The 126962-nt window shown below is 39.8% G+C and overlaps 1 protein-coding gene across 3 annotated transcripts; it reads left to right on the forward strand.

The window, feature by feature from the left end:
* Positions 1–19376: 19376 nt before the first annotated feature.
* On the forward strand, positions 19377–75957 carry AGL (amylo-alpha-1, 6-glucosidase, 4-alpha-glucanotransferase). 3 transcript variants are annotated; one of them, XM_060773930.2, is made up of 34 exons: positions 19377–19571; positions 20025–20165; positions 29534–29744; positions 31342–31508; positions 31951–32154; positions 34798–34979; positions 36001–36112; positions 36887–37007; positions 37871–37973; positions 38087–38184; positions 39128–39267; positions 40588–40775; positions 41539–41662; positions 43687–43850; positions 46280–46381; positions 48107–48262; positions 49474–49624; positions 49910–50034; positions 50129–50241; positions 50502–50636; positions 51377–51507; positions 54012–54148; positions 54272–54405; positions 55584–55759; positions 57826–57928; positions 58484–58709; positions 61599–61710; positions 62062–62197; positions 64142–64254; positions 66101–66312; positions 67579–67676; positions 70200–70287; positions 70387–70520; positions 72371–75957. In XM_060773930.2, the coding sequence occupies exons 2-34, from the start codon at positions 20084–20086 to the stop codon at positions 72486–72488; spliced, it is 4596 nt and encodes a 1531-aa protein (XP_060629913.2). In that variant the 5' UTR covers positions 19377–19571; positions 20025–20083; the 3' UTR covers positions 72489–75957. The 3 variants fall into 3 exon arrangements, with proteins under 3 accessions (XP_060629913.2, XP_060629912.2, XP_060629914.2); XM_060773929.2 differs by lacking the exon at positions 41539–41662 and adding an exon at positions 42065–42188 and having other exon boundaries at positions 19378–19571; XM_060773931.2 differs by lacking the exons at positions 19377–19571; positions 41539–41662 and adding exons at positions 19732–19889; positions 42065–42188.
* Positions 75958–126962: the final 51005 nt, after the last annotated feature.

Consider the following 126962-nt stretch of genomic DNA (forward strand, 5'->3'; position numbering starts at 1 on the left):
AAGAAAGCTTTACCGGCAAGTTACCTGAATTGTAGCAACTATATGGGAGCTGTAGTTCAAAACATCCGGAGGGCATTAATTTAAGAAAGGCTGAATGGTCAGAACATGTTTTTGTCACCTCACTCCCTTGAACACTGCTACAATGTTCATATAACACACTCTACTTCGAGATAATCCCAACAGAAGAAGTCATTAATCAAATGGCAGTGATGCCTTTTTATCACCAAAAAACAGGAAAGGAACATAAGGATGCCTAGGAGACCTCAAGAATTCAGGACTCACCTGTATAGCTGAATGGGTGTTCCTTCATGTCTATCAAAAGAGAGCCAATTCAATGTTACATTAATCACATGGTTTGCCTTTTGAGTTTGAGAATTTATGTTCACAGAATAGGGCCATAGTCCATCCAAGAATTAATGTATTTCATTACACAATACTCAAGGCAATCCTACAGCTTGATTGATGTGAAGCCCATATCTGATAACTGATTATCCTACTCGGTCAACGAGGGATCGCCTAACATCTGATAATTTTCTGCCATGGAAATCAACAGTCCCACTTAACAGTGCATGCTATGGTAGGATATCCTACCCCTTCCTGAAAGGATGCTGAGCAAAACCTTATTTGCAGCCCAGCTCATAGAAACTCATTCACTGAAGGTACTGTGAGGCCCTTGTGGAGCACAGAACTGCCTTGTATTAAGCCACTCCATTTGTGAGTAACAAGGGGATTGTGGCCCCTAGCAGTGTTTTAGTGGCTTTAGCTGGGATGATGCAGTATTGATTGTTCTTAACTGTTATCACTGTTTTTAATTGCTGTCTATATCTTATTTGTATTACTGTGTAGGCATCAAATTGTGCCTTTTTGTAAGCCGCCCTGAGTCCCCCCTCGGGGGTTGAGAAGGGCAGGGTAGAAGTACACGAAATAAATAAATAATAAATAAATTGTTTGTGCTTTTCTACACTAAGTATTTTCCCTACTTGTCCTCAGCTTTCATGCAGTTGTATTGCCACAGCTGCAGCACATCTTTCCTGCAAATAATAATTCACATATAGCCTGCTTAACATTCTGTGGATTATGCCCTTTCGGCTACAGTGCTATTTTAAGATTAGTTGAAACCTCCTCTGCTCCAGCCATATCAATCAGTCTTTTGATATTCCTTTCATGGATCAAAAAAGGAGTACATGTGTATTTGGGATTTTTTGTTGAGAAAATTGGGTATCCCCCCCCCCCCCCAATACATATTGAAAATACTCCCAGCTATGTAAATCTTGTAATAGTTGCATATTTATTTACTTAATAAATACCATGCTTTTCTAATGACATTCTGCATGTTTGGGTATATGTCATGCTTTCAAGATGCCTGTTTTTTTGGGTGTGGACACACAGATGTCTTTTCTCTGACGTAAATCCCACAGCACCAAGTCTTCCTTGACAGTCCTCCATTCAAATATTAACTGGGCTTGATCCTGCTTAACTTCCAATATCAGGCAGGATCTGGTGTCTTCAAGGTATATTTATTATGATATACAACTTACTCCTTAAGAGCTAATCTATTACTGTCCAGAAGTTTCCGTCCCACGGAAAGGCCACAAGATGGCACTATATGCTAAAAGCATCTCTCTTCACCTATATAAGAGTAATGGCAAAAAAAACCCTATATATTTCTATAAAATATGCAGACTACTTCAGCCAGAGAAGTCAGCCATAGCAGAGCACCTGATGAACCAACCTGGACACAGCATATTATTTGAGAACATAGAAATGCTGGACCACTCTAACAATCACCATGTCAGACTATACAGATAAGCCATTGAAATCCATGAGCATGTGGACAATTTCAACAGAAAATGTTGACCATTTCAGCTACCTTGGCAGCCACCTCTCTACCAAAGTCAACATCGACACCGAAATACAACACCACCTGAGCTCTGCGAGCGCAGCATTTTTCCAAATGAAGCAGAGAGTGTTTGAGGACCAGGACACTGGTAGGGAGACCAAGGTGCTTGTTTATAAAGCTATTGTCCTCCCAACCCTGCTATATGCCTGCGAAACGTGGTCTACAGACGTCACATGCAACTCCTGGAACGATTCCATCAGCGATGCCTCCAGAAAATCCTGCAAATCTCTTGAGAAGACAGGTGGACAAACGTCAGCGTGCTGGAAGAAGCAAAGACCACCAGCACTGAAGTGATGGTCCTCCGCCATCAACTCCGCTGGACCGGCCATGTTGTCCGGATGCCCGATCACTGTCTCCCAAAGCAGTTGCTCTACTCCAAACTCAAGAACAGAAAATGGAATGTTGGCGGGCAGGAAAAGAGATTGAAAGATGGGCTCAAAGCCAACCTTAAAAACTCTGGCATAGACACTGAGAACTGGGAAGCTCTGGCCCTTGATCACTCCAGATGGAGGTCAGCTGTGACCAGCAGTGCTGCAGAATTTGAAGAGGCATGAATGGAGGGTGAAAGAGAGAAATGTGCCAAGAGGAAGGCGCGTCTAGCCAACCCCAACTGAGACCGCCTTCCATCTGGAAACCAATGCCCTCACTGTGGAAGAAGATACAGATCAAGAATAGGGCTCCACAGCCACCTACAGACTCACAAGACCTCTGATCCTGGAAGACTATCCTACTCAGCCAATAAGGGATCACCTAAGTAAAGTAAGTAAATTTCAACAGAAAGGAGGAAACCATGAAAATGAACAAAATCTGACTACCAGTATTTAAAAAACACTCAGAAAACCGGGGAATTCCAGAAATGAAACAATCAACATCAGCTAACACCTCCCAACAAAAGATTCCCCCAGGCAGGAAGCAGCCAGGTTTTGAAGCTGCAAGGCCATTCAATGCTAAGCAAGGTGGCCAATTACAACACACCTGCCTCAAACAGACAAGAGTTCATTCTCCCACCCTGGACAGTCCACAGATATATAAACCCCACTTGCCTAGTTTCCAACAGATCCCTCAACCTCTGAAGATGCCTGTCATAGTTGTGGGTGAAAAGTCAGGAGAGAATGCTTCTGAAGCATGACCATACAGCCTGGAAAACTCACAGCAACCCAACTATATATTTCTTTTGTTTCTATCCTACTCTTCTGCCAAGAATCTCGGGATAATACTTGTTTTCACAATGACTAGACCAAAATACTTTTTTGCCTAAGGGAAAAGAAGAAATATCACCACCACCCCTTGCCTGACATGTTACCTTGGCACTGAAAGAAGAAAGTGTACCTCAAAATGAGTGTCTCCTTTTCTTCATGCCCTTCCCACAGCAGTAATTCTTAAATGATTTAGAATTGTCTGTTTGTTGATGAAATACAGCATCAGATCTTTGAGGCTGTTACCTCATTTTGCCTAATTGTACCATCTTTACTAGCAACATAACACAAGCCTTTTGTTGAAGGGCACCTCTTCTACCATTCCAGGTAGAAAAGTTGAATAAATTGGGACTTCCGGTGGTGGCAAGATGGCGGCTGCAGCAAGAGTCTAATGCTCTTCGACTCTTGTCCTTAGTTGATGGTCTCAGTGGGGGTTTGCCCCCACCTGCCCGGTGGAAAACGGGGCAGCCAGACCCTCAGGTCGAGAGTCTCCTGAGGAGACCCCCCCCAGTACGACCGAGGGGTGAGACACAACGTAGGCGCCCGGATTGAACCGAGCCAAGACGCCAGCCACCATTTCCCAAGGAGAAGAATAAAAAGAAAAGATTGAAAAAAGAAAAGGTGAGCAAAACAGTGGAAAACTCAATGGTTAACCTTAAAGGGGGGCGAAGAACAATCGTGTTTGCAAATTCAAAAGAAATCCGACAGGAAAGATGCAATGCTGAAATAATGCTGAAATAAGATTAAATAAGATTAAAAGATTAAAAAGAGATAGGAAGCAGAGAAGCGGAGATCGAAAAGACAGAAAAAGACGGAAAGCTGGAGTGAGGAGAATCCAGAAGTTCCCAGAGAAACGCTCGCCGAGGAAAGCAGGGAAACCCCCCCCCCCCCCGCCCCGCAAAAGGAAAAAAAAAAAAAAAAGCGGAGAACGCAAGCTAACTGCTACGGGGGTAGCCGGCGTGCACCCCTCGGGAAGGCGACGATCCGGCGGCTGGAGCTGACTCGTGGAGCTGACTCGTGAGGCGCCAAGGAAGAGGAGAGGAAAGAGAGGTGCGGATGCGGTGCACCCTCGCGAGCAAAAGGAAACTCGCGAGGAAGCCCTCCCAGGACGGGAGAAAATCCCGCGAGAGTCAAGACAAGCAAAGGAACTCTCGCGAGAAGCCCGGAGAAGAGAAAGAACGCGCGAGATCAGCGACGCCGCACAGGAGAAGGGAACCTCGCGCGAAGGCCCCGCGGGAGGACGGGGAAGACGACGGGGAAGAGGAGAGAGGGTGAAGAAGCGAAGATTCGACACAGAGAAGAGGTAAGAGCCCTGCGGGAGGAGGCAACAGGCGACCAGAAGGAGTCAGTCTGAAAGGTGATTAGGAAAGTGAATAAGAATAATAAGAAGAATAAAGGGAAGATAACAACAACAAGTAAATAAATAAATAAACAACAAACATGTCGGTACAAAAAAAGACAGAAAAAATGGAAAAGGACAAGGAAAAAGACAAGAAAGGGAGCGGAAAAAAGGAACCCCCCGTTGAAGAACCCAACCTGAGAGACATCATGAAGGAAATAACAAGAATACATAAAGTTGTACAAGAAATGCAAGACAAAAACGACAAGCAAAACACAGCCCTGAAAGAGGCACTAAAAGGAGAGTTAAAAGAAATGAAGAAAGAAATAAAGGAGGAATTACACCTCACCCTGAACAGAGAGATGACAATAGTAAGAGAAGACATAGCCAGACTAAAACAAGAAAATATGATTATGAAACAAGAAAATGCGACCATGAAAAAGGAGAATGATAACTTCAGAGAGCAGAAACTAGACCTGGAAAAAAAAATGAAGATTATGGAAGGAACAATCACCATACTAAGGAATCAACAAGAAGCACAGGAACTGAGAGAGAAAGAGTTCCAATTAAGATTCCGCAATATAAAGGAAGACGAGAACGAAGATATAAAAGGAACAATTATTGACCTAGTAGCAAGGGTACTAAAAACAAATCCAGACTCAGCAGGGAAGACCATCGACAGAGTGATAAGAATTAACTCCACCTATGCCAAGAAACATAACGTACCACGAGACATCCTTGTGTACTTCACCAGAAAGTGTGAAAGAGATGAAATACTGAGAGAGAATGCAAAATCCCCGATACTCCACAAAGGAAACAAAATAGCAGTTTTAAAGGAAATTCCTATAACAATCTTAGAAAAAAGAAGAAAATATCATTTCCTAACTGAAGAATTAAAAAAAAGGAACATCCGTTTCAGGTGGGAGAAAAAGGAGGGAGTTATGATTACTTGGAAGGAAACTAAATACTGGGTAACCTCTGAATCAGAGGCAAAAAAATTTTGTGAAAAGATACAAAAAGAAGAGATTAGAGAACCACAAACACCAGTAATAGAGAAAGAGAAGAGAACCCCCGAGTCGGAAGGGAAAGGCGAAGAGGAAGGCAGTGAGGAAGAATCCCCGACAGAGATAGGTTGGATTAAGAAGAAAAGAAAAAGAGCCAGGAAGAAATCACCTCGAACACAACAACACCAAGACGGAGCAGGAGGAACACCACAAGAGGAAGAAAAAAAGGTAATAATTAATAATAAAAAATGGATCAAAGAATAAAAATAATAACCCAGAATGTTAATGGACTGAACGCTCCGGGAAAAAGAAAGAAAATATGGCACTCCCTAATTAAGGAGAGATGCGAGATATCATGTATACAAGAGACTCATATCTCAAAGAAACATGTAACATACCTAGAACAAAATAGACTGGGGAAATTATACTACTCATGCTGTGAAGAAAAGAAGAGGGGTGTAGCAACTTATGTTAAAGAAAGTCTAGAGTCTAAACTGGCTTTTAAAGATGGGGAGGGGAGGATATTGGGAGTCTTGATAGAGATAAACGGGAGTAAAACACTCGTTTGTAACATATATGCGCCGAATGGGGGAAAAGTGGAATTCATGCAGAAATTAAGAAACTATGTACTAGACCAAGAATATGATGATTTACTGATCATGGGGGATTTCAATGGGGTCCCCGACGCACAAATAGACAAGTCAAACCCAAAAGGTAAAGGCCCTAAATGCACAACAGGCACCCTACCTAAATCATGTATAGAAACCCTAACAGAATTCGACCTGATAGACATATGGAGGCAACAACACAAGAGTGAGATCGACTTCACTTTTTTCTCCAACCGTCACCAAACATGGTCACGTATTGACCTAGTATGGTGCACTAAATCAATGGCAAACAAGATAGAAAAATCAAAAATACTTCCCATAATAACATCTGACCACGCCCCAATCTTAATTAAAATACAAGAAAACAAAAATGAGGAAATGACCTTCAACTGGAAACTAAGGGAACATCTAATAAGAGGGGAGCGGAACCAATGTAGATATAACGATCTTTTAAAAGAATTCTTCCTGCTGAACAAAGAAGAAGACACACCTATAGAAACTATATGGGACGCTTCGAAGGCCTTTATGAGAGGCCACCTCATAGAACATGCAGCTAGAGAAAGGAAAAATAAAAAATTAATGTACGAGAAAATAAAGAACGAATTAGAACATCAAGAGAAACAGGCAAAATTACGCCCATCAAACAAAAAACTATTATACCAGATAGAAATACTAAGGAAACAATTAATAACTTTAGACCTAGAGGAGATGGAAAAGAAACTTAAGTACACAAGGCAGAATTATTTCGAGAATGCCAACAAAGTAAGCAGGTGGTTGGCAAGGAGATTGGCCATTAAAAGACAGTCACGCAGAATAATGCAAATAGAGGAAGAAGGAAAGTTCTCCAGTAAAACAAAAGAAATACTAGATCAATTTGTGAATTACTATAAGAAGCTATACGCAGAAGATGCAATCCCAAAAGAAGATGTGATGAGCTATCTAGGCAAACAAAATATAATAAAAATAACGGACGCCCAAAGAGAAAGGTTAAACCAAAAAATCTCTAAGGAAGAAATACAAAAAACCATTAAAAAGCTACCCCTCCACAAAGCACCCGGTCCAGACGGGTTTACATCACAATATTACAAAACCTTTGCAGAACACCTAACAGGCCCCCTCTTGAAAATCATGAATAAAACATTAGAAAAAGGGATAATTCCTGAGTCCTGGAAATCTGCCAACATAACCCTAATTCACAAAGGAGGCACTGATAATACCAAAACTAAAAACTACAGACCAATCTCTCTCCTAAATAATGATTATAAAATATTCACCAGCATTCTAGGAGACAGACTGAAGGAGATTCTAATGGAAAGGATAGAGGAGGACCAGAAGGGCTTCTTGCCAAGAAGACAGATAAGGGACAACATGCGTACCATACTGGATGCAATAGAGTACTATGACAAAAAGATAAACAAAGAAGTTGCATTCCTGTTTGTCGACGCCGAGAAGGCGTTCGACAACGTCAATTGGTTCCTTATTAAAGAGACCCTAAAAGAGATAGATGTAGGCTATAATTTTAACAAGGCAATTGAGGCTATCTACTCACAACAATCGGCCAACATAATAATTAACGGTCAAATGTCATCCAACTTCCCAATTGGAAAAGGAACTCGGCAGGGCTGCCCTCTGTCACCCCTTATCTTTATTTTAACATTGGAGTTACTATTAAACCAAATAAGGAGAAACAACGAACTAAGAGGCTTAACGTTGGGGAAGTACAAAATAAAGGTCCGTGCCTTTGCGGACGACATAGTATGTTTGATAGAGGATCCCCTCAACACAATCGAAAAATGGTGGAAGGAATTAGAGGAGTATGGCGCGGTGGCAGGTTTCAAAATAAATAAGGAGAAAACACAAATACTAACAAAAAACATCAGTAAAAAGAGAGAAGAAGAACTGCAAATTAAAACAGGAATTAGAGCGGCCAAGAAAGTGAAATACCTAGGAGTCACACTAACAGCCAAAAATTCCCAGTTATATAAAAACAATTATGAAAATAAGTGGCCACAAATTAGAGAAAAACTGAAAAGATGGCAATCATTGCAACTGTCTCTCCTAGGCAGAATCGCTGCAATCCAAATGAACATCCTTCCCGACCTACTTTATCTCTTTCAAACCCTTCCCATTATAAAAGCTAGAAATATATTTGAAACCTGGCATAGAGACATCAAAAAATTCATCTGGAAGGGAGGAAAACACAGAATTAGTTTTGTCAACCTATGTGACAGCAAAAAAAGAGGGGGCCTTGCGCTCCCAAACTTGCGTCTCTATCATGATGCCGCAGCCTTATGTTGGGTGAAGGAATGGATAAGTCTTAGAGAGGAAAAACTGCTAGCCCTGGAGGGGCATGATTTGATGCAAGGCTGGCATAATTATTTATGGAGGGGAAAAACAAGGACAGAAAGAAACTTTAAAAACCATTTTGTAAGGGCTCCCCTCATCCAAACCTGGGAATACTACAAAAATAAATTCCACACAAAAGCCCCACTTTGGTTTTCGCCGAACGAGGCTAGTCAGATCAGAGGAGCCAATAGAGAAGTATGGCTGACTTATAAAGAAATTGTTAAAGGAAATACGCAGGAACCAGCATTAAAATCACAGGAAGAACTAAAAAAATATGATCCCACACTCTCATGGTTTCAGTACCATCAGATAAAGGAAAGCTATAGTCTAGACAAAAAAATTGGCTTCGAAGCAGGAGAGTCCTTTTGGGACAAAATCATAAAATCCGAAGGTAAACATATAAGAAAAATATACCAACAACTGCTCAAATGGGAGACAGAGAAAGAACAAATTAAAGATAACATGGTGAAATGGGCCAAAGACCTGGGCCGCCCAATCACCCTTAAGGAATGGGAAGAAATCTGGCAAAAAAAAATAAAATATACACGTTCCAATGACTACAAGGAGAACTGGTACAAAGTCTTTTATAGATGGTACCTGACTCCGATACAACTAGCCAAATATAGTAGGGGAAAAACGGGGTCCAAGTGTTGGAAATGTAAAAGATCTAATGGAACCTTTATACACATGTGGTGGGACTGCCAGAAGGTAAAAACCTTCTGGCGAGCAATCCATAAGGAAGTTAAAAAAATATTAAAAAAGGAATTTCCCATGAAACCCGAACACTACTTGTTGGGTATCACTGCTTTTGATGTTGATAGCAATGATAGCAAGATTTTTTCCCACCTTTCAACAGCGGCCAGAATCCTCCTGGCCCGTGTCTGGAAATCTAGAGAGACACCTACAACAGAACAGTGGACACTAAAAACATATGATGTAATGAATATGGATCTTCTGACCCAGAGACTGTCGGATAACGGAAATGAAAGAAAACATACAGACTGGAGTAACTTCTTGGAATATCTTGAAAAAGAGTAACACGATTGACGAAATACCAGCGGGAACTTGACAATAGATAGGAAAGTTCTGATATGTATTATTAGTCAAGAAATGTAAAAGGAAAACTACTAAACTGTTTGTTCACCTGGAAGTATTTGTACTCGTTACCCAACCCTTCCCCCCTCCCTTGTATGTTTGTACGACCCCACCCCGAACCCTCCCTCCACACCTATTGTAAACATCCCTCCCCTGTTGGTATTTCCCCCTTTTTCCATTCTGTATCCCCCCCCCACACCCACCCCCCCCCCCCACAACCCTCCCCTCTTTCCCAATCACCCCCAAATGTTTTTATACGGATGCAAAATTTATAATAAAGTTTATTAAAAAAAAAAAGAAAAGTTGAATAAATTGGCAGCTGAGTCTTATTCAGCAGCTGCTAACAGAGCTGCAACCACTACATCTGAAGAAACAGGTTAGCCTAAAAAAAATATAGGAACTGTACAAAGTGCTGTACAGTTATCTGGCACTGTCACCCATCTATCAGCATCTCTATCACCTATTTATTTATTTATTTATTTATTTTTATTTACTGTATTTATATCCTACACTTCTTACCCTGAAGAGGACTCAAGAGTGGTTTACAGAATACACACATATGACAAACATTCAATGCCAATTATACAATTTATACAATTATATACTTAACAAGGGTAGACACAGTCAGAGGTAAAGGCAGTTGTTCCCAACTTATTTCTGGCATCTTGGAGGCTGTGTTCAACTCTGACCATGGGGGGGGGGGTGGAAGGGGGAGAATTGTTGCGCCATCTTCCATGCTGAGGAGCTTTCCTCCGATCGATAAATATCCTTAAGGGTGCCTTTATTACATCTTTATTACATCTATTCACATTTCTGCTTTCGACCTGCTAGGTGGGCAGGTGAGCTGGGGTTAAGGGTGGGTGCTCATCCCAACCCAGGATTGAACTGGGTCGACCCAGGATTGAACCTTTCCATTGGCAGGATTTCTCTGCAGCACAGCGGTTTAGCCTGCTGTACTAAGCCTACCTAAAGCATCTTACTTATTAGAACTAATAGAATAAAATGTCCCGTTCTAGTTTACTTTTGCAAACTTACCCCAATTATTGCGATATTTATACCCTCCATTTCCTGTCTTTCAATGTATAGCTTCCACTGATTCATATTTGTTACATTCCATGTTTCTATAATATGACATGCGCAACTTCAGGCTTTTCTTTCACTACTGAGCCCTTCAGCAGCTGAATATCTTTCGGATTGAGTTTAGTTGCATCAAGAGCCACTGTGCTAATGTAGATTCATACAGACTCATGCAGACTGATTTAATTAAGAGCTGTTTAACGGTGGAACTCACTGCCTCAGAGTGTAGTGGAGACTTGTTCTCTGGCTAGTTGTCAATCTGTAAGAGGTGCTTTGATTGTGCTTTTCCTGCATGGCAGGGGGTTGGACTGGAGGGCCCATGTGGTCTCTTCCAACTCTATGAATCAATGATTTCTGCTACGTGCTGCAGTTCACAGCTAACACTCCAGATTTCAGGATAAAAGTTATATAGGAAACATGAATTTCAGGATTTTCCCCAGATCTGTCTTCTCAAGTTCCTCTAGACATGGAACAGAAGTAGCAACTATTCCACAGTAAAAACAAAGACACCTGTTTTCACAATAAACACTTTTATGTTAATGTGTTTTGTTTTGTTTTGACAGTAAATTCCTTACTCACACGGCAGTCTATAGTTGTGGTTGGCTATTTTGGAGTAAGCAACATTTTCCTCAGTATGTAAGGGCCCTTCCACGGATACTTAAATTCCAGAATATCAAAGCACAAAATCCCACAATATCTTAGTGTGGACTCAGATAACCCAGTTCAATGCAGATATTGTGGGATTTTCTGCCTTGGTATTCTGGGATATAGGGCTGTGTGGAAGGGCCCTAAGTCTAGGAAGACAGGGAGTCCTCAATGGAGTACTTTTACAAGTACACAAAAGTAATCTTGTCTTTTCAAGATCTCACTGAGCTTTAAAGAAATGGCATATTCTGCTTGCTCTGTTTTCTGTCCCAAAATGAGTACATTAGCAGCAAGCTGCTTGCTCACTCACCTGGCCTTTTTCTTTGGGCATTAGTGGGTAATGCACTAAGAAGTGGGGGGGGGGGGACTAGGAACATGCAGGAGTATGAGGAGAGCTCACTCAAAATACGTTGCACAAGAGTTCAATCTACTGTATTGTTGTGTGTCTTCAGATTATTTCCAATTTATGACCACCCTAAAGCAAATGGATGCCCTCCCCCCCCCCCCCAACAAGGGTCTTCCTCCAGGGACAAATCAAGAATGGGCAACACGGAAGTCCCTGAACAGTCTCAGAAGTGGAACAGGCAGATCAAAAAACAACCTGGCAAAATGGCACTACCTAGAAGAATTCTCCACCTTGTGCAACTGTGGAGCAGAAAACAACAACTCTGCATCTGTTTGCTTGCCCAGAATGCCCTGTCTCATGCACAGAGGAAGAACTGTTTAAAGCTACAGACAATGTGGTTGCTGTTGCCTGTTTTTTGGTCTAAAATTATTTAGCCCCTTGTCGTCCCTCTATTTTATCAGTTTTATACCTATTTATGCAATGCTTTTGACACAAATGGGTTTTTATGGCTGGGTGGGGAAATCAAATCCTGGTCTCTAGAATCGTAGCCCAGTACTCAAAACCATTACACAACACTAATACATTAATTAACCTTAGACAAAGATTGGTAATCTTTACAAACTTTTCTATCCTGTGTGTGGAAGTGGAATGAGTTATATTATCGGCTATATAGTCTACAGCTTCATGACAAGGTTCCCTTGCAAGCTGTTACCATTATTTTATTTCCTGACTGAAAAGATTCAAAAGACATGCCAATTTGTTCACATTACACCAAAACGTGAAAATGGGTTGTCAAATGCCCAGATCTCACCAGCCAACATGGCTACTGGCCATGCCAGCTGGTCTTTTTAAAGCTCTGATTTACACACAGGGTATGAATGATCCCACAAAGTGCAACCACTTCTCTCCATCAATAACCCTGGATCCTGTTAATAAATGTGAAATATGTTGTAAAATACACCCAGGCTAGAATCTGTTATCCTGATCCTCAGAATACAATATGATCCCCATATCCATGGAGGATATGTTCCTGGACTTCGTGTGGCTACTCGAAACCACAGAAAATCGTGAACTCTATTGACATGAATGACGTTTGGTCCACAAATGCCATTAAGATGCTAGAGGACTAGAAAACGCATAGAAACAAATTTTGTCAGGGATGTATAAATGAAACCAGAGGCACCAGTCCCGTGGATACAAAAGTTGTATTTCAGTTAGTAATACTTGCACTAGCACAGTCTTGGAAAGAACTCTGAATATCTTTCTATAAAAAGTAAAGCTTGCTTTTTTCTGAAAATAATGCATGCTTTATATTTGATACTCCTGAAGACCCCCCCCCCCCCCCACACACACACACACCAAATGCTTGTTCTCTGCAGAACTGCATGTGAGAGTCCATAAGGAGAGAGAATTTGGTCCTCTTTCCAGTTCCACTAAAAGAAGCAATTCTGACTGCAAAAAATTGGATGTTTTCTCCAGTTCATTATTCTGATTTTTTTCATTTCACAATATGATACATCACCACAACAACTGTAATTTGAGAAGGGGGTTTATTTATTTATTTATTTACTTACTTACTTACTTGCAATCGCAGCCACTCAAAATAGACTGACCTTTGACTACTCAAGGACTAACCTTTTCTGTAGAGCATAGTTAAAAATACCCCATGGGTGAGATACTTGCAGGCAATTGATCTCTGTGTGTTAAAATTGGCTGCAGTCCTGTGGTGTCTAATCATTTGGGGGTGCAAAGCTTGGAGAGAAGAAGCAATATTCAACTAGTCACCTTAGCCATAAAAAAGTATGTAATTCACAGCAAGGACATGACATGTATTACACAAAATATCTTGTGCAAGCAATGCAAACTCTTAGACATTACACATTCATTGAAAAAATGCTTTAGGATGAATTGTCCTAGGTAGAGTTAGATGCCAAATTTCAGAGAGCCAATGCACTATTTAATGATGTAAACTTATTGACTGTTTAGAATGGAAATATCCTTTTTTTTCTATCATCCACTAGTTAGGATCCAGGGTTTGGATACATTGCCATGTGGAATGTACCAATTCAGTGTTCTCTCTTCATTCCCATATAATTTCACATATACACATCCCAAATCAGCCTCCAATGGCCAGTGTCTATTTTCCATCCTTATTAGACTATTTTGAGCCTTTATATGTGTGTGGCAAGCTATTTAACCTCAGCAGACTGAAAGCCAAAACCAAGATTACAACATCTGTTATAGAACTCCAATATGCTGATGACAATGTCATCTGTGCACATTTAGAAGGCAACCTACAAGCCACTCAATACACCTTCACAGAAGCATATGAGAAGCTCAGCCTGTCATTGAACATTGAGAAAACCATAGTGTTTTTCCACCAGTCACCAACCAACTCATCTGCAACGCCAAAAATATATAACATTAGAAAATGTTGACCATTTCCGCTATCTTGGCAGCCACCTTTCCACAAAAGTCAACATTGACACTGAAATATAACACCGCCTGAGCTCTGCAAGTGCAGCATTTTTCTGAATGAAGCACAAAGTGTTTGAGGACCGGGACATCGGTAGGGAGACCAAGCTTGTTTATAAAGCTGTTGTCCTCCCAACCCTGTTATATGTTTGCAAATTGTGGACTATCTACAGATGTCACGTGCAACTCCTGGAACGATTCCATCAGTGTTGCCTCCAAAAAATCCTGCAAATCTCTTGGGAAGACAGGCAGACAAATGCCAGCATGCTGGAAGAACACCAACATTGAAGCGATGGCCCTCCACTATCAACTCCGCTGGACCGGACCGGCCACATTGTCCAAATGCTTGATCACCATCTCCCAAAGAAGTTGCTCTGCTCTGAAAAGAGATTTAAAGATGGGCTCAAAACCAACCTTAAAAACTGTGGCATAGACACTGAGAATTTGGAAGCCCTGGCCCTTGAGCGCTCTAGGTGGAGGTCAGCTGTGATCAGCAGTGCTGTAGAATTTGAAGAGGCACGAATTGAGGGCGAAAGAGAGAAACATGCCAAGAGGAAGGCATGTCAAGCCAACCCTGACCAGGACTGCCTCCCACCTGGAAACTAATGCCCTCACTGCAGGATAACATGCAGGTCAAAAATCAGACTCCACAGTCACCTATGTACCCACCGCCAGGACACCGAACTTGGAGGACAATCTTACTCGGACAACGAGGGATCGCCTAAGTAAGTAAGTAAAAGTAAGTGTGTGTGTACATACACACATATTGAAGTTTCTCCGAGACTCCTCTGACCACAATTTCGACACAGACAGCTATTTTGGCCTACATAAGCACCAGCAGTTCACTCTTGAAGACTGAGAAATAAGTAGATATTTTGTTATTTAACATTTCTGTGAACTTCTATAAACATTACTGTGCACTGGTGGGATATGAAATGACTACTCAGCAGGTTGTGTATGAGGAACACTATTACGGATATTCAAATAAATAGAAAGAATTAACGACAGCTCTATAGCCTGAAGCAACCTGGTGTGCAAACTGTAGTTCTATAGAAATTTGAAGTAGGGGTAACAAATCTGCTGTTTTACGGAAGAGTCTGCTTGAAAATGCTTCTGCTCTGTTTAAGTGCTCAGTATATTCTCATCCAAAGTGGATAAACTTGGAGTGGTAACATTATCTCAGGAGTTACTCACTAGCTGGGCAAGAGTTAGCCCATCATAATACAGTCAGACCCAGGCTGAGAGTCTGTAAATTATTACAATGTTGTTAGTGGTACAATCATGTCTCCTACTTATGTGAATACAAGCAGTGTGATTCCCAGTGATTCCCAATATGAGGCGGGGATAATATTCTGTACATTCATGAACAAATTCACAGTAGCCACATAGGGATAAGAGGCAGGTGTTGTTATATGCCTTCACTTAATCCTGAGCCATCACTATCGTATGGTTTTCTTAGCAAGATTCAGAGAAGGTTGCCTTTTTCTAGGGCTGGGAGAGTGCGTATCTTGCCCAAGCTTCCCCACTGAGTGTGGATATGAGACATAGTTTCCAGAATCCTAGTCCAATACCCAAACTACCACCCCATGGCCTAGATAGAATATATACATATACACAATACACATATACACAATATATACAGCTATGTGCACTCTCATCCATTCTGTGGGTGGAGTGCATATTGAAAGCAGCTATATTCTACTGTGGTATACCTCTACAGGTTATATTGCTACCAGCAGGTTGCATTTGGCATGACTTCTCTCCACCTGTGCTTGTCACTAGCAAGACTTCCCCAGGACTCTTGGAAACCAGCTTGAAAACCATATACATTTGGTGAAATCTTATTTATAAGGACATGCTTTATGAGGCTATTGTAAAGATTACTGAGATACATGCATGAAATTCCTGAAAAAGATTACACACTATTGTGTAATCTTCCACATATTGTTTAACTGCAACTCCCAGCCAGCACCAAAAATGATGAGGAAATCTAAGAGGTGCCAACTATTTCTACCCATGCACTACTTAGAAAATAACTATTAATTTATTATTACCCTGAGTGATGGAGTAATGGAGCCCCCAGTGGCGCAGTGGGTTAAACCGTTGAACTGCTGATCTTGTTGACCGAAAGGTCGCAGGGTCAAATCCGGGGAGCAGCGTGAGCTTCCGCTGTCCCAGCTTCTGCCAACCTAGCAGTTTGAAAACATGCAAATGTGAGTAGATCAATAGGTACTGCTCCGGTGGGAAGGTAACGGCGCTCCATACAGTCATGCCGGCCCATGACCTTGGAGGTGTCTATGGACAATGCTGCCTCTTCGGCTTAGAAATAGAGATGAGCACCACACCCCAGAGTTGGACACAACTAGACTTAATGTCAGGGGGGAACCTTTACCTTTACCCCGAGTACTAAAATATTATTAGAAGAGTTTGATGCTATGTGCCTTCAAGTAACTTCCAACCTATGGCAACTCTAAGATTAACCTATTGTGGTGTTTTTATTTTCAGGGAGGTTTGTCTTCCTCTGAGTGTGACTTGCTCAAGGTTACCCAGTAGATTTCCATGGCTGAACAGTGATTCAAACCCTGCTCTCCAGAGTTACAGTACAACACACATACCAAATGCTGGCTATTACTAGGATGGTTGCCTATTTTGGTTTTAAACAACAAAGCTTCATGACTGGGCAAGATTTAACCTTCTTTTTTGTTTGTTTGAAGTCAAAATAAATAACCCTGCAAATTAACCATTAAAAGATTGCAAATAGTGTGCCGTGAGTTTAATTCAGTCCTCTGATCTGGGTATGCATTGTGAATTGAAACATAGGAAAGGGATGGAGATCGTTCTGAAGGCAACAAGACACATCATATCTTTTACAGTTTTCAGAGCAAAGATTAAATTGTCAAGTTACCAAAATTTAATCCAGAAACAATGACTCTTTGGCATGTTACTCTTATATACTGAGGCCAAACTTTTCATATGCTCATGTGAAGGTGTTCTGGGTTCCTGTATTACCTGATTCAATGAATTTTATCCATGTCCATTTACACAGTTGGCCCAGAAAGAATTCTGATAAGCCTCTTATCTATCTTATCCCTGTGTTATCACAAGACCCACCTCCTGGCCTCAAGTTTACCCTCTGAAATCTCTGCCACCAAGGGATTGCAAATACAAATTCTAGGTGTGAACTACAGGCTGTCCTCAAGATACAAACAAGATAGGTTCTGTAGGTTTGTTCTTAAATTGAATTTGTTTGTAAGTTGGAAAGGGGACATTTTTAAGTGTAGCTCTACATATATGTTTTAGCTTTGGATAGCATAGTGAAGGGTCAACACCCGTGTGGTGTTTGTTTTGCTACCTTTGCCCTGTTCAGAAGATTTCACCTCACTTTCTGTCCCTGTGATGATTGGACTTTGAAAAAGATGATTTCTCGTGGAAAGAAGGATTGGTGCTAAAGCTTCAGTGAAGACACCTTTTTCACATAACTTTTCCAGGAGTGAATTTCCCATCCTATAGGTACATTTCTCTCACTTCCTGTTGTCTCACTACTGTTATTAACTGTGAACCATGTGTAAGTTTGATGTTTGTAACTCAGCGACTGCCTATACTTCCAATATCCCTGCAATGCTAGAAATGTGGAAATTGAAGAAAACTTGCACTTGGGAGGGTAGAGTTCCCCTTTTGCCCCCCCCCCCCAAATTGTGCATAGCTAGACTTTCCATTTTGGCTTCCCACTTCTTCATGATGCCCTCCACAGGCGCCATCTGCACCAGGGGTCCTCAAACTAAGACTCACAGGCCAGATTCAGCCCTCCAAGGTCATTTACCCAACCTATGCCTTAAATGTTAGACTGAGGGTCGCCCTCAATCTGACATGACTTGAAGGCACACAGCAACAGCAATCCTAAAGAACTTGACCATCTAATCAGCCAAAAGTAGGCTGTAAGTTAGATGTTTGTAACTCGGGGACAGCCTGTAGTGTCAAACCATGTTCCTCCTACACCCAAATATATTTCTCCATGCCTTCAAAAACAGCCTCAGCTAAGGATAACGTGTCTCCTTTGAAGGAATTCCTGGATGAGGTAATGGGCTGGATGAAGAAAAACAAATTCTGAATCCAGACAAAACAGAGGTGTTTGCCATCAAGGGTCATCCTCTGGGGGTGGAGATGTGTCAACTAGTTCTGGATGGGGTTACACTCCCCCTGAAAGACTGTGTTCGATTGCTTGCCTGCCTACCCGCCGCCCTTCCCTGCCCAGCCCTGCCTGCCTTGACTGACTACACTGACTAAATGCCTGAACTGACTGACTGCCTGCACTGCTTGCCTGCACTGACTGACTACCTACCCTGCCTGCCTACACTGTCTGCATGAACTGCTTGCTTCCACTGCCTTCCTGCACTGCCTGCCTGCCAGCACTGCCTGCATGCACTGTCTTCACTGCCTTTACTGCCTGACTACACTGCCTGCTTACACTGCCTGCCTTCACTACCTGCTTCCACTGCCTGGTTACACTGCCTGGTTGCACTGCCTGCCTGCACTGACTCCGTTTGCACTGCCTGCTTCCACTGCCTGCCTGATGCACTGCCTTCACTGCACTGCCTGTCTTCACTATTTGCTTACACTGCCTGCTTGCACTGCCTTCACTGCCTGCCTGTACTGCCTGCCTTCACTGATTGCACTGCATGTCTATATTGCCTGCTTCCACTGATTCCCTGCCTGCACTGCCTGCTTCCAGTGTCTGCTTTATGCACTGCTACCACTGCCTACCTGAAAACACTGCCTGCACTGCTTGACTGCACTGCTTGCCTTCACCACCTGCTCCCACTGCCTGCCTTCACTGACTACTTGCTTGCACTGCCTTCACTGCACTGCTTACCTGCATTGCCTGCCTCCACGGACTCCCTGCCTGCACTGCCTGCTTTCACTGCCTGCCTAATGCACTACCTTCAATGCTTGTCTGCACTGCCTGCCTGCACTGACTACTTGCTTTCTTGCACTGCCCGCCTGCACTGCCTGCTTCCACTGTCTTCTCTGCACTGATTACACTGCATGTCTGCATTGCCTGCCTCCACGGACTTCCTGCCTGCACTGCCTGCTTCCACTGCCTGCCTGATGTTCTGCCTACACTGCCTGCCTGAGAACACTGCCTTCACTGCTTGACTGCACTGCCTACATTCTCTACCTGCTAACACTACATGCCTACCCTGCTTGTCTACATTGACTGCACTAACTCCCTGCCTGCCTTCTTTCAGTCACAGCGCCGTCCTTCCTCCCTCCTTCCCTCTCCTTTCTCAGGCCTTCTCCCTCCCTTGGGCGAACGAGGCGGGGTCGAGGCCTGCGTCTCCTCGGCCAGTTTCGCCCTTCTCGGCGGGTGCCTTCCTTTCGGAGCGGCAGGCGGGGCCTGGCCTCCCCGGCTCCTCCCCTGACGCTCTTCCTCCCTCCAGCGGGGAGCTCTTCTGCCTCCTCCTCCTCCTCCTCTTCGGCCTGCCTGCCTGCCCGTGCCTGCTTCTCCTCCTTCTCTGAGCAGAGCCGCCTTGGCTGGCGGGGTGAGTGAAGGGCGGCCTGGGCGCCACTGGTATTTATAGAGCACAACAGCCGAGCCGGGGGGGGGGGCACCATGGGGGCGAGCCGTGGTGTATATGTGTGTGTGTGTAGACAGGTCGCTTTGTCCCGGAAGAGAGAGTGACAGGTGCCAGCCGCCCTTGGGCCAAGAGCCCGTCCCCTTCCCTCCTTGCAAAGGTCTCTCTGGGGCTTTGCAGCCTCCCCCTTGAATCCCTTCCTGGCTGCAGTGGGGCCACATTCCTTGTCCCAATATCCCTGCCTCCCTTCCCAAGTTGTTTTCTGCAGGAGAGGGACAGCAAAATGTGAGTTTCTCTGCCAGGGGCCCTTCTCGGAAGGACTTCCAAGGTGACCCTTAAAGGCAAAAGCCCACCCCGCTGGCCTCTTTGCTTGAAGAAAACTTCTCTTTTAGTGTGTGTGCTTTCTTCTGCCTTTTTTAGGAGCCGCTCCTGCTGTGTTTTGGAAGTTCCTCTCCAGCAGATCATTCCCGGCAGCCAAGATGCCTCTGGGTAAGCAAACCCGAGTCCTGCTCCTCAACGACATGGAAAAGCTGGACAAGACCCTCTTCCGCCTGGAGCAAGGTCAGTACAAACAGGGATCATTGTCTCTTCGGTGTTATTACTTGATCTTCTCCTTTTGACCAAGGCAAGGAGCGACTGTCCTTATGCAAGAGGAAAGGCATTGGTTTCCAAACTCTTCTGTGCCAAGATCAGCAGGAGCTTGTGACCTACATTTTGGGAAAGGGACAAACACTGACCTCTGAGGCCCCTTTTACACTAACATATACAAATCCAGATTATCCACCTTGAACTGGATTATGTGCAGTGTAGACTCATATAATCCAGTTCAAAGCAGATCATCTGCTTTTATAATATGAATTATATGGCTGTGTAAAAGGCCCCTTGCACACAGCTGAGTAAAATCCCAACTTTTATGCTTTGAACTGGAATATATGTCTGTGTAGACTCAGATAACCCAGTTCAAAGCAGATATTATGGGATTTTCTGCCTTGATATTCTGAGTTATATGGCTGTGTGGCACTCCATGCAGTCATGCCAGCCACATGACCTTGGAGGTGTCTACAGACAACGCCAGCTCTTCAGCTTAGAAATGGAGATGAGCACCACACCCCAGACACAACTAGACTTAATGTCAGGGGAAAACCTTTACCTTTACTCAAATATTAGTACTCAAATATTATTAGAAGATGCGCATCAACCCCCAGAGTCGGGCATAACTGTACTTAATGTCAGGGGAAAACCTTTGCCTTTACATATGGCTGTGTGAAAGGGTCCAAAGAGTCCTGAACAGATGGATGTAAGAAGTTTTAAGTCTGAAAAGGTTTTGGGGGATATAAACAAAAGCAGAGAATGTGGTGCGCCATTTACTTTTTCAGTCACAAGGAAGAATAAGCGGAGTTGTCAGGTGGCACATAAAAAAGCAACTAGCACAAAAAGTAGCATTTCAGAGTGGTGTGCATGTACACACACAAAAACAGTTACAAAAATATGACTTACAAATGACTCACAGTTAAGAACAGGGGTAAGACAACAGGATGTGAGAGAAATCTACCCCTTGGAAGGGAAATTCACTCCTGATAGAGTTATCATGGGTAAAAGGGGTCTCCACTGAAGCTTTATTGCCAATCCTTGTTCCCACAACAAGCCAAAGTTTTCAAAATCCAGTTATCACAGGTTTTGTGTGTGTCAGGAGCGATTTGAGAAACTGCAAGTTGCTTCTGGTGTGAGAGAATTGGCCATCTTGGACGTTTTGATGTTTTACCATTCTTGTGGGAGGCTTCTCTCGTGTCCCTGCACAGGGAGCTGGAACTGACAGAGGGAACTCAACCTGTTCTCCCCATATTTGAACTGCTGCAAGTTGGTCAGCAGTCTTGCCAGCACAAGGGTTTAACCCAGGAGTCCTCAAACTTTTTGAGCAGGGGGCCAGTTCACTGTCCCTCAGACCATTGGAGGGCCGAACTATAGTTTACACGGGAACAAACACAATATTTAAAATGAAGAACAAGTAATGTTAAAATTATTTATTTATTTGCCATACTTGTACCCTGCCCTTCTCTACTCCGACAGGAGAACTCAAGGCAGCTTTACAATGACACAATGTTATGCCTCAAAACAATCAAAACTGGAGGAGAACAACTAATTTCAAAGTAAGGGCCGCACAATTAAACAGGAAATAACACTTTCAAACCAGGAACAGATTTTTGTTTTATAAATGTATTATTATGTTTTTTTATACACCACTTTTTGTCTCCACGAAGAGACTGTGGGCCCTTCCAGATACGCCCTATATCCCAGGATCTGACCCAGGTTTTCTGCTTTAAACTGGATTATATGTGTCTGCACTGGCAGGTAATCTGGGATAAACAGAAATGCAAGCTGCTTTGGCCCCTTCCACACAGCTGTATAAAATCCACACTTAACTGGCTTATATGACAGTGTGGACTCTGATAATGCAGTTCAAAGCAGATATTGTGAACTCAATCAATGACAGATCGGGACCAAACTTGGCACTGATACTCAATATGTCCAAATGTGAACACTGGTGGCATTTGGGGGTTGTATTTGCTGGGATTTATAGTTCACCTGCAATCAAAGAGCATTCTGAACTCCACCAATGATGGACTTGAACCAGTCTTGGTACACAGAACTCCCATGAACAACAGAAAACACTGGGTTTGGTGAGCATTGACCTTGAGTTTTGGAGTTGTAGTTCACCTGCCTCCATAAATCACTGTGGACTCAATGATAGATCTGGACCAAACTTGGCACTGATATTCCATATGCCCAAATGTGAACACTGGTGGAGTATGGGGGAAATAGAATCTTGACATTTGGGAGTTTTAGTTGCTGGGATTTATAGTTCACCTACAATCAAAGAGCATTCTGAACCCCATCAACAATGGAATTGAACCAAACTTGGCACACAGTTCTCCCATGACCAACAGAAAATATTGGAAGGGTTTGCTGGGCAGTGCCCTTTGGTTTTGGAGTTGTAGTTCACCTGCCTCCATAAATCACTGTGGACTCAATGATAGATCTGGACCAAACTTGGCACTATCTCTTATTTTAGGTTGTCTCATCATAGGTTTTCATGGTAAAGCATCTTTAAAAGGAGGTTTTCCATGCCTTCTTCTATGCAGTACTAACAAGTGTTAGCTGTGGGGCTCCTGCCATTAACTGAGGGCCCTTCCACACAGCCATATAACCCAGAATATCAAGGCAGAAAATTCCATAATATTTGCTTTGGACTGGGTTATCTGAGTCCACACTGCCATATATTCTAGTTCAAAGCAGATACTGTGGGATTTTATTCAGCTGTGTGGAAGGGCCCTGAGAGATCCTGAGACTTCAAGGGCCCTTCCAGACAGGCCCTATATCCTAGGATCTGATCCCGGATTTTCTGTTTTAAATTGGATTATATGAGTCTGCACTGGCAGATAATCTGGAATAAACAAAAAACCTGGGATCAGATCCTGGGATATAGGACCCCTCTGGAAAGGCCCTGAAAGACCACAGGGGGAAACCATTATAGTAATGGACAACACAAATTGTGCTTACCCCCACCTTCACTTTTCTTCTATACAATAAGTACTTAGTTAAGTCAAGCATAAGTGGGTTGACTAGGAAATACATCTTGATGAATTGAACAAGAACTTTCTTTGAGGCTGGAGTGGTTATCCAAATACAGCTCCCATCCTCCACAATTCACAGTTCTGGCTAAATTGATAAGTTTTTCAGACTAGCAACATCTGGAAAGTTAGGCCACATGTTCTCCATCCTGGTTATAAAGGATGTGGTTTTAATAGATTGGAGATGCTTTTTGTCACTGAAACCAATGAGTGCAGGGATTGCTATTTTTCATTTACTAGTACAGACTCTGTTCTTTAAAGTTTGTTATTAATGTGCTTTTTTCCCTTTGGTCTTTTCCCCGAGTACTTAAGCTTCATTAATAAATCTATTCTTGCCATCATAAAGCAACCACTACAGATGCTTCAGCTATAATCCTAAGAAGCTAATGGGACATGCTTCTAAGTAACTGTCAATCTTTTACAGTGGGAAGAACATTCTGACACTAAACATAGCATGTTGAAAGGGAGCAATCTTAAAAACAGGATTGTTTGGTTGCATCTTCCAAGCAATAGTTGTGAGTTGATTTCACTGAGTCCCATTGGCAATAAAAGAAAAAACTTTTTCTGATTTAGGCTGCTAGCCTCTCTGTTGGGGAATGTCAGTTGGGGTGATTCCACCATAAAATATAGAGTACCAGAAGTAAACTTCTAGGATAGCCTTCTATTTCTTAGGATAGCTCGGGATTGCAGAGTCAGAACTTTAGGTTCAAAAGTATTTATTGAAGTAAAAGAAATCCATTCTTGATAGAAAAGGTCTTAGAGCCAATAAGCTTCTTAAATCTCATCTTCTAAAGGAGGTAAAAGGTTTTAAAAATCCACGCAGCTACATTTTGCCTAAAGATAGGCAAAATGCATCCTTATTGAAAGGAAGAAAAGGCAGAAGAGACTGGAAAATGGTGGAGAGACTGCATGGTCAACCCAGGGCAATAGATCTTTAAAAAGAAGTTCCCTCACAGAATTCCATTACTACACCAACAAAGGGGGAGGAGACAGTGGTTGGCAGGAAGAGTAAAGACAAAGCCTTGTGGACAACAAGTTAAACATGAGCCAACAATGTGATGCTTCAGGTAAAAAAGCTAATGGGATTTTGGCCTGCATAAATAGGAGCATAGTGTCTAGATCCAGGGAACTCATGCTATCCTTCTATTCTGCCTTGGTTAGACCACACCTGGAATACTATGTCCAATTCCGGGCACCACAATGGAAGAGAGATATTGACAAGCTGGAATGTGTCCAGAGGAGGGTGACTAAAATGATCAAGGGTCTGGAAAACAAACTCTATGGGGAGCGGTTTAAAGAGCGGGGCATGTTTAGCCTGCAGAACAGAAGACTGAGAGGAGACATAATAGCCATGTATAAATATGTGAGGGGAAGTCATAGGAAGGAGGGAGCAAGCTTGTTTTCTGCTGCCCTGGAGACTAGGATGCGGAGCAATGGCTTCAAACTACAGGAAAGGAAATTCCATTTGAACATTAGGGAGAACTTTCTGACTGTGAGAGCTGTTCAGCAGTGGAACTCTCTGCCCCGGAGTGTGGTGGAGGCTCCTTCTTTGGAGGCTTTTAAACAGAGGCTGGATGGCCATCTGTTAGGGGTGCTTTGAACACGATTTTCCTGCTTCTTGGCAAGGGGTTGGACTGGATGGCCCACGAGGTCTCTTCCAACTCTAAGATTCTATGAAAGCCCTTTTTGGGAAAACATGCATAGGAATGTGTGTGTTTGGGGGGGGGGGGATCCCTCAGCCTGGCCCTGACTGTAGCCTAGCTACTCATTGAAGTCTAGAAACTTATGGCACAAGAAACTTGTGCAGCCCAGGGATGAAACACACCCCTCTCTGTTGAAAATTTGAAGTAACTTATATTAAAATCAGTTGGACTTCAATTAAAATGTGTTCAACTAAAAGGTTGAGGTTTGAGGAAAGGCATTTTTAAGTGGGATGGGAAATGCCATAGCACATTCTTACCCCTGCAACAAGACAATAATTTAAATGTTATCCTTCCCCTTCCTAAACTACTTTTTTGTTGGTGAAAGCTGAGTGAAAGAGTTTAGAACAAAAAAGTTAATGCCAAGATATAGGTACCAGTTTTATGAGGAAGATATTATTTGACTGCTTCGATTTTATCCTGACATGCATGAGCCACATACCAAAAAGTGCCCTTCTTTCAGCTAAAGCATTTGTGGGAAGCAGGAAACTCTCCAAGTGGTTTTAAACTATTAATTCCCATCACCCATAACCAAGATAACCCATTGTTGAGGATGGTAGAAGTTGGAGTCCAATGTCACAGAGGGGATCACACATTTCCGGCCCTGAGCTAGAATATTTTTATAAGCTCTACAGTGGAGCGGACACCTGCAGAAAGCTAGATGGCCACAGAGCTTAGGGAGGGCCACACAAAAGAAATGCTCCCAAACATGAAGGAAATTCCAAAAAAAGTTTTTAAAATTGTTTATTTAAACAAAACTAGTCCTATGGGCATCCTCATGCCACACTTTGTCCACCCCACTCTACAATCACACCCAGAACAAAATTATCCCATATCATCTAGCTTGGAGAGGTTCCTACATTCCTGGGGAAAGAAAGCAGTAAATGTTTCATTGATTATACTGGTTAGGAAACATGCAACTGAAAACATTTTTGCTTCCACTCTAACACTTTATGTACTTCTTTGTGTGAACTTACTTTATTAGACTTGTAGAGCATGGACTCCTAAATACACTTTTAAGAGAAGTAAGCACCATAGAGCTAAGCATATAAGACTACAATGCTTACATTTGAACTATCGGAATCTTGCTTATTGAATCCAAGAGAGTTGTGAAACTTTAATAAGGGCTGCTTTTGAGTTAAATTGTATTGCTTGGATTAATCTATTTAGATGGGCAAACTTTGGCCCGCCAGGTGTTTTGGACTTCAGTTCCCACAATTCCTAACAGCTGGTTTAGAGAATGGGGCCTTACAATTTGGCTTAGTTAAAGCAATGGTATCTGCTACAGTAACCTTTGGATACAAAAGCTGGACCATGAGAGAGGCTGAGCGAAGGAAGATAGGCGCTTTTGAACTGTGGTGCTGGATGAAAATTCTGAGAGTGCCTTGGACCACAAGAACAAACCAATCCATATTCCAGGAAATAAAGCCTGACTGCTCACTGGAGGGAAGGATATTAGAGGCAAAGATGAAGTACTTTGGCCACATCATGAGAAGAAAGGAAAACTTAGAGAAGACAATTATGCTGGGAAAATGGAAGGAAAAGGGAAGAGGGGGCCCGACCAAGGGCAAGATGGATGGATAGTATCCTTGAAGTGACTGGATTGACCTTGAAGGAGCTTGGGATGGCAACGATGGACAGGGAGCTCTGGTGTGGGCTGGTCCATGAGGTCACGAAGAGTTGGAAGTGACTGAACAAATAAACAACAACATAATTTGGCAAGTTATTGATTGGAAGTGTCAACCAAAAATCACTGATCAGTAAAGAAACTGAAACAGATTATTTAGGGTTCCTCGAAATGGAACAGAGGAGCTGGGGGCATTCTATTGCTTGTTACTATAGTTCTCATGGTTTCTTTGGCTTTTTCTTTTCTTTCTTTTTTTGAGGAGGTTTTCTTGTAGCAAACTATATTTTGGTAGTTCCCAGTGCCAGCTATTACATTGAAGTACCTTCTTTTTAATTTTGAGGCATACTGGATTAAAAAATCTCCATATTGTCTACTCCTTGCTTTTCAAATTTTTCCATAAGAGTTTATGATATTGTGCAGGTGAAATGGCATTTTTGCAAAATAGCACTACAACTACAACCAAGGAAGGAACAATATGGGATCATTTTAAATTGCAAGGGCCTTGCACTTCTATTTCCATCTCCACCTTTTGGCAGAAGAACAAACAGATAGAAAGGGTTGAGCTAATTTAAGTACGGCATTCCTAAACCTACGTAGACCTTACAGAATAAGATAATAGGAGCAAACATTGCTCATGCCTGGACTTTGTTTCGCTGATTCAATAAACAGATTTGTCAAGGCAGTAGTAAAACATGAAGGATTTAACATTAATCCTTGATTGTGGTCTTATAAAGAATACAAATTGATTACTTAAGTAATACTAACAGAAAATTTACTATCTCCCAGTTTATTTGTGGTAGTAAGTGGAGATAATTAATACCGATCAAACAACAGGTGCAGGTTATTAAGATTTACTTAATGCAGTTTCATTATTTCATTTGTGTTGGCTCAGTTTCATTTGTTGAGAAATACACATCCGTTATTCTAAAACAGTTACAGAAATCACTTCCTGTATATCAAGCCTGCCTTACCCTTTTTAATTACATGTAAAAACTTTTTTAAAATGTGGCTTTCAGGATAGCTACTGTCACAAGAGTTCATAACAGCTTTCTTTATGTAGAAATCTGTGAGTTCAACCTGTTTTAAATCAAGAGGTAGTTGTGGTTCTTTAAAGGAAACTATGAATATTTATGCTGTTATATGTGTTTATCAAATATAGTCCTTAGTCATCATGTTGAGTGAAAGACAAACACGGTTCTGTTCACATTAGTAGCTCTGTCGATTTAAAGCTTGTCCACACAGGCCCATTTTGACAAGAACTCACTTCTAGATGTAGATGTACCTTTAGAGTAGATTTATTGGTTGACACCCAGTTGCTAGTCCCAACTAGTCTAGAAACAAGCAAGGAAATTTATATGTGCTGATTTACCAAGCCCTAAATCAAGAATGGCAATTATATGGCCCACAAGATGTTACTGGACTACAACTCCCTACACTGCTCACCATTGACTATGTTGCTAGACCTCCTAAGTGGTCCAACAACATCTGGTGGGCTGCAGGAGTCCCACTGTTGGCCTAAATGCAGTTGCTTGTCTTCACTGGAGCGGAGCTATTGAATTAATTTTTGAATTGTAAATTTCATTGATTTCATTAGCATACTCTAGTAGGGTATGTAAATTGGATTGAGACACAGTTAATTGAAATCCCAGTTTAATTCTCACCAAAGTCAAGTAGACCCATTGACTCATTTGTTGAATAATTCATCAACACTTAAAACAACAACTCTGGGTGGATTCACTCTAGTTGTGAAAGTGACAATAAGAGTATGGCCAAGCCATTGGTCACAGTGAGTCAAATATAGCTTTGACTAAAATAGATAATAGACCATGATTTTAAAAAGAAATAGTAGCTGGTTAGATAACAGTACATTTCAAGCATGTGTCTCCATCTGTAATATTTAATTTACAGTCAGTACATGAAATCCTGGCAGGGACAATCTGTTTCACTGTATTTCAGGCCCAGTAATATGAACTATCCTTTATGCAGCACCCTTGGGAGAAATCTATTGGTACATTGTTATCATTACCACTTTTTGAGGATCATGGTCTAAAATTATCAGTAAGTCTCTACCCAACCTTTGGGCCTTCAAGGTGTTTTGGACTTCAGCTCACACAGTTCCTAACAGCTGGTAAGCTGACTGGGATTTCTGGGAGTTGAAGTCCAAAACACTTGGAGGCTCAAAGATTGGGAACCACTACAGTGGTCTGAAGACACCACATCTTATGTGATCTTGGAAGCTAAGCGGGGTCAGACCTTGTTAGAAGCTGGATGATGACAGGCAGAGCTGGAGACTATACCTCCGCTTTCAGCATCCCTAATTCCTCCTTTATATCTTTTTTTAAGTCTGACATCTGTTCCTGTGAGATCTTTTGATATCTGTCTTGTTTTTCTTTTATTGTTTGTATCTCTTTGTTTATTGCTTGAATTTCACTCATCATCTCTTTCAAGTTCATTTCTTCTGATGCTGACATTTTTCTTGGTGTCCCTTTGGTTTCTTTTCCATCCTTCTCACCTTTCATGACTCCTCATTTCTCCATTACATAATAACAATATTCAAAAATGACCTAGTAAAAATGAAAGGGCATTAGTATGTCAGTTGTAAAAATGTAGTTAATTCTATACAGATCTATTTAGGTTTGGGAAATAGATAGGAATATTGAACTTGCTTGCTTACTTGTGTATTATTTATTGTTGCCTGTGAGGTCCCTCAATCTGATGTACAGTTTAAAAGCCGCAACACAACAAACCATATCTAACAATCAATACATGTGAAAAGAATCTCTTGTTTTCAAGTGTGTAAAAATCCAAGTGAAATAATAGATTTGTTAACTGACCACTTAAAAAAGGCAAATAATGCAAGACTTATGTGAGTAAACCAGATAGCTGGATGGCATTCTTCAACAATATGTCTTAGAATTAATTGGTTTTGAAAGATGTTTGTGTTCTAACAGATCCATGTTTTTCACTGTTTAGGTTTTGAACTACAATTCCGACTTGGTCCTACCTTGCAAGGCAAGCATGTTAATGTGTATTGTAACTACCCAGCTTCTGGAGAAGTGTTCGATCGACACAAGTTCAGGTGCCTGTCTTGGCACAATCCAACAGGAAAAGAAGATGATTCTGACAAGCACTGTAAACTAGATCTCCAGATCTCTGGATCTTACCAGTATTATTTTAACCATGAGTAAGTAAATATTGGTTCTGGAAGAAGAGCTTCTAGCAGGAGCATCTTCTGTTTGCTGTCTTGGGGCTGAGTTTTGCTCCTTATCCAGCTGGCAGTCCTTGTTGGGAAAGTAGGGAAATTGGGAACACATCAGGCAGCACATGGTATTACCAAAAACTTTATTTCCACTCCTCATGTTGGTTTATATCGGAGTTTCTAAAACTTTGCTCCTCCAGATGTTTTGGACTTCAGCTCCCACAGTTCCTAACAGCTGGTAAGATGGCTGGGATTTCTGGGAGCTAAAGTCTGAAAAAGCTGGAGGAGCACAGTTTGAGGAACTGCTCAGGAGTGTGTTTGCTTTGTTTGGGTGACCCACATTTCACATCCTACTGCCTTTCTACTGCTCCTAGTTGGTCATAGAACTCCATGCAAGCTCCTGGACACTGCAGGACACCTCTGCTGATACCAGAAAGGGGTGTCCACACAACCAGCAAAAAGGAGCAGAGGCAGCAATGACATGGGCATGATTATTTTTTTTTTGCATGTCAGGAGCGGCTTGAGAAACTGCAAGTCACTTCTGGTGTGAGAGAATTGGCTGTCTGCAAGGATGTTGCCCAGGGGACACCCGGATGTTTTGAGGTTTTAGTATCCTTGTGGGATGCTTCTCTCATGTCCCTGCATGGGGAGCCAGAGCTGACAGAGGGGGCATGATGCCCTCAGGGAAAGGGTGAAGGTGTCAATGATCAGTTTGGACAGCACATCAGTCCAAATGAGATCTGATCCCACTGTCCAGACTGCTCAAGGCCCTGGGATATTTTGGAATTTCTAGTAAACGCTGGAATAGCTCTTAAACTTTGCCCAAAACAAGGAAAAATTAATTTAAAGCAAAAGTGGTTGAGTTCAGTTGGAGTTACTTCCAGGGTATAGGGTTGTCTTCATATTAAGACAAACATAGCACTTTGGAGATTAACGTAACAATATTAGAAAAATCAGAAAAATGTTGGGAAAATTGAATTAATGTGCGGTGAGGGCATGGGGCTCCAAAATTCTTTGCAGTATGTGTTTTCTTGCACGTAACTTGCACCACTATTTCATCCATATTCCACATCTGCCTGGGTTCTAATTTGACAGAGTAGTCAAGAGAAGTCTTAATGAGTTCAAAGGGACATCTTCCTTTATATGTCGATATAGGGTTGTGTTTTGTTTTGAAGTTGTATCTTCTGACACTACACTTGAAAATATTTATATTTCATGATACCCTTGATCCAGCATAGTGTAGTGGTCTGACCACTGAGTTACAGTTCTGGAGACCAGATTCAAATCCCCCCATTCAACCATGGAAAACCATTGTGTGTCCTTGAGAATGTCACTTTCTCCACTTTAGAAGAGGCAAGTGTAAAAACCCCTCTGAATAAATCTTTTCAAGAAAATCATATGCTAAGGTTACCATTAATCAGAAATGACTTGAAGGCCCAAAACAACAAGATACTTTTAAAAAAATTGAATAAATTAAAAATAGCAAGGCAGACACAATCCTGCAAAGGCCTTACTGATAGGTTAGTAAATCTCATGTGCAATTTCATTTCATTGTGATTGAATCTATGGGTTTTTTTTTCAGAAATCAGAAAAGTGGAGGAGGTTACATAGTTGTGGATCCTATTTTGCGTGTTGGTGCTGACAATCATGAACTGCCCTTGGATTGTGTTACACTCCAGACATTCTTAGCTAAGTGTCTGGGACCTTTTGATGGCTGGGAAGATCGTCTTAAAGTCGCTAAAGAATCTGGTAAGGACTACATTGATTCTGACTAAAATACTGCTTTCTAGTTACACTGGGCTACATTAAGTGCTCCAGTAGTAGAATATCTGCAATAGGGAATGGAAAATTGGTCACCCAGCCCCAGTTTTACTACACCCTGACAGAAGAAGTCCATGAGTGGTTTCTGCCCAATTCTTTTAATACTAGTTAGTAGATTTATATATTTGTACACATCATTGATTGAGTGATTTTATTTCTGTGAAGTATTCAAGATAATAAATGTAAACTTCCCAAACATCTTACCATATGGACACTAATCAGAGCAAGAGCTATTTTATTTGCCTGCAAACCATAGGTTTGCTTTGAGTTTATTATTTTCAGTGCTTACAATGCAGAGTTGATTTCGCAGATGCTTTTATCATTTGATGGGGCTGGAACATGTTAATCCTTTCCATGATTGCTTTTATAGGTTACAACATGGTTCACTTGACACCAGTTCAAAAACTTGGTCTATCTAGATCATGTTACTCCTTGGCTGACCAGCTGGAAGTCAATCCTGATTTTTCAACTCCTAATAAAAAGTGTTCTTGGAATGAAATTGGAAAAATTGTAGAAAAAATGAAAAATGAATGGAATATGCTTTGTATTACCGATGTAGTTTACAATCATACAGGTATGTTTCTTTTTTATTATTCTTGTTATTCCTGTTGTTGATTGTCAAAGAGGCTGTCACCATGAGGTTAATGTTTCTAAGCTCTGCTACTGTCCTGTACTTTTTCTTTTTGAATTTCAGTTGGACACCAAGATGGTCAAACTGTTTTTACATATGGGCATTCTAAACAAAGACACTGCTTTGTACACATCTATCTCTTTTTCAGCAATATAATACTATCAGATTGTCATATATAATTTTGTGCAATTATGTTTTATTAGTGTAATTACACCTTAAAACTATTATTATTATTATTATTATTATTATTACTATATATATATATAGGAGGACCCTGGTGGCGCACCAGGTTAAACCACTGAGTTGCTGAACTTGCTGACTGAAAGGTTGGCAGTTCAAATCCAGGGAGCTGGGTGAGCTCCCACTGTTAGCCCCAGTTTCTGCCAACCTAGCAATTTGAAAACATGCAAATGTGAGTAGACCCATAGGTACTGCTTCTTTGGGAAGGTAACAGTGCTCCATACAGTCATGCTGGCCACATAACCTTGAAGGTGTCTACGAACAACGCTGGGTCTTCAGCTTAGAAATTGAGATGAGTACCACCCCACAGTCAGACATGACTAAACTTTATATATATCTAGACTGCTGTCTCTCCCCGAGGGGACTGAGGGTGGTTTCCATGCATACAAAAAGGCAAATATTCAATGCCATAATTAAAATCACACAATATCAAAAATGTAAAATAGACATTAATTAACTTCTTACCAAAAGAGAATTAAAGTTAAAGTAATAAAAATACATATGAGATATATAATTAGCAGTGGAACTGATTTGATTGTTCCATTTGTACATTACTTTGTGGTGTATCTAGTCAGGGTTTGGTGCTTTTGCATCCATTATTTTAAAAATAAGTGCTTGGGGAAATTGCTCTTTGAACTGGAAGTTGTAGTCCAAAAAGGTAATTCTTCCAAGCTTTGCTTTTAGGTGAGAACTCCTTTGAAGCTGATTCTGAGTGAGAATAAAAACAAAACAACCTACCTCATTTGAACAGTAACTCAACTAGTACTTATTTGTATATGTCAAGACATTTGGATTTTGTTCATATCATGAGAAGACATGACTCATTAGAAAAGACAATAATGCTTGGCAAGATAGAAGGCATTAGGAGAGAAATACACATAATAGATGGATAAACCTAATCATGGCCCAGAATCTACAGGACCTGAGTTAGCTTTTTTCTCTCTCTGCAGACCCTAGATCAGTAGTAGTGAACCTATGGCATGCATGCCAGAACCTATGGCGTGCAGGTTCTCCATTCTGGCATGCATGCCAGCACCCCACCCCTGCCACCCCCGCTCACTCACACACATACGCACCCAGCTCGCCATCCCTCCACCCGCTTGCAAGCTTGCTCGCCTGCCCTCTCCCTACTCGCTTGCCCACCCCTGTTTTGGCATTGCCCTAGATGTATCTGTGGGTCATATCAAAATCCATAATTTTGGCCTCAAAGCCTGTTTTTGACTTCTACATGCGATCAGCTTATATATACACAAGAATGTAGAGTAAATACATCGAGGCTCAAAAATGTTCTAAGCAGAGCATAGCCTTATTATTCCACTTCTGTTGGCTGGCTGCATTATTGCTGGTGGAAGAGTTCCATGTTTACAAAGGTCAACCTTCAGTGAAAAGTAAGGTCTCCATTGCTTAGAATGTCATGTTCTAAAAGTTCTTGAGTTTCAATGTTGTCAAGCATTTTAAGTTAGAACAAGTTCGTCTGCTAAGTAGGTGTTCCCCTGAAAGGTTTTCATGTCCCCTGAGATCTATGAAAGTGTCAATCATTTTCCCATATTATGTGACATTTCCAAAAAGAACAGGCTGAGTTACACACACATATCCCTCATATGCAGGTGGGTTGTGAATTGATTTCCTTGGTGGATGAGAATTAGTTTGAGACTCATGAAAATCTTTTGATATACATCTGAATGCGACCTGTTCCTCTGGAAACTGTTCTCAACAGCTTCATTCAAAATAATAAAAGAAATTGAGAATTTCTAGAAGTCCTTAGTTCTTAGCTTTTTGTTGTGAACAATTGCTCAGCATGGTTACAGAAACAAGCAAAGTAGTGTATAAATTTTACATCAAAATGTGTTGTGTTCCAATCACATTGGTTCCCATGCAGAATATAGGAAAAGGTAAAGGTTTTCCTTCATATTAGGTCTAGTTGTGTCTGACTCTGGAGGGTAGTGCTCATCTCCATTTCTAAGCCGAACAGCCAGCATTGTCCATAGACACCTCCAAGGTCATGTGGCCAACATGACTACATGGAGCGCTGTTACCTTCCTGCAGCAGCAGTACCTATTGATCTACTCACATTTGCATGCTTTCGAACTGCTAGGTGGCAGAAGCTGGGGCTAACAGCAGGAGCTCACCTTGCTCCCTGGATTCGAAGTGGCTAACTTTTGGTCAACAAGTTCAGCAGCTCAGCAGTTTAACCCACTGCACCACTAGGTGCACATGACATGCGAAATCTCTTAGACAACTTCCATGCCAAGTTTATTGGCAAGCAATCCTGAGATGTTGTGCTGTACAATACTTGAATTTCCTAACTAGTTGTATTGGTAATTATGTGTTTGTTTTTTTTCAAAGCTGCAAACAGTGAATGGATAACTCAGCATCCTGAGTGTGCTTACAATCTTGTCAATTCTCCTCACTTGAAGCCATCCTGGCTTTTGGACCGAGCTCTTTGGCATTTAACTTGCAGAGTGGCCAGTGGGAAATACAGTGATAGAGGGCTGCCTGCATTGATTGAAAAAGACAATCACTTGAATGTAAGAAAATGAAATGTTTGTTTGTGTTGCTGCTGAATGCATAAAAGTGTCTTGCTAGTTGAAGATGTTTTACTGCCTGGGGCATCCAAATCAAAACAAATGTCATGCAAAGCGAGATTATTAGGGGACATGAGACAGGACATTTCACAACCATCTCTCCCCATCCATGGCACTGAAAGCACAATAATAACAATTTGCTGCCTTTTCATGACATTCAAAATCTGTTGCCTGAGACTATTATCCTGCCTAATGATAGGTCTAAAGGTAAAGGTAAAGGTAGTCCCCTGACATTAAGTCCAGTCATGTCTGACTCTGGGGTGTGGTGCTCATCTCCATTTCTAAGCCGAAGAGCCGGCGTTGTCCGTAGACACCTCCAAGGTCATGTGGCCAGCATGACTGCATGGAGCGCCTTTCTAGATAGACCTTTCTAGATAGGTCTAGAAAGTATTATTCCCATATTATGTAAATTTGATCCTCAAGATGTATATTTGCTTCTTGCCTTGCTTTGCCCCAGAAATATGTTGCAATCTTATGTGTTTAGTTTTGGAAAGCATTTTCTTAGAATAGAAATGATGTCTTTTAAATATAGTGCTTGTTGTATTCTAATTTGTGCTATTGTACATTTTAAGGTCCATTCTTGTTCTAATTACATTTGTAATACAAGAGTATACTTATTATATCATTTTGTATCTTTGTATCGCAAGTTGCTTTAGCATGAATTCTTTTTTTCTAGAAAAGCAGTTTTACAGAGTTCATATGTAACTAAATAGCAACTGTGGTGTGTATATTTCACATAGTAACACAATACTGCAAAACTGTTTTCCTTTTTTTAAAGAAAGCCAAGAAAGAATGTATTCACAAGTTCATTCTGTGCTTGCATTCTTTTGCAATTCTAAACAGCTCACAAAATGTTATACAGTATAGGAATGTTCTCTCAATTTGGAAGAAAGACATTTAAAATGAGCAATGTACATAAAGCTACGTTTTGTTTTCTTGGCTGATCGGCTTTTTATTTTTACAGTCTCTTCGTAAAATCATTTGGGAGGAAATTTTTCCCAGCCTAAGATTGTGGGAGTTCTTCCAAGTAGACGTTAACAAGGCAGTGCAGCAATTTAGAACTCTCTTAACTCAAGGTAAAAGCTGTGTTCCTTGTAGCTTCTCCAATCAGAAATTGTAGCTTTCGCAGACATTCTTGTAATCTTTTTTGAAAAACTACTTTCCTTCATGCATAGGGAAATAAGTTACAACTATTTATTTATTTATTTATTTATTATTTGTTATTTATTTGTTTCATTTATATACCGCTTTTCTCAACCCCTGGAGGGACTCAAAGTGGTTCAGAACAAATAACTGGCAAAATTCAATGCCTCGCAAATTATAAAATACAACACATTGCTAAAATAGCATATAACAATGAATTAAAACCTGTGAACAATAAAACTTTGGACATGAACAACATAAAACAATTCCTGTCTTCCTCACCATTAGACATCATGACTAGAGCTAATGGAAGTTGAGATATAGTAACATCGGAAGGCTGCAGCTTATTCTGTTGCATCAGAAGAGTAGGATTTGAATTTACATACAAGGCTTGTGGACATGATGTCTGACTTTAAAATATTTTTTAACTTTTCCCCAACCTCAGAGCCACAAGTGCTATTGGGTTACAATTCCCAATATCCTCAATCTACATGTCAAATAATCAAAAGTGGTGGGAGCTGCTGTTTAATAATCTCTGGGAACCCACATTGGGTAAAAACTAAAGAGCAACAACCACTGTGTGCAACAGTTACAGTTGGCTCTCTTTATCCGTGGAGTCTCCATCCATAGATTCAACAGCCTTTAGAAGGCAACCCAAGGCTGATGTTGCCCATTATAATGCTTTCCATCTCTAAAATGTATAATAGGTGGCTCAAAAGTCAAAACAGACCCCAAACAACATCTTGCAGTCATCCAGGATCCTGAATTTAAGAGACTTGGCTGTACCGTGGATATGAATGTTGCACTGAACACCTTTATACCACACAGGTATGTTGTTGTTTGATCAATGCTAAGAAGTATGAGAGGGTAGGTTTTTCCAAGGAAGAATATCTGAACTGTCATTCAGAGATCAATGTTAAAAATCTGATACACATACCAATAAGGCTGCACTTTAGTCATCTATGATTTAACACACACAGCTTCATACTAACAGATTTGTTGTGAAATAGATGTCTTCATATCTCAGTTTTTAGCTGTTACCTCAAAGACTTCAAAAGTCTCTCAGGATTCCTGAAAAATGTAATTATTCTGGCCTAGTGTTCTTATATGTTTAATGCCAAAACAACATACGGTACAGACGAAAGTTTTTCAAATTCCAACAGATTTATGGCTGAGAAACTTTCTTTCTGCTTGTACTTGTAAATGCTTAAATCCGTACAGGCACCAGAACACATCTGTTTTTGGAAGCTAAGCAGGGACAGCCCTGACTAGTTTTTGGATGGGATGACCACCAACAACTGTAGAGAAGGGAACTTCAAAACCACCTCTGAATATTTCTTCCTTAAGAAAATAATATGAAATTCTTGGGTTGCCATGAATACTCTTAGGAGTTTTTAAAATACATTTTGATATTTTTGAAAATATTTTTATTTTTATATTTTTTGGATTTTTATTTGTTCATCACCTTGAGAGCCCTTGTAGGCTAAGAGATAATACAGAAATGTTATAAACAAATATGTATCCAGACATGTGTTGAGTAACCAAGATTTGCGTTACTTCATTATTCACATCAGAATCAGTTGAGATCAATTCCAATATGGTTTTCTATACAGTAAACTTGTGACATTTGATTTAGGTGCCATTTTTAATTCTCTTGTAATAATTTCATATTTCATGGATTGTGATTTTAGCAATGGGCCCACAGCAATAGAAGAGTGCTGTAACTGGTTCCGAAAGAGAGTGGAAGAGCTAAATGGCGAAATGTATCGGCAAACCAATTACCATCAAGAGCAGGTTGTTACAGTGATGAGGCATTTCAAGTTCTTGCTTTTCATGATCATTATTATATTATTTCTAATATTAATTGAACTGTTAAAAACTTAAACAGCTGTTTTATTGGCTTCTAGGCTGTCAACTGCATCATGGGAACAGTGAGCTATGAACGGTTGGCTGGCCATGGACCTAAGCTTGGTGCAGTAACTAGAAAGTATCCTCTAGTTACAAGGTATTCTGTCTCCATAATAAATATAACTTTTTTTGAACAACTATCTGGCTACCGGATTATCAATAACACTATGTAACACATTTTTGTTCCTGGTTTATAAATGTCATTTTCTAATTGGTTCTATCATAAAAACATGGAAAATATTTATTAAACTGTGAAAACTGTGTTTTTGTGGGACACGCTGCAGGACATTGTGCTATAGTTTTTCAATATCCCATAGAGTCTCAACCAATTCAACATAGTTTGTGGCTGCCACAAAAATGAAGTTTCTGGAGTATAACAACTAAGTTCAAAATAAGTACCACACAATTAAACAGGAAATAACACTTTCAAACCAGGAACAGAAAACTTTTCAAACTTTGTTACATAGTGTAATTGGTGGACTCCCTTTACAGAATTTAGCAATTCCTAGATGTGCTTTCTAGGAACTATTAGGTCTTCTAGCATGACTCTGTGATCAACTTCCGACTCATATTTAGCTTGGAATCCCACTGGAGGGCTTAGAGGTTCCCAACAAAAAGGTTTTATCAACATCCTTGAATTATCAATATTTGCAGATTTGGAGACTCAACTGTATTTTAAAAATCTAAAAAGTCAACCTTGGTTTTGACCTTTTTGCAGTGGTTTTCAGCCTGTGGGCCCCCAGGTATTTTGGCCTACAACTCCCAGAAATCCCAGCAATTTTACCAGCTGTTGGGATTTCTGGGAGTTTAAGGCCAAAGCATCTGGGGACCCACAGGTTGAGAACTACTGAGAATACCATTTTGCTATGCCTCTGTATGACTTCAGCATCCACAGATTTTCATATCCTGGAACCAAACACTAGCCCACTGTATTTGCACAATTTAAAAAAAGCTTTTCTTTGTGGAGGCATATATTTCAATTGTTACTTGAAAAGCAAGCTTATTCTGGTGCTCAAAAGAGTTCTTTCTCCATATTGTAGCTATTTTACATACCCCTTTAAAGAGCAAACCCTGGAAGAGGAGGAAGTTATGATGCATCAGCCTGACAAAGCAAGTTACTTTATGGCTCATAATGGCTGGGTGATGGGGGATGATCCTCTGAGAAATTTTGCTGAACCAGGTTTGTGATTCTGAATTCTTTCTCTTCTACATACCTTTCACTAATATAGATGAATAAAATTTCTATGGCCATTTTCAGTAATTATTTCATATTAGTTCTTTATTGCAATACCTGCAGAGTTTCCTAGAGACCTTTTTTTTAGAAAATGCAAATTTCCTGTGAGCTGCCTGCACTTAGGTTCTGAATCAAAGACTTCCTCTATCAGACATTGGTTAACCCCTGATAATAGATTTATGCCCATTTCTTAAGGGCAATGTCCATACACAATAATAATAATAATAATAATAATAATCAAAACAACAACAACAAAGACTGGTACAAGCCAGTAAAGGTGGTCCCAGTGGTGATCAGTACACTGGGTGCAGTGCCTAAGGACCTTGGTCAGCACTTAAAAATGATTGGCACTGATAAAATTGCCATCTGTCAGCTGCAGCTACTCGGATCTGCACGCATTATTCACCGATACATCACACAGTCCTAGACACTTGGAAAGTGTCCAACATGTGATGCAATACAACAGCCAGCATTGTGATCTTGTTTGCTGTGTACTAATCTTGTTGTATATGAAATAATAACAACTTTATTCTTGCATCCCACCACCATCTCCCTGAAGGGACTTGGGTCAGCTTACACATGACACAAGGTGCCTAAAAACAGAACATAAAATAAAACACCATTTAAAATCCAATTGAATAAAACATATAGGCACATAAAAGAACAACTTAAAACTCAAGTAAAACATCGCTCATCAACCAATAGCAGTAAGCTACTGTAAACATGACCAGGCTGTAAACAATTGGACAGAGAATGGGATAAGTTCAAAGCTGTAAAAGAGGAATTGTGTGATCTGTTATTTCATAAGCATCAATTCTGAATAAAAGTTATATGTATTAGATATATTAGGTTTCACAGATAAATGTGTAAGATAACATGCACTCTTGCTTCCACTCTCAAACATGACTGAAAGAGAAATGCCATCTATGTTTTTCTATGCAACTAATAGTCACTTGCCTCCATACTTCTGGTGGAGTTGTTTAGATCAAACTGTTAGGCAAAAATGAATCAAAAGGTATAAAATCATTAAATTGTTTACCTAACCTCTTTATTATGTTAATAAGCTTTATGGTACAATTTGTTTTGTACTATCTCAGATAAACTGAATCTTTTCTGTTCTTTGATACTGCAATATTTACTGTAGACGTGTATCTCTTGTCAGCTGCCTCTGAATTGAAGTTGCTTTTGCTTATAACATGGGAGCAAGTGTTTCAAATCACAGCCTTGACATAACACCTAAATGTAGTGTTATTTCCTTTTGAACAGGGTCAAATGTTTATCTGAGGAGAGAGCTCATCTGCTGGGGTGACAGCGTCAAACTACGTTATGGGAACAAACCAGAAGACTGTCCGTATCTTTGGGCACACATGAAAAAATACACTGAAATTACTGCCAAGTATTTTCATGGAGTACGTCTGGATAATTGCCATTCAACGCCTCTTCATGTAGCTGAGGTAAAAAGAAATTGTCTCCATGGAACATATATAAAACTTTACAAGCAGCATGTAATTCTATAAGTACCTTCAGATGTTTAGCACATAATTGGTTGTGTTGGCTTTTCTGCTGCCAGGTGAGGGCCCTCTAAACATACTTCTCAAAGTGCTGGTTTGCCTGGTGAATAGTGAAAAAACAGATTTTCAGTCTGTGCATAGGCCTGGTACAGTTATGCATGTATTAATTAGATAAGGAAATCTGTCTGCACTGTCAAAGTAATGCAGTTTGACACCACTCAATGTTACGAAATCATGGGAGTTGTCATTTTCAAGGTCTTTGGCTTTCTTTGCCAAAGAGTGTAAGTGCCTCACCAAATTACAACTCCCAGGATGATTTTTTTAAGCTTGTTTTTTGAAGGAAATTTGAGATTAGGAGAAGCAAACAGCTATGATCTGGGCAGATTTTGGACATCTTGGGGTAAAAAACCATATACAAATCAGTCCAGTGTTATAAAGAAAATTAGTTTGGGGGATTTTGGAGATTTCTGAAACTGTACTTGGTGCAGGCAGCCTGTAGGTGGCACTACACCCACCCCTGAAGTACAAATTCATTGTTTATTTAAATTACCTAAAATTAATTTGCTTTAATTACCTAAGTGAGGATTTTCACCCATGCATTTCTGCAGTGTTAGGGAGAGCATCTTTGCCATGTACCTGGAGATATGCATGTTGTAAGGAAATTGATTTTTTTAAAAAATGAAATGAAATGTGTTATGGTCTATAGGAGATGCTGGCAGCTGCCAGGGCAGTCAGGCCTAACCTTTATGTGATAGCTGAACTCTTCACGGGCAGTGAGTTAATTGACAATGTCTTTGTGAACCGCCTTGGAATTACCAGTCTGATTAGAGGTACCAGAAAATCCCCCGACCCCCATGCTTGAAGGTTTGTTGCAGGTTTGCTGTGTTACATGATTCAAAGCATCCTTTTGTGGAACTAACTTTGTGGTTTTATTTGTATTCACTCTTGTGTCCTTTGCCAATTCTCCCCACTTCTTTCCCTGCTATTCTGTTGGTGCTTCTCTTTTTTTAATTACTTTTTGCATCTTAATACTCAATTCCTTGGCTTTCTTCTAAATTTCATGCATATTCATAACTGAATGTTCTTCATTCTTAAATATTTGGCTTCCTGGTTTTTTGTTTTGCTGCGTGGCCTTTTCCCTGTTGTCCAAACCCATGCCTAGCCTTGCATCCTTTCTTTTCTCCTCTTCTGCCTTTCCCCCCTCTGTTGCTTCCTTGGCTGTGCTTTCGCAGTTCATGATGGATGCGGCTAGAAAACTGCGGCCCAACTTGTATGTAGTGGCTGAGCTGTTCACTGGGAATGAGGAGCTGGACAATATCTTTGTGAATAAACTGGGCATTAGCTCTTTAATAAGAGGTAGGCTTGCTTTACATTTATTTACTTCTCCTTTTATGCATGATATGCTAGGTGCAGTGAACATTAATATGCATAGTTTGTTTTTCATCTTGTTTTTATAAATATAGTATTGGGACTACTTTCACAACAGTCATAAGCATTGGGATGAGTATTATGAGAAGGTATATTGAATAGGGCAGAGGTAGTAATGGCCACCATCTAATGCAGTGGTTCCCAGCCAGTGGTCCATGGACCACCAGTGGTCTACAAGAACTTAAATATGGTCCACGACCTCACCATTGCTATGAGAGCAACTGGTCTCACAAAACCCTCTTATAGTGCCAAGGCTTATTAAATATGGTTTTCCGTGAGTGTATAAATGGCGACTACTGGATGGCATATGTTCTGTATCAGAGACTAGAGCTGGTGTGGTCTATCCAATGCAATTTTCTGAATCAGCACCCCAAATAACCTAACCGAATCTAAAGTTGACCAAAAACAAATTCTTAATGCTTTTTGTACTAATGTTGGAGAGTGGTCCTTGGTCAAAGTAGTCCCTGGTCAAAAAAAGGTTGGGAACCATTGATCTAATGCCTTTTCAGTATGGATAGTATGTGTAGCCTTCATCATGGTTAATGGTTCCATTGGTACTGAGTTAACTATGGTTACGGTTAACCACATTCTGCCTTGAGTAGCCTTTGCTAATGGGGGCTTGCAAAGGGAACATAAATGTGTGGTCCATGTTGATAAAGAGTGGTGTCATACTAACATCCTGTCATTGTTATGAATGTTAGAATTTCATGCTCCATAAAATAAGTAATGGAAGGGAGGAGAGCAGGTGCTTCTGTAATACATCACCAATCTTTTAACCATGATTGAGGGATAGACTGTGTGAGTTTGAAGATATTAAGAACTTGGCATAAATATGAAATATGATAATATAGACCTCTTCAGATGCTGTTTTTCTCAACATGGTATGCAGATAAGCAAACCCCCGGGCACATGCTTATCTCAGTTATCTTCCACCGCTCTTTCCAAGCGAGAAAAGTAATGACCAAACTCACAGAAAGACAGATGGCATTTCCAAACTCGCATAATCCATTTATTTTTCCCTAGTAAAACAAGCTTATGGGATAAAGGAATAGATAAATGAAATATTGGCTTCTATTTTGGATTTTCCATCAAGCGAGGAAAAGATTTCCCCTTAATGTCAAATTGAGTAAAACAGAGCCTTTCTGAAATATTTTTTCTTGGGTCCCTAGGGTTGTAGCTCTCAGTCAAGATCAATGTCTTGAGTGAATATTGATTATGGAAAGATGCCCTAGATTTTATTGGACACCAAAAATCAACTGTTCTTCATATAAAACAGGAGTGGGAATCATGCAGCCCTCCAGACGTTGCTGGACTGCCACCACCTGCCAGGGTTGCTGAGAGTTGTAGTGCAATAATATCTAACAGACTGCATGATTCCAATCTCTGATCTAAAAGCTCATCTGATTTCCCCTCTCTGTTTCTGTAGAGGCAATGAGTGCATACAACAGTCATGAAGAGGGAAGATTAGTTTATCGCTTTGGAGGAGACCCAGTTGGGTCTTTTGTTCAACCACGTTTGAGACCCTTAACACCTGCTATTGCTCATGCCCTATTCATGGACATAACGCATGATAATGAATGTCCAATTCAGGTAAGCGGTATAACTCATTAATTGTCCAAGTATATGCAAAATTAAATAGGCACTTTCTGTGTAGTAAACAGTGCTGATTTTATTACACATGTTAGCTACATAATAGTGCTTGAAAGTGTAATGATCTATCTCCAAACAAGGTTTTCTGTTACATGCAATTAAAATTAAAATCATTTTCAAAATATTATCACTTGTGACAAAATGTTAAATATAAAATTAATTTACACTCGCTAACAGTGAACTTTGTGGTGCTGTCATTTGCGTGTTGACTTAGAAAATAGTTTTGATGTGTTAAAGCTGATTCCTAGTTTTTATGTGTGGGGAGGTTTTTTTTAAAGAGAAAAATAATTACCACCTGCAGACTGAATCAGTATACACTACATAAATACCTTCCTTGCAAAGTATTTCCAAAGACAAGCTGAATACCCTATTGTTGCTGTTGCTGTTGTTACTATGGATGCTGTTCAGGCTTTGTACTTAGTGCATTCAGCAAGGTGTTGGATTAGCCTACAAAAACTCTCTTGAGTTCTATGATCCTAATTTTATCATATTCGGGGGGGGGGGGGGGGTTCCTGAGGACTAGGTTTAATTCATGCCTTTCTATTCCAGATCATGACTTTTGACACCTATCCTTTTTTTTCAGTGGGCATACTATGTACAGGTGTGCAATTCGGCTAAAATGCATGCCGTTTTGGGATCCATTGTCGACTGACCCCTCACTCTTTTTACCAGGAGGTTACTCGAATGGGGAGGGGTTTTGCCATTTTCATTTGGCAAAGATTCAGCCCATTGGCTGCAATTGGAAACTTTAAAGCAGTGGTTCTCAACCTGGGGTCCCCAGATGTTTTTGGCCTTCAACTCCCAGGAATCCTAACAGCTGGTAAACTGGCTGGGATTTCTGGGAGTTGTAGGCCAAAACACCTGGGGACCCACAGGTTGAGAACCACTGCTTTAAAGGTTCAATCCTCAGCCATTTTAAGGCCTATCTGCATGAAACCTGTTTCTTCTCAAAGGCATTGAATTGTTGCCAACACTGTGAACTGCTCAGAGTCCCCTTCAGGGTTGAGAAGGGTGGTATACAAATACTGCAAATAAATAAACCTACCTCAGTTTTAGACCCCATTTACAATTGCAGACCTGGAAAGTTTCAAAACAATTCATCAGTCTGCTATTTTTAAAAGAATTATTTTAAGTTTTAACCATAACATTTTTTTTTAAATAAGACAAACCGCATGAGAGGGTTCTGAGAAGTGTAGTTACCAGTTATATCCATTCTCAGCCAATCAGTGCATGGACACAACCAGGTTTTTTATTGGCTGAGAAACAGAGAGACAGAAAAACTTCAACTCCCATCATGCCCTGAGAGGAACTTTTCAATTTCCGCCCTATCCAAGTGCTGCTGGGAAAGAAGGTTCCTAGGGACCTCTCTGGAGGAGGAGGGAGCTTTCAAGGAAAAATTGGATAGAGACTGCTTCTGCTGGGGAGAGAGAAAAGAAGGGCAGATCCCTGCCTCAGGTCTATTACAGACTTAACTCCTTCCTCTCCAGAACCGATAAAATCTGACTCCCTTAATCCGTTTTGCCAGGCTTTTTGTCTCCCTCCTCCCTGCTCTGTTTTTGGAGATTATATTTTAAAGCCCACCAAAAACTACAAATCATTTTCGTTCAAACTGATTTGGGCCTAAGCCTAATTATATGTAGAAATGTGCATGTAGGTATCATATTGCATATTCTGTGGGTCATTAGGGAATCTAGCCGCAGTCACAAGTTGAACATTGTTTATCTGAAATTCTAGGGACCAGAAGTGTTTTGGATTTTGGATTCTTTTGGATTTTGGAATACCTAAATTTCCATATATGTGTATAATGAAGTAATTTGGAGATCGGACCCAAGTTTAAACACAACATTCATTTATAGGTCATATGCACTTTATGCACATAGTCTAAAGATAATTTTTTACTATGTTTTTAATAGTGTTGTGCACAAAACAACACCTGTGTACATTAAACAGTCAGAAATCAAAGGATTTGGGACTATTTCAGATTTTGGAATTCCAGATGAGGGATGCTTAACTTGTATCAAACTCCAGTGTCTACATAACATGTATGCAGGATTTATGCTTCAGCTATTTCACAGAGTCAATGAAATTCTGCACTGTGGTAGATGGGACAACATAGATTCACTGTTTCTGGGTTTTTCCCCCTGCATATGATATAGAGGGAAGCCTTTAATGTTACCTAATCCCCCTTCCACTCAGTACATCCCCTGCAGTGCAAAAATGCCTCCCCTAAAAGTTGAGAGATGTTCAGGAAAAAATCAGAAAGGAGATTATTTAGGTCATCTCTGGATACAATCCCATATGGGTGCATATAGGTGTGTGCAAGAGGCTAGTGGATTTGACTGAATTTGTCTTGAACTTCTTATTGCCAGCATCGATCAGCTTATGATGCCCTTCCCTCCTCAACCATTGTGTCAATGGCCTGCTGTGCTACAGGAAGCACTCGAGGCTATGATGAGCTGGTACCACATCAGGTATGTGTTTTCACAATATGTTTTCTCCTTGTACACAATATTGGAGATAGTCTAACAACGAGGATCCATTCTCTATTCATATCTTATCTGTGTTAGATGAAGGACTATTTCTGAAAAAGCCCCAGAAGCTTCTCTTAGTGCAGAATGTAATGGTCAGACTTTTAACTGGAAACACCAATTCTATTTGTATCTGCCTGCTGCTTTAGTTCTGCACCCAATTCAAAATTGTGGTACTTATCATTAAAGCCCTAAATCAGTTATGTGTATGTATTTTATATGCTACATTTCTCCCATATGAGACCCAAAATGGATAAGCACTTGAAAAACAACTTACTTCACTATCACCTTATCAGCACAATAAGACTGTTAGATCAATGCCCATTCTCCACATCCTCCTTCAGAAGTATAGATCATTACATCTCTATAAAAAGAGAGAAAATTGTAGGGTTTTTTTTTTCAACTGCAACATTGGAGATATAGAGTTCTCTCTTTAGGATGTTATGCCTAACATCAAGTATATTGATGTCTTGGGCAACAATGTTTTTATTTCTCTTAGACACTTCTAGAAGATTTGAATGTGTTATTGACGACCTTGACTAGAATGACAGCGAGGTCGATTTGCACTGAGCTTACCAAAATATACTATTTAATTGATGAGTCTCCACAATAATTGTAATGGGTTTTAAATGTTTTTAATGCTTAATATTTATTTGTATCTTATTTCTGGATGTTATGCTTTGTGTGATTTTTGTCTTGTATTTTATGTTAAATGTGTTTTGATCTGTATTGTACAGTATTATATTGTGAGTCCCTTTGGGTCCCGTTAGGGAGAAAAGAGGGATATAACTAAAGATTTATTATTGTTGTTGTTATTATTATTACTATTATTATTATTAAATATTTTAAACCTTCTACATCTCCACATTTTTAACCAGGAATGGGAAAAGTGCAGCCCCTAATTTTGCAGCTCCTAATTCCCCTCAAAAGCTTCTCAACCTCTCCCCAGGTTTATTTGAAATTTCTGTGGTAATTTTCAGGAAATTTCTGCCATAATGCTATGAATAAAACCCTCCGCCCCACTCCCACAACTGCCCCCAAACCCTCCCAATAAATCCATTTTTGTCTGGAGATATCTCAAAATGGTGGCAGGAAAATATGAAGAATGATTTCCTATCATCATTTTGAGATGGACTGCAGAGGAAAACAGAGATATGTGGGCATGGTGGAGAGGTATGGCTCTATAGGGAAGTAGTCTGGGAGGGAAATCAGCCTCTACCCCCAACAACCCACCCTGTTCTATGCTTTGAACATCTATTACACTTTTATTTGATGGTTGTTTTAACTGCATTCATATCTTTCATATCTTGTGTAAATTAGTAAAGTAAATACAAGTTTAAGGAGGTATTACTATTGCAACAGAAGAGCCAGGTTGGTGTAGTGGTTTAAGTGTGGGGCTCTGGAAGAGCGTGATTTTAGTTACTGCTCAGCCATGAAAATCCTCTGAGTGACCTTCACCATGTTATACTTATTCACCCTTAGAGAAGGACAATGACCAACCTTCTCTGAATAAATCTCACTTAGAAAATTCTATGAATAGGGTCTCAATCATTCAGAGGAGAATTGAAGGCACTTGACAATAACTGTTGCAAAATTGGCACAGATATATGATACAATCTTTAGAAATAAAAGCAATAATAGAGTTGCTACTTTTCAATTTATGTACAGATTTCTGTGGTTGATGAAGAACGTTTTTATCCAAAATGGAATCCAGCGGCAACACCTTTGACAGCTGGTGAAGTTAATTTCAAAACTGGAATTATAGCAGGAAGGCTGGCTATCAACAGACTGCATCAAGAATTAGGAGCAAGAGCTTTTAACCAGGCAAGGAATGAAGCAGTCGACTCCGGAAAGTGACTAGTTGGCTCAGTTGTTATTTCACTGTGGGGGAAATGGGTGGGAAGCAGGAGACTGGAGAAACCAATTGAGGCGTAGAGTTTGCTGGTGTTTGTCTTCTTGATCAGGATGACACCATCTCTTTTGGCACTTGATGAGAAGAAATTTATTCGACTTATATGTAAATATAGTCCAGTTTTATCATTTGCTGAAATGCACAGATAGTTCAGGACCACTAAAAATCCTGAACCTGCCTTAGTGTTTCCTGGGCAAGAGTTTGATACCATGATTTTATTTATTTATTGTGTCAGAAGTGAATTGAGGGCACAGTTATAATGTATTTAAAAACACAAACGAAGTTTAAAACTTAGCATTACACTAAATGTCCTTTGACCAGAAGCTGGTCACTTGGAGTGCCTCTGGTGTCACTGTAAGAAGGTCCTCCATTGTGCATGTGTCAGGGCTCAGTCTGCATTGTAGTAAGTGATCTGTGGTTTGCTCTTCCCTGCACTTGCATGTCGTGGACTCCACTTTGTAGCCCCATTTCTTAAGACTGTCTCTGCATCTCGTGGTACCAGAGCACAGTCTGTTCAGCACCTTCAAAATCGCCCAGTCCTCTGTGTGCCCAGGTATCAGTGGTTCCAGGTTTTAGCCTGCCACTTTTGGACTCTTGCTTGCTGAGGTGTTCCTGTGAGTATCTCTGTAGATCTTAGAAAGCTGTTGCTTGATTTATGGCATTGGCGTGCTAGCTGATACCCGAACAGAGGATGGGCTGGAGATGCCACTGCCTGGTCCTTTCATTATTGGCTGCTACTTCTTGATTGGTGTCAGATGGTGCAATACTAGCTAAACAGTATAATTTCTCCAGTAGTGTAGACATTCTGTGATAATACGGCATGTCTCCTTCAGAGCCGCATCCACTTCTTTAATGTGATGAAATGTGTTCCACACTGGGCATGCATGCTCAACAGCAGGTAGCAAAGCGCAAGGGCAAATGTCTTCACTGTGTCTGGTTGTGATCCCCTAGTTGTGCCAATCAGCTTTTGCATGATATTATTTCTAGCATCCAATTTTTGCTTGATAGCCAAGCAGTGTTTCTGTATTCAGCAGCAGAGTATCAAAGCACAAGGGCAGATGTCTTCACAGTGTCTGATTGACCATTATTATAAAGTATTTGCTTAGCAAAAAAAATCTTTTAGGTATTTGTAGATCAAGTTGATGAAGATATTGTGGCTGTGACGAGGCATTGCCCCAACACACATCAGTCTGTTGTAGCTGTTTCCCGGACAGCTTTCAGAAATCCCAAGACATCCTTCTATAGTCAAGAGGTTCCCCAGATGTGTATTCCAGGTAATAATCTTCCTCAAAATCTTTCACCCTTTTATCTTTGTGTTTGGCTTGGAGTTCTAAAAATAAACACATCTCTTACATTGGGTACACAATCTCTTCATACTTACTTTAAAAATTCTTAAATTATTTGTGGTGGCTAATGGATGGTCAAATTAATCAACCCTAGCCTATTGTGTGGCTGGCTTATTCATTCCCATTTGTAAACTTGCCTTTACTGATCATAATAATGAATATTTTGCTTATTGCCATCTACATGTTGTCTTTTCCCTTACATCCCTTGCACAGGGAAGATTGAAGAAGTGGTGCTTGAGGCTAGGACTATTGAGAGAAATGCTGGTCCTTATAAAAAAGATGAGCATGCAATCAATGGATTGCCCGACTACACAGTTGAGATCCGAGAACATATTCAGGTAGCTATATCTTCCTATTTTTCCATTTTCTTCTAAATGAGACCACCAGATTAAAATGGTGTACTATATTTACCTTTTTTTATTTTTGTGACAGCTCACCGAAAGTAAAATCATACGGCAAACTTCAGTTGCTACAAAAGGCCCTAATGAATTTGTCCAAGAGATAGAATTTGAACAGTTGACTCCAGGAAGTGTAATTATATTCCGGTAAGAAGTGATTGCCTTTGCTACACAAAATATTTGGTGGCGACTATACCTAGCACAATAATTTAGAATAGATGACTCTAAAGGAGTGGAGAACTCCAGCTTTTTAGATGTTGCTTAACTGCAGTTCCCATCAGACCTAACTGTCAGATCTGTTGGGAATTGTCATCCAGCAGCATTGAAGGGCTCTAAAGATGCCCTTGTTCCTAAAGATTTTGTCAGAGTATCCATATTAACTTGTTAATTGGTGCAAATATTTGTAGAGTTAGCCTTGACCCGAAGGCCCAAGATGCTGTAGGCGTACTCCGGAATCACCTGATCCAGTTCAGTCCTCACTTTAAATCCGGAAGTCTTCCTGATGATGGTTCAGAGGCTATACTCAAGACACCTTTTTTAAAGTAAGTACACCTCTTAACAACAATGTTAAGGGAGAGTGGTAGGGTATTTCTGTCATTGGAACTGGGACTGAGGAACTCTCTCCTCCCCCAATATACCTGCAAAAGCTACTACAGGAAGCTGTGGGATTCTCCAGAGCAGATTTTCATAGAGTTCAAGGAGATGCAGCAGGGAGGAGAGAGGGCAAAAGTCTGCTACAGAAATATGCTAATGCAGTGCTTGCTGGTAGTAGCAATATTTTCTTTGGCCATATATAAGATGGCAAATTAGAGTAGTAAGCATAGATCCAGATTATTTAATAACCAGGCAAGAATGGCAGGCTAGATTGATATGAAGTAAATAAAAAGGACTGTGCAGCATCTCTGCATCTTGAATTTGTATTGTTGCAGCATTATGTCTTTATTTATTTATTTATTTACTTACTTACTTACGGCATTTATATGCCGCCCTTCTCACCCTGAAGGGGACTCAGAGCAGCTTACAATATATATTTCCATACAATATATTATATTATTAGCATAGTACAATATCAGTATTATATATTACTATATTGCAGTATACCATTATATTGTAATATTATTAGTAATATTACATGTAATTAAATATATAATTATTTACATGTAGTTAATGTAAAGCCTGGCATGGATTTTTCATAAAACATCATAGAATTTATGCAGTGCCTAACATATATATAATAACAAAGAATATTTTCTAATGTAGTCAATTTCTGGTTCTTCCTTAGTATTGCATCAAAGTTAACCTTGGCAGATCTGAACCAGCTACTATATCGCTGTGATTCAGAGGAACAAGAGGATGGTGGAGGATGTTACAACATACCAAACTGGACTCCCCTTAAATATGGTGGTCTTCAAGGTGAAAATTCTAGCTCTTAAGTTCTCCTAACCTAACTGTAAATGGTTCTGACCCAGTTTATCTATCCAAACGTATCTCCCTGTATAAACCGACAAGGAGATTAACATATTCTGGGGAGACCCAGCTCTCAATTCCGCCTCCTTCGCAGGTGTGGTTGAGTGAAATTAGATCAGTCCCCTCCCTCCTGTCCTTTAGGAAAAGGCTAAAAACACGGATGTTTGACCAAGCATTCAATTGAGTAATCTATCACTACAATAAGGAAAGTTAAAATAGTGCAACAACAAACTGGAACGGACACGGACTACAATATTGGATCGCATGATTTTAAATAATTGGTTTTAAGGTTTTATATGACTGTTTCAATGCTTATGTTTTATTATGTATGTTTTTTGCATTGAATTATTGCCTATATATGTAAGCCGTCCCGAGTCCCCTATGGGGTTGAGAAGGGAGGGGTATAAATACAGTAAATAAACATTAAATAATAGCTATCTGTATGCTTTCACTCTGTAAACCAGGCATGGATAAAGTTCAGCCCTCCAGGTGTTTTGGACTCCAACTCCACAGTTTCTAACAGCCAGTAAGCTGGTTGGGATTTCTGGGAGTCGAAGTCCAAAACACCTGGAGGGCTGAAGTTTGCCCACCTGCAAGTGTAAACTAAAGGCAATGCCTTTGCCACATAGTCTGCTTTACTAGGTGCATTCCAAATTGTCGTCCTATCTTTGTTATATGTCTAGTAGCCTCAGACACAAAACTTGGTAGTCTGCCTCACAAGCTGCTTTGCTTAGTGACACTAAATTAGATAATCATTTAGTTATTTAAATGCTTTTTGAATTGCCCTTCATCCTTTCAGTTTGCAACAGGACAATAATTATTTATTATATAAAATAATAATAAAATAATTTAAACAATAATAACACTGATATGCATTATTGTCATCAAAGCAAAATGAAGAGAATATTCCATGATTGGGGTGCCATAATCAAGCAAGGTTTTTCCCTTGAGGGCACATGGAGTATTGGGAGAAGAATCTTGCAATGTTCTAATGGGGAAACCGATATGCAGGAGGTATTTTGCAGATAGTTGAGTTCTAAGCCATTAGAGCTTTGAGGGTAGTTGAGTCTTTGAAATGGTTTCTGTAGGCAACAACTCTCCCACAATAATCCCAATATAATTCTGCCTTGGTTGTCAGTTAGAACATGAACTCCTTATCTAGGAACAGTTTTAATTGGTGAATCAGCAAAAACAGATAAAAGGCACTCCAAACCACAGAAAGTTATTGTGCTATATCAAGAAGAACCCCAAGCAGCAAACCTGCTCTTTCAGTGTATCCAGCCTATTACTGACTCTAACTCTGATTCAACATCTGTACAATCTCACTTGCCTCAAATAACAAGGAGAAATAGAACTTGTATATCATCAATATAGATGGCATTTATATGCAAATATGGTAATAACATCATAAAGTAACTTCATACAGTTATTACAGAATGTAGGAAATAAATTATTGTGACACTAATTGATACATTATAGGGCTGAGTAATAATCTTTTAGTGTCAATTTCTGAAGCCAACCCTGCAGGTGAGGTAGGAACAGATTCATTATATTACTGTCCTCCCAATAGATCCAGTCCAAGAGGGTACATGGTTGGTGTTATCAAAAGCTGCCAAGGGACAAGGCATATCAACACAGTGATACTCCAAGAAAGGTCTTCTGCTAAGGCAGCCAAAGTCTTTTTAGTACCAAATCTAGCTTTTGGATTTGGTCCGGATAATCTCCTGCCTCCCAAAGCATCTGATTTAAGTCACTGCCATCTTCTGATTTTTCTCAAACAAGAAGAGGAAATGTTAGTGACCAGAAAATATTTTTCAAGGCCTCCAGGATCTCCCAGAGAGTTTTCTTTCTGTTGCCTTTTGAGCTTTTTTATATGACTACAGGATGAAAAAAGATACTAAAAGACCAACTTCAATATATATGTATTTTCTAGTAAGAGCAGTACTCTCATCTGACAAGCATGACAGTCAGCCTTCCTCACTGCAAAAACAGACAAGTCTTCATTCAAAATCTGTCTAGTGCTTCTACTGAAGCAGAATCGGATGGCACACTAGGCAACAAGCCAGGCCAAAAGCCAAGGTTTGTTCTTGGCTTACCATTCTGACTTGCTAGGAGAACAAACACACCAAGTCAGTTGCAATGCTGAACAACTCACATGTGGTAGCTTAGTTTGGTTAGCTACTGACTTGGCAGGAAAGACCTAGGAGCAATATTGTGGCATTGACTATATTACTCCTAGGTCTTTCATTGTTTCGAGGCATTGAATGTCTGCCTTGTGTTTATATCCTAGAACCAACCCCCCCCCCCCCCCCCCAAGTTCCCTCAGGGAGATAGGGCAGAATGCATATAAATTATTATTGTCCAGTTGTCCAGTATATTAAAACTTTTACCCATTGCTTTTGATAGTTTCATGACCTCTAATACAGAGACATGTTTCTATGGACTTTCAGGTATTATGTCAGTGATGGCAGACATACGACCAAAGAATGATTTGGGGCATCCTTTCTGTGGCAACCTGCGAGCTGGAGATTGGATGATTGACTATGTGAGTGGTCGTTTAATAGCCCGTCCTGGAGCCTGCTCTGAAGTAAGTTAAAACAACCCAAGGAAATTTTTCCCTGTAAGATGAAGTGTTACATATTAATTTCCAAGAATTTATTTTAATTTCAAATTTAAATTCAATGCTACAGTTTTATTCTTTGTTTCATAGGTTGGAAAGTGGCTGAAAGCAATGTTCATCTACTTGAAACAAGTTCCTCGTTACCTCATTCCATGTTACTTTGATGCCATATTAGTTGGTGCATATACAACACTTCTTGACTTGACTTGGAAGCAGATGTCTAAGTATGTTTTTACTAACGTTATAGCAAACCCGACACTGCATGTGGTGTATAAACAATTCAATATGCTTCTGAATGTTTTATTTGCTTTTCTAAACAAACTCAGGAGATATTTTGTAGCTAAATTGGCTGGCTGAATTCAAGAGATTCCCTCTGTCGATTTCCTGAGTTATTTGAAATATTTGCTGTAGAGTTTGACACTAGAGATAACAAATAGTTAACTCTTATTTCATCAGTGTTGGAATTTGTTTGAGTAATCCCAGTTCAAATAGATCCATTGAATGAATTGTTGAATGAATACTAAATATGCAGGTAAATCCCCTGCATTAATTTGGACTAACTAGGATTTAGACTCATAGAAGTTAATTCAATAGTGCAGTACTTGGTTTATAACCAGTGTTAATAAAGTACGGGTCACTGTCTATTCTTCATTCACCTATATACTGAAATCCCTGGACAGTGGACCATACATCTATTTATTTATATCCCACTTTTTTCTCTCAAACCATCTTCTAGCTCAGTTAACAAGCAGCTGAGTTACCAATTCAGCTTCAATTTGGTGCCTAAATGTGATACTATCACGGGGTTTTAAAATCTGCATATCTTTATTTATTGTTTCTTTATTTATATTATTTATTGTTTGTTTGTATCCTGCTTTTATCTCTGTAATCAGGGCATAATTCAAAAACAGTGCAATTAAAAGTTTCCATCATATCAAACAGGATTAAACATACAAACTGTTTAAAATCATTTAGAGCATTAAAAGAAACAGTTAAAATACTTAAAATCCTATACAGCACCCTCCTAGCTCATCATTATGCTCAGTACTAGAAAGGCTGGCATATTGAAGTTTTCGTTTATAGAACGTGCAGCTTATAGGTTCACTGATTGATTGAGGACTGAGAATTCAAAATGGATTCTGGACAGAGTGCTGAAATCTGCTAAATTTAGGAAATCAGAAAAAATCATATCCACTGTGTCGGCCTAAGGGGAAAAGGAGCTATCCATTTGAACAAGGACTTGGGATATGATAATTACACATAGCATAGTTGGAATAGAGGTTATTTGCCATCAGTAGCATTAAGAGCAAAATTACCACTGTTTTTCTTCTTGTCCTGACATCTGTAAAAAAGGGAAACCAGTTTGTGCCCTTGAAATAATCCCTGTTAATTTAATTTACAGCTTTGTTCAGAATGGCTCGACATTTGTTAAACATCTTTCTTTGGGTTCAGTCCAGATGTGTGGAATAGGAAAATATCCTTCTCTGCCACCCCTGTCGCCTGCTTTACAGGATGTTCCTTATCGACTGAATGAAATTACAAATGAAAGAGAACAGGGCTGTGTTTCTTTAGCAGCTGGTAAGATGGGAACATCATTTGTGGGTTCCTGAAACTCACAACCTTGAAAATAAGTGTAAATAGTTTATTTGTAGTAATTTGAAGCTTCTTTGCATAGCAGAAATAGAAGTTCTTTAGTCAGATTTGTCAAATCTTAGAGTCCAGGAAGTAATTCTACCCATCCATCCAGTAACCTACTGTGGACCATATCAGCTCCCAAAAAGAAAACTGAATATGAACATTAATCTGTTGGTGCATTTACACTGTAGAATTAATACATCTTGACACCACTCTAACTGCCATGGCTCAATGCTGTGGAATCATGGAAGTTGTTGTTTGGTGAGTCACTATCACTCTTTGGCAGAGAAGGCTGAAGATCTTGTATAACTACAGCTCTCATAATTGCATAGCAGCCATAGTTAAAGTGGTGTCAAACTGCATTATTTCTACAGTGTAGATGCAGCCTATAGATTGCATAAAATCAAACATAGTGTGCATCTTGTGTTAAAGTAGAGTTCCCATTCTTGGGAGCTTCTACAAACAGCAAAACCCCAGTTTTTGAAACAAAAAAATCCATCTTGGGGAAAAAAGCTTTTTCAGGTTGCAAAATTTCCTATGCCTGCTCTATAGAGACACAGGGATCCTGGGAGATCTGTGGGGCAAAAATTACAAACCCAGACAGTGCTGAATAGATTGGAAAAATCATGCCAACCACAAAACCTATTTTGGATTCAGTGACGAATGCCTCTCTTGCACTTACCTAATGCAACAGCCAAGGATAACAGCTAAATCTCTGAAAAAAAAGAGAGAAGTGTCCTTCAGCTGTTTGTACTCCAGTTGTGTTGAACTACTGTTCCCATCATTTTTAACCAACATGGCAATCGTGATTGGGTGACTGGTTGTTGTAGTCCAAAGCATTTGGTTGACACTATCTTGGGGAAGCTGAAATAAATAAACTCCAGTATTTTTCCCCTAGAATAGAAATCCATTTTTATATTGACCACAAGGAAGAATTATCTGAGTAATTATGGTGAATGATTTTGTTGTTGAGTAGCTATTCTTAGCTGACAAAAATACAAACATTTTTGCGGATTTTTCTTTTGGCCAGAATGACAAGCAAAGTATTATATTTATTTAACTTTGTTGTTGTTACCATGCAGTAATTTTAGGCTTTTTGAGATGAGTATTTATTTTAAGCGTGTGCATTTATAAGCTACTCTTATGCTATGTTGATTCCCTTTGTTGATAAGATTTCTGTTTCTTTGAAACAGGTTCTGCAGTCTTAGAGTAATGCTGTTAGTTCATACTTCATTTATATGCAGTTTTCCTTGAACTGCTTGTTGCATTTCTTGCTTTAGTGTTATTATTTCTTTCATTGGCTCTATCTTAGATGCAGTTCCCATTTTCCCAGAAGTCTATTATCATAATATTTAATAAATATTTGTTTTCAAATTTTTGGGGCCCCGAAAATTGGAACGTTAAGGGGAGGAGCTTCCCATCCACTGGCTCCCCTCCCCAGCATGAGCTTCTTAACTGGCACCTGCCCGCATGCCCCGGCCAGCCACCACACACGCACTCTCAGAGAGTGCATGTGTGGCAGGGTGTGCAGGCAGGCCTGGAGCGTGCCTGCAGCCGAGCTCTGGGCCTGCCTGCATGCCCCATCACTCACTCCCTTTCCAAGGCAAGGAGGCTTTGGCCTGCAGACAAAAGCAGGCTTTCATGTCAAGCAGATTTTCATGAGGGGATGGGGCTTCTGGTTTCATGCTCCCAAAGAAACGCAAGACACAAAAGAAACAGTAGCAACGAATTCTAGTATATACACACACTTGTAGCCTAGTCATCTCACACTGTAAGTTTCAGAGTGTTCATAATATGCTGTTTTTACAAGTCGCAACATCTGATTTGACACTTCAAGCCTGATAATAGATGACTTCACAGTCTTTATTTTGATCACCGATCATGGTGAAACAAAGCTGACCCTCTAAAGACAAGACAGAGAGTAAGACCAAACCAAGGTATGGAGCCATTTTTGTAGAACCAGAGTAAGTAAGTTTTGTACATGTGTTCGCTTTATCTCACCTGTTCAGGTTTACCTCATTTTTCTTCTGGAATTTTCCGCTGCTGGGGAAGGGACACTTTCATTGCACTGAGGGGGCTGATGTTAGTTACAGGACGGTACTTGGAAGCAAGGTGAGATAAGTACATACTACAGTAGTTGTTCTTTTACTTGATGGTTACGTTATAAGGTTACCCTGGCATAAGTAAAAATAAATATTTTTAATAGCTGAAGAATAAACTCTTTTCTTGCTGTGGGTCTGACCCCTTGAAACTCTGTGGGCTTGTATTTGTATATTTTCCCCAAACAGTGGAAATATATACAATTTTAGGATTGATTACTTCATAAACCTACTTAAAGGCAGATCTTTCTCAACTTTTGATGCAAACATATAAAAATGGAAGATTAACATGATAACATGGTTGAAGATGTGTTTATTAATAGAAAATATTGTCTATACAAGTAATTTGGAACCTAAATTTTGTGTACAAAAACAAAGATCTATGTTGATCTTTGGGGAAAAAATAAAGTATATGTAGCTCAGGAATTTGCAGACCTGTAAACTTTTGTAACACTTGTTGGTTTTAATAAAAGTATTACTCAATATAAACTGTGAAAACATGTTAAACTGGAAAGTGTACAGGTTATATTTTCTTTCTTTCCATCCGACCCTCTCCCCCTTTTTATAGAAACATCATTTTAGCATTTGGAAGTACCTTAAGACATGGCCTCATTCCCAACTTGCTTGGCCAGGGGACTCATGCCAGGTTCAATTGCCGGGATGCTGTGTGGTGGTGGTTGCAGTGCATACAAGATTACTGTAACTTCGTTTCAAATGGCACTGACATTCTCAAGTGTCCTGTATCCCGAATGTACCCTACAGATGATTCCCCTCCTCTGCCACCAGGCCAAAAGGTAATTATAACTTGCCTTCTCTTGCAGCTCTGGAGAGAAATTTTCCTGTCATGTACTGATTTTTGCTCATGATATACAATTAGATCAGGGCTTCTTCTTCCATTCATGACCCCTTTCCATCTGATAATTTTTTGTGTAACCTCAGGTATACAGGTATATACAAAATAGGTGTAAAATTAAAAAAATACTGATAACAAATCAGCATTTGTAAGGATTGCTAAACAGACTGATTATCCTTTTCATGAAATACAGCTGAAGCATCTTCTTACAGAGTCTACTGTAAACACTGCACAACAAATTTCTGTAAATGCCTTTAATAGCCACTAGTAAGCGGTCAGAAACTGTTTACTGTTGCCACATTTTTCATGACCCCAACACTTTTTTTTGTGTCAGGAGCAACTTGAGAAACTGTAAGTCGCTTCTGGTGTGAGAGAATTGGCTGTCTGCAAGGACATTGCCCACAGGACACCCAGATGTTTTATCATCCTATGGAAGGCTTTTCTCATGGCCCAGCATGAGAAACTGGAGCTGACAGAATCCAGCTCCCTGGATTCGAACCACTGACCTTTCGGTCAGCAGTCCTGCCAGCACACGGTTTTAACTCATTGTTCCACTGGGGGCTTCTACCCCAGCACTGAACTAAAGACCCCATTTGTGGTTGGACCCACATTTTCAGAAGCACTAATCTAGATTATTTGATCTGTTGAAGGTTGATAGGTGATCATTGTTGCTCTTCAGGAAATTTAAACTAAGTAACATATCTTCATCATAAAAAGGGGATAGGCCCATTAAATGAATGGAACTAACAGAGACCAAAATGTAGGTTGGGATATCTGCATGTGTACGTGTCTCCTGCCTGTGCAGGTGTTCTTTTTGTGATACTGCACTGGTTGGTATTCCCGTCCTCTCCCCCCAACATCTAAAGCCCTGCTCCAAAGATACTGTAAAGCCTTGAAACCACCTTGCAGGGCCATTCTGTGCTTTAAGGTCAGAATTGGGGAAATGTCTGGCAGAGTCATACACACAGCTAAAGAAGTGTTAAAATTCCTGGAGGTCCCCTGTGAAACTGAACAAAGATGTCATCCAGCTACTAGAAGAGTTAAGAGGGATGGTGTATACAGGCAGTCCCCAAATTACATACAAGATACGTTCTGTAGGTTTGCTCTTAAGTTGAATTTATATGTAAGTTGGAACAGGTACATTTTTAAGAGTAACTGTAGCCAAAAATATATACACATATAAGCTTTGGATAGCATAGAAAAGTGTTAACACCCCTGTGGTGTTTGTTTTGCTGTCTGTGCCCCTGTTCAGAAGATTTCACCTCATTTTCTGTCTCTCTGATAATTGAATTTTGAAAAATTTGGCTTGTTGTGGAAACAAGGATTGGCGATAAAGCTTCAGTGAAGACACCTTTTCCTTACGATAACGCTTCCAGGAGTGAATTTCCCTTCTGAGGGATAGATTTATCTCACATCCTGTTGTCTCACCCCCGTTCTTACCTATGAGTCATATGTATGTCAGATGTTTGTAACTCAGTGACTGCCTGTAGTTCAACATAGCATAGGTCCCCAAGTGGATAAAGTCAGCACATTTGCTAGACTTAGGGGCCCATGACCCGTGTTCAAATTAAAAAATACAAATAAATTGTTTTTTACCAGCCTCTGCTGGAAATTGACCTCAGAATTGCTCTGGGGGACATAGAGATACCCAGAAAAGTGTTCTGTCTAGGAATCTCTAGGTCCTCCAGTATGATCTGAGGAAGTTGACTATAGAGTCACTCTGGAGGATCTCGAGATTCTTAGAACATTTTAATCAAATGCTTGAATCATCAAACCCACAAAAGTCAAACCTACAAATATTGTAGACTAACTCTATTTATGCTATGCTGTGCAGATCTTGAATTGAAATCGGGAAGTGATGACTTAGCAAGTTCCTATTGATTAGATGGTTTACCTGGGTTTTGATTAAGAATTGGATTTAATCAAGTGTTTGGTGCTATTTGGGGCCCAAAGGTTAAGAAGGTATTTAATACAATTGTATTTAGAATACCAAGCAGATTTTGGCCTGGCCAATGGTTGAGAGGGAGACTCACTGCGATTCTTCCATACAGCAGCCTGGGCTTTTAGCTGAAACAACAAAATCAAAATCTATTTTGTGTTCATTATTCTCTCCTTGGACTGGCAAATATATTGATTTTTTCTGATAACAATAACTGTGGCAGTCTCCATAGAAAATGTAGAAAGTATAGGCTCCCAGAATTAGGCAGGCCAGGCAGTCTATTTATAGTCTGTGGGTGGTATAGCAGGAGGGAGACACTATTTCTTCCCAGGTTTTGGGAATCTCCAGACATTCAGGAGGCAAAATAGCATCCACTGCGCTTCAATATCCATCTTTTCCCAGGTGGACATTGAAGCCGCAGACCTCTCCAATCTGTGGTGTTTGTGAGCTGAGTGTTGGGCTAAATTCTGGAAACTAGTATCCTTGCTTGCTATGGAAACCCACTGAGTGATCTTGGACGTGTCAAACACTTTCATCCAAGTTTTATTACTCTGGCCCAGCCCAGTTTTATAGTGTCTTGATGTATTGTTTATTGCTCGTTGTTAATATTGCTTTAATATTGCTAGCGGGGTACAAATATAAGTTAATAATAATAATAATAATCCTCACAGGAAGTCAAAACCCTACTGAACAAACCTTGCCAAGAATACCCCATGATACATTTGCCTTAATGTCACCATAATACAAAAATGACTTCAAGGCACACGGCTACTAGAAATGCCTGCTTTCTAAGCAAACATACATTTCTGTCTTCCTGGGCTCATGCTTAAAGACTTCATTTTCTCTCTTTTTCTTTTTTCTCCTCCTGTCTTTGAATCAACCCAAACTCAGGACCAGCCGCTCTATGAACTGATACAGGAAGCTATGCAGAGACATATGCAGGGCATAGACTTCCGAGAAAGAAATGCTGGTCCACAGATAGATCGAAATATGAGAGATGAAGGTACGTATGTCATAGATAATGTTTTTTATTAACATTTTGATGCATTAGGGCTTCTCTGATGTTTATTTTCCTAGCAATTATATAAAGTAATCCTTCTGCTGTACTATCGTAAAAATACTTTGAAGTCTGTTTTTATGCCTGCTTAAACCATCTGCCAAAATACAGCATTTAAAACTTTATGTACCACTGTTCACTTTATGTTATCACATTTATGCAGTAAGCCCTTTTGTATATTGTTAACTGTGCTGAACTGGAAATCCTAATTCATTCTGATCAGGTATTATAATCAGTATGCCAAGGTGTCTTCCCCCTGCGGCTCATTCAAAATTCATCTGATTTTCTGGTTGGTAGGATTTAATGTGACTGCAGGTGTGGATATGGAAACTGGCTTTGTATATGGAGGGAACCGTTTCAATTGTGGTACATGGATGGATAAGATGGGAGAGAGTGACAGAGCTCGCAACAAAGGTATTCCAGCAACTCCAAGGTACAATATGAAAGTTTTATAGCAAGTGTGGACTTTTTCTGACCTATATTTGTTATGGAAAATCAGATTTTCACAATTAAATGAACAATTATAAAAGTTAGAGAATGAGTCCCCTTCGGGGTGAGAAGGGCGGCATGTAAATGTCATAAATAAATAGATATGTATTTGGATCACAACTCTCACCAACCTCACTGGTGTGAGAGAATCATAGGAATTCTGCTTCAACATCTGGAGCACTCCACATTCCTTTCCTCTGTTCAACACCCTACATCAAAGAGGAAACCTTGTATTTGAAAGCATGTATAGTTCCTATTTGGGAGAGGAGGATGCTTTGTGTACAATTTCAGTGATTGTATATATGCAGCCTATAATGACCTTATTCAACCAAAAATGTATGAGAAGTTGTTATGTCGCTTGCAGTTGTCTGGATCCTAACCTAATACATGTTGTGAATCCTAAAGGTAAAAGTTTCCCCTGTCATTAAGTCTAGTTGAGTCCGATTCGGGGGGGGGGGGGGGGAGGTGGTGGTCATCTCAATTTCTAAGCCAAAGAGCTGGTGCTGTCCATAGACACCTCCTAGGTCATGTGGCCAGCATGACTGCATTTATTTATTATTTATTTATTTACTGCATGGAGCACCATTACCTTCCCACAGAAGCGGCACCTATTGATCTACTCACATTTGCATGTTTTCAAACTACTAGGTTGGCAGGAGCTGGGGCTAACAACAGGAGCTCACTCCGCTCCCCAGATTCGCATCACCAACCTTTTGGTCAGCAAGTTCAGCAGCTTAGTCGTTTAACCAATTACACCACCAGGGACTCCGGTGTTGTGAAGACTTATTTGAAATCTGCTTTTCATCTTAAATTTCTATTAAGAACACAGTTATGTTTTGAAACTTGTCTTGTTTTTCCTGGCTTTTGTATTCAGCATTATGGACCTCATAATGCCATGCAATCAATCATGTGTCAGATATGTGAGCTGGTATCTATGTGATATGTCAATTGCTCATTTTATGGCACTATTCATATATGTGTTCCCACATAAATGTGGTGATGAGGATCCCATGCAGTCTTATATCCTATTCATATTTCCAACAATACATGAATGATCACTAGGTTTCCTAATACTCCAGTTAAATTATGGTTTGGCATTGCTAACCTAGAGCAATAATGGTTCAGAAGAGCTTTATGTTAAGTTTCCTCTGTTCTTAGATTACTATGTGTAAACCTGATATAGTGGCTTATTACAAACTTCAGTTAGTTGAATAGTTTTACCAACCCATGACTTGATGTTGAACTGTTTCTGAAACTGACTAAATTTGTTTTAAACCTCAGATTGGTTGATTGATTGATTGATTGAAGTTTACAGACAACAAGAATCTGAGACTGGCAGAACCAATAAATGTTGTCACAACCTTCCTTCAGCAAAAGGGAAAGAGGAGAGAGTTTCTAAGCCTGAGACTTGCTTGGGCCCGTTCCAGCTCATGCATACATTATTCTAATTCATGGGTTAAAGAAAGGATGGGAGGTCCTCTTTCGACCAGATGGCCGAATTCAGTTTTAGAGAAGTTCTTGGGGGCTAAATTCCGCTGTTGGATTGTGTCAAACAAAAAAAGTGCCAGGATACTGCATTTAAAGCTCACTGCTAGTAACTATGCAGTGAAAGATGAATTTCAAATTTCTAGAATGGGAAAACCACCAAATGATGGTATAGTGGAGGCAGGATGCGGCCATTGGGGGACCTGGGAGAACCAGATTCAACCCCAGGGCACTTCTACCTATATTTTAATTAATACAGGGTGTGAATGCAACTTGCATCTGAATGCTGTGGTAAATGTTCACAGTCTTAGATTGTTGAGACTATCAAGGACACAGAATGTTTATTGAAACAGATTATCTTCATTTGCAATTGTGCTATAAAACTATGCGTGTCTTCCTTCAGAGATGGCTCTGCTGTAGAAATTGTTGGCTTATGCAAATCAACAGTTCGTTGGCTATTGGAGTTGTCTAAGAAGAATATATTTCCTTATTCTGGAGTTACTGTGAAAAGACATGGTAAGTTGTCAGTTGGATATGGTACAATTGGAACAGAGACATGTCCTGCTACAACTTGTTTATTTGTTTACTAGCAGTAGTGGTAGTTCTATAGTGTTTTCAAGCATTAAATGCTTTTGGTGTGCATTATTTAGTAGGAATTCTTATAAAAATGCTGTATAAAGGCATAACTGTTACTGCTACTCTGATGATGATAATTTCCTTGAATATGTTGGCAAGGATCCTGTTGGTGACCTACTCTGGTGCAATGTCAGCAAAACACTTTCCCAAGTAGTTTGTAATAATGTTTGGGGGGGGGGTGCAAACTTACTACAGAAGGAGAAAAAAGCTTTCTGCTAGCTCTGAACTACTTCGGAACCAGTTGGGCATCTTCCTCTCCTGATGGAGATTCTCTTCAAATTATTGCAATAAAGCAAAATCTGTCATAACAGAAAGGCACATTTATTATCATTGGGAACTTCCTGGTTGGTGGGGCGAGGGGCATTTTCTTTCCACACAGAGCTCTCCAGCTGACAGGAAGGGGTGGGAGGATAAAGGAAGCTATGTTGGCCAATAAACATTCAGTTTTCATCATGCTATATAGACAATGGACCGATCATACATCTGTTCTGTGTTTTTGCTCATAAACCTGGATGGGCACACCTTCTTTTTCAAAAAGAATACAGCATTCCCTAAATCTTACTTTTCTAGCATTAAGGCTCTTCCTTTCATCCACTGAAGAGAAAAAAATGGCCTTTACTTGAAAGTAGACACACATCAAGATTGGCATGAGAAGACCCTTAAGGTGTTGTTAAATCTGTTAATAAGTCCCACAAGGTGTCATCTTGTCTGCCATTCTCTTTACCATCATTAATCAAGTTGTGGAAAGTTTGACCCATGAACAACATGTGACCCTCAAGGTAATTTTAGTACTTCCCAAATCAGCGACAGGAATATTTTACGAGGGTCTGCCTCCAGGGGCGAACCAAGAATGAGCAACTTGGAAGTCCCTGAACAGACTCAGAAGTGGAGTGGGCAGATCAAAAGACAACCTGGCAAAATGAGAATACCTAAAAGAATCCTCCACCTTGGGTGGCTGAGGAGCAGAACAGACAACTCCACATCTATATGCTTGCCTGCCTCATGTACAGAAGAAGAATTGTTGGAGGCTACAGACCATGCAGTCGCAGTTGCCCATTTTTGGTCAAAAGATATTTAGCCGCTTGTGCTCCTTCTTTTTTATCAGTTTTATACTAATTTATGCAATGCTTTTGATACAAAATAAAATAAATAAAAAGTACTTCCTTAATTTTCTGCAGAGGAAAAGCTTTCTGGATAACTTCCTTTAAAAAAAACACTCTCTTGAATCTTCAGCTGAAAACAACAACAACAACAACAACAACAACAACAACAACAACAACAACAAAACTTTATTTATACCCCACCACCATCTCCCATAGGGATTTGGGGTGGCTTACAAAATAGCAAACAAAGATGCCATACATAAAACATATAATACATAAAATAAAATACAACAACATGAAAACAATAATAACATTACATAAATCAGGTACATAAATTGGAAAACATGGCAATGCCCCCCTTGGGTGGGGAGCATTTGGAAACAAAAGGGTTTTTTTTTTTTCAGGAATGGGGAATCAGCAGGGTTTGTGGTTCTTCAAGTCCCATGTAGTAAGTGAAAATGAAAAATAAGGAGCATAAAAAGGAGGGGAGACAGTTGCTACTAATAGCATCACTATGCTGTGTGGCATAGCAATACAGCTAACAGCATGTCTGCTTTTTATTTATTTTATGGATACTAACAGGTTGTAATAAGGTGATGTTTTTATGTTACACTCTTTTCCAGGGAAAGAAGAGACTGTTACTTATGATGCGTGGAACAGAAAAATCCAGGCCCACTTCGAAAAGTTGTTCTTTGTGTCCGAGAACCCGTCTGATCCCAATGAGAAGCATCCCACTCTGGTTCATAAGCGGGGTATATATAAGGACAGCTATGGAGCCTCCAGCCCTTGGTGTGACTATCAGCTAAGGCCAAATTTCCCTATAGCAATGGTTGTGGTATGTCTTCTGTATACATGTTTTGTTGTCTCGTTCTCTTTTTTATTAATAAAATCACATATGCTTTCTTTTCCCAAAATGTTTCAAAAATATCATTAAAATAAGTCTGTGTATACACAATAAATTATACTGCAATTAAATAATACTCTCATATTCATATCATAGCCTTAGATTGGTTTAGATTTTTATAGATCTTCCTGAAGTACACATATGTGGAATACTCTTCCTTGTCTCAGTAATATAAATTCGTACAAATGTTTGGCTATGAAACATAGCTCTATGGCAGAATAGTGTGCTACATCACATAAGTAATTATGAGGGATGATGGGAGTGGTAGTCCATCTGCATCTGCAGGGCCATAATTGCATACTTTCGCCTTAGCTCACATAAAACCTGGAATTACCATTGAAAGGCCACTTATCTCTTACGTTTTCAGTAAGGTCTGTTTCCAGCCAAGCCACAGAAGGGGTGGTAGTTGTTTTAGAGCTGTGAAGTCTTTGGTACAGCTGGCATTTCTGTGGGCTGAACTACCTGCCCCGGTTGAGGAAAAGAAGGAAGGACTATGCCATTAAAACAGAAGACCTATATGATTGCATTTTTAAAATAAAAGGGCAATTTGAGTATTATTTTTAAATTAGATTTTAGATGCATTGGGAGGATTACTGTATATACTTGAGTATAAGCTGCGTTTTTCAGCCCTTTATTAAGGCTGAAAAATCCCCCCTCAGCTTATACTCGAGTCAAGGTTATTATTTTACATTATTATTATTATTATTATTATTATTATTATTACATTTACATAATTATACTCTGTTGTTATTATTGCATTTATTATTTTTCTCTATTTATTATTATTACATTTATTATTTTACTCTATTATCATTGGAAGGATACATAAGCACATTTCCATTGAAGAAGGTTAGAATAATGATTTCATCAGAATTGGACTGTCTTATCTTAAATTACAGTTTTATGTAAATATTTAAAAACATTTAACCTTGTGATGCCTCAGTTAATATTATTTTATTAGTATCTATTTTTATTTTGAAATTTACCAGTAGCTGCTGCATTTTCCACCCCCAACTTATACTCAAGTCAATAAGTTTTCCCAGTTTTTTGTAATAAAATTTGGTGCCTCAGCTTATATTTGGGTCGGCTTATACTTGGTAAATTATGGACTAATTACAGTAGCTGTACTGCTAATTTACTTTTCCAGAATTTTCCTATTATAGTGAGTTTTCTCTTTTCTTCTCTTTGTTTCTTAAGGCACCTGAAATGTTCTCCATTGAACGTGCTTGGAAAGCACTTGAAATGTTGGAGCAAAAGCTACTTGGTCCACTTGGCATGAAAACTTTAGACCCAGAGTAAGTGTAATGGGGAGCTAGTTCAATAACAAAAACCATCCAATAAAAGTAAATGAGTTTCTTTCCCCTTTCAATCTCCCCTTCTCCTTATCAAGAGAAGCTTAGGGTGCCATTCCATCAAATATGTGGTTACCTAATGGAAAAAAATGTTCTAAACATCCAGGAAGGCCTGGTTGAATGCAGCATCTCCTTTTGCAAAGTTCTCTCTTAATCCAGATCATGTCATCTAGCTGTACTTTTATAGTGCCACAATTTTAATATATTTGTGAGATAGAAAATTAAATCACAGCATCCAACTGCCATGTTTCCTTAAGTAACGGATTTTGCATCTTGTGGAAATCTCTTGTTTAGAGATCCAGCTGTTAGAGCCTCCTTTTCCAGTGTTACAGAGTTAATTTTGCAAAGAGGAAAACTGAGACTTCATCTACACCATGGAATCAATGTAGTTTGACACATCTTTAACTGCCATGGCTCAATGCTGTAGAATCATGGGATTTGGACAGAGGTGGGCTAAAGACCTTGTAAAACTACAACTCTTGTGATTCTATATCATTGAGTCATTCTATTTCAAGTGGCATCAAGCTGAATTCATTCCACAGTGGAGCTGAATTGCAGAGCAACTTTCACAGTACTGCTATCTTTCCTGGACTCCACACCTTGAGGAGGTTGCCAAATGGAGCGAGGATGCTCTGCTTTATTGGAGGCGAGGACCATGGATGGAAAATGCTTTTAAAACCTTTTAAAGTTAGTGAAATATAGCTGACCTTCTCATAGAGCTGTGTTGGCATGATTTATCCCTTTGGCAATAGATGTTGTCTGAAGTGAGTGTTGGCAGTTTAATCAAAGTTAACATGTTCACATTAAAATGTATTAAACAACCAGACATCTGTCAAAAAGGCTTCAACATCCAGCAGTAATTCCCCCCACACCCCAAGTCTACAGTTAAAATCAACTTTAGTTGACCTCTGATAGAGTTTTAATATTGTATTTCATCACATCTAAGGGTCACTTTTTCCTTTTTAAAGGGCTTCAAAAATGGAGCACACCTTAGATTCAGTGGCAGCTTAGATTCACCAGTTTTGGAGGATTTTTAAACTGTTTAACCTCTAAAAGAAATGAGGAATATCCCCAGTCCCAAATCACTCTACCAGTATTTTTGCAAAGCACCACTTTCCGCTTTCAGTACTTATTGATCTACTCACACTTGCATGTTTTTGAACTGCTAGCTTGGCAAAAGCTGGACCTAACAGCAGGAGCTAACTCCACTCCTCGGATTCGAACCACCAACCTTTCGGTCAGCAAGTTCAGCAGTTCAGTGCTTTAACCTGCTGCGCCACCAGTGGGCCCAGAGATTTAGTAAAATGCACTCATACAAACAAACAAATATTTATTACAGTTATAGACCAGCATAAGGAGTGTGTGGTACAGTCTCATACAGGCGATATGACTTCCACATTTCTTTACACTCCCTCCTCATCCCAAAAAAAAAGACTATACTGCAAAACTGCATTGACACAAAAACTAAGTATTTTGCATACAGTGAAAATTCTAAAAATATTCTAAGAAAATTGCTTGTTTCCAAAATGGACGCTTCAAACACAGAACGCACCTTACATTTGATGGCACCTTAGATTCGGTGAAATATAATAGTTAGTCTCTGAAAACCTTTTATGGGGTGGCTAAACCACTGGGAGGCAGTAGGTCAAACCTTCTGAAGTACGGAATTCTACAGCTTAAATCCAAATTCCATCAGGTAGATTACTGTCAATAGTAAGAATAACAAATATGTAACACAAAAGATTGTCAGTTCAAATCGAAGGAGCAGGGTGAGCTCCCGGCTATCCATTCCAGCTTCTCGTGTGGGGACATGGGAGAAGCCTCCCACAGGATGGTAAAACATCCAGGTGTCCCTTTGGCAATGTCCTTGCAGATGGCCAATTCTCTCACACCAGAAGCAACTTGCAGTTTCTCAAGTGGCTTCTGACATGGAAAAAAAATCCCAGATATTTATTCATAGATTTCTGGAAAATTGTACATATCTCTGATAAGGTAGAATCAATATTTCAACATAGTGAAAAGGAAAGGAAAATATAGGAACTGAACCAAAGAATCTTTATGATCGAACAAATAATATAAATCAAAAAGTCATGCCATAACAGCCCAGAAAACTCACAACAACCCAGTAATTCCAGCAATGAAAGTCTTCACTGGAACATGGCCATACAGCCCGGAAAACTCACAACAACCCAGAGCCATAACTGTTCCCGGAGGGAGAAAGAGGGAGAAGGAAAATTGGATAGGTATAAGTAACAGATGTATAGAACTGTAAAGGCTAGAATGTAATCAATAATGTGTGTTATGTGGGGAAAAATAATAATATATTATTGTGTAAATGCAATTGTGACAATGTTACAAATTACTTATGTCTAACCAAATTTAAAAAAATGTTTCAACTGGCATGTATGGTAATACAATTTTCTGAAAAGATATTTATTGATGTCTGTTTCTGTTTTCTTGCAATAGTGATATGGTTTACTGTGGTGTGTATGACAACGCCTTGGACAATGACAACTACAATGTGGCAAGAGGATTTAATTATCATCAAGGACCTGTAAGATTTGTGCTTCAGCATTTTTTAATCAACAGATTTTGTCATGCCTTACCAAAAATATTCATCCCTAATTCTATTTGTTTCTTTTTTATTATCAAGGAATGGCTTTGGCCCATTGGATATTTCCTTCGTGCCAAGTTATACTTCTCCAAATTAATTGGTCCAGAAATCTATGCAAAGACTGTGTTCTTGGTTAAAAATGTCCTTTCTCGCCATTACGTACATCTTGAGAGGTATTCCTTCAGTCATAAAACTTGAAATATTACTGTTGGAGAATGTCCATTTTGATATTTGGTCCAAAATTAGAACTTGCACTTTGGATATTTATGTGCACAGCAGAAGTTGGAAGGAGAAATAGAGAAGGAAGTTGGCTGCAGATGTTCACATAATTGTAATAGGCAGGGTAACCAAATAGAGTGGATCATCTCTTTTATAATGCACTCAGTGCAAGACCTTTGAAATAAAACTGGCCTTAATGGCATTAAATTATGGACAACTCTGTTAAATTGGGAGCAATTCTGGGCGATAACAAGTGGGGTGATTTTTACAGAGCTTGAGAAAGGATTTAGAAGAGCCATACACTCTGCAAGCTCTGAGCTGCTCACCATAGAAAATAGTGATGCCACATAGGAGATTCTGAGAATTGTACAGTTTGTCCTCCACATTTGTGGGTATAACTTTTGTGGATTGATTATTCACATATTGGATTAATATGGTCTCTCTATGAATATCTAGGTCCCCCAGCATAACTCTATGGTCAACTTATGCCAGAAGTTAACCTAGAGTGCTGGAGGACCTACAGATTCCTAAAAACACGTTCTCTTGGGTTAAAAGAAGTGTCTTCAATTGACAGTCTTTCCACTTTCACCGAGGTCTTACACCTCTAACCTCAACAAATGTAAAGGCCGTTACATTCCCACGTTCAGTCCTGAGTGATTTTTCTATTGCAGGGACCTATCAGCTAAATCTACTAGCAGCAGTCTGCATACTGAATCACAACCCTTGTGGTTTATGCACAGCAGATTCATAAAGATCTCCTGTGGCCAGAAATAGAGGAGCATACTTTAGTAACATACAGACATAAACAGCAAACATAAACGCAGCCTGGGAAAAGGAGTTTGGACAACAAAATAATATACAGTGGACTCTCCATGAACCAGAACTCAAGCAATCAGCAAAAAAATTTGAAGAAATGATCCTTTAAATAAAGACTAAAATAAAATATTTGTTTTATAATACAGTAAAATCCATTTTTGTAATACAACAAAACTGTGTTACATTAAGTGTTATTTCTTTGTCTTAATTTGCTTTTAATTCCTGTTTTTCAATATTAATATTGAGTGAATGCAGAATTTGTGGTAAGGAATAGTATGGAGTATAGTTATTAGTTAGGCCTATTTTTAATACGAACTCTCAAGCAACCAGAAACTATTCAGCATCTACCAACCCTCAACAGAGAGTCTACTGTATAAACATGTTGCCTTTCCCAATCAATTTTGTTGTTAATTCGGTTGTTATTTGTAACTTTGATTTTTTAACCAAATCTTTATACCAATCCTAGTTGCTTGACAATGTTACAACAATAATACTTTTGCATGGTGTAAAAAATCTAGGACTCAAATAGGTGGCATTCAGCCACCTGAAGAAATAACTTATTTTCTTAACTATTTTAATTTTTTCCCTTTTTTTTGTTCTTGGGGACTTACTGCCTTTTCCTTTCTTGATACCTGTTCTTTTTATATAAAAATCCCTACAAAATTAATAATAAAATAGATGTCCAATTCATTTCACTCCTAGCATACTGTTAAATATATCCCTGGAGCCCCCAGTGGCACAATGAATTAAACCTTTGTACTGGTAAGACTGCTGACCAAAAGGTTGATGGTCCAAATCCAGGGAATGGGGTGAGCTCCCATCTATCAGCTTCAGCTTCTCATGTGGGGACCTGAGAGAAGCCTCATACAGGATGGTGTGTGTGTGTGTCCCACATATGAGATGTGTTCTTTTATGTAAATAAATTAAAATAAACACTGCTACCAGGTTTGTACAATATTGTAATATATTGATTGTGTTTCCTTTATAGGTCCCCTTGGAAGGGTCTTCCAGAACTGACTAATGAAAATGGTCAATATTGCCCTTTCAGCTGTGAAACACAGGCCTGGTCAATTGCTGTCATCCTTGAGGTTCTCTATGACTTGTAAAAGGGATTGTCCATCTTTAACACACACACACATCCTGTTGGCTCTTGTCTTGAATGCAAATAACTGTTTCTCTTGTAGTTTTAAGTCCTGCTTTTCAAAATTGTATCTACACTTCCCAGACACTTGGCTAAGGGAGGGGGTTTCCATCTTTAAGGATCGCACCCTATCATTTTTGTTCATATGGAAACTGAGGCCTTATTCTACTATTAGTCCTAAGTAGAGTGAACCCTTAGAGATTTTTACGTAAGTTTTGATCCCAACATTCAGTAGGTCTGCTCTGATTGTAACTAGCAATGAGATTCAGTTCTGATCGTTTTAAGTGCCATTGTTGAGAACATATTTAATTTTAAGTGTAACGATTATACAGAACCTTATTATACTGTGCCAGTTTTCTAATACAGAATCTCTTTCACGGAACAAGATTTTATAGTATAAGAACTCCTAGTCCAATTTTCTTTTCCTGAGATTTTGCCACCGAACTTTATGAAAAAATGAAAAGATGTAAAGAGAACTGAAGGCCAAATTAGACATGTTTAAATCTGGATGTCAGAGCAATATAGGGATTGAAAGGGATGGGTTCTTATCTGGCAAAAGGAGCATACAGGGGAGGAGTATGGAAACCTCAAGCCAAATGACCATTTACCTGTCTGCAGACCGTGCTGCTTGCATGTTGCAGTATCTGAGCAGGGTCATCAAAGGACAACCAATTTTAAGAGCAAAACTTAGGAAACAAGAAGTAGGGAAGTGGGACATTGTAGACCTAGTTTCCATACTCATTTGGCTCATAAAACTGGACTGCCAAGGCTATCCAAGCCTCCATGTGATAAGTTCTTATCAGACTATGCAATTGAACTGCTGGTAGAAACATATTCTTTTCACCCCTTTATTGCAAACCCACTTGGCTTGGTATAGGGGCGAAAAGAAAGAAAATCCTTTGTAGCAGGAAATTCTAAGTCTCTAGATTGCCATTCCTGGTTTAATGCAGGGAATTGTGTGCCATTCTAGATGTTGTTGAACTGCCATTCCCATCAGCCATTCCCATCAGCCCTAAGCAGTAATGAAGAATGCTAGGGTTTGCAGTTCATCCACATCTGAAGCGCCTTGGTTTAACAAATGTGTCAGGAACTCAGTAGCCTGTGCCATTATTTCAATGCAATTAATTGGCAGCTGCCATCTTAAACGATCAGCTTTTCCATCAGCAGAAGGAAAGAGTTAAACTTGGCTTAAAATACAATGTGGTGACGATGCAGATTTTGCTGCCCCTTTTTAATTTTTGTATGTAACAGTAACAATTTTTAGTCTATGTTAATCATTTCATCACCATTGTTGAATTGTTAGCTCCAAAAAGAGAGAGAAAGGAATAGTTAGCATTTTATTTGACTACATGCTGATGACAGGCATGTAAACAGAATAGTGTATTGCAGCTAAATTGTGGTATATATTGCCTTTTTAAAACTGGTGTTTAATTTTTTTCACATTGGTGCTTTGATATTGTGACTAATTAACAAGATCTTAATGCTTAACACTGGCGCTACTATTGACTTCAATAAGCCTAATTATGTGAGCAAATTCTATCTAATTCACTTGAATGCTTTTTCATTAATAAAGGATAAATTCTAATGTACAAAACTTGGTTTTGACATTCCTAACCATTTTCAGTCATAGCAGTGAGCGGCCAGTAATAGTTCTAAGCATCCAGTTTTCTGGTGGGCTTTTAAAAAAAACACATTTACAAATAGATAATTGCCCATTCATTTTTAAAGCCTCATTATATTAAAAAAAAAGTTTAAAAATCCAAGATAAATTTTCTTAACCAGTGCTCAGTCCTCAGTCATAATAGTATATCTCTTTGACTTTGTAATGCTTTTTACTTAAAGAAGAAATGATTGAACCTATTTTCTTAATTGGACTAAATCAGTTATATTTCTAGATAGGCATGTGTAAGTTTGCTCTGTTATAGAAAATGAACAACTGAATCCTGATATCTAATTTGGAAATTAGAGCCCAATTATATGGGGCCCCTGGTGGCGCAGCAGATTAAACTGCTGAGCTGCTGAACTTGCTGACCAAAAGGTTAGTGGTTTGAATCCGGGAAGCGGAGTGAGCTCCCGCTGTTAGGCCCTGCTTCTGTCAACCTAGCAGTTCAAAAACATGGAAATTTTTAAAATCAATCCAGTCCTTATCTTAAAGGCTGGTTCCCAGAGCCCAAAGGCACATGAACGCCCACAGAAAGACTTACAACAGCAGAAGTGTGATCCACAGATTCCTTTATTCTTTCTTTCTGTCGCTCCCTCTCTATCTTTCTAAGCAATTTCTTTTTGTCCAAATGCCAATGCCAAAAATGAACTCAGGTGAGCTATCACTACCTAAAAAGTGTAGCTGCTAAGAGTTGAGCAGGAGTAAGCCCATTCTTGTGCAATCCTTTTGTTTTCAAATTTGAACCACTCATCACATCCTCCTTTGTTGGTTTGGCTAATGTTGGCCCTCTACTCTAGATCTTAATGAAAGTGGCTTTGTATCAGAATTTGAAAAAAAAAGTTTAAGTGCTAATAAAGACTTAAGTCATTGTATTTGCACTAAGTACATTTCCACATATTTTGGCATTTTCACATGCTGGGAGGAATAAGAATGGGGAAGTGTATGTGAAATCATTGGTTCTTCCAGTCTTTTGCAGTTTCGTGAGTTGCACTGTCCCGGCTGAAATCAGTACATATTCCTCATGCTTGCAGTTTTTGCACAATTGTAATAAAACAGGTTAAATACATTTCACTTCTATATCTTTAATGTAAATAACCTATGAAAAGATTGTTAGTTAATAACAAGAGAAATATACAGATGTTTAAAAACACTCATTACTAAGCCTTATTTCAAAAGTGAAGCATGATGCTCTTAATAGTGATGTCCTTATATTTCATTGCGGATATGGTGAAAATGTCAGTTTGGGCAAAGATCTCAGGCATTAACAATCTACGGTAGAAGTCATAGCTAGAATCTGTATGGAGATTTAAAAAAAAAAAATAACAAACTAGGTGGTTGGGAAATAGGAATATTGTATACTACTGTTTACAACTTGTTCTAATAGACATAGTAAAGCCAATTATAATACCAATCATACAGCTGCAAATTGTTTGGCAGATAGACTGAACAGGCAAGTGTATATCTCTTCCACAAAAACTCTTATGGCATATCTACTAGCAATCATTGCTTAATTCTTTCAGAAGAGTACATCCACTCAATGATCACATCTATACACATTTGCCTGTGGTTTTTCTGTTGTAACATTCATTTTGTTAGTATCAAGCCATAAACTAAAATCCAATGCAAATCAAGGGAATCCTGCATGTTTGGGAGATGCAATTGTTGTACACGCAAGTCCTGTATGTCTGTCTGATACCATTACTTTTGTTATATGGGTGATATTTTTTCTGTAGTTACCTGTGAGTGACATTGAATAAAGTCTAACAAAAGATGCAGTTGTCTTTTATTATCGCTTAGGTTATATTTTCCTGCATGGCAGGGGGTTGGACTGGATGGACCTTGTGGACTCTTCCAACTCTATGATTCTATTATTTATTTATTTATTTATTTATTTTGGTCATTTCTACCCCGCCTTTCTCACCCCCTAGGGCGGACTCAAGGCGGCTTACATCCGGCACAATTCGATGCCCACAATTACAATAAAATGCAATAGCAATAACATAATATATTAAAAACAGACAATTAATACAGTACAATACAACACAATACAATATCGACTAAAACCGCTCTATAACCCGCGTTCATCATGTTCTAAAATCCATCAATCCGTTTAGCATTGCCATAGTCCTTTCCAACTCTAGTCATCATTACCTTGTTACCCTGCCAGACTACCCAAATGCCTGGTCCCATATCCATGTCTTCAGCTTTCTTCTGAAGGAGAGAAGGGATGTTAATGACCTAATTTCCCCGGGGAGTGAATTCCACAGGCTAGGGGCCATCACTGAGAAGGTCCTGTCTCTCGTCCCCACCAGCCTCACTTGTGATAAAGGTGGGGCCAAGAGCAGGGCCTCCCCAGAAGATCTTAAACTCCATGGTGGGACATAGAAGGAGATAGGTTCGGACAAGTACACTGGGCCGGTGCCGTAGATTCTTTTCAGAAATCCTATGGAGAACTGAAGCTGGAATTCCAGGCACTGGATTATATTGCCAACGAATAGACCAGAGTGAAGCTCCACCAGTCCCACCATCCATCAGCCTTGCTGCCTTTTCCAAAGCCTATGAAAACTGCCTTTGAGAAGGGATGTCTTACAGCACTCACCATGTTTCACTGCTGTTACAATTTCCACAAAGCATGCTCACAGTAATTTAGGAATACAATTCTTCTAGGCCAGTGATTCTCAATCTGTGGGTCCCCAGGTGTTTTGGCCTTCAACTCCCAGAAATCCTAATCTGGCTGGGATTTCTGGGAGTTGAAGGCCAAAACATCTGGGGACCCACAGGTTGAGAACCACTGTTCTAGGCCGTTGATACTGGGCACCTAAGCAAGACTAGGAGGCTGTATAATCCTCCAAGAGGCCCTAAATATAAATCCCTTTTTGTCCCCAAGCCCCCTCCTCTATGGGACACGTGGACATTTGAGGGACCTTCCTCGGTCTCTAGATAGCATTTGACAACATTTTGAAACTAAAAAATATTCATAATTTTTGACCCCTGTGGAATGTGAGTCCACAAATGTGGAAATGTACTCTATACCAACCTGTTTGAAATAAGGAAGGATGACCCCTGGGTGCTATAGAAATAACCCCAAGGAGCTGCATACAAGTTTTACCCGCCAGTGTTACGAGCAATACTTTTTTCAGCCAATGTTTCTGAATACTTAATCCTGGTGATTCGTTTCAAGTTACACCTATCTGTTAGAACAGTGTTTCTCAACCTGTGGGTCCCCAGGTGTTTTGGCCTCCAACTCCCAGAAATCCCAGCCAGTTCACCAGCTGTTAGGATTTCTGGGAGTTGTTAGAATGTATCCAAGTTAGCTCCATCCCTTTGGCTTCTCTAACTTGGATACATTCTAACAGCTGGTTCTGTCGCTATGGCAATGCCTCAGCTCAGGCGACACATCACCTGGCCTGCACCTATCATATCCCAACATCAATAAACACATTTAAAACATACATTATAATTAGCTATTTCGTTACACCATCCTTTGGTACTCCAGGTGTTTTGGACGTCAGCTCCCACAATTCCTAACACCTGGTAAGATGCCTGGGATTTCTGGGAGTTGAAATCCAAAACACCTGGAGTACCAAAGGTTGGGAACCACAGGTGTAGACCAATCTAATGAATATGTCACGCAGTTCAAAGTACATTAGATGGCACAGTATCTCCAGCCCCAGTGACTTCCTTCACTGGATTGCTGTGAAAATATAGCAAGTGTTATCAAACACCACTACCCCCACCCCTAATAAAAAGGGATTTATAGTTAAGAATGTATAGTTTCCAAGGGCAGCAAGCCAGAATGAGATAAAGCAGTGCCCTCTCTTGCATAAAGTCTCCCAAGCCCCCTCCAGACCCTTGCTTCTTTCCTCTATCCTCCTAATCATAAACTATATTTTATTTCAATGTATTGTCGAAGGCTTTCATGGCTGGAATCACTTGGTTCTTGTGGGGGTTTTTTGGGCTATTGGGCCATGTTCTAGAGGCATTTCTCCTGACGTTTCGCCTGCATCTATGGCAAGCATCCTCAGAGGTAGTGAGGTCTGTTGGAATTAGGACAATGGATTTATATATCTGTGGAATGGCTGGGGTGGGGCAAAGAGCTCTTCACTGCTGGAGCTAGGTGTGAATGTTTCAACTGAAATATATTTTATTTCCTTTATTAATAAAAATCTATTAAATAGATTCTATTTTACAAGAGACATTGGCTTCTGTCTGACCTAGGTCAAGAGGCAAACCATCCAGCCATTGTGCCATGCTGGAAACCAACCCCCAGGTATCGTTCAAAAACAAAGAAGACTTTGGCCATTTCAGCGTTCTTTAACTAGGATCAAGCAGCTACCATATATGTATCTATTCCTTTCTGTATAACTTTTATCCTTCTCTGTAATGTATTTATTTCCAAAGTCTGAAATGTATAAACTCTACTTTTATTCTACCATATTCTTACATTCTTAATTTAAGAAAGTATCTGAACTGCCTGACTCAAGCCAAGGGCCATTACTCAATAATGCATTCTCAGTCCCAGGCAAAGAATATAACAAAAGCCTATTCCTAGGCAGTAGCTCCCAACTGCCCAACTACAGCCTCCTCAGTAGGCATGTTTGTTTACCTAGGCCAAACCAAGACTACAGAGATCGGCTTCCATTGTTCTCATGAGTCTGGGTTTCCCATCATCCTCACCCTGGACCCCTGCTGAACTGGAATATCAGGACTTCCTGAAGACTCCTCCACCCACAGAGCTTTCCCCTCCTGGCTGGGAAGGGATCTCCAACCACATCATTGAAGCTCACCCAATCGGAGACAGGAGATAAAATTAACTTAGTTGTATAAAACTATTTTACACAGCATATGTCCTTTTATGCTTGTACTTTAGGTCAGGAGCCCACCGCCATTGATTCTTGGCCAAAAATGCACCTCTGTCCTTAGTCTTAACTTCCTGATGGGTCTTTAATCTGGAACGTTGGTTATTAATTTTGGTTAGCATAATGTTTCCTCATATGATTATATTCTGAATTTCATATCACAAGGAAGGAGGGAGTTAAGTACATACTGTGAGCTCATTGGAGGACGGATGAGATATAAGAAGTTTACAGACCCTCTGTTCCCTGGCATCTCTGCCCAATGTATGACCAATTGGGATTTGAAAAAGTTGGCATTCAGAGGCAAACATACAGACCCAAGAGCCAGCTAGTGCTGGGTTATATTTGCCCTCAAGTTCCTCTACTGCATGGGGGATTCTTTGCATGATCTTGAATTAGCACTAAAGTTATCTTTATACATTTAAAATCTTTTATATAAAGGTAAACATATTAAAGGACAATATTTGACAGCAAGAGTGAACTCCTTGAGAGTAAATTAAAATATTAATGAGTATAACAGGATTTCTCCCTCGCAAGTGGGCTGGGGGCCAACAACTCGAAGCAGATTACATAAGTGATGCTATAAAGAGTATTTTGCTATGTATGACCCTAGCAAGTGATTCATGCAGAAAAGAAACTAGGCGTCATTTCTAAATCCAGTGTGACTTTGGTAAAGCTATAAAGGTTTTACATTCCCATTACAAACTAATTGGAAATAAAATAAAAAGTATTAAGAGTTTAATGTGAAAAACTATGTATGGATTATAAAGCCTACCATTTAAAGCAAATTAATGTGGATGTAAATTCTGAAATCATTAGGACCCAAATCTATTTAATATTATATTGTTAAGCAATTTTTGCACATTACACTTAAAAAACCCTTGACAATGATAATTTTATTGCTCATTCAAGCAATTTCATCACATGCGTTATTGTAATGTGTATATTAATGCACAGTAGAAGTCTGAATATAAAGTTTTTCATGGCCACATTCTACATAATAGCTTGCCGGGGGCGGGGGGGGGTCTTCTTCCATAATGAAAGAACAGGCAACCACTAACTTTACACAGATTAGAACACTCTTTCAAAACTAGGTTAATCTAAGTGGTATTTTAATTAATGCTAACCTTAATTATAAAGGGCAAATTAATCATTTTCTCTTTCATAACTAGTTAATCTGAAATGTATTTGCTGGAAATGAACCCTGGCAGCATATCTACACCCCTTTTTATTCAAATTTTCTGACTTTGAATATCTATATAAATAAAAATGTAATGTTCATTTGTGCTACCATCAGAACTCAAAAACCACTGGGGGAATTGACACCAAATTTGGACACAAGACACCTAACAGTCGGAGATTCGGGAGAAAGGAAACTTTGAGGAAGCAAAAGCAATCAAGCTCAGAGCAGATCCATTAATAACCCAGGCTCAGAAGACAGAAACCCCAATCCTATTCATGTCAGGCAGGAGTGACCCCATTCAAGCCCTCCCAACAGATGGCCATCCAATTCCAACCCCATTCTGCCAGGCAGGAAGACACCATTCATTCTACAAATATAGCATCCCAAGCATATAGGATCAAATAGCATAATAATAATAATAATAATCCAAAATAATAAATATATCAACTCTAATAGGCTTTAAGTCAATGATATGACACATAAAAATCTATCCCAAAGAACTACAAAAAATTGAACTGGCCCAACGAATCCATACAGCTATGTAATAATTGGCAATATATATCTATAAATGTATATAACCCTTTCAAAATATTTTTGATAACATGTTAATTATAAAATACTTATTTAATTTTAAAATATTTAATTATATTCATTTAAAATATTTAACTTTTGAATACTTCATTTAGGTATTTTAAGTTTAAAATATTTGTTTAATTTAAAATTTTTAATATTTTCATTATAAAATATTTAACTCTTTAGTTCTAAAATATTTCATTTACATATTTTGATTTTAAAAGTTATTATTTACATTACATTATTTTATTTTAATATTTCAAATTTAAAATATAAAATTGTTTAATTTTAATATTATTCCTTTAATTTTAATGTTAAAATGTATACATTTCATAATACTTTATTTTAAAGTATTTTATTTGGTTTAATTATGAAATATTTAATTACTTAATAATTTGTTTTTAAAATAATTATTTAATTTTAAATGATTTAATTTTAATGTTTTAATTTTAAAATATTTAATTGTTTACCTTTACAAATTTATATCTAAAAAAACATAATTAACTTTAAAATATTTTACTGTTAGTATTTTAATTTAAAAAGTATTTAGTTGGTTACTTTTCAAATATTTTCCATATCACCAAGCTAGGCCACACCAACGAGTGGCTAGGAGGGAGGCCAGGGACGGAGGGAGGGGGATCGCCACCGGGGAAGGAAGGGGCCCTTGGATGCCATGCACGGAAGGACGGACGCGGGAAACCCTTTGAAGGATAGGAAGGGGCCCCAAAGGCCATCCAGTCCAACCTCATTTTACAGTAAAGGCAGACACCACCAAAGCCCTCCCGACAGATAATCAACCAGTTGGAAGGGAGTTCCAGAGGCCATCCAGTCCAGCCCCCTTTGTCTGCCTGTATGTCCATCCATCCTTCAATCCATCTACATATCTATCTACCTACTACCTACCAACCTATCTATGTTCTATCCATCTATCAATGTCCCTTCCATCTGTCCCTTCTGTTTATTGCTTCAACTGGAATTCCTCTCTTATCTGAGGGCCACAGCAACGCGTGGCAGGGTACAGCTAGTCTGTTAATAAAAAGCAAAGGTAGCCATCTTGGGCCATAAAAACAATGTACAGGTTAGCAGTAAATTAGCAGTAAATTAGGAGGAACTACAGTTCTTTAAATGTATGCAAACATTTGCTCTATTTCTTCATCAAATTAGGTGGTTCAAAATAATACATCAATAAAATATAATAAGAATAATAATAAAAGAACAATACAAAATAAACACAAGATGTAATAGAAAATCACAATAATTGATCAAGGTAGGTTTTGAGGCATTTCATTCCTGTTGTCCTCTCAGAAATAAGTGGTGGTGGTTTTCAATGAGCAAGTATTACCAGCCATAGAAATAGCACTTTGGCAACATATGTGACAACCCTCCTTGACCAGCAGAGGGAATATAAACCAATGCAATGGGCCAGCTAGAGCCACACAATCAGATCAATGAATTCAACCAATCGGGGATGAGAAATACTCATCTTTAAAATCAAATATTAAAATAAATATATAGTATTTTAAAAGCAGTATGGAACATCTCTCTTCTCCACCTTGTCTGCTGATGCTGTTCTCTGGCACTTCATTTAGGAGGAAGAAGCCCCTGAGACAGGGCAGGGGAGAGAGGAAGGAGGAGGAAGAGAGAGAACCAGATGTCATGATGGGGTGGGGAGGGAAGAATGGAGGTCATGCACATGTGATGAAAGGATTGCTGAACCCCCCACAAATGAAATCTTTTCCATTGAGCATCCATGCTTTTTGATATCAAGGGAACCAATCCTCTGCATACATGGAGGGCCAACTGTACAACAAGTGTTGCTTCTCCCATTGAACTTAAGTAGTTGGATTTGTTAGGAGAGAGAAAATGTTCTCTTTTAAAAGTCCAATACTCAGAAGCCCAAAAGCAGGTAGCAGCCCAGTTTCAAGACAACTATGTTTTCTGATTTCTATGTACTGTAGTGGCATGGGGAACTTTCATACTGCTCTAGGAGTCCAATTAAATTGCTATGGCTGCATCTTGCGGATTCCTGGGGTTTGTAGACAGAAGAAGATCTAGAGCTCTCTCTTGTTGAGAATTCTAAGTGCCCCTCTCTAAACTGCAAATCCAGGGATTCTATAGGGTGTTGCTATGATAGTTAAAGCAGAATCATAGCAGCATAACTCTATAGCAAAAAAAAAAGTTGGAGGCACTGTTCTGCCTCTGTGCTACTAAGGGGTTAGATTGCAAGGAATTTTAACAGATAAACTGATTGGAGGTGTAATGTACTGGCCTACTGTGCAGGGCTGGTGTTTGGTTTCTTTAAAAGGCCAAAAGCCAGACAGCCTTTAGGGTATGTGACTTGCCCATGGTCACCCAGTGGCTGTGTCTGAATGGAGATTCAAACCCTGTCCTCTGACTCCTAATCCAGCACTCAAATCACATTGGCTTTCAAGTGATTTATAGAGCTAGATTGTATTCCCTGCGTCTGGGAAGAACTAATCTATTTATATACAAATAAACTATAATTAATTATAATTTTCAACAACCATCACAGTTAGATGTATTTGTGTGTGAGTGTGTATATACACACACATACGCACGCACAAAGGAAGTCCCCAGGTTATAAACAAGATAGATTGTATAGGTTCATACTTCAGCTGAATTTGTATGGAAGTTGGAACAGGTACATTTTTAAGTGTAACTCCAGCTAGATTTGAATAGCATAGGAAAGGGTTAACAGTCCCAATAATGTTTGTTTTGTTGTCTGTGGTCCTGTTCAAAAGGTTCACCTCACTTTCTGTCCCTGTGATAATTGGATATTGAAAATTTTGAGTTAGTGTGGAAACAAGGACTGGTAATAAAGCTTCAGTGTAGATACCTTTTCCTCACGATAACTCTTACATGAGTGAATTGAAAGGAGCAGATTTCCTCTCACTTTCTGTTCTCTCTCTTTGTTTTCTCTCTCACACACACACATAGACTTTGTATCTAGGAGTCGGATGAAAGTCAGATGTCCGTAAGTTGGAGACTGACTGTATTATAATTATAAGTTTATTGCCATGTATTAAGTGACCAAGCTAATCTACTCCTTCCAAATGTGATGTTCCTTCTCAGTTCATTCTGCTCAGTAAGTTCCATACATCTGCTCCTAAAGCCCGGCTCTCATATCACCACAAGCTGTAATTTTTGAGGTTTGAATTACAATAAAAGAACACTTCCCTTACTTCCTATTAATATATGTTTTGGTCCTGCTGTTTCATTGTGTTTGTATAACATATAGCATCTGACTTGGGACTTCTGAGTAAAACTGGAATGCAACTAATAAATAATAATTACCTCGTGCAAGTTAAGCTCCTAAGGCTCCCGTTGATATCCGCTTTTCTGCTGGCATGGAAACAATGCATTAAGCTTGAGATGTGTCAGAACATGTAGAACAACTGTGTACTGTTTTATGAGAAATACCTTACTTCCTAGATGTAGCCGCACTAACTGTAACAGCAAGTCTTTAGGGAAGCAAAGAAATAATACAACGTATCAGGCCTTTAAAATATTTGTCCAATAACACAAGGGCATAAACATTTCCTTCTGGAGCAATGTAAATTTATGCACATTAGAAATCCATATTCTGTTTATTTTTCCATTTCCCACTGCCACTATCACCATTTATGATTGCATATAGATTTTACTCAGTGTGTGTAATCTGTTATATTTCAGTGACAGAAAAAACATTTACCAGCTGTTAAAATATAGCATAGATATCAATTTAAAATTGTTTCATGTGTAGTGCTCATCATTTCCTGACAGATTGCTGGAAAAACTAGTCTTTGATTCTACTCTGTGTCTGTATTTCTGTTTGTGTGCATGCAGATAAAAACTGGAAGCAGCCGATAATATGAAAGTGATGCCAGCAGCTTATGCCACTAATCCCATTAGCACTGTTGGAAGAAGATCCTGAATTTCTTACTCTACTTTCCTATAGATTCTGAACACATTCACTGTTTCTACATATTGTGCATAAAGGGAAAATAACTGACAAAACTCAAGTAAGTTTTCTGCTCTGCCCAACCTATTTCCTGGCCTGGCCAACAGACATGCACAATTATTTTGAGGCCCTTGACATTGGAAAGGACCACTGTGGGAATAGCTCTCTGAGATATATTTAGAGATTCAATATAAAGTCTGGAAAAGAAGCTCAGTCATGACCCATTCCCACAATGAAGTTGAGATTCAGCTACCTGCCAAAGAAGCAGGCTGAGTCTAGTGCCCCACTACCTTGAAGACCAGATCAACATGCAAACCGGGTTTGAGGGCAACAGGATCAGACGTTTATTACTTTCAGGCATGGAAGGATGTCTGATACAGAGTCTGTGCTCAAAAGGATTGGACATAAAGCATGCAGTACAGCACAAGACATTTTATTCTCTTTGGTAGCCATTCAAACTACCATGACCTTCCCTGATTGGTCAGAAAGCTGGCCAGCCAGGATCTGGGTCTTCATTTGTTGAGGAATCTTCCTGATATCAGAGGTGGTCAAAGTTTCCACCATGGTAGGAAAAATTAACCACTGACATTTGCTGGTTTGAAGCCAGAGTCATTTGGAAGGTCTGGACTGGAAAAGTGACAGACAGGTGAAATGTGTTGTGGCAATATGTAAAACAATCTACAATGAGATTATTTGCCAAGTCTGCTTTGCACACAGGGTGAGCCTGAGAAAACACAATGGGCTGTTATGTAAATATGAACAGTTCAATGTAAAGTATACAGATTTAATCTATACACTGCTGATGTCTCGCAGCAGCTCGTCCTATTGCAACTGCATTGGCTACTCTTCCTTTCTGGGCAGAATGTAAAGTTCTACTTCTGACCATAAAATACTTATTCTGCTTGGGTCCAGACTATCTGAAAATTCTATCTCTTTATATAAGCCAGTGCAAGATCTGCAGGGGGGCTTTCTCTCGGTCCCACAACCTACCCAGGTGGTAAGGATTTGGGAGAAGGCCCTCTGCATAGCTGATCCCAGACTGTGGAATTACCTTCCATAGGAGATCTGGCTGGCCTTTCCATGCTAGCAGTTAAAATGTTTTAATTTAGGCAGGCTTTTGAGTTTTAAATTTTAATTATGGAACAATAGGGTGTATTAAAGTGGTGTGCTGTTTTTTAAGTATTTTATTCAAATATGTTTTGTTTTTTGTTTTTAAGTATGTTTTCATAATATTTATATTTAATTCCTTTTTAACTTTTGTAAATTAATATTCTAGCAGCATCTTTTTACATCATTATAAGCTTCTTTGAATACCATTTGGAAGAAAGGCGGGATATAAATTCAAGAAATAAATAAAATAAATAAAGGACAATATGACAGTCACACCTTCCATTTCATCTACTGAAGCCAAACAACCTGGCAGCTGATTCTAGGTTGTGTTGTTGTTGTTGTTGTTGTTTTTTGCTGATGATGGGACAGTTCCCTCAACTTCACCTAAGGGAGGTAGCTTGTGGATTGCAAGAGAGATTCTCTCACAGCAGGCATGTAGCCGGGGAGGGAGGGGGGGGCTTCAGTCCGTCCCGTCCCTCCGAAATTCTCAGGGAGGTCCGCGAGAAGGCCTTACTGGTACATTATTTAAACGGTTATGTTTATTCATATCATGAACTGATCACCATGCTCAATATATCCCATATGCATGGGGCTATTGGGATAACGATACAAAAGGTTTGCTAGGGTAGATCCTCTCTCACTCAGCCCCCCACCCCGAATCAAAATCCTGGCTATGGGCCTGTCTCACAGAGAGAGAGAGAATCTCTCTTGCACCCAATTTTTCTAATATATAGCCATTGCTCCCTGTCTCCCAGCATTTTACAAGAGCTGGCTACTTCAATCTGCTTCCCGTGTTGTTGGCCACAGCACACCCTCCCTAATTGTTTGTGGAAATTAATGACACTTCAAGTAAGATATATGCTTTTTCCTGTATTTGTTAAACCTTTCTGGTCTTCAGAAGTTTTGCAATATTGAAGGCACTGGAGACTCTTGGAAAACTTAGTAGCAACTGTACCCCAAACTATATTAAAATCAAAACTCTTATATTACTTGTATACTGTATTGATTCTTAAATGTATAAAACTATATCAAATGTATTATGACAGCATCAGCTCCTCCAATGCACCCTGTTTACATAAGTTTATAAGAACAGAGATCGCTTAACTATTAAAAAGTTCCCTCTGGCAATTTCCCATACGTGATAAGACAATTTTGTTTGTGCATGTATGAAAGACAGATTATCCCTTCATCACCAGAAATGTGTTTACACTCTTTACCTTCTTAAATGTGACAACAGGTTTATAGTTCCCATAGAAGATAAGGCTGAAACAAAAATGAATACAAAAGCCTCCTGAAAGGGCAGCCATTATTCAGGTTACCCAATATTACTGCCTTTTGTTTTCCAAGTCTTGCACCTTTGTCTTCTCAGAACTGGACACTTAAATCAATGAAGGAATCATCTGCATGCCCACGTCATCATCCTCTTTTCACAGCCTCCTCAGAGGTGTTTCTGCAATGGACTGGACCTTTAAACCCACCAATTATCAGCTGTTTTTCTTCCCACCACAGGGATCTCCTCCTCCCGTCTATGACAAAAGGCAAATACATGGTCAGTCCCTGCACACATCCTAGCCAGTCCATTTCTCAGCCAATTAGGAGAAGGTGCAGGAAGTCTGAATAGCTGTCAAAAGTATATAAAATGTATTGTATTTTTCTATGAAGGTATGCTTATACATTTTGAGCTGTGACTTGGTACTTGAGTACCTTTTGGCCAGATTGTAATATACTTCTTCAGTTTGCCTTCAAATCCAAAGTGCTTTATTCTCTGTCCTGGCTGATCTGGTTTAGTGGAAGCTCTCCAGACATGGACCTTCTTATCCATAGTCTTAGCTGAAATCACTGTAATTGTAGGGCTGGCCCCATCCCACACATACTGAGGCACCCATTGTTTGAAGATGGATAGTGGTCACACTTATTTCAAAAAACAATTCTAACAGCCCATTATGGTATCCCTTTTCTGTTGATTGTTGCACTGGAGTGAGTACATTACAATAGTTTAGCATAATGATTTGAACATTGGACTATGGTGCTGACCAACAGGGTTCAAATCTCCGCTCAGCCATGAAAACCCACTGGGTGACCATGGGAAAGTCACATATTCTTGGACTCAGAAAACCCCATGATAGGATTGCCATAGGGTTACCATAAGTCAGAAATGACCTGAAGGCACAGAAGAACAGTACAGAAGAACAATCTGTACTTGATTTGCTAGTTAAATATAGGGTAATTCAACAGCCAAGCAAAATACAGAGGCCAACTCAACATGAAGATGAAGAATCCACTATAACTGTTCTACATATCTTACATCTATTTTGCCAAAGAAGAGTATATTCATGTTCTTCTTTTTCCAGCCATGATGCTTTTGTCTTTCTTTTATCTTGAAGATAGATAGCAGCCATTTGCTACGAGCGAGGCTATTGTAAAGGGACTTGAGCAAGGCAAGGAGAGCCCAATTCAATCAAATCAAAGGCCTATCTAAACCACCATTTGGTGCTGACAGTGACCAATGAGATGCTTATGGGAATCCCACATTCAGACATAAGGAAAATAATGTTGGTATAATAGCTGTGCTGAAATGTTGCATGCAAACAGCATAAGAACTGATGCAATGTGGGTCAGAAAGATAGAAACAGTTACTGAATAAAGAGATTACTAAACTATTCAGCTAAAGCTGCTGGCACACCACCATCAAATGCATAAAGTAAAGGCTTGGCTATGGAAGTGTGAAATGCAGCACTCGAATGTCTGCATAATTAGGCTGTAAAAGCCCCAAGGCAAAGGAATGGTAGAAGACGATGTCTGGATATCAGTTAGATGCTTTTGAATTATCACTAGTGGGGCTGATTTGTATACTGAAAGAACCAAGTAAAAGAACAAAATGTTATTTCTGAAAACTCTGTTCAAAGATTATGGCTAGCTGTAGGCTAGGTCTGAAATACAATGGTATTTCTAGTTTTCCACGTATTCTATATTCTTAAAGATACTATTGCTTCAAAATGTGTTTTATCTCCCTAACCATGCATACAGAGTAATCCATATGTAACTACTAGAAGACATTAGAATTTTAAAATATATATATTGGAGTCTTCTATTGCTATATTTGGACCCAGTACACTAAATCATTTTGTTGCAAGGGAAAGTAAAAAAACATCTCGATCCTAACTACAATAGACTAATTGGATGCATTTGATTTAGCTACATGTTGACTCACTGTTGAAGAATAGATTGAATCATGACTTTAGTTGGGACTAACCAGCAATACACTGCACACACCCTCCCAGTGCAAGATCATATATGACGGTTGGATGAAAAGTAATGCCTTCACCTTCATAATTCCTCAACAGATGGCAGTACTGGTATGTGGCAGGTACTAGGTCATTCAGTAGACTCTCCTCTACAGTTTCATTTTGGTGGGAAGCCTTAGCATTGAATTGTTGTGTTGTTAAAGTGCGAAGTATGGAACCCTGCACACACGGTCGGTCAATGCAACTTAAGCAACATGCAGTCATTGAATTCTTGACAGCAGAAGGTGTCACTCCAAAGGAGATTCATCAGAGACTGCAAGCTGTTTATGGTAATTGTGTTGATGTGAGTACTGTGTGTCGTTGGGTGAGAAAGTTTATGAACTGTTTGGAACTGTAGAGGGGAGTCTACGTAACAAGCCAGTACCTGCCGCATACCAGTACTGCCATCTGTTGAAGATTTATGAAGGTGGAGGCATTACTTTTTATTCAACCCTCGTATGAGTGTGTGTGTGTGTATCCACTTCCTCCTTTTCTTCTTTCCTTTTTTCCTCTTTCCTGATTTCCCTTTTCTTCTTTTTTGATGTATAAATTGAATTTTTTAAATAAAAATAGAAAAAAATGAAGAGATGCTCAAGACACATTTAACAGGTTGTATTAATTAAGCCACAAAATTGTGATTCACCATTTAGATCCTCAATGTTATGAATTCTTATTTAGAGTTAAAGGCTCCCTGAACACTGAAAGAAACAATCTTATGCATGTTTATTTAAAAACAATCCTGCTTGAAGTTAGACATAAGACTGGCCTTTTTAAATTAATCATGAGAGTATGTTGATGAATTAATAAAAACCTTCATACATTTATATGGGCAAAGCATAACTCGGGAAAATATACTCTTTTTCTTGCTGCAGACATCCTACTGCAATTCAACACTTGGGTATCTATGTTTCTCCAGTCTTCCTTCACTATCCTCCCAATGACAGTGCTGATAAAATCTTGAAGTTATCCAGAGACCAAAGAGAATAAGGATGCTGAGTGGGCATAGTAAGGCAGCTTTGGTGGCAGTGTTGTTAGGCAGCTTTGTTATGTGAGGTAAGCTTGTATATCCAAGATACAAAATTGGGGGAAATAATGTTTTATAAGAAACAGAGATCTTTTGGTAGTTCAGTGAGCACCTCTTCTAAAAACATGCTAAATGTGTCATATCCCGTATATACTCAAGTATAAGCCAACCCGAATAGAAGCTAAGGCACCCAATTTTACCACAAAAAAACTGGGAAAACTTATTGACTCAAGTATAAGCCAAGGGTGGGAAATGCAGCAGCTACTGGTAAATTTCAAAATAAAAATAGATACCAATAAAATTACATTAATTGAGGCATCGGTAGGGTAAATGTTTTTGAATATTTACATAAAACTGTAATTTAAGATAAAAGTGTCCAACTCTGATTAAATCATTGTTCTTCAATGTAAATGTGCTAATGTATCCTTCCAATATTAATAGAGTAAAATAATAAATGTAATAAAAATAATAGAGTAAAATAATGGAAATGTAATAACAGTAATAATAGAGTAAAATGTAATAATAATAAATAGAGTAAAATAATACATGTAATAATAATAATAGAGTAAAATCATGTAAAAATAATAACAATAAATAGAATAAAATAAATGTAATAATAATAGAGTAAAATCATGTGAATGTAATAGTAATAATAATAATAATAATAATAATAAAGTAAAATAATAAATGTAATAATAATAATAAAACAGAGTAAGATAATAAATAATCTTGACTTGTGTATAACCCAAGGTGGACTTTTTCTGCCTTAAAAAGGGCTGAAAAACTCAGCTTATACTCAAGTATATATGGTAATTTGAAAGAGAAAGGGATAGTGCATGCAAAGAAGGAGAATGCAAGACTCAGTAGGAAAGGTTATCTACCTGTGGACTGGAGATGATTCTTCCAATGAATGCTATCCCTGCCATGGTAATACATACAGTTTCTTTTGATGAACAAAAACTAGGTAGACTGGCAACATAGGCAATGGAAAAACACCCTCTACCACATTTGAAACCCCCAGGTTAGCTTAAAGGAATATGAGGCATGCCACATTGTACATAATAGTATTCTCTCCCTCCAACAACTTGCACTCCCCTCCAAAGATCTGCCATCTGATATGAGTTTTACTCAGCCTAATAATACAGTCATCCCCCATCTTTATCTGACCATTGTAACATAGGTTGGGCTTGAAGGAATGGGAATCAATTTATTTTTTAAAATAATGTTATATGAGCTTATGTAGGGAATTATGTATTCTGTTTTAGTCACTGAAACAGAGCTGAATATAAAGATAAAGTTTTTATCTTTATGCAGAGAATATTTATTGCGCTTCCTCGCAAGCAAAACTGGTGGGGACAAGAGACCAGTGGTGACCCTTCAGCTGTGGAACCTCCCTCCCCAGCGACATTAGATCAGCCCCCTCCCTCCAAGCCTTCAGAAGAAAAGTAAAAACTTGGCTTTGGGATCAGGCTTTCAGAGAATAGTTCAGTGCAATAACAGATTTGGAATATGTGCAATGACCATGCAACAGCTTTGGACTACAATTTCTGAGTGGCGTGATTTTAATATCGAATGTAATGTTTTAAAATGTTTAATAAGTATTAATTTTAAAGACGGGGTATAAATAGGGCAAATAAATAAATAATTTCTGATAAATCCAATCATTGCTTTGCTGATTAAACCTTGATGCTGTGTGAACTGCACACTATAAATAATAATGCCATTCAAATAAATCTAGTTTGTTTCTCAGTGGACTAAAGTTTTGTATAACTAATGCTGTTAAGTGTTGTCTCTCAGCCAAAGCAATTGTTTAGTAAAACATTGAAAACCACAGCGGTGCCAGCAAATTGAAAGCCTACGGATTCATTCTGAAAGCTTTTATGACCCATTAATGTTTCATCCTCTTCAATATTGATTCTCCCTTTCCCAGCAGCTATCTAACTGTCCTGTAAAGGAAAAATAACCTGTGATTATCTTCTGTGTCTATTCCTTAAAATTTAACATGCATGTCTGAAGTGGCTCAGACCAAAGAGGTAGTTAGTTCTGTTTTCTCTTTCCACAAACAAATGCCTCTGGAAAGCTTACCAACAGCCCACAAGCACAACAGCCCCACATCAGTTATGGAATGTTCCCTGATGATCAGTACAGAAATTGGAGGTGATATGGAGGCACTGAGCACCTTCTCTACCATGAATTTGTCAAATCGTGTTATTACATTAACAACTATCATTTGTTGGTGCAAATCAGTGTTGTGAAGTGGTCTATAAGTGTTGGACAAGGACTCAGGGAAGCCAGAGCTACAATGACATTCAGCCATGGAAACCCTCAAGGGATACCGCTCTCACTGCAAAATTATAGCAATTTGGCATCACTTTAACTGCCAGGGCTTCATCCTATGAATTCTTTATGATTTGTAACACCAGAGCTTCTCTGACAGGGAAGAGCAAAATATCTCACAAAAGTACCGATCCCAGAATTCTATACCATGAACAATGGCAGTTAATGAGATGTCAACCTACTACAATTCTGGAGTATGGATACAGCCTAGGTACCTTATCACAAAGGGAAATAACCCACCTCTGACACCTTTTTGATACTCGTGCCTACAGGTATGATCACATGATGCACTGCTTGTTTTGTTTGTAACCCGTAGGACTTGTATGCAAAGGCAATGCAGTCAGTAACTTTTGTAAGACTGATTCTGAATAATCTTCACCCATAGGTTTTTTTTTTTCCTCAGCAGAGGTGCAGCTTTCCAGGCATGACTGTACTCTCATCTGCATCTCGCCAATTGTGCCAGTGACATGTTCATCAGGGCATGTTTTGAGGGTGGTGTTTTCCTACCGATAGATTCTCCTTTATTCAATCAGCTGGCAGTACATCTCCCTTGGCAGTCAGAGAAAGACCCCAAGTAAAACCATTCATGGTTTCCACTTTCACATTATTGTTCCCTTTTTGTTTGTTTATTTAAATGTTGGAATTGTGAGGCTCCATAGGAACAGACAGATGTTTTTCTGTTTTCCCATTGGGACAGAGGTTACGAACTTTCACAATTGCACAAGAACTGTCCCCTCTTCCCCCAAAGAGTGACAACTCGCAACCCCTTTCTAATATGAGATTTTAAGGGAAAGCAGGGAGACAAGAATGTACATGCCTGAGAGATGAGACATGGGAGACAGGAGGAAAGGCAGCCACACAATTGGGAGAAGAGGCATATGCCGGAAGGGAATGCAGGGGGACCGGCGTGTGCTCAGGAAAGTGTGGGGGACAGTTACCCCATTTGAAGTACTGAACCAGAAGCTGTGAGGTAGGGGAACATCAGACAGTGGGTTGTTGTAGGTTTTTCGGGCTGTATGGCCATGCTCTAGAACATGCCATACAGCCTGAAAAACCGACCACAACCCAGTGATTCCAGCCATGAAAGCCTTTGACAATACATTGAACATCAGACAGATTGGGAGGAGTCATCCATCTGCCATGTGATCAGTCATTTGTATTTTTTAAATAGCTACGGGAAGGAAAGAACCACAAGTTTGATCTGGTTTGTATGTATCTAGTCCTGAAAAGCCACACATTGCCTACAGGATAGGCATTTCCCACTTTGGGTGTGATAAGATCCTATGCCTTGGCACCAGTAGGCCTCATTTTAATCCTCATTCTAGTTCTATGTGGGACTGAGACAAAGAGAAAATAACCTTTCTCTGATCACACACTTCTGATCACACACCAGAAATAAAGACAACAAGTGAATTAGTGGAATGGATGGGACCTCCTGCACATCTAATGGAAAGTCTGAGGTTTCTTGTCCCAGGAGAAGAGCAGCCAAAAAATTGTACTCTTTGTTGTGATCTAAATACATCATTTTCCTGCCAGTATGCAAGTAGTTGAAGTAATTCATTACTACACTTTCTCATTTGGGTCCCTGGTTTTATTCTCCATTTTGATATTGTACTGAGCATTTTTCCAGAAGCCAACAGCATGCCTACAGTACTCGATTACTTCTAGCTCCTGTTTATCAGCACCAATAGCCGTTCTTTCTTTGATATGTTGGTTTTCCATGCATCAAAATACCATTTTCCATTAATGAGTACTGGGTCTTGGGAGCTGATTACTGAAGCAGCCCTGTTATGCTTTCTAGACATAGGTAGAAATTTGCACATGCTCTCAGATGCAAGAAGGACCTCTCAGCCTTGACTGTATGGCATTTTAGCTTATTTGTTCCAGTAATTTGCCCAGCTCTGTTCATTCGGAGGAGGTTTATTCAACACATACGAATTGACACAGTGTTCACTGTCAGAAAACAACAAATATAAATGCAGTGTTATTTTATTTGCACACACAAAAACCACAGACTTGTAATGACTGCCGATGAAAGTAAAGGAAGAAAGTGTAAAAACAGGGTTGAAGTTAATATTACAAAGACAAAAATAATGATCACAAATGACTTACAAAACTTAGAAGTGGATAATGAAAGCATTTAAATAGTTAAAGATTTCTTGTGCTTTGGCTCAGTCATTAACCAAATGTAGTTAAGAAATCAGAAGATCTGGAAGGGCAGCTATGAAGGAATTAGGTAAGATCATCAAGTATAAGGATGCATCATTAAATATCAGCATTGGGATCACCCATATCATAGTATGGTTATGAATGACAAAACAATAAAGAAGCCTGGCAGGAAGAAAATGCACTCTGTGTTTCACAAATACAGTGAACTACTTAAAAAGGCAGATAAACGAGAGCATAACAAACCTGAACTCTCCCTCAAAGCAAAAGTGACTAAACCAAGCCTGTTGGACTTTGGATATGTCATGAGTTAATTCATTGAAAAGCACAATAGTGCTCGATAAAGTGGAGGGCAGTGGGGAAAGAGGGAGTCTGCATTCGGTGGATTGATTTAATCCAGGAAGCCACAACTTGAGTCTGCAAGAGCAGAGCAGAGCAGCGCAGCTGATAATCCGGGGTCTTGGAGGTGTCTCATTCCTAGAGTTGTCATGAATCAAGGTAGATGGCAAATAACAACGGCAACAACTATACAATGCTTTAGTGGTTAGCTCAGGGGTCCCCAAACTAAATTTTGTGACTTGTTGTGAGTTTTCCAGGCCATGTTCCAGAAGCATTCTCTCCTGACATTTTGCCCACATCTACAGCAGGCATCTTTTTGAGGTCTGTTGGCAAGTGAGATTTATATAAAGTCTGCGAGCTGGATACAGCCTTCCAAGGTCATTTACCCAAAAATTTAGACTTAGGGTTGTCCTAAGTCTGAAATGACTTGAAGGCACACAATAGCAACAATCCTAATTAATTTGACTTGACTATCTCATCAGTGAAAAGCAAACCCACACTTCCCATTGAAATACTGGTACATTTATGTTGGTTAAAATTGTTCTTCATTTTAAATATTGTATTGTTCTTCCATAGTTTTTTGCACTATGCATAAGATATGTCCAGTGAGCATAGGAATTCATTCATGTTTTTTTTTTTCCAAACTATAATCTGGCCTCCCAACAGCCTGCTTGAGGAACCCTGAGTCAGCTCATGTGCAATGTACAATCCTATACATACTAGAGTCACAGGATGCAATGAAATGTGTAAAAATAAAATTTTGTAAAACAGACCTCAGGATGAAGAAAGTAATTTTAGGGGAAAAAATGCAACTTAAAGTAAAACCTTGGAAATTGGAAGACAAGGTCTATGTCAATGGTACTTAACCTGTGGACCGTGGACCACCAGTGGGCCACAAGGGCGAACATATTTATTTATTTTATTTCCACTCCTTTCATGCTGCCTGCCACTCCTTCCCTGCCACTGACCATGGCATATGTTCTATATCAGAAACTAGATCTGATGTGGTCTATCCAATGCAATTTTCTGAATCAGCACCCCAAATAACAGAATCTAAAATTGACCAAAAACTGATTTGTAACCCTTTTGGTACTGATGTTGGAGAGTGGTTCCTGGTCAAAGTGGTCCTTGGTCAAAGTGGTCCTTGGTCAAAGAGGTTCTTAATCAAAGTGGTCCCTAGTCAAGTGGTCCCTGGTCAAAGTAGTCCCTGGTCAAAGTGGTCCCTGGTCAAGAAAGGATTGGGAACCACTGGTCTATATGGTAAGAAACAAACTGGAGAGTGACTGGGTTGGTTCATGAAGAGGAAGGATTGCATAAAGGTGAGAGGAAGACCTAAGTGGGATATTACTCCTTGGATTACAAATCTCTTGTCAAATCTTTGGTCCAGGTTTACTAAATCAAGAGTGTGGTGCCTCTTATAACCCTTTCCTCAGTGCATACCCTCTAACTGTCCCAATTTGGCAGGGACAATCCCAATCAATCTTATTTCGTCCCACTTTTACAAATGCTCTCTATCTCCTCTTCCCTTTATCCTCCATTTATTTTTACTGCTGTGAACTGAATTTAAAGTGTACAAGTAGTTTCCACTCAGGTCAGTGAGACAGAGAAAAGAAGCCCTGGAGAAAAGAAACCAGACGTTTGCCCTTCCTAGAAGGCTCAGGCAAAACCAAAATGCTTAGGCCTCTCAAACTTACATTTTACACTTAATTTATAACATCCTGACCATACTCTGATGTTGCTTGGCCTCATGTCTCCTGGTTTCAATTTGTAAAATATTGGACATTATGTCATTGAAGCATAGTTAGTCATAACAATGTTTAAAAATAACAGCATTTAAAATTAAGATTCAATAAAAGATCTGGAGGAAAATGCTAAAAGTGGGTCAGGCTTTGTTTGAAATTACAGGGGTATTTATGAGCTTATTTCTGCCAGAATAAATTACAGTCTTTTATTTAGATCCTGTCTACCTAAATGTACATGTAAATTTAAACATGTCAAGCCTGATTATCTTTATAGTATAGCTGCAGCTACATTGCCAAAAACTATCCTGTTTGCATCCATTACTCTTTGAATTTTGCATAAAAACAAAATGTGAAAGGATTATGTTTCCAAATATAGTAATAGTGTATAATATAGTAGATATGTTTAAACTATCAAGAATTCTACATTGTTACTAATGCACGGTAATTTTTCTTTGTGCATGCATGTAGACACTGTTTACAAGAGCAGATCCTAAAATCCAATGACTTAGGGCTGGTGGAGTTACAATTCAACAACCTCATGATTCCTACTCCTGATTTTAAAAATGTGTTCCAAAATATTTAAAAACACATTGAGGCACCCATTTGAATCAAGGGCCAGTTTCAGGGAAGGAGTCGTGTTTTGGAAGAAGTAAAAAAAATAAATAGTATCTCAGATACCCAGAGAAAAGTGTGGTAATGAAATGCAAAGCAATTTTATAATGGATTGCTGGGGAAAGTTAATGTAAGGGACCTACCTTAGGCAGGTTTTGTTACTCTTGTGCTAGCCTGAATAAAAGGTGGGTACATGGTGTAATGGATCAACTAGTCCTTAAGGTCAATGGCCACACATAACCTCAGTCTTTCTGTTACTTATTAATGTAGTTCCAGGACTCACTGTAATAAAAACATGGGGAAAGGGATGAATTTTCCAAGCAATCATGTATTGTTTTGATTAACCAGCACTATTTTGTGGTGGCTGTCTTGAATAGGCCATCAAGAGCTACTAGTTTTATTTATTTATTTATTTATTTATTTACTTTACTTGTATACCGCAGTTTCTCAGCCTAACCGGCGACTCAACGCGGTTTACAACAAGGGTAAAATCAGTCACAATATACAATTTAAAACACAAAAGCACAATATACAGTATTACACAACAATAACAACACAATGCTTCTCATCACTAGAGTCATGATCCAAATTCGTTGTCCATATTTCCATTCCCGTAATCGTCACATTCATTGCACTGATTAACCAAATGCCTGTTTGAACATCCAAGTTTTTAATCTTCTTCGGAACACCATTAGCGTGGGGGCTGATCTTACCTCCATGGGAAGGGTGTTTCACAGCCGAGGGGCCACCACAGAAAAGGCCCTGTCTCTCGTCCCCGCCAGCCGCACCTGTGAAGCAGGCGGGATAGAGAGCAGGGCCTCCCCAGAAGATATCAGGGTCCTGGCGGGCTGATAGGCAGAGATACGTTCGGATAGGTAACTTGGGCCAGAACTGTTTAGGGCTTTAAAGGCCAATGCCAGCACTTTGAATTGAGCCCGGTAGCAGATCGGCAGCCAATGGAGCTGGCGCAGCAGAGGAGTGGTATGCTCCCTGCGCTCCGCTCCTGTTAGTATCATGGCTGCCGAACGTTGGACTAGTTGGAGCTTCCGAGCCATCTTCAAAGGCAACCCCACGTAGAGAGCGTTGCAGTAGTCTAAACGGGATGTAACCAGAGCGTGGACTACCGTGGCCAAGTCAGACTTCCCAAGGTACGGGCGCAGTTGGCGCACGAGTTTTAACGGTGCGAATGCTCCCCTGGTCACCGCCGAAACCTGAGGTTCCAGGCTCAGCGATGAGTCCAGGATCACACCCAAACTGCGAACCTGCGTCTTCAGGGGGAGTGCGACCCCATCCAACACAGGCTGTAACCCTATACCCTGTTCGGCCTTACGACTAACCAGGAGTACCTCTGTCTTGTCTGGATTCAGTTTCAATTTGTTCGCCCTCATCCAGACCGTCACAGCGGCCAAGCACCGTTTCAGGACCTCAACAGCCTCCTTAGTAGCAGGTGGAAAGGAGTGACAGAGTTGGACATCATCTGCGTACAGATGACATCGCACTCCGAAACTCCGGATGATCTCTCCCAGCAGCTTCATGTATATGTTAAACAACATGGGAGACAGTATTGAGCCCTGAGGAACCCCACAAGACAAAGGTTGTGGGGTTGAACAGGAGTCTCCCAGTAACACCTTCTGAGACCGACCTTCAAGGAATGAGCGGAGCCACTGTAAAACAGTACCTCCAAGGCCCATCCCCGCGAGGCGTCCCAGAAGGATACCGTGGTCGACGGTATCGAAGGCTGCTGAGAGGTCCAGCAGCACCAACAGGGACACACTCCCCCTGTCGAGCTCCCGGTGCAGATCATCGACTAAGGCGACCAAGGCTGTCTCGGTACCATGCCCCGGCCTAAAGCCAGACTGTGCCGGTTTTGCAAAACACCCTCTCTCAGTCGAGGTTTTAAAAACTGTAGCAAAAGGTTTGTTAATATGGATCAACACAACTGCCAAGATTTGTATTGTGGGGACTGCACTTTAAAATTTACCAGGACTTCGTTGTTGGGGTGACCACACATACACACATACAATTTTCCCCCTCCACCATGCCTTTACTAGTATTTCCCCTCAAGATCTAAAGTTTTAGATCTTGGGATCTAAGACTTTTTTGTGAACTACTCATTTCTCCTTTTCCCTCCTTTGTGCAGTCAGAGGTCTAAACTTGGAAGGCCAGGGGCAGAAGCCTCTGAGCTTGGACAGTATGTCTGATTTTGGAAGTGTTTACTTTTGGTGAGGCACATACTCTCAACCCCAGAAAAACCTATGGTACATTTGTTTTGGGACTTCATCTCACAAGAAAGGTGAGTGGGTGGAATTGTCTTCTTTGCGTGTCATTTCATGGGGTTTCGTCTTTAAAGAAGATGAAGAATTTACTCATCTCCCCTTTCTAGTTCAGCAGTTTCAAGGATGGCAGCACACTTTCTAAACCAGACATCCTTTTTGAGACACCACGTTCCATGGGCTTGTTCCCCTGAAGCCACTACACTAAAGGAGACAGGCATCCTTTCCTTTCCATGGGATTGTTCCCTTTAAGTCCTTTATACTAAAGGAGACAGGCACATTTTTTTCAATGGGACTCACACCTCCTTTAAATCACTAATGGAAACAGAAGGAGCATTAACTGCCCATATGAATGTGGGTTGTTGTAGGTTTTTTCGGGCTATATGGCCATGGTCTAGAAGCATTCTTTAGACCATGGCCATACAGCCCGAAAAAACCTACAACAACCCAGTGATTTTGGCCATGAAAGCCTTTGACAATACATTGCCCATATGAATGCCCACATTGAAATGTCACAAAATAATCGGACAAACTCATCACTTCCCATCCCAAAGGGAAATACCCATATTAAACATTTCTATGCACAGGTGGCTCAGTGAGTTAAACCACTGAGCTGCTGACCTTGCTGACCGAAAGATTGGTGGTTTGAATCTGGGGAACAGGGTGACCTCCCGCTGTTAGGCCGGGCTTCAGCCAACCTAGCAGTTCGAAAACATGCAAGTGTGAGTAGATCGATGGGTACCGCTTCTGCGAGAAGGTAATGCAGTCATGCTGGTCACATGACCTTGGAGGTGACTAAACAAATGGTGACTAAACAAAACCCAAATAATACAGTAGTCGATTTTCAAATGCTGCAAAATGTAACACAAATGTAACACATGACAGTCATTAATAGGATGTCTCAAATAACATCAAATTATTACTGTAACAAGTGGTGCAGTGGGTGAAAGCATTGAGCTGCTGAACTTGCTGACTGAAAGGTCACAGGTTCGAATCCAGGGAGCGGCGTGAGCTCCCGCTGTTAGCCCCAGCTTCTGCCAACCTAGCAGTTCAAAAACATGCAAATGTGAGTCGATCAATAGGTACCACTCCGGCAGAAAAGTAACGGTGCTCCATGCAGCCATGCCAGCCACATGACCTTGCAGGTGTCTACGGACAACACTGACTCTTTGGCTTAGAAATGGAGATGAGCACCAACCCTCAGAGTCGGACACGACTGGACTTAATGTCAGTGAAAAACCTTTACCTTTTTAACAAGCAATGACAAACTTCTTTTGAAATATTGTTAACAAGTAACAATGCAAGAATTAGTTTTAAACAACTTTTTAAAACATAGCTAATATTTTAACATGCTTCAGCCAATCAACTGAAACCTTTACTTTTATTCATCCATATCTATCTATACGCATACTGAATAACTGAGGAATGTTTCATCCTGTCAATAGCATTTCTGTTGGTTTTGTTTCTAATTGTTAAAAAGAATTAAAGGGACACTTAAGGAATTAAATGACACATTTTCTGCCATATAATTCTTTAGTAATTTCAACGTTAATACTGATTATGGTAGGTAATGTAGCAGCTCTGTGCCTCATAAATTTGTAATTACTCTATTAATATTTTATATTTATTTCCTCTTCTGTGCCAAATTAGCCCAGAGGTGCTTTGAATTATGTGTCTGGGAATTAAGTAATTGGTGAATAAAATGAGCCAACCTCTTGGGAAGAATGCAACTGTCACATTGTGGCAGCAACATATAGCATATTTTTTACACACAAAAAAAATCAGTAATCTAAATGTATAATGAATAATAATGAAATCCTTAACAGAAGGGACAAAATCTGTCTTGTAAGTATTTTCTTCTCCTCAGCAGTTTTAAAGGGAAGGGCCACAACTCAGTCGGATAGCTTTATATGCATAAATTCAGGTTTAGTCTAGCTGAGGCTGATAATTTGCAATTACAGCAGAATAGTGTGTTTGGGTGGTACTTACCACACAACATGGTGTCTCTCCTGTTTTGCATCTCAGTCATTAATAGGATGTCTCTTTTCATTGACTGGGGAAAAAATCCATAAATGGCCCCAATATCATTGCTGCTCCAATACTGTCTCTGGTGCATTTGGACCCTTCCATGGCAACTGTGATAATCCAGCAGCCACATGGCATAGATGAGCATGATTCTCATCCTGTTCCTTCTCTCCACTATTTCTAGGCAGGGTAAGAGTTCTTTTACTCGTCTTTTTCTCTTATTTTCTACTTTTAACATTTTACCATTGCACAATTGTGGTCAAACAATTAATTGGAAATTGTGCACAAACTGGATAAGGCATATACGGGTATGAAGGTATAGCTAGCAAAATAGTTTAGAAGAGCAACATAGAGTCATGGATCTCTAAAGCAGCATCAAAGTGCAATTTCAGAGAAGTATGATAATAATTGTTTCCATACCAGTACGCTTTGGTGCTCCATTTGCTTCAACAACACTGTTGCTGCAAGGCAACAAACTGCAGTGATTACGTCCATAGACATTTATATCTTAAAACTTTTCTTTCATGTCAGCTGGGCCACATAATCATACATATAAGGCAACTGTATATATTTATATCTAGCAAAACCAGTGACAGCTCTACCGCAGAGCTTATCTGTTTCAAAATGGATTATATGAGTCTACACTGCCAAATAATCTGTGATAAGCAAATGGGGGACTAGATCCTGGGAAACAGGGAAGTGTAGATCCAGCCTGAGAGAGTTAATTTTTAGAAAATCAGATGTGGCACAAAGTGATTACATGATTATTCCAAGGCCCTTTTTTTGCACAGCTGCCAACTAAATGAGCCATGTCATGCAAAACCTTATAATAAAAATAAAAATAATTATTGGTATTCCGTAATCCTACGTTTTCTCACATACAAAGAGGTAGAAGAGTCATTTCTCCCTCCTTGCAAAATATCACCTTGTGAGCTGACTTGGTACTCAACACATCTTTATCTCTCTCAATACAGCTGCATTACATAAACTACAGCAAGTTTCTGCATCATGAAACAAGTGGGAAAACATCTGAAGCTGGATCTACAATGACCCTATATTCCAGGATCTGATCCCAGATTATCTGCTTTGAACTGGATCATATGAGGGCCCTTCTACACAGGCCCAAAAATGCAGAAGGAACTGGGGTAAGGGGGTGTGTGGCTAAATGATGTTTGCCAAAGATACGCACTGAATTGCATTATCAACTGAAAAACATGTGTTAAAAACTGTGCTTAAAACTTGATTTTGGCCTAAAAATTTTCATATTCACATGATTGTATATCCCTGCACTCAAGGAAAATGTGTGACTTCATTCCTATATGCTGGTATGGACTGCTCCAGCTCATGTGTGCATTTTAAAATCTCAAAAGAGCTGATGAGGTCTGTAAACAAATAAAGCCATGGACACACAGGTGGCTAAATGGAAGCACAATTGGAAAGTAATTCCCATGAGAATTCTTTGCAAGTATTCATTTGCTCTGATGTTTATTGAATTAAACAGAGCTTGAATTTACACAATTGGCACCAGCATGGCAGGCAAATGACCCCAAAGGGAAACAGGGTTCACGAGGGAAAAAGTAAAGGCAACAGGAGGTTGAGGAGGGATAATGACAAGAAATCTGCTTGTGTACACATTCAGATATCCGTATCAGTGCCTATGAGGTCCAGTACATCTCAAAGAGTCAATTTGTAAAAAGTAAAGGCAGACTTCCAACGGATGTCCCCTGTCCATCTTGTAGATTTCTAAAATCCACTACAACTGAATGTGTCAGGACAGTGGGGGAGTATTTACCGGGATTGGCAACTTCATGTTTGGACTTGCTGTTAGGTACCACTCCACTTATTTGTCCCAGATGATGACGTTGTCTGGTAGCGCCCTGAGTCTCCACTGCAATATAAGATCCTGGGATACAGGGCAGTGTGGAAGGGGCCTGAGTAGTCTGTGGACAAACAAAAAAACAGGTTTAATCTGTAAGCATAATACAATGTGAAGTGTGTGACATTGTACACATCAGCCTTACCAGCCAGTTACTTCATATTTGGAAAAGGGACTCTTATAAGCCACATGCCTTTGGGGCACCAAAAATGGAAAATTTGTTGGAGCAGGAGTGAGAACGTTGAGGTTTGGAGTCAAAATATGACCAGCAAGCTGCACTTTGCCCATTCCTGGATTACAGCCATAGTCTTCATCTATATTTTACAGAGCAACGCATTTCTGTCTATCAGTCTGGCAGAGTTTGCTACAAGCATGTTGTGTTCAATTAAGTTGTCAGTGAACAATGAACATGTACCAGGCAGAACTCTTTCACGAACAGAATTTCTCTGACAGTAGATCAACAGAACAGCTCTGCATGGAATGAAATTAGGTGACCTTAGGTTCTTGCAAGCAATAGGTATTTGCAAAAGCTGTAGGAAGACATATGAAATTGAAAGTGTCTTCCTAGGAATGAGAATTTTTCATTTTAAGGATCCCTTACATAGGGTGGGGAATCTTCAGGAACTTATTAGCTTATCTTTGCTCCTTGTTTGCAATATCTTGTCTACATCCAATGGAATGAGGTGCCAGACTGTACCACTCCACACCATAGAAAAAGGCATGTTGTTTGTGAATTCTTGCCCACATAAAAAGCTTCCAAGGGTTAGCATACTGAGGAAGTGAAAACATGTTCCTCTTCATGCTTTGCCAGCCTTCTACATGCAAGTGGGAATGAACTAATAATTTTTATTAGACATATTATGGTGTGATTACTATGTTCATTTTTTTACGATTTGTAATGTTTTTTGTTTACATGTTGTTTGCCACTTTGAGTCCCGATCTGGGGAAAATAACCATAAATAACTTTAAAATATAATCTCCCATCTACACCTTAATGTGGTCCACCATGTCCCACAATTTCATTTACCCCCACCCCTCATCTTTCCCATTTTGACAAGGAAGGAACTGACCTATGGAAAAATAAAGTAATTCCTTTCCTGTACACGGCCAAGGAACTTTCCATTAAATATATACGGTGCAGTTACACTGTAGAAGTAATGCTGTTTGACGTCACTTTAACTGTGAATCGTGAGAGTAATAGGCTTACAAGGCCTTTGGCCTTCTTAAACAGAAAGTGTTGGTACCTCACTAAATAACAACTGCTAGGATTCCATAGCATTGGAACTATGACAGTTAAAGTGGTGTCAAACTACATTAATATTACAGCATAGATGCAGCCCTAGTCTATCCCGGTTAAAATATACCTGGAGTTTGGGGCTTTTACAGTGTGGGAAAGCAATGTACAAAGAGATATTTTCTCCTCCAGTGCTTTGATTCCCTTTCTCTCTTCACCTAGGTTGTTATTGTTTTAAATAAGTAAAGGTAAAGGTTCCTCCTTGACATTAAGTCTAGCCGTGTCTGACACTGGGGTGGTGCTCATCTCAATTTCTAAGCCGAAGAGCCGGTGTTGTTCATAGATGCCTCCAAGGTAATGTGACTGTTGGAAACTAGGAAAATTGGTGACATATATATATATATATCTGTGAAAAGTCCAGGGTGGGAGAAAGAACTTTTGTCTGTTGGAGCTAAGTGTGAATGTTGCAATTGGCCACCTTGATTAGCATTTGATGACCTAACAGTTTTTAGGTGTGGCTTGTTACTGCCTGGGAGAATCCTTTGTTGAATTCTTTGAAGAATAACAGACCTCCCTGAGCATGCCAGTTGCTTGCTATCTAAGCTACCTCATAGACTGGTGAAAATATTTACTGAGATTTTTCCACATATGCCATTCCACCCTCAGCTCTGGGAAGGAATAATAAAATATAAATGTGATAAATAAATCATGCTAAGTAAGTAAGCACTCTTGAGAGCATGCTCCTGTCCCTTGTTTTGTAAATTAAAGAGATGTGTACTAACAGATCTCTTCTTTTCCTCCTTGTAAGCAATTAACCAATCACCCTTTCACCTTCTTTTGATCAGCTGCTTATTGAGTCCTTCTATGTCTCATAATATAGTGGATTTTTTTTTACATTTAATCAATAGTTTCCATTTCTCTTCTTTGAAACCTTTACAGTTTTTCCAATATCTTTGGATGAATGTCTTCACAAAGCGGAAAATGAGGGACTCCGCTGAGAGGAAGAGACTCCTACTATCTTATGTAATGTTTTCTGTTGAAGATTTTCCAGAGATGTAGACATATATGTTATAAATCCATATCTGTATCCACGCCTATACCAAATAGCACTTTGTGCCCCTACTGAAGTGATATTTAGATGCTCAATGCAGCAATGAATCTGTTAGTCTATACATTTCTTGCTTCAGTTTTCAACCTGCTTTGGGGTTATAGGTATTGGCATAGCATACTGCTACACTCTCCGTTTCACCACATAAGACTATAATTGGGAAATAGTGCTGACTCACACTCATATTGCTGGAATCAAAAATGCCATCAGCCCCAGCCAGCATGATCCCTGGTCAAAGGAGTCATGGCCAACAACTGGGAGACAGCAACTCACTTAACCCATAATTTTAAAATATTGCATTGGATTTTGCTGAGACAACTCTTTTATTGAACCCTTACCAGAATAAGAGCATGAGTTCACATTCTGCACTAAGGTCAGGATGTTAACAAGTAGGAAAGTAACAAAGTCGAGGTGTTAATTGGAGCCCTTATACAGTGGACAATTAGAGTGTTATGAAGCCATTTTAACTGCCATGGCAACATATTCAAGCATGAGATTTACAGTTTTGGAAACAATGCTCAGAATTCTACATTTGAATGATGCCGTGCCTTACCAACTACAAGCCCCAAGACTCCTTAGGGATGCAGTGGCAAAGTGGAATCATAGTGCTATATTGTGTAGTGTGTTAGAGTCCTAAAGACTTTATTTCATGGAGGTGGCAAACTCACATAGAAGCAATTGCTGCCATGACAAAACTGTCCTGTGCTACTGATGGGCAAAACCCAACAAACCCCCCTAATTAGGCTTGGGTCTGAATCGATTTGAACAAAAATGATTTGTAATATTCAGTGATCCGTTTCAGATAATTTACAAAAACAAAATGGGGACGAGGGAGCCGAAAAGCCTGGAAAAACAGATTAAGAGAGCCAGATTTTATCGGCTACAGGAGAAGAAAAAGTTAAATCTGCCATATACCTGAGGCAGGGGGTGCTGTGGGGCTCCTAGATAAGATGGGATTATTGAAATGTCCTTTTCTCCTTCCTGGGTGTCCATTTCGTTTTGGAAAATTTCCTAAGCTCCTCCTCCAGAGAGGGCCCCGCTCAGAACTCACTTTCCCAGCAGCACTTGCATGGGATGGGCATTGAAATGTCTTTGAGTTCCTCTCGGAGCATGATGGGAGTTGAAGTCTCTCTCTCTCTCTCTCTCTCAGCCAAGAAAAGACCTGGTTGTGTCCATGCTGTTTTTGGCTGAGAAGGGACGCAACCAGCAACTACAATTCCCTGAACTCTCTCTTGTGGTTCGTCTCATTTTTAAAATATGTTACGTTAAAAACTTAAAATAATTCTTTAAAAATCAGTAGATTGGTGAATTGTTTTGAAACTTGACAGGCCTGCAGTTGTAAATGGGGTCTAAAACTGAGATAGGCTTGATGCAGATAGGCCTTAAAATGACTAAGGACTGAGCCTTTAAAGTTTTGCATTGTAGCCAATGGGCTGAATCTTTGGCAAGTGAAAATGGCAACACCCCTCCTGATTTGAGTAACTGACAATGGACCCTGAAATGGCATGCCTTTTGGCCGAATTGCACACGTCTACCCCTAATAATGGAGCCCCCAGTGGTGCAGTGGGTTAAAGCGCTGAGCTGCTGAGCTTGTTGACCGAAAGGTCGCAGGTTCAAATCTGGGAAGTGGCGTGAGCTTCTGCTGTCAGACCCAACTTCTGCCAACCTAGCAGTTCAAAAACATGCAAGTGTGAGTAGATAAATAGATCTCTGGTTGGAAGGTAATGACATTCCATGCAGTCATGCCGGCCACATGACCTTGGAGGTGTCTATGGACAACGCCGGCTCTTCGGAGATGAGTACCACACCCCAGAGTCAGACATGACTGGACTTAATGTCAGGGGAAAACCTTTACCTTTACCTTACTACCCCTAATAATGCCATAGTCCCAGGGTTTACCTGCACAATGATCACCAAGCAGTGGCTGTGCTGGCATACTGGCAAAGAAGTCATGTCAAGGGGCAAGTATGTTCCAACTCTCACCTACTCCCTCTCACAAAAATTACAATTAAAATATTTTTTTAACCAAAAGAAAAAAATAATTTTAAAAACTTACACAGCTACACAATTGCAGAAGGGCAGATGTCCTTCTCCAACAGGAAATCCAGCCATGGAGGCCCCGTCTACACCACCATATAATGTAGTTTGAAATTGCACTATATGGCAGTGTAGATGGGGTCATAGTCATTGCATGACAACTGAGGTCATGTGATTCTGGAGGTGATCATCCCAATAAGTTGCTGGGATCAGTGATTGCACAAATGGTATGGGAGGGCGGCTTTATGCAGTTCAGTTCTAACTCAAGATGTTAACATGTACTGTTTATCTAACTTCACCCTTCCCTTGACAACTAACACAAATTTAGATAACTTCCCATGAAAAATAAACCAGAAGTTATGATCATGTAATATCATGATCATTACTTTAAATCCTGGTTTTGCCATGTCATGAAAGCAGGTTCCAAATTTTAGCTTGTTTTCCCTGATGGGGGAGTAAAGGCTTTGTGTAGGTGTACAGCCCATTTTTCAAAATATATCTTGTTAAGACAGGACTCTTAGCATACTGTGATGTAGCAAACAGATGGAGGTTTGCACTTCACTACATATATCAAAATATGGAGAAAGGATTTGTAGCCCTGCCATGTGGCAAATCAGATTATTTTGCCTTTGAAATTAGATGATTTCCAAGAATAGTGATTACACAATCTATTTAACATTGGAACAGCATTGGAAAGAAGAACTGGTGCCACACAGACCTTGGAAATGAACCGAGACGGACCTGCCCAGAAAACTGGCAGGAGTTCACAAGGGACAGAAACGGAGCAAACAATGAATATCTTAAAATAGGTTTAGTTTGTTTGTGTAATTTGTTTTCCAGAATACAATGTGATCAAAGCAATGCAGAAAAAAATATTAAAATAGCATGAATTCCATTACACTTCATTTCAAATATATCAAAACTTATTTTAAAAGAACACAACGTACTCTATTTGTTCAGTCAACAACATCCCATATCAATAATATCAATATAATAATTGAAAGAATAATCATTTGCCAGGATTTTTTTTAAAGAACTTGGACTGTGTGGGATATTTTCTGAGCTCAAGAAGAATTCTATTGCATTGAAGGTTAAGATTATTGTTAGGATTAGTTCCTAATGTATATTTATCCTGTTCCCTGCTCCCAGTGAGAGTTTAGTGTTACCTCTGTTCACCCCAAATGGGATCAACCAACTGACCACCCAAACAGACTGATAGCTGCTTGAAATTAGAAACAAAAATTTTGGAATGAAAGACATGAGTTACAAGTACTTGTTTGTTCTATGGTGGCATTAAATGTTTGCCTTTTTATGTTGGTATCTGCCCTGAGTCCCCCTGGGGAGAGAGGGCAGAATATAAATAAAGTATTATTATTATTATTATTATTATTATTATTATTATTATTATTACTACTACTACTACTACTATTTGAAACACAACAAGATAAGTCCCCACCAAACAAGATCACTATGCTGGCTGCTGTATCGGATCACACTTCGGACACTTCCCAAGAGTCTAGGACTGTGTGAAGTATTGGCGAATAATGCATGCAAATCTGAGTAGGGTGGTCTTTTGCAGCTGACAGGTGGTAATTTTGTCAGTGCTGATTGTGTTTAAGTGCAAGCCAAGGTCTTTGGGCACCATGGGATGCCACTTTGTTAGCTGTCCTGAATCTCACTGCAGAGGTTGAGAAAGGAGGGGATAGAAAAGCCCTAAATAAATAATAAATAATAGGCACTGCACCCAGTGTGCCAATTACCACTGGGACTGCCTTGACTAGCTTGTGCCAGAGTCTTTGCAGTTTGATCTTTCAATCCTTGTATCATATCAGCTTTTCCAGTTGTTTCTCTTCAATCCTACTGTCACCTGGGATTACAACATCGATGATCCATACTTTGATTTTTAACACAATCATGAGGTCAGGAGTTTTGTGCTGTCAGTCCGAATTCTGAAGTCTCAGACTAGTTTGATATGTCCATTTTCTGTAACTTTTTCAGGCTTGTGATCCCACCAGTTCTTTGTCACAGGCAAGTGGTATTTTATGGCACAAGTTCCAATGTATCACCTGAGCAACGGTATTATGCCTCTGCTTGTAGCCTGTCTGCGTGATCTACTTGCAGCTGCTGAAGATGTGACCTATCATTTCGTCTGCTTCCTTGCAGACTCTACACTTGAGATCTGTTGTCGATTTTTCAATTCTAGCTTTGATGGCATTTGTTCTAATTGCCTATTCTTGGGCTGCAAGAACTGGCAATTAGAACAATAATAATAATAATAATAATAATAATAATAATAATAATAATAATTGTTATTATTGTTAATATTATTGCTTTATATTGCAAGCAGGAAAATGACAGAGAGAAGAGTCAATGAAATATTTTCTCAACCCATACCAGGCTGTCCTTACCAACCCCCAAATCACCCGCAGCTATTTTCTCCCTACTAAAGGAGCTTGTGGATATATATCCTAGAGCTAAATCTCCCCGCTTCCTGCTATACCAATAAAAACTGCAGCTTCCTGAATTTGCTTCTCTTTAAGACAAGACTGTTAGCATTTCAACACCCGTTTTTTCATCATATCCAGCCTATGATAAAAATAATGTGGTTGCAGTTGTATTGATGTGTAAACTTTGGTAATTAAAAAAAAAAACAATGGAGGAAGTTCTGCTGGAGAATATAACCTTGGAGAATACAATCCCTCCCCTCCCCCCAAATTCTAACTGGTTCTGCACTAGAGAAATAATACAGTATGACACAATTTAAACTGACATGGTTCTGTCCTATGGAATTCTGGGATTTATATTTGACTGAAGCACCAGCAGTCTTTGGTGGAGAAGACTAAGGACAGTGTAATAATAATAATAATAATAATAATAATAATAATAATAGCTAGCTCCAAGCAGTCCTCCTAATTGATCTATCTGCCTACTATCTATCTCTATCAAATGTATATATCTTATCTATCTGGAGGATTGCTGGGAGTTGCAGTCCAGGAATAGAAAATAGGAAATATGTGCAGATGGGGTGCTCTCAAAGAAATCCAGGGAGAAGCAAACTTGCAGTTTCGAAGCAGGGCGTTTGGAACATCCTCCTCTCCTAAAGGGCCTGGTCTAGGAAATGCTGGGAGCTGTCGTTTTCACGCATGCGCTGTATTGTCATTTAACTTTTTGGGGTTTTTAAGTCCTTTCTGCTCTTTTTGGGGAGGGGCTTATGAGCAATGGTCACTCATTGGTCAGTTAGGGGTGTAGTGTTCAAACTTTGTGTCAATTCGTCCAGTGGTTTTTGAGTTATGTTAATCCCACAAACTAACATTATATTTTTATTTATATAATCATCATCATCATCATCTTTATTTATACCCCACCCCCTCTCCCTGGAGGAACTCGAGTTGGCTTACAACACAACCAATAAGTACAATAAATTATATACAAAAACAATCACATATCAGTTAATAGCAACAAGAGTAACAAAATAACATGAGCATAAATAAACAAACAATTTAAAAGCCTAAGAGGTCCTAATAAAACAATATATGATGCAGTTTAACCATCCAGTGTCAAACTACAAGTCCCAGGATTCCATAGACTGGAACCGTGGCAATTCAAGTGGTGTCAGACTATATTAATTCTACAGTGTAGATGTATTTTCTGTCTTCGGCCAGGGTAGTGTAGTGGTTTTGGTAATAGATTAGGACTCTGGGAGAATAAGGTTCCAATCTCAGCTCAGCCATGGAAAAACCTAAGTGACCTTGGGGTAGTCACACATTCTCAACCTAAGAGAAAAGCAATGATATTATGGTCACCATAAATCTAAAATGACTTGAAACCAGAAAGTAACAACTTTCTGTCTTCCTGTCTATGGGATGAGATCCATACTTCTGCACAAACAACTTGTGCACAAATAATCAGTTGCTTATATCCTCTTCCTCTTCCTCTCCCTTGCATTATCTTTCGCTTTTGTGGCATTTGAAGAGCAAGTGGCGATCGTTTTAACTGGCCTCTAGAGCCCACTGTAGCTGACATAACAGAGTCTTGTGGCACTAGCAAATTTATTGTGGCATGAGATTTCATTAGCAAGTGCCAGCTTCATCAGGGAAGATATGTCACTGGTATATCCTAGGGCCAAATTAGACTATACTAAATGTATTGTTGGCACAGAAAAGGGCAACTGTGTGTTAGGAGTCTTACTTTCCCTTCTTAAGGCAGAGTAAAACTATGGCAGCCACTTATGCATCTCCCCCTGCAAAAAGAGGTAATGCATTAATAACAACAAAAGAGGGCAAAGCAACAAAACCTACCTCAGATGTTCTGGAAATGATGAAATGTCCATTCTAATCAACCCAAATTACAGCTACAATATGACCAACTCTTTGTGGATCCAAAAAGGCTGCCTGAACCTACAGTGTGCCCACCTTTGTTATAAGATTTTGGCATAGTATATCATAATCCTAGTATATCATCAGTGGTTCTCAACCTTCCTAATGCTGTGACTATTAATACAGTTCCTCATATTGTGGTGAGCCCCAACCATAAAATTATTTTCATTGCTACTTCATAACTGTAATTTTACTATTGTTATGAATCGTAATGAAAATATCCGACATACAGGATGTATTTTCATTCACTGGACCAAATTTGGCACAAATATCCGATACGCCCAAATTTTGTCATTTGGGAGTTGTAGTTGCTGTGATTTATAATTAACCTACAATCAAAGAGCATTCTGAACTCCACCAATGATGGAATTGAACCAAACTTGTCACACAAAACTCCCACGACCAACAGAAAATACTGGAAGGGTTTGGTGGGCTTTGACCTTGAGTTTTGGAGTTGTGGTTTACCTACGTCCAGAGAGCACTGTGAACTCAAACAATGATGGATCAGAACTAAACTTGGTTCAAATACTCAATATGCTCAAATGCGAACACTGGTGGAGTTTAGGGAAAATAGATCTTGACATTTGGCAGTTGTAGTTGCTGGGATTTATAGTTCGCCTACAATCAAAGAGAATTCTGAACCCCACCAACAATAGAATTGGATCAAACTTCCCACGCAGAACCCCCATGCCTTTAAGAGAGTTGCTGGTGTGAGCCTCCCTCCCACCTCACATGCTCTCCCTTGCACGTACATGTTCACGCTGTCATGCACCAAGCACGCCTGCTCTCCCCTCCTCATTTTAAGTCTCAAAAACAGCCCTCTCCTTGGCTGAGAGGCCACTGAGAGGCTGGCCAATCACAGCAGGAGGAGGGCTTTTGGTGGAAGGATTCGCCATCAGTTTCCAAAAAGGAAGAGAAGGACAAGCAGAGAGATCTTTAGCCTTCTCTGCCAAAGGGGTTCCTAAGATTATCAGAAATATATGTATCTGATAGTCTTTGGTGACCCCTCTGAAACCCCTTCACAACACCTCCCCCCCTAAGGGTCCTGACCCCCAGGTAGAGAAATGCTGCCTTACATGAACCCATATAAGTGAAGCTGTGTATCAGTAAAGTGGGGCTAGAGGTCTTCTTCAGAGCCAGCGCTGTGACCAGCAGCCATGATGACAAACTGGATGGTGAAGCAAAAGGGAAACATTTCTCTTTTAAAACATTTTAATATCTTGATCTATTTTATTAGAAACTTCTGCCTTTCTTTAACAAAGAGCAATTTGAACTTTGAAAATGCCATGTGTCCTAACACTTTTACTAACTCCCAGATATCTTTCAGGATGAGTAGCCCGATTCAGCAGATAGTTAAAATGAGATCAATTTCAGATCAGTGCTGATTCACTATGTAGACAAGCTCAGAGTCAAGTTGAAAATCGGCTTGAGATTTTCCACAGATAAAACAAAAGACAGATGGTTTGGCCTGCCAGCTGGCTGGTGACATTCATTCTCATTCTGTGCCTTGAGGCAGACTGATAAAATGTGAAGCAAAGGAGAAGCCATTTGCAGATCCATGACACTCTTTCAGTTCCCGGAGAGGAAAGATTTTGTGCATTTTGTTCTAGGAGGTGTTCAAAACACCATATATCCTAGTTAAATGACTGAAGGACAGAGATGGCAGCAGAAGCTGAATTGCTTTCAAGTCAAGACATGTTTATATCTCAAAAATTGATCGAGCAGGAGTCATCTGATGGAAATTCTAAAACAATAACACAACTTTCTCCATTCCAGATTTAAAGCATCAGGTGCAGGCATGAAAAAACACTGTCAGTTACAGTGGACATTACTGTACAAATAGTTCAACCTGCTTCCAAGCATCATTTGTAATACCTGCCCCACTACAGTCGCACTAAGGCTGGATCTACACTGCAATATAATCCAGATTCTGAATCCAGATTATCTGCTTTGAACTGGATTATATGAGTCTACACTGCTATATAACCCGAACAACAATTACAATAAAGAAAAACCGAAAACGCAAACCGAAAACGCAAACAATAAACAACATCATAATTACATAAAACATGTGAATACATAACAATATAAAATTACAATAAGCACAAACACAATGGCAATGGGCGGTCTATATGTAATGTTTAAAAGAAGAATTAAAAACTAATTAAAAACCCAGAATAACCTTGGAAATTTAGGTTTATTCTTTTGTTAATCTATGTTAGCTTGAAACGTCATTTGGCTGCCTCAGGCTAATCCAGGACCTATCACAGGCTTTGGCCCTGTCTGTAAAGGGCCCTGAGTTATTATTTTTTCCAAGCAAACTGGCATAAAATGTTTTAAAGAGACATACATTTTTGGCCCCTTTGTGCCTTCCCCTTATGTGTGCCTGCTGCTGCCTGCTGACGTACAGTGACCACATGAATTTCACAGGGTTTTCTTAGACAAGGAATTCTTGAAGGTGGGTTTACCACTCCCTTCCTCTGCAGTATAGTCTATAGCACCTGGTCTTCATTGGCCATCTCCCATCCACTGGGACCCTGGTCTCCAGAGCTATAGTCGAATCCTTTGACCATGATGGCACAAACTTCCTCTTAGTATCCTTTGCCCACCATGCTGGCCTCTTAGTATCTGCTTACTCAGTAGTTTCTGTGGGTGTTGCCCCTAAGAAAGGATAAATCACTTCTACTCGACCAAGATTTTACTCTCTTCCGGAGTGTGTCTTTTTAAACATCTGGTTTTGGGAAATATTTTTGCGTGTTTGAGATTGAAAGTGACCTATTTGAAGGTTCCATGTAATGAACAAAAACATAATTTTACAGAAATAATATTTCAAAATCTTTTAGCTTCCTTGGTGTTAAATGCTCCATTAGAACTTTTGCAGAGAAGCATCAGCAAAAGAAAACAACTTGAGACAGGTTTGTCTGGAGTTGCTGCTATTGGAAAGAAATGTCCTCCTGGAGGATTCTACTTTTCCTATTGCAGGAGTACTTTTGCTGGGTGCCTGGCTTTGTTCAGAAAATTGCAATGACTTTGCTCCTGAGGAATTCTAGCAGCGATTTCACTCGGCCGGTATTCAGACAGCGTTCCTAATCAATGTAAGGCCCTGTATATTCAGCAGAATTCTTGGACTCGGTGGCTTCACAGTAGTACTCAGATTCAAGCAATTTGCTTAAGAGAGCTTTTTGCTACAGCTGCATTATTTGTTCACTCTGGAAATTGGTTTTTATCTGAATGACAGCCTATCTCTTAATGAAAATCAGGTGCAGGATGCCAACTTTAGCTTTTTCATTAAAAACAAACACATGTACTTTTTTTCAGCTGAAGTCCATCCATGCATAGACTTGGCAACCTGAGTTTATGTGTGTTTACTTAGAACTAAGTCCTTGTGGTTGAGTATCTTTTATCCAAAATGCTTGGACCCAGATGTGTTTTGGATTTTGAAATACCTGTATCTGCACAGACATGCATAATAAGATATTTTGGAGATGAGACCGAAGTCTATACATAAAATTCATAAAAGTCTATACATAAACCCCTGTGCCGATAGGACTGAAGACCGATAGGTCGCATGTTCGAATCCGGGGAGAGGCGGATGAGCTCCCTCTATCAGCTCCAGCTCCTCATGCGGGAACATGAGAGAAGCCTCCCACAAGGATGATGAAAACATCAAATCATCCGGGCATCCCCTGGGCAACGTCCTTGCAGACGGCCAATTCTCTCACAACAGAAGCGACTTGCAGTTTCTCAAGTCACTTCTGACACGACAAAAAAAACTATCTCAGCCATCCATGTGTATAATTTTGGATTTTGGAGGATGTGATATATTCAACAGTGAACAAAGTTTGTAAGTTTTAAGTTGCCATTGTTGCCTGCAGCAAGTTACTTTGGGAAACTCTAAAACAGGCACGGACAAACTATTACCTCAGGCCCTCCTAATTTTCCCTGTCCTCTTGGCACAAGGACATGGTGGCCCACCACGTCCTTATGCCCAAAAAATGGGGGAGGAAGGCACGCAGCAGCTGAGAGCCCTCTGGAGCACTCTCAGCCACTGCATGTCTCATCCTTCTCCCGGCATAAATACAGTACAAGCAGACCCCAGCAGAAATAAAATTTGAAGAAAACTGCACTCTCTAACTTGACGCCTTTCAAAGGTCTTGGGCAAATGCCCCCACAAAGAAAGCACACGATGGCTGAGAGCCCTCCGGAGCACTCTCAGCCACTGCCTCTCTCATCTTCCTCCCAGCATAATGCCAAGAGGACAGCCCAAGGATCGGGGAAGGAAGATTGGAGCAGTTGCCATGTGCCCTGCCTTCCTCATGGTATAAGCATGTGGTGAGCAGCTCCATCCTTATGCCAGGGGAACAACCTGAGGATGATCCAGGCCCTGTTCTGCCCTCTCCTGGGTCCTCCCCCTTTGGGTCTGAGCTGCCCAGCATGTGTCCAGCTGTCCTCCCTCCCAGTCCAGGCTTTTGGCCAGGCCTGTAATGTGACCCCAAAGCAAAAAAGTTTGCCCATGTCTGCTCTAAAACAACTTTTTGAAGGTAGTGGGACAAAAATAATCAGAGTAACTTTCATCTCACATATTATATCACATTTAAAATGGGGCTCCATTAAGATCACTCAATTTTAGGGGAATTTTGGCAGGATTCCCCCCCCCCCCCAAGTTTTATGCCACTTTCTTATCAATAAGTATTTTATATCAACCAAATATAATGAGCAACATAACAGATCGATTTAAATAATGTCATGGATTTATTACTTCCCAAACTCTCCTTTCATGGCTGGAATCACTGGGTTGTTGTAGGTTTTTTCAGGCTATATCGCCATATTCTAGAAGCATTCTCTCCTGACATTTCACCTGCATCTATGGCAAGCATCCTCAGAGGTTGTGAGATACTTCAAGAGTTGGTAGAAAGAAGAATAGTGACATCATAGACTTTTGTTGTAAAGTATTGCTTTCTATGTATTATGGTAATTTAGGTAGGACTTCCTATTACCTTTCAGCCTTCCTACTTTCTAGGTTTTCTTTTCTGACTTCCCTCTTACCAACCTACTCTTGCTTTTGGAACCTATGTGAAATTCAGTCCCAATGTGTTCCCAGTGAACTTGGGATGTTAATAAATATTCCATACCATCATTCAAATTCAACCACACTGAGTCATGTGGACTATAATATAAGACTATAATAAATCAACAAAATGACAACTAAAGATTATGGGAATGCAAAAAGCTACCATGTGCAAATGGAAGCAGTGCTAAACATTACTAGAATATGGAGCTTATACCATCCTCTTCTAATGTTACACAGCAAATTAACTTCAGAGCTCAAAATAGAACCTACCAGACATTTCCCATGGTGAACTACTTGGTTCTTTAAATTCCAGCTGAGACTAGTGAGAAAAAGCACAGAAGGTTTTAGTTTCTTCTGATCTTGAAAATGGAACTAATTTGCATAATTCATTTTTTTAGTTTTGAATCGTAAGATAGACACACACACAAACACACACAAACACACTTGCAAGTGTTCCGCCTTCTTTAATTTTTACTTGTCTATTATGTTGTATGCTGTTTATTTATTATTCTACATAATTAAAATAAACAAGATTATAATTGATTATAATTAATTATAATTAAACAATAATAATACATAATAATAACTGGATGAGGAAAAGTTCAGTGACCAAATTTTGATTAGAAGTGTGGCGAAAAATGATTAGGGTGCATGCATGCATGAGCTATTATTTTGCTAGTTCATCAAGTTATTTATTTATTGTGTCAGAAGCAAATTGAGAATACAGTTATCTATCTATCTATCTATCTATCTATATATATATATATATATATATATATATATATATATATAAATGCTCTGTGCATAATGAGTACCTTAAAAACAAAAGAACCAATGAATGAAATCACACCAAATTTGGCAGCAAAATGTCTCACAATGACCATCACTCAAAAAAATATGATTTTGTCATTTGGGAATTGTAGTTGCTGGGATTTATAGTTCACCCACAATCAAAGAGCATTCTGAACTCCATCAACAATGGAATTGAACCAAACTTGGCGCACAGAACTCCCATGACCAACAGAAAATGCTGGAAGGGTTTGGTGGGCATTGACCTTGAGTTTGCGAGTTGTAGTTCACCTACATCGAGAGAGCACTGTGGACTCAAACAGTGATGGATCTGGACCAAACTTGGCACAAACATTCAATACGCCCAAATATGAACACAGATGGAGTTTGGGGGGAAATAGACCTTGACATTTGGGAGTTGCAGTTACTGAGATTTATAGTTCACCTACAATCAAAGAGTGTTCTGAACACCACCAACAACAGAATCGGGGCAAACTTCCCACACAGAACCCCCATGACCAACAGAAAATAATTAAGGCCATCCAATCCAATTCCCTTCATCAGGGCAAGAAAACATAATCAAAGTCCTCCAGACAAAGAGCCATCCAGCCACAGATAGATATGATTCACACACAGAGAGATATAGTATCATAGATTTGAAAGGGACCCTTAAAGAAGGACAATGATATCTTGCATGTTCCAAGGTGTGCAAACTAGATACTCTCCACATCAACACTGACAAAGAAACAGCAAGAAATACTGTTTACCCACAAGCAGAAAGAAATTACATATATTACAAACCAACACTTTCTCATTACTTTATTTTCCAGATCAACAGACTGGGCCACAGCAACACGTGGCAGGGGACAGCTAGTAATATATAAAAACCCACAAAAAAAGTTAAAAACTTGGCATTATGCTAAATTTCCTCCGACCAGAAGCTGGCCACTTTGAGTGCCTCAGGTGTCATTGTAAGAAGGTCCTCCAGTGTGCATGTGGCAGGGCTCACTTCATTGTAGTAGATGGTGTGTGGTTTGATATTTCCACATTTGGATGTTGTGTACTCCACTTTTCAGCCTCATTTCTTAAGATTAGCTCTTTATCTCGTGGTCCCAGAGCGCAGTCAGTGCAGTGCCTTCCAAGTCACCCAGTCTTCTGTGTGCTCAGAAGGGAGTTTCTCATCCGTTATCAGCCACTGGTTGAGGTTCCGGATTTTTACCTGGCACTTTTGGACTCTTGGTTACTGAAGTGTTCCTGTGAGTATCTCTGTAGATCTTAGGAATCTGTTTCATCATTTAAGTCATTTGCATGATGGCTGATGTCCGAACAGAGGATGGGGCAGAAATGTAATTGCCTTCCCGGCGGATATCAGGTGGTGCAATACCAGCTAAACAGTATATTTTCTTTAGTGGTGTTGGCCGTAGACATCCTGTGATAATGTCGCATGTCTCATTAACAGCTACATCCACTGTTTTAAAGTGGTGAGATGTATTCCACACTGGCGTGCGTACTCAATAGCAGGGTAGCAAAGTGCAAGGGCAAATGTCTTCACTGGGTCTGGTTGTGATCCCCAGGTTGTGCCAATCAGCTTTTGTATGATATTATTTCTAGCATCCAACTTTTGCTTGATAGTCAAGCAGTGCTTCTTGTAAGTCAGAGCACAGTCCAGAGTAACTCCCAGGCATTTTTGTTTGCTGCAATGCTCCAATGGGATTCCTTCTCGGGTAATCCTCAGAGCTCAAGATGCTTGTCTGTTCTTAAAATGAAAAGCACATGTCTACATTTTAGATGAATGAGAAACTACCAAAATGTCTTTTCCTGCCACCTACCATCTTCAAGGAGTAAAGCCGTCTCATGATGTGTCCAAGGTATGGCAGCCCTAGTTTAGCCATCTTGATATGGATCTACACTGGAGAATCAATGCAGTTTGACACTACTTTAACTGCCATGGCTCAATGTTATGGAATCCTGGGAGTTGCAGTTAGGTGAGGCTCCAGCACTCTTTGGCAGAGAAGGCTAAAAACTTGCAAAACTACAACTCCAAGGATTCAATCACATTTGAAATGTTACTTTTCCATAAAAATTTATTCCCACTACTCATTATAATATGGGTGAATCACTGTATTGCAAATTACTTGCTACCTGAAGCAGTTATATTACATCTTTGCAACATTTTCCAATGTGCTATATTTTCAATGTTTTCAAGCACTAAAGGAATACAAAAATGACTTCAAAATGACTAAATAGCAATTGCAAAACAATGTTGTGGGGACAAGGAGTGAATAGTATTCATTACACTATTTTTGTGTAATATTATATGTTATTTTATAGCTGATCAGCTACTTTTAATCCACCATTGCATTAAAGATGCATTAAAAGCTCTGATGCATCAAACTCTGATAGAATTACTTTTGTCTTAAATATGCACAAACCTTAAACTGAAAACAATTGGTTTCCTTTGACATAGTAATGTTTTAAAAGTTACATTTCCTGTTGAACCTCAATGACAGATTTACAAATGAGGTGAGGAACTGCATTGGTGGCTTGTTATTTCATGTATGGTTAAATAAAGCCTGTCGTGAACGACTCGCTTGACTGTATTTACTGCTGATGTAAGAGGCTTGGACTGTGACACATATGAGGATAAAAGTGTAATTCTCTTCACTCATCAATAAACCGCTTATTGTTTTTCTCTGTTGTACGTTGTGACTAATCATCCTAACGTCTATTATTAACGGAGAATTGCTGGAGTGAGTGCAAAGCCCACATCTGGTTTTAGAAGAATGGAGCTATTTAGGATTTGCTTCAGAGTTACTTTGAAAGAGTGGATGACAGATGTCCAGCAGATTCACTCAATCCATACAAAAGGAGGCAAAGCAGGGACTCTCATGAAACCGTGGAAGTGACTTAATGATGGACTATTAGGGTTTAAGCAATGTATATAATTCAGCATATAAATAGCTATGGTGAAGGACTCCCCGCCCACTTTTAAATCCCTAAAACGGAAAGAGACTGCATCCATATGCATTTATATAGCATGGGTGTCAAAGCACAAGTGTCAAAAGCAACACAGATTTCAATCACTGTAATATAAAGGATATGTTATGTTTGAAGGGGAAAGCAGTTCCTGCCAGTTGGGCGAAAGGAGAAAGCTAGACTCGTTCACATCAGTTATCCTGCACCTTAGAATTAAAAACCATTTACTCTGAACACCTACTCAGATTGAATAGCTATGAGCAAAACAAAGCATAGCAGAGGAAGCCTACATGGCTGCCTACATTGCTGTCTTATCTCTGAATCACTAGCATGATAATAAGTAATAATTGCAGGGCTTACTATAGCAAGAAGAAGGGGGTTGGATCAAGACACACATGTACACACACACAGAGTTCCTCACTGTTGGGGGTAAGAGCTCTATATCCCATAGCTGTCTCGGGGTTCAACTGATGATGTTCTCTCATCATCACAAGTGTTTCAAATGAGATTCAGCAGCTAGTTCTTTTAGCTGGGAGAGGCACCGTTTTTGCCTCAGACAGCAAACTATCTTGGGTCTGGCCAACTGATGGATTGTTACACCATGAGATGAGATGGGATAGGAAGAAGTCAACTAAAAATGGCACAGGTATACCAGTTGGGTCATATATGCATAAATGTGGATATGGCTATGGCAAAGATAGCCACCAAATACCTATCAGCTTCAAATAGACCAAGGCCTGTCCTAGGTCTTTCTTTCAACAAAACCACTGGCCTATTCAGTTTGCCCTCCATACCCTGCAATTCTTGCAGTCCCTGCTTTGCCTGCAATTCTTGAAAATTTTAAGGGGAAAATATACAAAAAGAAACCCTTAATTTTGTCACATGCCAAGCACTATGCTGATATATAGGCATAGTGCTTGACACTATGCCTCCCACCATCACAGAGATTAAGATCCTCCGAGGAGGCCCTGCTTTCCGCCCCACCATTGTCACAGGCACGATTGGTGGGGATGAGAGACAGGGCCTCCTCGGTGATTGCTCCCCAGCTATGGAACTCCCTTCCTGGTGAGATCAGGTCGGCCCCCTCCCTCCTGTCCTTTAGAAGGATGGTAAAAACTTGGCTGTGGGACCAAGCTTTCTGGACAGGGTAATGAAGCGGTCATGTGGCTGGCATGACTGCATGGAGCACCGTTACCTTCCCATCAGAGCAGTACCTATTGATCTACTCATGTTTGGCATGTTTTCGAACTCCTAGGTTGGCAGAAGCTGGGGCTGAAAGTGGGAGCTCATGCCGCTCCCCAGATTCAAACCTGCAACCTTTTCATCAACAAGTTTAGCAGCTCAGCGGTTTAACCCACTGCACCACTGGGGACTCCTTTCATTTTAATACACTTTTGCAAATAATGGGAACTGAGCTTCCATGGATTTTGGTAAGCACAGGGGGTCTCACAGGAGATCAAATCCATCTGGATACTGAGGGTCCACACTATAGTTGGGTCTAGCCTCTATGTAAACTACCCATAATGAACTGGAGCAATATAGAGTAGGATGGGAATAATGGGAAATATTAAAAAGCAGTAGGTGGTACAGGGATTTGAGTGTTGTATGAAGACTCTAGGACAGTGGTTCTCAACCTGTGGGTGTTTTGGCCTACAACTCCCAGAAATCCCAGCTAGTTTACCAGCTGTTAAGATTTCTGGGAACTGAAGGTCAAAACATCTGGGGACCCACAGGTCGAGAACCACTGTTCTAGGAGACCAGGGTCTGAGGAGATTATCGCATGAGGGCTGAAGCATGTATAAATGGCTTCTTAACAACGAATGAAAATGGTGTTTCGTACAATGTCAACTTGATCTCATTTCAACTCATTATTTGGTCATTACTTTTCAATGCACGTGGGAAATCCCATGAATAGCTTCCATAAAGATCTTCTTTACAGTGTTGACAGTGTGTGATAAATCAGAAGCACTGCTGCTGCAGGTTTGTAAGAACACATATTGTTGTAGGCACATTGTGGGTGTCATTTCCCCCCACTTCACTTCCTCATCTCCAAGCTGTGGGCCATTCAACTTCTGGCAAGCGGATGGAGAGGATCTCTGGCTGCACAGGCCTTAATTTCCACTTTTGCCCAGGTAACTGCACAATTTTGCAGGTTATTCCCGCTACTATACTAAGGTCTGACTCCTCTGTTTTCTTGATGGATTACTATGGACTTGTACATATTACATGTTATATTATTATTATTATTATTATTATTATTATTATTGAGTCTTATTTTTTGTTTAATTATGGATCTGCGAGGGTTTGCAATGGGATGGTTATTTGTTTATGTGTTTCTTTTGTATGGCATTGAATGTTTGCTGACTGTTGTTCACCGCCCTTCGGGGAGATAGGATGGCATGTAAATAAAGGATTATTATTATTATTATTATTATTATTGTATTGTCGTAGGCTTTCATGGCTGGAATCACTGGGTTGTTGTAAGGTTTTTCGGGCTATATGGCCATGGTCTAGAGGCATTCTCTCCTGATGTTTCGCCTGCATCTATGGCAATTATTAATATTATGTATTTCCTTTGTTGTAGAAGCAGTTCTTTATTGTTTTCAAGACTTTGGATACATTTTTGCCAACTTTTTTCTGCTTCTGTTAGCCCCTGCACTCCCAAATTAAGGTTTGACGCTAATAACTACACTACCCCCTTGGAAAAGGCAATAATGAGGAAAAGTTAAGGAATTACAAAATTCATTTTTATTATGTCATCCATATTTTATGTTGGGAGGTAGGGTGATTAATGTGTACTTGGAAACCTAAGGCCCCTTCCACACAGCTGAATAATATCCCACATTTTCTGCTTTGAACTGGAATATATGTCAGCGTGGACTCAGATTGTATTGTAAATTGACTCAGATAGTCCAGTCCAAAGCAGATATTCTGGGATTGTTTGCCTTGGTATTCTGGGTTATATGGCTGTGCGGAAGGGCTCTTAAAGTTTGTTTACTGTGCAACTGCAAAGTCATCCAGTAATGAAGCCATGAAAAGGCAGACTCTCGCAGGAATTATTCAAATTGTGCAGTTCTTAGTGTTTAAAAATTGGGCATAGTCAACAAGAGGCAATGCATGAGTTGAGAGAAGTTTTCTAAGAGCTGGTGCATTATGCAGAAATCAAGATCAGCTTTTTGAAAGTGCTTTCAGGAGGATAGTACCATAGGAAGAGGGGTTATCCAGGAGCATTGCTTTCATTGCTGTGTTCTGTTTTTTGCAAAGACAGAACACACTTTTCAAACATCGTACAGTGATCTCCTGCATTCCTTCTCATGTGCCCAACAATGAACATTTTGGCCCAGACCCACTTAGATTTAAAACTGGCTCTAAAGCAATCTGCCTGTGTTGTCACTGGGCTTGGCTTGTAGTCTGTTCAGCTCAAATTGACAGCCACAGCTGAGATTCTCCTATGGGAACTAATAGAGTTGAGGCATATATTCCTCAGTTAAACTAGTTGGTTCATGTAGACCAAATTTGCATCATGCTGATGACACTTTTCTGGTTTATTAAAGTTTGTTCTTCTTAATCGTGCTTTCTATGCCATATACTCTAACCTGATTGCAGAGATAAAATCGACATGTGGACAATCCTGTTTTACAGGGTTTTTGTGGTTACATATTACCCTTCCGTATCTGGCAGGACTCCTTGAGAACATAGACTAGAGTCCTGTTCATTACTCCTAGATATAGTAGACACATTCAATTAATTATTGCATTAACACATAGAGTGGACTCCATGGAAGTATTCTAGTCAGGACTAAAAGAGGATTGAAGCCATAGAATGCTTTGATCATCATTTTGGTACTATAATAGGTAATGGAGCCACTTGGTGTTACCTAGTACAGTAACTTGTGGTGTCAGCCCTGGACCTCCTTCTGTACCAGACCATACCACAATATTGTGGTTAAAATATCACAAAATTTGGCCAAATCAGCAACTTAAAAAAGTAACAGTGAAAAGAGCAGTGCATGCAAACGAATGATTCAAAGTGTCATTGAAATTTGGTAATCATGATAGTTTTGACAGGATTCATGTGCATTAGAAGGTTCAAAAAGTAAATCACCATGGTTTTTGCCTTGTAGAGACATGTAAGCTAGCGTTAAAAAATGTGTTTGTGGTAATATCTGATTACAGTGATATTTTTATTTTTTAAAAAATGCATGTTTCAATGTATTGTCATAGGCTTTCATGGCTGGAATCACTGGGTTGTTGTGAGTTTTCCAGGCAGTCAGAGCTCTACTGGCAAGTCATTCCAGAGTTTTGGGGCAGCTGATGAGAAGGTCCTCTGAGTGGTGTTGCCAGTCAGGTTCTGGAAAGCTGGACTAGATGCCGCCCAGAGGACCTCAGTGTATGGAAGAAGGTGATCCTGAAGGTTTATTTATCATATCAGAAGCAAACCGAGAGTACAGTTATAATGTATTTAAAAAACACAAAGTTTAAAAAACTTGGCATTCTACTAAATAGTAGTAGAATGCCACTTGGAGTGCCTTATGGTGTTGCCATAAGAAGGTCCTCCACTGTGCATGTGGTAGGGTTCAGGGTGCATTGTAGTAAGTGGTCTGTGGTTTGCTCTTATGCACACTCGCATGTTGTGGACTCGACTCTGTGGCCCTTTTTCTTAAGGTTGGCTCTGCATCTCATGGTGCCAGAGTGTAGTCTGTTCAGCACCTTCCAAGTCAACCGGTTTTCTGTGTGCCCAGGAGGGAGACTCTCATTTGGTATCAGCCATCAATTGAGATTCTGGGTTTTAGCCTGCCACTTTTGGACTCTTACTTGCTGGGGTGTTCTAGTGAGTGTCTCTGTAGAACTTAGAAAACTATTTCATTGGTGTGCTGGCTGATATCCGAACAGGGGATGTAACGGAGATGTCACTGCCTTGGTCCTTTCACTATTGGTTGCTACTTCTCGGAGGATGAGAAGTAGTGCAATACCAGCCAAACAGTGTAATTTCTCCAGTGATATAGGGTGCAGACACCCCCATGATAATGCAGCATGTTTCATTAAGAGCCACATCCACTGTTTGAGTGTGGTGAGATGTGTTCCACACTGGGCATGCGTACTCAGCAGCAGAGTAGCATAGCACAAGGGCAGATGTCTTCACTTCGTCTGGTTGTGATCCCCAAGTTGTGCCAGTCAGCTTTCGTATGATATTGTTTCTAGCACCCACTTTTTGCTTGATATTCAAGCAGTACTTCTCGTAGGTCAGAGCACAGTCCAGGGTAACTCAAAGGTATTTTGGTGTGCTGCAATGCTCCAGTGGGATTCCTTCCCAGGTAATCCTCAGAACTCAAGATGTTTGTTCTTAAAATGGAAAGCATACCTCTGTGTTTTAGATGGATTAGGAATCAGCTGGTTTTCCCTGTAATAGGAAGTAAGAGTAACTGAAGGTAATCAGCTTATTTGTCTGAACATATCTCCCTCTATGGTCTTGGAGGAGGTGGGGTTCACAGATTCTTTTTGCACGGTCTGCCAAGGCTTTAATGGTGCTTCTTTTTTGACTTGGGTGATGGTTGGAGTTTTTATGTAGATATCTATCTGTGTGTGTGGGTTTTCTGTAAACGGTGTGACCCAATTGTTGATCTGGTTTACGGCTGACTAGGACATCTAGAAAAGGCAGTGTTCCTTCATTTTCTTTTTCCATGGTGAATTGGATGTTTGGGTGGATGCTGTTAAGATGGTCCTTGTACTTTGCCCGGAAACTAATTGGCAGCCAGTGGAGTGACTTTAGGATAGTCATTAGTAAGTCAGATGTATGCAACTTGAGGACATTGCATCCCCAGTAT

The sequence above is a fragment of the Anolis sagrei genome, chromosome 4 (genome assembly GCF_037176765.1).
Source record: "Anolis sagrei isolate rAnoSag1 chromosome 4, rAnoSag1.mat, whole genome shotgun sequence".
Lineage (NCBI taxonomy): Eukaryota > Metazoa > Chordata > Lepidosauria > Squamata > Dactyloidae > Anolis > Anolis sagrei.

Coding starts and splice junctions, on each gene's coding strand:
- AGL (XM_060773930.2), top strand. CDS start 20,084: ATGCCTCTGGGTAAGCAAACCCGAGTCCTGCTCCTCAACGACATGGAA. Junction 43,851..46,279: donor ATAATGAATGTCCAATTCAG/GTAAGCGGTATA, acceptor TCTTATTGCCAG/CATCGATCAGCTTATGATGC. Junction 50,242..50,501: donor GGAAGTGTAATTATATTCCG/GTAAGAAGTGAT, acceptor AAATATTTGTAG/AGTTAGCCTTGACCCGAAGG.